Genomic DNA, 135,141 nt, shown 5'->3' with positions numbered 1-135,141 from the left:
TTATTTGGCTTGGGCCTTTGAAGTGTGCCAAATGGTGTAACTGCCGCTACTTATTTAGGCAAATGCCCCAAACTAGGTATTTAGTTGAAGGAAGAAGTTTTGAGTTTAAAACCGAGAATAAATAGGGATATTTATATCTTTCCACCCAAACCACTTAATTTTTGAGAAGATTATCGAAACACTGGTGCTTAATTAGGATCTCAAATCTAAAATGGGGGAATTTCTGGTATTTTATCAATGAAAATTCAAGGATGTACTTGATAATAATTTCTTTAAAGCTATCACTTTATTAATAAATTGACAGATCCGATCACTTTAGTGCGTGCCTTTTCTGGGGAATTTGACCATTTTAATTAAAAAAAAGTTTATATAAGATTGCAGTCTTAAATTGTAGAATTAAGGTGTGTCTCTATTGGAAAAGGTGGTTTTGAAGTTGGAAAACCGTCTATTTGATCATCTCGACATCGAGATGTATAGAAATGAAAAAAAATAAAGATTCTAAGTCTCAGAATTAATGCAACTTACAAAACATTATTTGGACCATCCATTTTTAAGATTTTCATGTATTTGTAGTTCTCCTTGATTTGAACTATTTTGGATCTTAAAATTTTATAATTAGAGATGAAAATAAATTTTTAAGCCATCCTAAGAATTTTTTACACTAAAATTACATCTTATTACAAAATTTGGATGTGTGCCTTGGATGGTTTAAAGTTGCCCCTTATGCAATTCACACCCATTTTTAATAAGGTTTCTATAAGGCTTGGGCTTTATGAAAACAAATAAACTTCATCTGAAATCGTCATCCAAAAAGCACTTTCGGCAAAGGAAATATCCATGATGGTTCTAAAATCAATTTTCAACACCAACAATAAATTTTAAAACTAAAAAAATAGTACAGATTTTGCAGATATGTAAACACTTTGCTTTTAGGTCAAAACGGATGGTTTAGACAATTTGTTACAATATACATTATTTTTAAAGTTTGAAATCCTAAAATATTTTTTATAACCACAATATTCAAGTTAAGATAATCGTTGTAAAGGATTTCCAATACTTGAATTATAAGTTTAGATGAGTTATGAGGCAAGGCTTTACTTACTTTGATAGGGCTACAGCCCTATCAAACCATTTTCCTTTTAGAAATTTACATTTATACAGAATGAGGTGTCATTCCTACCCGAAGTAAAGACCCTTTTCTCTGTGAAGTACCAAAATAACAGGACAAAGTTCTGAATCTCTTTGAAACATCACTACATATCTCAATAAAAAACCATTGACGTTGCTGGTTCATCTATTAAAGCGATCATCCATTTCTTTATATCAAATTGCAAGCTTTCTATTAAGTATGGAGGAAGTATATACTAGCTGTGGACCTTGTACTATTGAAGTAATCCTCAAGAGAGTGATCTGATATTAAAAAACCCTCCGATTGATCATCTCGACCTCGAGATACATGGATATGGAGAAAAAAAAGAAAAAAAATTTTAAATCTTAAAAAATAATACATCTTGGAGCGAGTTATCTAGAAAATCTATATTCAAGGTCTTAAAGTGTTTATAGATGTGCTTATTTTCGTACCACTTTTGGAATTTTAGATTTCATAAGTAAAGATGAGTATATAGTGGGAAAAGTTTATATAAAGCTGAGGCTCTAAACAATCAAATTAGAGCCTACCTCAAAAAGTTCACTAGAAGAGGTTGTTTTGATGCCCAAATATCCTCAAATTCATCATTTTGACATCAAGATGCATGGACATAAAGAAAAAATGGATTTCAAGTTCTGGAAATAATATATTTTGTAACACATTTTTGGACCGTCAATTTTTAAGATTTTCAAGCTTTCATAGATCTGTCAATCTATACTATTTTTTAAGCTTTAAACTTTATAAATAAATATGAAAATATACTTTAAGGCTATCCCAAAGATTTCCAGTATTGAAACCACATTTCTCGATACTATTTGGAGGTAGGCTCTAATTTGATTGTTTAGAGCCTAGGCTCTATATAAAGAGCAACCATAAATACAGATTTTCAAGGTATTATACGATTCCCAACACCGAAACTGCAAAAGTTAAATGTACATTAAAGGAGGGCACCTTGAGCGAAGCTCACCCATCAAATATTTACTGAACGTGTAATATGTGTTATGTGTTTGTGGGACCAAATTGTAAATTTGGTCCTACGGGTAAAATCTAGTTCGGGGATTTGTGCGGCCTAAAAATTTCTGATAAAGTAGTTTAGGACGGCAACAAGCAATTCCTCGAGAAATTAAAAAGAAAATGATTTTGGCCTCAAAATTTCCAAAGCTTACAAGGCATTTGATCATTAAGCAATTTTGAACTCAAATTTAAGCTTTAGAGCGAGAAAGTATCTTAAAATTTTAGAGAAAAAAACTATATCAAATTTTAAAGAAAAAAATTATTGATTATTTAGAGAGAGAAACTATCTCAATATTTTTTGAGAGAAAATCTATATCAAATTTCAAATTTAAGAGAAAGAAAGTACTTTAAAATTTTAGAGATAGAAACTATATCAAATATTAAAAAGAGAAATTACCTGGAATTTTTTAGATAGAGAAACTTTATCAAAACTTTTAGAGAAGGAACTTATATATAATTTTAAGGTTTAGATAGAGAAAGTATCTTAAAATTTTAGAGAGAAGATTATCAAATTTTAAAGAGATAAAGTACTTGAAATTTTTTAGAGAGATAAACTATCTAAAATTTTTTAGAGAGAAACTTTCTCAAATTTTAATTTTTTAGATAGAAAAAATATCTTAAAATTTTACGGAGAGAAATTACCCACATTTTTTTTTAGAGATGAACTATCTCAAATTTCAATTTTTAGAAAGAAAAAGTATCTTAAATTTGAGAAAGTATACTAAGGTTCATGTTTTAGAGAGAGAAAATATTTTAAAAATTTTAGAAAGTAAAACTATATCAAATTTTAGAGAGAGAAACTACTTAGAATTTTTTAGAGAGAGAAATTATCTTAAAATTTTTAGAGAGAGAAAATACCTCAAAATTTTAAGTTTTATAGAGAGAAAGTATTTTAAAATTTTAGAGAAATAAATTATATCAAATTTTCGAAAGTGAAATTACTCAAAAAAATTTGGAAATAGAAATTATCACAAAGTTTTTAGAAAGAGAAAGTATCTCAAATTTCAAGTTTTAGAGAGAGAAAATATCTTAAAACTTTAGAGAGAGAAACTATCTTAAAACTTTAGAGAGAGAAACTACCTAAAAATTTATAAATTATCTCAAATTTTAAGTTTTAGAAAAAGAGAGAGAGAGTATCTTGGAAATTTAGAGAAAAAAACTATATCAAATTTTAGAAAGATAAATTACCTACAAAATTTTAGAGACAAAATATCTCAAAATTTTTAGAAAGAAAAATTTTTAAGTTTTAAGAGAGAAACTCTATCAAAATTTAGAGAGAGAAACAACCTAAAATTTTTGAGAGAGAGAAACTATCTCAAAATTTATAAAAAAAAGATGTTATATCTAATTTCTAGTTTTAGAGAGAGAGTATTTTAAAATTTTAAAGGGTAAAATTCGGTCTAATTTAAAAGAATAAAAAAATTTAAATTTTTTTTAAAAGAACTATCTCAACATTTTTAGAGTGAAAAACTACTTCGAATTGCGAATGTCGATAAGTTTGCTTCGCTTCCGGTGAAGCACCCAAAGTCTTTGGGTTTTGCCTCACCCAACCACGCACCAAAGTCTTTGGGTTTTGTCTCACCAACTAAGCGAACCGAAGAGGAGTTTTCTTTGTACGTTCGTATTAAAACTTTCCACATGAGTGCCTTGCATGCAAAGAATTACAAAAGGGCAAAATCACCAAACCTACTTTGACACGTATAAAGTTTAAACTGTAAAAAAAAAAAAAAAAAAGGTACAAGTCATATCATTTTTACTTAATTTTACATGTTTAAAAAGTCAAAAAAAAAAAAAAATATTGATATTTTAAATTTGAAAAAATAATTTAAAGGGTGTCGTTTCTATAAAGTTGTAACTTTAAACAATCCAATAAAAGCGTATATTAAAATTTTATCATAACATATAATTTTGTTGTCAAAAAATCTGAATATGATCTTAAAATTTATTTTCATACCTAATTAGAAAATTTTAAATTTCAAAAATGGTTAAAATCAAGTAGATCTATAAATAGATGAAAATCTTGAAAATAGACAGTCTAGATAATGTGTTGTAAGATACACTATTTTCGGGATTCAAATTTTTTTTCTTTTTCATATTCATAGATCTCGATGTCGAGATGACTGATTAGAGGGCTTTTTCAACATTAAAACAACATTTCCGAAAGATTTTTGAGGTGCATATGTGATTCTACATTTAAGGTTGCAACCTTATATAAACTTTTCCCTAGTTTAAATACTTTCTAATTTTTATTATCATGCTCCTAACTCCAAAGGAATTAAAAATTGTGCGCGGTTTATATAGAGCGGCTATAAGCAATCGAAGTAAAGCGCACCTTCAAATAATGTCGAGAAATATGGTTTTAATATTGGAAATATTTGAGATAGCCTTAAAAAAAAAAAAATGTTTTCATCTTTAATTATAAAGTTTAAAGCTTTAAAAAAAATGTAGATTAAGCAGATCTATGAAAACTTCAAATCTTAAAAATTAATGGTCCAAAAATGCGTTAAAATATGCACTATTTCCAAAACTTGAAATCTATTTTTCTCCCAAGTCCATACATCTTGATGACGAGATGATGAATTTGAGGATATTTGGGCATCAGAACAACCTCTTGTAGCAAAATGTTTTTAGGTGAGCTCTAATTTGATTGTTTAGAGCCTAGGCTTTACATAAATTTTTTTCTTAAAAAATTAAATTTAAAATTAAAATTGAAAATATTAAAACAATCATTTTATTTATTATTGAGTGTAGTAATAAATTTATATAAATATATAAAAATAAATAACCGAAGCCTTCTCCCGAATATCAAATTGCTTCATTTTTCAGACCAAACCGTAGCAGGCTCCGAAACGAAAATGAAAACATTTCAAATTGAAAGTATTTTTCATGTAAATATCTTCCGGTCAAACTTTCACGTGTACCAAACGACCCCTATTAGCAAACCAGGTTATAGAGAAAGGTCATCCAAACATGAGATTTGCATAACCTAGATACCATTCAAAGAGGTCCAAACAAATCTTGTTTAAGTAATCAAGTTTTAACATAATCAAGATTTGACATAATAAGGTTTTGATTCAAACCTGGGCTGGTTAACTCAATGAGCCAAACAGCCCTTAGGGGCTATCAAATCTCCTAAGTCCTAATAAAATGTTTGAACCGCAGGACCACACTTTTCATTAACCAAACAAGACGTTATTACAATGACAACTAATGCAGGAATTTGGGTATCCTAAATTGTTTTAAAAACATTTTACAAATTGTTTCCTAAGTATGCTCTTAACAAAGTGGTTGAGCTGTAGGACCTCACTTTTCATTAACCAAAAGAAAAGTCATTATGACGATTACTAAATAGGGAATAATATAAGGAATTTGGGTGTCTTAAATTGTTTTTAATAACATTTTACAAATTGTTTTGAATGGATCAACCGACTTCCACGTTGTTTTGAAATTTGACTTTTTGTGAGTTATGACGTATTGAGTGTTCTTTCGTTTACGAAATTATTGAAGTTGACTGCGTGTTTCAGAATACAAAGGCAACAGATAACGGAGTCGTTGGCGGCTGCCATGTTTGCCTTTTACTAGGGTAACAACCGTTACAGCAGGAAAAATGGTGTTTAAGAAAAACGATAGAAATATATGGAACGTTATAATATTTATTGGAAAATTGTTCCCAGCGGTGGGAAGAGCATTTCTACATTTGCGATCCTAGAGAGACAAAGCAGCGTTGTTAAAGATGGATCCAAATTGGTGGTCCATCTAAAAACAATTGAAACTAATGGTCCATATGTTTTCTTAATAGAATATTATTTCTAATTGTTTAAACTTTTTTTATATTTGTTCTATATTCATGATCTTCATGTTAGAGATTACATGTCTTTAAAAATAATTCCAAAAATCCATCTCAAACGTAGATTTTTAAGGTCACTCATATCTACGAACTCATAGAAACCGTATCCATTTTTTTATTAAAAAATGGTTTCATAATACAAATGAGCAGTCATTCCTTTTTATATTTTGAAAATAATGCCTATTATTTCCATTATTTTTTATTTTCAAGAATTATTTTTTTGAAAATTTATTATATAAGGTTTACTCTTAAAATGTAGATTTAAGGTGCACATCTAAAATCCTTCGAAAAAAGTTGTTTTGATGTTGGAAAAATATTTAATTGATCATCGAAAAAAGTTGTTTTGATGTTGGAAAAATATTTAATTGATCATCTCAACATTGAGATGTATAGATCTAGGGGAAAAAAAGATTTCAATTCTTGAAAACAGTAAATCTTGCAACACATTTTCTAGATGGTCCATTTACAAAGATTTTGATAAATATATAAACATGCTTGATTTGAACTATTTTTAGAGTTTAAAATTTTATAATAAGAGACAAAACTAGATGCATGCACCATCCTAAGAATTTCGCCACCAAAAGCATCTTATGACAAAGTTTGGGGGTGCGCCTCAATTTGATTGTTTAAGGTTGCGACCTTATTATTTTAGTGCTATAAAATTGTAGAATTAAGGTGCACCTCAAAAATTCATCGGGAAATGCCTTTTTATTGAAAAACCCTTTAATTGATATGAAAACTCTCTAATTGATCATCTTGACATCGAGATGTATGAATATGAAAAAAATAAAAATAAAAAAGATTTCAAGTTCCAAAACTAGTGCATCTTCCAACACATTATCGGGACTGTCCATTTTCAAGATTTTCATATGTTTATAGATCTACTTGATTTGAAGCATATATTTTACAAAAACAATTATTTCATGCGGGCTAGATCGCATGAAACAATATGCGGTCTTGATGTATAAATGTGGTCCATCTAAAAACAATTGTAACTAACGGTCCAAATGTTTTCTTAATATAATTATTATTTCTAGTTTTAAAATCTTTTTGTTTTTTCATATTCATGATTCATGATCTCTATATTAAAGATTATATATTCTCTAAAAATTAGGATAAAATTATATTTAAAAAATATATTTATTGCCAAGCCCGTATTTCAACATGTATGGGTTTGGCCTGTGTCTATTTTATCATTAGAGATAAAAATAGATTTTCAAGCAATTCGAAGATTTTTTTTTGCCAAAATTATTTGTTATAATAATATTTAGAGATGCCCCTTAATTTGGTTGTTTGAGGTTGCAACCTTATACAAATCACACCCTAAACTGAAACCAATAACATATCCACGTGGACATTTTATGCTGCCACTTTTTGGTAAAAACAGACCCTTGCTTCCCCATATGGACACTTTCTAGCCCCCTTCAATTACTTTTTTTTAAAGAAATTTGTTGACCGCATTTCTACAATATGATATAAAGCATTTACCTTAAAGATAGATGCAAATAAGTGGTTCATCTAAAAACAATTATAACTAACGGTTTAAATGTTTTTTTAATATAATTATTGTTTCTAATTTTCAAAATCTATTTTTTTTTTGTTTGCATAATTATGATCTACATGTTAAAGATTTATATATCCTCTAAAAATTAAGGTCGAATTATATTACTTATTGTCAAGCCCGAATTTCTTCCAAACGTAGGTTGGTCGCATAGAAACCGTGCCCCTTGTAGTAATATTGTAACGGCCGTAAGCGATATAACGGGTGTTATCTTCCAATTATTTAAGAACAGTAAAGCCCCCCCCCCCCCCCCCCCCCCCCCCCCCCCTTGCTATATGCAATTATTTCTTACTGCAAAAATTACAATCCACCATTGACCCACTTGGCCAAGGTGGGCTGCCCCATTCAAACAAAATCCTCAAACGAAAACACGGCATTTGACCTCGCAAAACACTCGTACTTCTTCAAACGCTAAACCAAGTCACAATATATCAATTTTTTAAAATTTTTGAATGGGATATGTACACCTATATTTATGTTCAAAAACCATCCATCTTCAACTCCTTTCAACTACTCCATCTAAACTAAGATCAATGGCCCTCTGCAACTCATCTCCTCCTCTGTTTCTGTTCCTTCATCTTTTTCTTCTTCTTCATCTTTCTTCACTCACCCACTCTGTGAATTTCAACTTCTCTTCATTCAACCAAAGCACTCCTGACATTCGATATGTTGGTGATGCCTTCTCGAATGGAAACGGCCTCCAAGTTACACGAAATGAAAGAGGGGACAACTTAACCAACAGTGTTGGACGTGCCTTCTACGAATTCCCGATTCGATTGTGGGACTCTAACACGGGAGCTGTAGCCGATTTCACCTCTCACTTCCAGTTTGTCATTAATGCCTTCAATGAATCTCTCTATGGTGATGGGCTTGCTTTCATCCTCGCAGCCAATTTGGACATCCCAAGTGATTCTAGAGGTGGGAACCTCGGTCTCTATGATACAGCGGTAAGAACTAACAGCTCCTCTAACCCTGTTGTTGCTGTTGAATTCGACAGTTTAAAAAATGACTGGGACCCTAACGATAATCATGTTGGGATCAACGTCAATTCGATTGAGTCGGTGGCTAATGTGTCTTGGAATAGTAGCATCAGAGATGGGCGAAGGGCTAATGCGTGGGTAACTTACAATGGTACAACTAAGCGTCTGTCTGTCTTTCTTACTTATGTTAACAATCCTACCTTCAGAGGGAATTCTAGTCTTTCTCATGAAGTCGACTTGTCGAAGGTTCTACCGGAATGTGTTAACATAGGATTCTCGGCGGCCACTGGAAATCTCGTTGAAGTTCATACCGTCTTTTCCTGGGAGTTCAGCTCAAGTTTGGGTTCATGCGACGAAGGGAAGGTAGCAGGTGATAAAAGATGGGTGATATGGTTTGTTTTATGTCTTGTATTTTTCATGGTCGGGATGTTAGTCCTGATTATGGTAGTTTGGAGGAGGAGGGTGAAGAAGAAACTGAGAGAAAGGGGAGATATGGAGGAGGACGAGGAATCCATGGATGAAGATTTCGAAAGGGGCAATGGGCCTCGGAGGTTTAAATACAAAGAACTCGTCTCTGCAACCAATGGCTTTAACGAAGAGGGGAAGCTTGGAGAAGGGGGGTTTGGAGGGGTTTACATGGGACTATTGACTGATACCAATGAAGCAGTAGCTGTAAAGAGGGTCTCCAGTGGATCTAAACAAGGGAAAAAGGAGTTTGTCTCTGAGGTGACAATTATAAGCCGGTTGAGACATAGGAACCTGGTTCAACTCATTGGGTGGTGTCACTACAGAGCAGAATTGCTCCTTGTTTATGAGTTCATGCCTAATGGTAGCCTTGATCAATATCTCTTTGGGAAGAAAACTGAGCTCACATGGGACTTAAGGTACAAGGTCGCCATGGGGTTGGCCTCTTCCATGTTATATCTTCATGAGGAATGGGAGCAATGCGTAGTTCATCGAGATATTAAATCGAGCAATATAATGTTGGACACCAATTTCAATGCTAAACTTGGGGATTTTGGGCTAGCCAGACTAGTGGACCATGATCAACCCTCACAAACAACTGTGATTGCTGGGACCATGGGCTACTTAGCTCCTGAATGTGTCACCACTGGGAAGGCTAGCAGAGAGTCCGATGTCTATAGCTTTGGTGTCGTAGCACTCGAGATTTGTTGTGGAAGACGCGCCATTGAACCATTAGCAAAGGCTTCTAGGGTTAGGTTGGTAGAGTGGGTGTGGGAATGTTATGGTGAAGGAAGGCTACTAGACTGTGTGGATGAGAAATTGTTCAGTGATTTTGACAAAAGGCAAATTGAATGTCTCATGGTTGTTGGGCTATGGTGCGCACACCCTGATCCAACTCCAAGGCCATCTATAAGACAAGTCATACAAGTGCTCAATTTTGATGTAGCAATGCCATTACTTCCATCAAAGATGCCTGTGCCCATGTACTTTGCACCTCCGATGAACCTATTGACGTTCTCATATACGACTTCGAGTAATATCACAGACAGCCATATTGACTCTACCACCACCACCACAACTTCAAGATCTACCATGTCCTCTTCAACTTCACCCAAGTACCTCTTGGAATTGCGATAGGATGGCTGCCATCAAGTTGTTCCCTTGGTCTTTTTTCTTTTATCATTTTTTTTATTTGTAAGTTTTTCAATTCTATTTTTTGTTGCTCAAAGGAATCAATCAGAAAAGCTCGAACAAGAGGAAAATCTCTCCAAAATTTGCTATACTAGAGGGGAGGACGTGTTATTTGAATTGGTATTGTAGCTTCATATGGTTGTTAGGCTTGGAGCTTTTTGGAACTGTGTGATAACAGAGGGATTGATTCCTAGTGTATATTAATGTCTTATGTGAAACAAAATGGCATTTTTACTTGGGCTTGGTCCTTTGGATATTCCTATTGTGAATCCATTAAATCTCATCGCAGAATTTCCTATAATGAGCACCACAGAAGAATGTTCATTATATAATTTACCAGTGTGAATATTGATCTATCATTATAATTAAAGTCTTATCCCAACTATTCGTCTGTGAATCTTGATTTATAATTAGCAAAATAACTTGTTTGTTTCCACACCACCAACGACTGCCATCTGTTGAAAAACAATCCTTGAGGCCCGTTTCAAAATAGTATAGACTTCTATCAAGCATGATGCAATAATGAACATATTTCTCTGGTGCTCATAATAGGACACACCTCTATAAAATTTAATTGATTCACCATAGAATATATTATTGCTCAATACTCTCATAAAACACGACAGAAGTAGCAGCTCCTTAATCGATACATAACAAATAATAAATAGAAGACCTTGAAGAAGCATAAATGATTGAGAGAAGATGTTGAAGTTAGATAATCTTAACACAAATTGATGCGAATATAACAGAATGTTTTACACTCAAAATATGTTACGACATATTAGACAAATCATGAAGAAGTTCTAGAAACTCATGCCCTTTTATAGAAAAACAAACCGAAACAAGCTCGCATTAGCTCGTGAATTTGGGATTCTAGAACTCCATAAGCCCATGAAGCTGAACCCCAATTGTCTACCTCTTGATTACACCCACTACTGGGGCGTCCAATTATCCGATGTGTACTTAGATAGAAGCAACCTCCTTAAGTTTATTTCAAAATAATTGAAAATCCAAGTTCCATTAATTTCCAAATCTGCAAGAATGCCGGGATTATTACATCAAAATGGTCTTTGAGACCTTACGATGATCCGGACAGAAATAAAGAAGAGAAGAAGGTGAAAATCCTAAAGGCTACGACCTTATTTTGGATCGTTGCCAACATTCAGAGCAACAAAGTAAAAAAGCAAAACAAAAGTGAAAAACTCTGTTTAAGTGGATGAAGAGCTCGAAGCCCTCTTCTTATGGAAGCACAGTTTTTACAAGCCTCCTTAAGTTCCTCTCTGAGATGCGCGATCTCTCCATCCTCAGCAGGAAGCTCGGTATCCCTTGAAGCAATCATGTAGTCTTTAAGATCGAGTTAGCTTTCAAGAAGCTCTATGGACCTTATTTTGCCTAGAAAATGATCTTTAATAGTGGTAAGACTTTCAGTCTGCTTGTTTGCAAAGTTAAGGAGATAGTCTAAGATGTCGTCGTTCTTGCGATCCACATATCCCCATCCATTAGACGAAGAAAATGATGACGATGACGAAGCATAAGAAGATGAAGATGGTGATGAATGAGGCTTACAAGCGGTACAAGCGAAAATTTTATACTTTGAGAAGGACTAAGCCTCCAAATCAGAATCATTAATGATAATAGTACGCTTCCTGGAAGACATGAAGGCAAAGCTCAATAATGAAGGTTGGAGATAAAGGTGCTTAAAGTAAAAGATTAAGGGAGTTGAGAACACAAGGATAAAGATCAAGGTATGGCCTTAAGGCCATTTTATAGAGATGCAGAGAACTTTCCAAACCAAGAAACAAACTTATTCAAGAAATAGGAAAGTTTTCAATCAATTCGAGAGAGAAAGACTCCTGCACCACATACTGCGGCGCAATAGCCTTTCAAACACTTACACATCTTGCAGCTCAGAAACCCACACCACACCGGATCACGTGGAAAATTCTCCCCAACGCACTGGTGGTGCTTCAATGTGATTTGGAGTTCCCATTGGCAAGTTATGACCAGTAAAATGTGCTGAATTTTCCATCTTTCCCTCATTTTCAACAGAATTACTTTTCTATTCTGTCCTATATTGAGAACCACTCCAGTCACTTTCCAAGAATCTTTCATAATTTAGAAAAAAAAAAAATCTAAATCATGCCATTTTTCCATCCAATTTCAAATGGATTTCCCCATTTTAACAAAATAGGGATAATTTTCAAAATAAAAGATTTCCCTCCGTTTAGGAACTTCTAGAAACTCTCCCCACACCATTTCTTCTGAAAATGATCCCTTCTTTCCAGCATAAAAAAAAAAAAAAGGAAGAAAAGGAATTTACCTTTGCAAAATAAATTTTCATCTTTAAAATTTTCAAATTACCCCTCGTGTCATTCAAAAATCCAATAATTCTCCCAAAAATAAATTATTTTCAAAGATAAAATCTTCTTAATTTAGATATTCTATCTCCAAGTCAAAAGTCTTCAAAATAATTCTAAAAAATACCATTCAACTTCCATTCCTTTTTAAAATTGTTCAAAGTCTCTCAAAATTCATTCCAATGCTCAGCGGTCGCACGAGCCTAAACTGTAGGACCGACATAAAATTTTCCTTTCAAAATATTTCAAATGCTCTGCAGTCGCAGCAGCTTAAACTGTGTGACATTTTATGTTATTTCAATCCTATTTTCAAGATTCTCATTTTCCAAAAATTTCTCCAAGCTCCATGGTCTCAAAAACCTAAAATGCTTGACCATGTATTTGCAAAATTTCTCCATATTTTTTATTTCCAATAAATTTCAGATGCACCATGGTCACAAGAGCTTAAATTGCATGACCGTTACATCCCACTTCAATTCCATTCGCAAATTTCATTTTCAAAAGTTTTTAAATGCTCCATGGTCGCACGAGCTTAAACTGCGCGACCATTTCGCTTCAACTCATCTCTTTTCAATCTCATTTTCAAAAACTGCATTTTCAAAACTTCTCGTGCCCCGTAGTTTCAAGGGCCTAAATTGCTTACCACCCTAAAAAATCGTTTCAAGTCGGCTTCATGCATGAGCGTTAATTGTTTTTCAAAACAAGTTGAAAAACGTCTGGTCCCAAATGTACATGATATTTTTGACATATTTGTATTAAAGAAGGTGCCTCTCACAACTTGATCCCGTCGGTACTTCAAATGTATAAATGACTTTTGGGGGCAAAAATGACCCCCTGATATGAGAAAAAACAATTAAAAATAGCAAAAAAATAATAACATTAGACATTAAGGGAAAAAATATAAAACCTAATAAAAACTAATGAAATATACCAAGAGGCGGACTCGATTTCGGGCCAAACCATAGTGTTTGGGATCTCAAATCTCCTCTTTTACAACCTCTATAAACTTAAAAAAGATTGGGGTTGAATATCATTTAATATCGTGACCATTCGAGGATTTAAAAAAAAAAAAATTTGACCTCTCAAAATCTCTTAAAATCTAGTTTTTTTTAAAGTTATTTCGCTCTCTAAAGTTCACTAAATTTGTTTTGGGGGCAAGAATGACCGGCTGAACCCTTATCCCCCTTTTCAAGGGGGTAAAATGTCATTTTTTGCCCCCACTCAAAAACAAATTTCTGCCAAAGCCCAACCTGTCGCCTAGGCAGGCGCCTAGTTCCGCCTTGTTAACTGCCTAATCAGTCGCCTAACCTGCTAGATGGCCGCTTAGTTCTAGCGTCTAATTAGTCCCGCCTTAAGAACACCTAGGTATTTTTTAAAATAGCCGCCTAGGAAGTCAAGCAACTGACATTTTGAAACACTTAATATATGGTAAGTTTGCCCAAAACGCGAGAATTTTTATATAGAAGTTGAGTTTCGAAACACATGAATTTCAAATTTTTAAAGAGAAACATCTCATTGTTCAAGAGGCTATATCTCGAGATCTTGATATCGGATCGTCACAATTATGGGTCTGTTGTGACCATGCTTTTGAGGGCTTCGATTTGATATAGAAATTTCAGCGGCTCACTTGATCTAGATTAGACGGCCAGATAGGGGGAGTATATATCTTCTATGTTGTAGGGGAAGTATAAAAACCTTTCCTTAAATTCTCACTACCTTTGCTACTTTTTGCAAAAAAAGTTTTACTTTTCTCCAATAATTCTATGAAATTTAACGTAGTCGTTGACCTCACTCATTAGGGCGGGCAACAGGCTGGGCCTGGGCCAACCGGGCTCTCACCCTACCCCCAACCCTATTCCCCTGAGGATCAAGCTCGGCCCAAGGCAAGGCCAAGTCAGTTAAAATTTAAAAAAACAAAGCAATATATATATATATTATATATATATATATATATATATATATATATATATATATATATATATATATATATATATATATATATATATGGGATATTCTAAACTTCACAACCCTTCAAATTACAAAGGTTCAAGATAGAGCGAGTTGTGAATGGTGGATTTATTAATTTTATAATTTCTTTTTTAAAAAAAGTTACTTTTATAGGGAAATTTTGTAAATATTACTACAAGAAAAAATATGCTTTTGTCATTTCCATAAGAGGTAAAATTAAAATTTTAACTAAAGGACAATGACACTCTACAAATAAAGTTCTAGGGTACTAACTTTCAAAATAACATTGTACTTTTATGAAAATTTCAAATTTGTTTTTGTTTAATGATAAAGTTACCTATTTAAATAATTTTTTAATAAAAAAGTAATGATTGTTTTGATAAATACACTCATCACAACCCCTTCTAACTTGAACCTTTGTATTTTGAGGGGTTGTTAACTCTAGAAAAACCATATATATATATAAAAGGGAAAAGATGAGATTAACCCACTAGCTCATATAAACATATGAGCCCAACTTCCCAAATTGAATTTGGGCTGATTTGACGATCACAGATGTTTGGTAGTGTTTGAATTTTAGTTTTTTTCTACAAATCCAAATCACTTAAAAGTTTAGGCGTGTATTCATAAAAAATAGGTGTATCTTCGAAAACTATCAAAAAAATATTTTACGTGAAATAAATTGACCAAAATACCCCTGAAATGTTTCGGGGGGTATTTTAGTCTTTTTTTATGAATATTTTATATATATATATATTTATTAGCTGTGTCTTGATTAGAAGACCACACACTAAAATTTCAAGTGATTTGGATTTGTAAAAAACAACATAAAATTCAAACACTATCGGACATTCATGATCGCCAGATCGGTCCAAATTCAATCTGGGCCGTTGAGTTCATATGTTCATATGAGCTAGTGGGCTAATCCCATCTTTTCTCAATATATATATATATATATATATATATATATATATATATATATATCTGAGTAATGTTCCTATGAGACCCTCCTACAACCATGTGTGTAAGACCCTAAAGGATCACCATTAAATTTGGCATAATATCTAGAAAAGTCAAGTTCCATACCTATGTGATAACTTTGTTAGAGATCTGTGCCAAATTTAATGATGATCATTTGAATGTGATAATTTTTTTAGAGATCTGTGCCAAATTTAATGATGATCAATTAGGGTCCTAGGGTGTGGGAGGGTATCGTAGGATCATTACTATATATATATATATATATATAAAGGTTGAACGGGGCCGAACATGTCATGCCCTAGCCCTAGTTTTTTAAGGCCGGGCCATCCGACCCTTTGCCACTAATATCTTAATGATAGATGCTGGTTTTGGTTATGTAAGACAAAAAAATGCTTGGTAGTTTAATAGGCTGAGAAAACAATATTGTATTATTGTCTATAAAAGTGACATATTTAACATCATAATTTAAGAAAGCAAGCAAACACATTACAAACCTGCCGGCTGCAAAAGTCAGTTTCTAGATTAGTACATGGGTCGAACATTGCACCCGCCGGCTCATCTCCTTCCAAAAACTATCTCCCAAAAAGAAACACTCAAAGAAACCAATCATCCATATAGACTGGTGATTAAACCAAGATTCAACTGAAAAACAGACTCAACCATCTCTCTTCTCCCATTCCAAGTTATTAAGGAACTTCATAACCATATCAACCAACCTGTTGACAAAACATGTCCCCTCAAATCAAAACTGCCCTTTACTTACTACCTCTCATCTTTCTGCTCTTTCCCACAACAATCACTCTTGCAACTACTTTCAATTTCACCTCATTTCCCCCTAACACCCCTGGCATCATTTACCAGGGGGATGCGTTCCCCTCTGGCCAAGGCGTCATCCAACTCACACGCAACCAAGTCGATGGAACCTTGCAGCAGAGTGAGGGACGGGCAATCTATCGATATCCGATTCAACTGTGGGACTCTAAAACGCGAACTGTGACAGACTTTGTGACCCACTTTGAGTTCACCATCAATGGCCTCAATGCCACCTACTATGGTGATGGTCTTGCCTTCTTTCTTGCCCCAGTTGATGCCGTCATCCCCTTAAATTCGAGTGGAGGGTGGTTAGGCCTCTATAATGAAACCACCGACAAGAATTCTTCTGCACAGGTTGTTGCAGTGGAGATAGATACCTATCAAAATCCCTGGGATCCAAGCCCAAACCACATTGGTATCGATATAAATTCAATTACTTCCGTGACTACTGTAATTTGTGAAGACAACATTAGGAATGGATCTAAAGGACAGGCTTGGATTGCCTATAACGCTACGACTAAGGACTTGCAAGTCCGTTTGTCATATGGTGAGGATGGTTCAGCAGGTCAACCTAGTCTTTCCCACAATGTGGACTTGATGGAAATCCTACCAGAGATGGTTATTGTAGGCTTCTCCGCGGCAACTGGGTGGTCGACAGAGCTTCACACAATTCTTTCATGGGATTTTCAGTCTAATTTTGGCTTGGGTATGGGTATGGGTGCTAGCAAGGGGATACATAAAAAGAAGGTTAAATGGACTATTGGTGGTGTTGTTTCTTTGGTAGTCATATTGATGGCTATAGGGTTGTACTTGTGGAGAAAGTTGAAATTAAAGGGGAGCAGTGAGATAGATATTGATGCATCCATGGAGGATAAGTTCATTAAGGGGACAGGTCCTAGAAAGTTTGATTACAAGGAGCTTGTTAATGCAACAAAGAATTTTAGCGAAGAAGGAAAGTTAGGGGAAGGAGGTTTCGGAGGGGTCTATAAGGGGGTCTTTGATGGCAGCATTGGGACAGTGGCTGTGAAAAGGGTCTCCAAGGGGTCCAAACAGGGAAAGAAGGAGTACGTTTCGGAGGTGACTATCATAAGCCGCTTAAGGCATCGAAATCTTGTTCGATTGATCGGTTGGTGTCACGATCAACGTGAATTACTCCTTGTTTATGAGTTCATGCCCAATGGAAGCCTCGACTCTCACCTCTTTGGGAAGCAAGCAGAACTAACATGGGAAACAAGGTACAAAATTGCCCTGGGCTTGGCCAATGCTCTGCTTTATCTCCATGAAGAATGGGAACAATGTGTAGTTCATCGTGACATCAAATCGAGCAACGTTATGCTAGACTCAAACTTTAATGCCAAGCTCGGGGATTTTGGGCTAGCAAGACTAGTGGATCATGATTCAGCCTCACAAACCACTGTAATCGCGGGCACTATGGGATATCTTGCTCCCGAGTGTGTTACAACTGGGAAGGCAAGCAAGGAGTCCGATATCTTTAGCTTTGGAGCTGTTGCCCTCGAAATTGCTTGCGGTAGGAGGCCGGTCGAGCCATTTGCACAAAGCAACAAGGTGAGGCTAGTGGAGTGGGTATGGGAGCTTTATGGAAAAGACGGATTACAAGAAGCAGTGGATCAGAGACTAAATGATGTTTATGATGCTAAACAAATGGAATGTCTCATGGTTGTGGGATTATGGTGCTCTCACCCAGAGCATACTATGAGGCCATCCATAAGGCAAGTAATCCATGTCCTCAATTTTCAGTCATCAATGCCTGTGCTTCCATCAAAGTTGCCTGTGGCTATGTATTATGCACCTCCTCTGGACCAGTGCCAATTTGCATACACAAGTATGACCAGTCTCCATAAATCTGGACCCTCTTGTTCCAGCAGCAGTTGTACTAGCACCACACTAGGATCAACTGGTTCTTCTAGAGCTTCTTCTACAAAATCCCTTTTGAATACACATCCAATTAGGCCTATCTCAAATATGCAATAATGAATTTGTGCCCCAGAGGGCCATTATAATAAGATGTGCCTCAGTTGATCCATACATCCATGTGTATAATGTACCAAAGGCTTTGAATTAATTGTATTTTCTGTTCAAGTGAGCAAATGCCTCTTTATTTTTCATATGAATGCACATTTCGGATTTGTTGAAAAGACTCTCCCTAGTTATTGGATAATTCGGATACATCTTTTTTCTTTTGTTTTGGCAGGTGACTTCTAACCATATTGGGTTACGGGTTGGACCAATCCAGATTAGCTATCCAGGACGGGTCGGACCGATTCTTTGGTTCGAAACAAAATTAAATAGCAATATTAATTTTAAGGATAAAAAAAAAGGGCAAAACACAAAAATGGGTGGAAACTCGACCATTCAGCGGATCAATGTCGCCCAATTTCCTAACAAACTCTCTATTCTTTGAGAAAACCGAGAGAGTATCAAAATCTGACAGCTTCCGAATTCCGACTACAAACCAGATCAGTCCAAACTTATTCCTCATCCGAATTTGCATCTTTTTTAATCACTCATTTTGGCAGATGTTCATGGACAACATGATTAACAAAGGCCACATGTGTCGTATTGATGATACTAAGAATGGCTCCTTAGGTTTTGCTTACTATTTTACTTATATTATTGTATATTCCACTCTCTCTCTTTCCTAATTTATATTAGATTTTTACGTAATCTCAAATGATGAAGTTCTTAAATACGAAAAGGGGTTGGGGTCATGGTGATAGCACCGCTATGCTCTATTCAACACGATGTTGTTTGCCTTGATATCATCCCACTGACACCTTAAAAAAAAAACTAAATCCCCCACTATTTGAAAAAAAGGGTAGGGACCTGTCTTCCCACTGAATTACCGAAAAACAAATACGGTATTGCATTGATATAATATTTTGAGTTTGCATTAGTCCTCTTGCTATTTTGTGCTCTCTCTCTCTCTAACGCAACACAATTTCTTTATAGATTGCTAATATATCAAATAAAACTTTAGAGTACAATTGTCAACATGTAAAGCTCTGGCCGGCATATAGGAATCCTCGAACTGTACCGTAGTTCTATTTTCAAGGGAAGTAGTTCTTATGGGTTCTGCCATTCTGAGCCTTGGCAGACCTCTGATACTACCTCCTCCACCAAATGACCACCCTCTCTCTATCAAATGACCTTCCCTAACCACCCTGTCTAATGCAATTATTAAGTTCTTTCAAGTCAAAGTCTCTAATTTCTCCAGATCAGTCCCATAAATTCTCCAAATTCTATTGTCGAATTAACTATTATGTGCCGTTAGGAGAAATAAATTTGATCACCATCATCATCATCATAGAATTTTTCTAATTAATTGGTGAAAAAAATTTTGATCATCAAAATTTCTAGAACACTATAGTAATTCTTAGTACGGCAACTAGGAATGCTTAGAAAAAGAGCTCAACCTTAATTGGTTGGCACTTGACGATTTGCATCCCTATGTCCTATGCTCTATTCATATCAAGGGTATGGGCCTGTAATAATTCTAAAATTTCAAAAAAAAAAAAAAAAAAAAAAAAAAAAAAAACTTTTAATAAATAATGGTCTATATGAGCATGATGGTCTTTAGGGACCATCACTATTTTCAAAATCTTTTGGTTAAATTTCTTTTGTTTGCTCGTGCTTTGCCACGTCAAGTGGACGTGGGCTTTAAGCACATAAGGGGTATTGTAACGGTTATACCTCGTGTATGAGGTAGAACTTAATAAAATATTATAATAAGGTGTCGTAAGAGTTTAAATAAGAGAGGTGAGGACTCTTACCTTAAAAAATTTATGAGATTTTTTTTTGGTCGAAACACAATGAACTCCTCTCTCTAGCCGAATTTTTATCGGAAGCTCCCTCTCAAATATTTGTGCGTAAGTGACATCGTCTTCCTGAAAAATAGTATGTTTTTAATAAATAGTGATATTTCTGTCCAGGATCTTTATTTTATAAGTTTTGTGTGTAAGTAATTTCATTATCTTGAAAAATAATCCATTCTTTTTAAAAATGAAATAAAATAATTATTTCTGCTTATTATCAAGAACTTTAGGCAAGATAAATTTTATGCGCAAGTGACCTCTGTATTTTGAAAAATAATTTGTTTAATAAAATTGTGATATTGTATTTATGTTAGAAATTTTAAATGCTGTAAATTGTTAGAAATAAATTATTTATTTTTCTTGTCTATTGTTAGAAAATTTTAGATATTGTAAAATTATTATAAATAAATGTGATATTTCAACTGTTAGTAAAATTGTAAGATTTCTTTCTACTGGTTTTGAATATTTAGACATTGTAAAATTTCATGTGTAAATGACTGCCTTATTATTTAAAAATTGATATTTTTGCAATTGATTATAGCATTGTTGTGAAATGTTTATTTGTGAATTGATATCCCATAAATTGTGATAATTCCATATTCTTGAATTTCTATAAGAGTTTTTCTATACATATTAAATTAGCAATTATGCTATAATGTATTTACAAACTGCTACCTTTCTAAATTTGAGCTCAAAATATTTGATTGGTTATTTTTGAAATGTTATTGAAAGTGACTATTATTAATGGTTTCAGTGAAATTCATATTAATGATTTCAGTGATATGTTGAGTACATGATATTTGCTGCTTTCGAATGTTTAAAAAGATTTAGAAATAATTTAAGTATGCAAGTGGACTCATCCGGTTCGTCGGTGAGGTATAAGTGGACCTATCCGGGACGTCGGTAAGGATTAAGTGGACTCATCCAGTACGTCGGTGAGGTATAAGTGGACTTGCAGGGATTATTAAGTGGACCTATCTGGGACGTCGATAGGGATTAAGTGGACTCATCAGGACGCTGATGGGGTATATAGGTGACCTACTTGGGACGCCAGTAGGGTATTTTGTGAAATTCTTTGAATTATGCACTGCCGTTAAAATGTTATATGCATTTCAATCATTTGAATTGTGTTTAATTGTGCATTTCTGAAAGTGAAATTGTTATCTATAAATGCTTGTGCTCGCATTGTTTTTAATTGACCTCCATTTTGAAAGTTTGTTTATATCTTTCATCGATGATTATTTTTAGGATTATGATGATCACTTACTGAGTAGCTAAACTCATCAAACTACGGTAAACATTTTTTAAGATAATTGCGGTTTCATTTTGAGTACTCGTCAAGGGCAACATTGGAAGTATTGTAGTTGTGCTTAAACTTTCTTTTGTTACTTTGTAAGAATTCGCCACTGTATATTTTTCCTATCAAGCAATGTATATATGTTTTGTCAGTCACATCTCAACAATATCGGTATCATAAATTCTTGGGGTGTGAGAGGGCCTCTCCCCCAATGACACCCAAAAAAAACAAAAAAGACAAAAGAAAAATAATAATGATTCATTGAAAGGAAGTCCACATTTCTAAAACCTATGGTCCTTCTCTATTCTTATGGAAGAGTTAAATTATCAATAAGGGCATGAGTGGCAAGGGAATGAGTGGCGTTTTCCTTTTTTGGACCATTTGTCCATTTTGAAAATGTGGGACATACTTTCACAAATTTTTATTTTCTTTCCAAAATAAGATCAAGATGAAATTCACAAGTCTCTAAAAAAATAAAATAAAAATTAATAATTTTTTCAGGTATATATGATCATTTTAGTTTTGAGAAAAGTTTATATAAGGTTGCAACCTTAAAATAGAAAATTACATAGCACCTCAAAAATCCATCAAAAAATGTTGTTTTAATGTTGAAAGACCCTCTAATTGATCATCTCGACATCGAGATGTATGAATATATATATATAAAAATTTGAGTCCCAAAATAGTGTATTTTGCAACACATTATCTATATCGTCCATTTTAAGATTTTCATATGTTTATAGATCTACTTGATTGTTACCATTTTTGTAGTTTAAAATTTTATTATTAGATATAAAAATAGATTTTTAGATAATCTTAAGAATGTTTTACACCAAAATTACATCTTATGATAAAATTTGGAGGTGCGCCTAAATTGGATTGTTTAAAATTGCAACCTTATAGAAACCATAACCTTTAGTTTTTATATTTTTTTCGAGTATGACAAATGACATATTAAGTATAGATGCCTAAAATTCGTGTTCAATCCGATGTACCTGAAAAATATTAAAATAGAATACTTAGACATGTTCTCAACCCATCGGACGACTGTAAGCAATAGCGTTATAATGAATGGAAATGTGGAGCTTCACATGCGTTTCGGCAGTTCTAGTTTTTATATTTTTACAAGTTCGCTAGAGCGAGAAGCATAGAAACTCATAATATTAGCTCCCCAATGTAAAAAACAAAGATTGGGGAAAGGTTTTTATACTTTCCTAACGGCATAGAAAAAATATACTCCCCCTCCCTCCGGCGTTCAATTTAGATCAAGTTAGCCACTCACTGTTTTGATCTAGATTCGACACCTCAAAGTATATTTTCCTTTAATTTTTTTACAAATTGCATGAATATAAAATTGAGAAAGGTTTCTAAACTTTCCATGTAACATATAAGATCTATGCTTCCCCTACCATCCAACAATCCAATTTTGATTAAGAGAGCCACTCACCATTTGATCTTAGATCCGACGTCTCAAAGTATTTTATTTTTTATTTTTTTTATACAAATTGTATGAAAATGAAATTAGTACGTATCATCTTCTCATTGGGGTGCACCTATAAAAAAATATTAAAAATAATTTTTCGAATAAAATATAATGACCAAAATACCTTTTAAAATTTTTGGAGGTATTTTGGTCATTTTAATTTATTGAAAATATTTATTTTATTGAAAATATTTATTTTATATTTTTCGCTAGTGTGAGTTTAATAGAAGATTGGACGTACAAAATTTGGTGTCAAAATAATTTATAAAAAAAATTAAAAATAAAATAGTGTGAAGACTTGATATTGTGATTGGGGCAATCTTAGCACTCCATTTAGAATGGAGGGTTGGATAAGGGGAAGTATATAAGTTTTATACTGTAGGGAAAGCATAGAAAGCTTGCCCTATAAAATTTGGTACTACTTATCTTCTCAATAGGGCGCATCTAAAACAAATATTAAAAAGACTTTTTCGATAAAATATAATGCTCAAAATACCCCTTTAATCTTTTAGGGGTATTTTGGTATTTTATTTCATTGAAAATATTTTATTTATATTTTTTACAAGTGCAAGTTTAAGACCGGAGTAGACTCCGAAAATTTGGTATCAAAATAATTGGAAATAAATGAAAAATAAAATAATGTGGAGACATGACATTGTGATTGGAGCCATCTCAACAGTCCATTTAGAATGGACAGTTGGATAAAGAGAAATACATAAATTTTATGCTGTTGGGGAAACATAGAAAACTTGCCCGAAAGAATATAGTTCAAATACTTAGACATACTCTCAACTCATGCAATTATTAAATTATTATTTTATTATTTTTTCAAACTAGACTTTCTATACTGTCGAGTTATGATGTAATTTTTAAAATATTTTTATTTTATTACTTTTAGATTTTAGGTTTAGGGTTATTTTAGTCTTTCTTGGTTGTGGAGATTTGAACGGTTCAAAGGATACGTAGTTTAGATTTTTGATACGATATTAGTTTCCATTTTTTGGGGTTGATTTGGTTAACTCTCAAATGAGTTAATAACCCTCATGAAAAATGGAAAACGCAGTAATGAGGTCATGAAAAATGGAAAACGCAGTAATGAGAATTGGTGTGAGAAATAAGGCATTCTTAAGTTGCATTTGATAAATTTCACTATAACTTTCTTAGGAAATCTCTGCTAAATGAAAATTTTAGCCTAAAAGATGGGACCGGTTTGATGAATTGTGTTGTTAGTATTTTCACCTGTTTGATAGTGAAGAAGCTTTTTATATATATATATATATATATATATATATATATATATATATATATATATATTATAATGTTATAATATTTATCGTACTTTTTATAAAATTACAATTATTGTAATATTATATTATATAATGTATTAGTAATATATTAATATATTATAATATTATAATATATATTATTATAACTCACTGTCAAAATATTAACTTGCATTGGTGGCGTGAGTTTCGCTGAAAGTAATCGTGCTGCGATACCCCATAGCAGCAGCTTTTCTTAAAAGAATAGTGAATGGGCAGAACATGTGTTCCAACTTTCCCCCATTTTACGCGAAAACTACATTATCAGAAAAAGTCGGGCACTTTCACCATTTTACGTTGTTATCAAACACCCCTTAATTTATGGGAGTTTCCTATCAATTAGGGAGAGATTTATGTAAGATTGAGAGAGAGTTAGGTAACACTAAGAGATAAAGAGAGAAACATGAGGGGAGAGAGATATAGAGTTGGTTTTGTGGGGTTTTATTTATTTTTATTTTTTATTATTTCTTTTAGTTTGTTTGTAAAGTTAATGATGTTCCTTTTTGAAACCAGGGTATTTGATACTAAAGAGAGTGTATTTAATTGTATGAAAAGATTTTTAGGATGGACTCGTTTGTACATTTTGAGAATTGTTTTATTTTCTCAACCATTTATTTATTTATTGGTGATTGTTCTCCCTGCATCAAATTATGATTTCAAAATCTCATTACTTTAACTTCAATGAATAGTTAGCAATGGCTAATTTTCAGATCTCACCATCTATGAATTATTTTACAGTTGTCAAAATTCTAGACAGAAACGTTATAATTGTTCATAACAAGGTAACCAAAATTCTACTATCTAGATTTCAAAATAGGAATTTCCAATTCGAATTCCAGCTTCTAATTGCCCTATGGTCCCTTGATTCTATTGAAATTTTCCTAAAAGAAGAAAGTAGAGACTTAATATAATGTGCATGTGATTTTTATCATATTATCTCTCGGGGAAGGAGGAAGGGAAATTACATGATTCGTTGCGTGAGAACTACGGACTGAATGCAAGTCCACAAAATCGCCTATGTGGGTGGAAATTTGGAAATGTGTCGATTTTCAATTCGACGCGTGGACCAAATAGGTTGATCAGATTGGGTCTCGGTCTTGTACCAAATGATGGACCTGGCGGATCCGTCGGGGTCCACTTGATCTTAGCCCGACTTAGGTTGGGTTTAGATTGGGTACACTTTAGATCTTATTAGATTAAGTCTTAGTATAATATATACATAATATATATTATATATTATATATTATAAAAGAGTAATGGTTTTATGAGACCCTCCCACACCCATATGTGTAAGACTTCAAAAGATCACCATTAAATTTGATACAGATTTTTAAAAAAATTATCCAATGGGTGTGAGATTTGACTTTTTTAGAGATTTATACTAAATTTAATAGTGATCTTTTGAAATCTTACACACATGAGTGTAAGAGGGTCTCACAAAGTTATTTCCCATTATAAAATATATAAATCAATTCCTTTTAATTTTTTATTTATAATCTTCGATCCCATTGCCTTGGATCTGACCAAGGTGCAGGGGCTAATTCAGATGTATTAAGATTGGCTCCAAACCCGACCCGATTCATCTCCGAGGCCTAATTAGGTGGAAGTCTCCCTCCAACAACATCATGTCGTCGGACAGCTACAGCCGCTAAATTACGAACTTTTCATTTCACCACCTCGGTGGATCAAGTTATCTAGGGCTCAAAGAAGGGATAACACATGGACCCTTCAACCCATGAAAGTGAACCATCGATCCATCAATAATAGGTAAAGGGCGTGGTTTCTACAGTAATGTAATATTAAACAATCCATTAAGGCGCAACCTTATATAAATTTTTCTCATATATAAATAATAAAGGCCTTAAATTAAATAAATAATCCTAAAGCTGAGCCATATTGCGTTCAATGTACGCGCTCCACGCCTTATAGTGTGACACCGTCGCTCCAATTTTTCAAAAAGCGTGAATACTATTTATCTACTAGAGCATATTGTGTATCTACTCCTCCCTCAAAACATGTATTTAGGGGGTTTTTTTAGTCTAAAATTTGCCAACCACGTAAAAATTATTATTTTCAAAAGAAAAAATAGTTTTGTAGCACTTAGAATGAGCCTTTAAAAAGTTGTACAGTCTCGATTCAATCTTGAAGTGTTAGTACTTTTTCTAGTAAATGGAGGGTCTATTTCAAATTTTTTTTTTAATTAAGATTAGCGTAGAGATTAAATCTCAAAAAAATTGAGATCTAAAAAATATCTCTAGCATGTATTGTACCCAAAGGAATAAACAAATAGTGTATTCCCAAGGGAATAGGAAATGTTTTCCTAGAGAGAAAGAGAGAGCTGAACGTTATAGACTTCCAACTGTGAATTGGTCATGGGAATGGTGGTCAGGGCCGGCGGCTCTCTCGCTCATGTCCCGATAAGCTTTCTCATGCATCTTAATGCATATATGCGGTGATGAACATCACTAGAATAACTTATCAGAACCAAACCACATGACATCTACCTTTATTTTCACAAATTACTTCCCATTTGCTTTCTCATAACACTAGCCATGACCCTTTATGACTGCAATTCTCTGATGCTTGTAATCACTTTCTTCTTCCTTGTCTCCTTCACCTCTGCAAAGATCACTTTGGCCATTTTTCCTGCTACCAACCCCAACATTGCAGTCAGAGGCGATGCTAGGTTCGGCACGGACGTGATTCCACTCACACCCCAAGAGATTGGTGGAAAATGGGGAAACAGCACAGGTCGAGTCTTCTATAAGGATCCCATTGATATATGGGGTCCGCAAAACACGAATGTTGTTAGTTTCACAACCGAGTTCGTGTTTGCTATCCATGGATCAGTTACAAATGGCTCGGGAGGGGGCCTTGCCTTCTTCTTATCTCCGGTTGGTTCGGTGATCCCGGAGAATTCATATGGTGGGTGGCTTGGCCTCTTCAATGAGACCACAAATAACAGTTCTTCGAATCAAATGGTGGCTGTGGAGTTCGATACATTTCAAGATTCATGGGATCTTCCTGTAGACCATGTCGGAATCGATGTGAACTCCATTGTTTCGAACGCAAGCAAAACTTGGACAGATACAATGACAAGCAGTGATTTCGTCTATGTTCGTATTGATTATGATGGGGCATCAAAGAATTTGAGTGTCTTTCTAAAACATGAAGAGGTCCCTGTGGCTTTTGGATCCTTGAATCTTACTCATGAGATAGATTTGAGCCAGGTCCTCCCTCAACAGGTAATTATGGGGTTCTCAGCTTCCACTGGTTCTCAAATCATTCGACATGAAATCTTTAAGTGGAATTTCACTAGTAATTTCATTCAGGTTAGGGACGATGTTACTATAAGTAATATAGCATTGGGATTTATCATAGCCAGTGCAATTCTAGTTTTTTTTGTAGGTTTGGCTCTGGGTGTATGGTGTAGGAGAGTGAAAGGAAAGGAGAAGGAGGAGGATTGGGGTTTTGATGAAAAAATGGATGAAAACTTTATGAAAGGTACTGGCCCAAGGAGATTTTCTTATAAGGAGCTCATGAGTGCCACCCATAACTTCAGCGAGGATGGCAAACTTGGAGAGGGAGGTTTTGGGGGGGTTTATAAAGGTGTCCTTGGTGAGTACAATGACATGATAGCAGTGAAGAGGATCTCCAAAGGTTCTAAACAAGGAACTAAGGAGTATGTCTCAGAAGTGACTGTCATAAGCCGTTTACGACATCGAAATCTTGTTCAACTTCTAGGTTGGTGCCATAACAGAGGTGACCTGCTTCTTGTTTACGAGTTCATGCCCAATGGAAGTCTTGATTCTCATCTTTTCGGAGCTACAGTCGGGCTTACATGGGAGGTGAGGTATAAGATAGCTTGTGGACTGGCTTCAGCTCTTCTGTACCTTCATGAAGAGTGGGAACAATGTGTGGTCCATCGAGATATCAAATCGAGCAATGTCATGTTGGATTCCAACTTCAATGCGAAGTTGGGGGACTTTGGGCTAGCTAGGCTTGTCGACCATGGTCGCGCCTCAGAAACAACAGTGATTGCCGGGACCATGGGGTACTTGGCACCTGAGTGTATTATCACTGGAAAGGCTAGCAGAGAGTCTGATGTTTTCAGCTTTGGGGTTGTGACACTAGAGATTGCTTGTGGAAGGCGACCTGTCGACCGGAAGGCCGACAGTTTGCAGGCAAGGTTGGTCGAATGGGTATGGGATCTCTATGGAAGAGGGAGGTTGTTTGATGCAGTTGACGAAAGGTTGGGCTTGAACTATGACAAGGACCAAATGGAAAGGCTCATGGTGGTTGGGTTATGGTGTGCACACCCTGATGAATCTATGAGGCCTTCAATTAGGCAAGCCATACAAGTCATGAACTTTCAAGAGCCCATTCCTGATCTCCCATCCCAAATGCCTGTGCCCACCTACTATGCACCTCCAAGGAATCCATCCCATTACTCAGACACAACATCAAGTCATCTCACCATTAGCTCTTCTGCGTCAAACACCATATCTGAAGTTTCTTCCATTCTTCCACGGTAAAAAAAAGATTTTTGCCATTTCATTCCATTTGTAAAGCATTTAATTTTCATATTCGAGATGGTCCTTCGGATTTTGTATCATGTATGAAAGAAATATAACTGATTGGAACCTCAATACGTGCCAAAGCTTTTGAGGCTAAGGATTTTTGCTTTGAACGAGTCCATGACCTCCTTGACTGAGAAATATATGGAAGGAGAGACTTGTCTCGTAAGAGTACTACCTGGAATCATAATTTTTTATGTTTGGGAGAGTACTTCCTCAATTAAGGTTTTTCTTGTATTTATCCGTCAAAAAAACTCTAAAACTAAAATGTCATTTTCCTTTCTCTGCCGCTATGTTTCTGTAGACATTTGTTTTATGACAACACTTTCTCTCTCTACCTGTACTCCCTCTTTTTCTCTCTCCCCGCCATCTTCGTTTTTCCCTCCACAAGGCCCATCAGCCAAATGGGTCTCCCACTTCTATTGTCATCCTCTTTCAAGCTTGAAACATACTCACTAATAAAGTATTGCATTCGTTGTTGTTATTAGTAATATTAATATTTAATGTTAATATTTAATAATATTATTATTATTATTATTTATTTCTATTACATTAATCCCATTTTCTTTGCTTATTCCCCAATTGGTGTACAAGAATACATAGACCCTGATTTCCCTGAGATTTTTCATTTTTCTTCTTTAATTTTATTGTTCATTGCTCCATCAAAATTGATGACAACCAAGTAAAAAAGGTTATAGTTAACAGATTCATTAAAAAGGGCAAAAAAAAAACAAAAGAAAAAAAGAAGGTTGTGTTTTCAACATATCAAGATAATCCATGGTTAGTAGGGCCCAAGGGTGAAATCTACGGTTTTTATGGGAAAAAAAAATCAAAATGAAATCAGAGCCTAGGGATAGAGAAATAAAGACAGAGGGCAGATAGAGAGAGCGATAAAAAAAGAGAGAGAAGGAGAGGTGAGTAGAGAGAGAGAGGACGAGCATAAAGAGAGAGGGAGGGTGAGTATAGAAAGAGGGCACGTGGAGAGAGAGGGATGGCGGTTAAAAGAGAGGGAAAAAGAGAGAGGGCAACTAGAGAGAAAGAGCAAGAGGGTAGGTAGAGAGAGGTAGAGAGAAAAAGTGAGAGAGAAGGCTGGTAGAGAGAGAAAGTCTTATCATAAAATACATGACTATAAAAACATAGGGGAAGAATTTTAGTCTTAAACATTTTGACATTTTCATGGGGTATTAATGCAAGAAAAAACAGCGTTTGGGATCTTAGGTGTGATACTAAATATATTGGAATAGGATGTCTACAAAGTTGATTTTGGGTATCTATAATTTTCCCAAAAAAAAAAATAATTGACTTTGTTTTGCCTAAATGCAAGGACTTCTGATTCCTTCACAACCATTAGTAGATGTAGGATGGAAATTGTTTCATAATTTTTAAGATTTGAACTCAAACCCCAAATCTAGCTTGGGTTGTGATTTGGGTAGACTTGGCAGTAAGCAGTTGGACCGGCCCATCCAAACCAGGTTGGCCTAGCCCTTAAAAAGTAGTCCCTAGGACACAAAATGTGCTAGAGGTCCCAGCGAGAATCGACACCAGCCTGGGCTTGGGCGGCGATAACGCTGGCCAGGTTCAGCCCATCCCAACCCTTTTCTACCTTTTAACTTTTCCTTTGTTTGCATTTATCTTAATTGACACCCTTGGACTTGATAAGCCCATTGCCAGGCTTGGGCCGGGCCTCCTCCGCCAGTTCGAGCTGGGCATTTTCGACCCAGTTAGGGCGGGGCAGCCCCTTTTAGTACAAGAACCGAGCTAGTGCTAGGGCTGGCCCAACCTGTTGCCACCCCTAGATTTGGGGTGGTTGAAGACAATCATATGCAAGATGGTCCTTTAGATTTTGTATCATTTATATATACTACCTTATTAATATCATTTATCTCTACTACCATATTAAGCCACGGTGAAGTGGTGGGCTCATATCGCAAGAATCAAGGACCCTATTGTTAAAGATGATGTAGGGCATACAACTTCTAAAGAGAGAGTTGTACACATGGAGAGGGTTGTCTTTCTGGTTTTGGGTAATTCATTGGGAAGACTGACCATATCCTTTTTTCCAGATAGATTTAGGAGTTAGGTTCTTTTTTGAAAGTGTCGGTAGGTGGTGTTAACCGGGGATTGAAAACCACAACGTGATAAACTGATAACTAAGCATGAGGTTGCTACCACTACAACCCAGCCCCTTTCTTAATAGGGATAACTTTCAAATTATAGGATGTGATGAACTCTAAATGACAAGTTCCCAATAAATAGTTTATAATATTTATGTGAGTACTTAATTCTCCCTCTCATTTCTCTCCTAAAATACCTCCTCCCTATAAAATCTCAAAGCCCCTTGATTTTTCTCTACTGTGATTTGCTTTATTTTAAAGATAGAAAAATAATCCTAATATCGCAAAATTCTATATGTTCTAGCTTCTTTCTTTTCTATTTTCCATTCCTCTATCTGGAATGGACGGTTCTCCCTGTAATCCTTTTCTTTAGGATGGAAAACAGGGGTGAGTTTGGGGAGAGGTAGAATGATACAGATCTCTTGGAGAGATAAAGGTAGAATATTCACGAACGCAAATCTCTCTCCATATCTTTTCTAAAACCGCATTTGAAAAAAAACCCACATTATGCCTTAAAATTTGAAAAAGAGACACATATAGAATTTAACCAAGATTTTTTTTAATATTTTAATATTTTTTCCCTTGAGTTTGCTGTGGGAAGAGAGAGTACAGGGATCCAAGCAGCGGAAATCTCGTGCATGTCATAGATGTAACTTTCACTTAGAACACTCTTTTCTTCTTCAATATTAGTATTTATTTTTAATCATTGGATTTTGTTGGTTTTCTTCCTCTTCCATGGATTCAATAAAGGTTTCTTCTATAATTAAGAAAAGTTCAATAATGTATGTTGGTGATTGTGATCTTGTATCTTTGCTGTTCTTATTTATATTAATTGTTTACTTTGATTTTGTCTTATTTTATATGGTAAATGTTATTTGTCTTCTCATTTATTGTTTAGTGTTCTTGATTCTAGATTGTGAGTGGTACTAATATATTTATGTGACATATATGGTGATGCATTAAGAAGGTTTTAGCTTTTCTTTCTGTGATGGTATTGATGGAGTTTCTTTTTTAAGTGACCAGGGCTTGGAGTTGCATATTGAGCTTCTGGGATATTGCTTTGAAAATTATGCTCAATCTCTATTTTTTTTCCTTGGTTGATTCTCTCTTTTTATTATTACTTTAATAGATACATATGTACAACTAATATTTTCAATAAAATTTTTAAAATACTATTTTCATTTTTAAGTTTTAAAGCTTTAAAACAACATCCTTAGAGAAGTTTCACAAAAATAAAAGTAGAATATATCCCAAGCGAGAATGAAGAGTTGTTAGACTATAAATAGATAGAGGTGTTGATAGTAATCAAATATTGATGATATATATTAAGTAAAAATTATCAAATATTGAGAATATATATTGACTTTATTGACTTTCCAATTTTGTGAGATTACAAGTGTAATGAGAATTGTTTCTTAAAATGCAAGAGTTGTAACTCTATAAATGTCTGGTAAACCAGAGTAATCCCTATGAATGAAATACTCGTTTACGACATAAATACCATTGTCGAACCACGTGTATGTTGTATTGATCTTTCTTTATTTCTCGTTTTGCAATCTCTACATGGTATCAAAGCAGGTTGATCCATCACTATTGCTCAGCAACCTTGCAATTTGAAAACCCATGGAAGAACTCCCTCTCGCTGTGTGCTAACTCTGCTCTCCTGCTCTTCTATCTCCTTTCTAAAGGCGAGAAGCGACCTTTTTTTTTTGACATACTTGGTCCAATCGTTCCTCTCTCTCCTTGGTTATTTTTATCTCGTCGCTGGAGCATGGGAGTGGTTGAAGGAAAGTGCATGGAACCAGAACTTTGAAGGATAGTGCAAATAAAGGAAAGTTCAAACTTCCTTATTTTTCTGACGGCTTTTTGAAGGAATTTGCAAAACTCTCCTCTTTCTTGACGGCTTGACATGCTGTCATGGTGGTGGGTGTTTGTGAGCCGTCATGGTGGTGTGGTGTTTATGAGCGTGGAGGTCTTGGATTTAAGATGGCCGAGTTGGTCTAAGGCGCCAGTTTTAGGCATTGGTCCGAAAGGGCTTGGGTTCGAATCCTTCTTTGGATGCACAACCATTTCTTTACCATTATCAGCACAGTTTTCTTTAAAAAACGTTTGTGGTCAAAATTTCTAGTGTTCTTTCTTATAAAAGAGAAAAAAACAAAACAACCATTATTGTAATTATGGGAGAAAGCACAACTCATTCTTGAAAAGTATGAAATTAGAAAATATCAAGATAATGGAAGGTAGAGGCGCTAACAATTATCGCGGTGATGGAAGGAGTCGCGGTAATAAAAGGCATCCAAGATATGTTCATTGTCAGCAACCAAGTAACATCAGGGGTTCTTCCTTTGCACTTGATCTCCTTTCCTCCTCTCAGGATATAGGTAATCCTTATAATTCAATGTCTCCTTTTAGCATTTTTTTTTGGATTATAGACTCAAGGGCTACATATCATATGACTGGTAACTTATAATGTATATCAAATTTAAAAAATAATAGAAATATGAATTTTGTGTCTATTGATAATAGTTCTTTGATTCCTATTTATGACGTTGGTAATACCAATTTGTTTTTCTAAGTCTCATAACTCTAAAGTTCTATTTATGCCATATTTTCCTTCTAATTTAATGTCTATTAGTAGAATTACTTAGAGTATGAACTACAATATTGTTTTTTTTCCCAACTCTATGACTTTTCTATTAAACTTTTGAATCCTCTAGGAAAATCATTGTGTATTGATTAATCGTCAAGAATATATAGAGTCCCCTATACGTAAACGACTAATCAGTTATTGATAATAATGAACTAATCTAGTCTTATCAAGAGAGTGCTAATCAGTAATTGATAATAATGAATTAATCTAGTATTATCAAGAGATATATCTATATCAAATACAAGATAACTTAAAATTAAAAACTATCCTCAACTATCTATATCTCCTCGATTATCTCTATCTCTACACTCCCCCTCAAACTGAGGTTGGGTGAACATCATCAGTTTGTCAATGAGATAGTCTTGACAAGCAAGAGTTATTGCCTTGGTAAAGATATCTGCAAGTTATTATTGGAAGGTAATATATGGGAGTGTAACTTCTCCGGCCAGAAATTTGTCACGAACAAAATGACAATCAACTTCTTTATGCTTTATGCGGTCATGAAACACTGGATTTGACGCAATACGTATGACGCTCATATTATCAGCATACAATGGTGGAGGAGTTCAATGAAGAATATTGAGGTCCTGTAAAAGGCCTCTCAACCAAGTAATTTCACTGCAAGCTGATGACATTGCTTAGTATTCGGCTTCTGCAGAACATTCAGACACAGTTTGTTGTTTTTAACATTTCCATGATATGAGAGAATCTCCAAGAAAAATACACCACCCAGTGGTTGAGCGTCTAGTATCGGGGCATCTTGCCCAATCCTCATCAGCATAGGCTCATAACTGGAGAGAAAAGTTAAAAGAGAACAATAGACCTCTACGACATGTACCCTGTAGATAACGAATAATACGATGAACAACAGAGAGGTGGATGCGACGAGGATCAGCAACAAATTGGCTAACGACCTGAACTGCATGAGAATTATCTAGACGAGTCATAGTGAGATAAAATAGACTCCCAACTAGTCGTTTATAAAGAGTTGGATCCGGAAGTTTATCGCCATCATCCTTTCTATATTTTACATTCACCTCCATTGGTGTATCCACTCATTTCTCATCAGATAGGTTGGAAAGTCTTTGGTGTACTTTTTCTGGTTAACTATGTATCCATTAAGAGAATAATGAATCTCCAACGCAAAAAAATAAGTTAACGGACCCAAATCTTTCATTTTGAATGATTGACTGAGAAGCTTTTTCAAGTGTCCGATATTATCCAGGTTGTCTCCTGTGATGAGAATATCATCAACATATAGGAGAAGAATTGTTATTCTTGAAGAACAACAATGAATAAATAACGAACAGTCATGAACACTTTGTTTCAACCTAGCATGCATAATGACCTGTCAAAATCGTTCAAACCAAGCTCTTGGAGCTTATTTTAAAGCATACAAGGACTTTTTCAAATGACATACCATGGATTTATCATTGTAATATCCAGGAAGAGGTCGCATATATACTGTCTCTTTTAAATGTCCATGGAGAAATGCATTTTTCACACCCATTTGATATAGTCCATTGACGAATAGCGGAGAGCGCAATTACGGTTCGTACAATAGTCATTTTAGCAACAAGAGCAAACGTTTCATCATAGTCTATTCCATACGCTTGTTTGTAACCTTGAGCAACTAATCATGCTTTATATCGCTCGATCCTTCCATCAGATTTAAGCTTCACAAAAAAGACTCATTTACTGCCAATAATAGATGTGTAAGGAGGACATAGAACAAGATCCTAAATATCGTTTTCCAACAAGGCACTGATTTTTGCATCCATTGCCTCTTCCAACAAGGCATAGTCAAGGCTTGCTGGTAGGAGGAAGGAATATCCATCGAATCTAGAGGGGCAAATAATGATCTAGGAAGTTAACAGAGATCTAGGTCTTTAAAAGAAACCTCAAGCGTATCAAGAGAAGTAAACAAAGCTCTAGGCTGTAGTGAAAAGTCAAAATCATCAAGGGAGAAACTATATCGATCAGGTACGTGAGGTACATGTGAAGAACGTCGTAACTGAGTATAGTTATCAATAGGAGTAAGAAAAAAATCACTTACAGTTAGGGTGGAGGTTTGACCTTATTCTGGTTGGTGAGACGGAGTATGCGTGGAGTGGTGTTGTTGGCCTTGTTGTTGAGGCACTAAAAGGTGTGATGGTTTATCAATGGAGAAATCTGGAAAGAAATGAACAAAAGACCTTGATGATTTTACAATTGAAGAGTAATAAAAGATGCTTTCTAAAAAGATAACATCGCAAGAAATACGTATACGACGAGCTGTTAGATCTTAACATAGAAACCCCATTTGGTCGGGACAATAACCCACAAAAACACAAGTAACTACTTGAATCGAAAAGTTTGTTCATTCATGCTGAGGAAGATGAACGAAACATACACACCCAAAAACATGTAAGAGAGAATAATTAGGATGAACATGAAATAGTAAATAATATGGAGATTGTTTATGCAAAGCCAAGGATGGGAGGCGATTTATGACATAAACAGCGGTTGATGCAGGTTTAACCCAAAAACTATGAGGAATACGAGAGTCATACATAAGGGTCCTCATAACTTCTAAGATATGGTGGTTTTTCTTTTCAGCTATGCCATTCTGTTGTGGAGTATATGGATATGTTTTCTGTGATTGAATACCCTGTGTTTTCAAAAAGTCTTGAAAATCATTTGATAAATATTCCCCCCCCGGAGTTTGACCGTAAGATTTTCACTTTGATATTAAACTGAGTTGCAATCATGGATAAAAACGTTTTAAAATGAGAGAACACTTATGATTTTGGCGCATAAAATATATCCAGGTATAGCGTGCATAATCATCAATGAACAAAACAAAATACTTATATCCCATTCTGAATAAAGTTGGGGCAAGACCCCATACATCACTGTAAATGAGATGGAAAGGTGCAGTTGTTTTATCTACTCGAATCGAAAAAGGAAAACTTGTGCTTTTATTTAAAGAACAACTAATACAAGATTTATTGATAGAATTCAAATCAAGTGCTTTATTTGGCACTGAACCAAAACGAAACAAAATATCTAATTTATTTGCATTCGGATGACCAAGTCTCCAATGCCACATATGCCATTGTTTATTGGAAAAAGAAAAATCAGATTTCGATGGAGAAAAGAAAGAAGTATCATGGTTTGGTTTCTCAAAGTTCAAGGCAAACAAACGACCAATTCTACGCCCCTTCCCTGTCACTCTCTCAGTGCATTGGTCCTTTATTAGACAACCATCACGAGAAAATTGAACATTGCAACCATCATCAACTAGTTGGCCCACATATATTAGATTAACAGTTAATTTAAGAACGAAGAGGATATTACGTAAATAAAAAGGTGTGTCATGGGAGATAGAAAGTGAAAGGTTATCAATACCAATAATATTCAGTTTCTCCCCATTAGCGGTGAGAATTTGATTATTACCTTGATATGATTTAGTAGATGCTGGACTTGTGTGCACTCTAGTTATATGATTAGAGGCACTTGAGTCAATAAACTAAAGGGGATTTACACTAAGGGATAGGTGAGAGCTCATACCAGACAAGCCCCATAACAAAGAAAGTAGAAGAGATAGCCTAAGATACAGAGTTTTGTACCAACTGTCGAATATCATATGATGTCTAGGACATTATCATATTTGGGTCATGAATAGTGCTGGATGGAGGGGTCTCTACTTTTAGTCCCTTGGAAGCATTATTAACAGCTTGGTATGTCATGTACAAAGATTTTCGTGTATCGAATGCTCGGTTGCCTCGTCGAGAAGGATTTCAACATTCTGTGATAATATACCCAATACGTTTACAATAAGTGCAAAAATTTTTCTTCTTACACTGGGATACTATATGACCATAGTATTTACACTCATAACATTGCAACAAATATTGATCCTTTTGTGATGGTGTTCCTCTAGCCCGTTTGAGCTACAAATACAGACTCTATATCCTTCTTTCCCTCAATGGTGGCTTGGGTCGTGATTCTTGTTTCCTCACGAAGTAATTCACCGAGAATAGCATCCATAGTTGCTATTTTTTTGCGATTCAAAATATTGGCTCAAACAATCTCATAGTCTGGGCGCAACTTCATCAAAAACTTCGTCACTTTCCTGTCACCATTTATCTCTATTAAGCTCTGATACTATGTTAAACTTCTAAATCCTCTAGGAAAATCATTGTGTATTGATTGATCGTTAAGAATATACATAGTCCCCTATACATATACGGCTGATCAGTTATTGATAATAATGAACTAATCTAGTCTTATCAAGAGAGTGCTAATAAGTTATTGATAATAATGAAGTAATCTAGTCTTATCAAGAGAGATATCTACATCAAATACAAGATAACTTAAAATTAAAAACTATCCTCAACTATCTATATCTCCTCGACTATCTCTATCTCTACATTTTCAAGACTAGCCCACGGGGAGGAAGATTGTCTAATGGGCTTTACATATTTAATCAGGATAATAACGCTTTGGTTGTCATTCAAGGTAATTCTGATGTTAATAAATTGTGGCATTGGAGATTTAGACACCCTTCAGAAAAAGTTTTGAAAATTTTAATGCCCACTCTATCTTTAAACTCTCGCTCTTGTGAAGTCTATAAATCATCAAAACAGACAAGACATCAATCTTATATTTATATGTCAAATCTTGATATTTAATTTAGGATTATGTGTGCTCACACTATAGAGCATTTTATAACAGGTGCGGTTTGTATAGAGCCTACCTTCAAATAGTGTCGAGAAATGTGGTTTTAATACGGAAAATCTTTGTGATAGCTTAAAAATATATTTTTATATTTATTTATAAAGTTTAAAGCTTAAAAAATAGTGTAGATTGACAAATCTATGAAAACTTGAAAATCTTGAAAATTGACGGTCCAAAATATGTTATAAAAATGCATTATTTCCAAAACTTGAAATCCATTTTTTTCTCATGTCCACGGATCTTGATGTCGAGATGATCAATTTGAAGATATTTTGGGCATCAAAACAACTTCTTCTAGTGAAATTTTCGAGGTAGGCTTAAATTTGATCGTTTAGAGCATCCACTCTATACAAACCTTTCCTTTTTATAATTATACTCAATAGATTTTGGATACTTATACCATTGTTTTTGTACATGGAGCGGTTTTTAGTAAATATTTTTGGTCGTTAGGAGGGGCATGAAATCATCCACATGAGTATGACATCACCCACATGGAACACACTAATCATATTTAATTGTCCATATGGGTGATGCCACACAGTTCTTAATGACAAAAAATGCCCTTACTAAAAAATGTTGTCTTACCAAACAAAATTTATTAATAAAAATTTGAAATGCTACCACTTGTGTCCTCATCTAACTCATCAAACTACCTCCCACCATAATCACGTGGAGAAGAAACTACCCCCTGCTACGGATCCCTCCCTTTGCTTGACTTCAAAGAGAACCATAAAGCCACAGGAGTGGACAGAAGAGGATATAACAATAACTCGAAATTTTAAAAAATGAAGAGTCAGAAACCAATGCTTTGTTTGCAAGCCAATTGAGGACCAACGTCTATAAATTTGATATTCCCAAACTAAGGCGATTCATCTCTCTCTCCATTAATTTATCCATTTGCCGACTACATATGACTTGAATTTTCCATCTCGAAAAACTAGTAGAACTCAGTCTTCTGGCTCAGGTTGCATCATCATCATCTTTATCATTCAAGCCTTATTCGAATTATTTGGGTCAGCTAACTTTTGTTGTTCTATTCTTCTCTATCAAGGGCCATATAAAGTAGAAGAACCACAAAAATGTCAGGAGTAAAACTACTTATGCAAGACTGCCATGTATGTTGAAATTTACTAATAACTTTTATAATTTTGGTGTTTGTTAGGTTGAAAGCAAAATCAATTGTGGGTTTGTTTTCAAATTTGTTTTAACTTATTGAAATTGCTTATTTCTTAGCATGTGACCTTGCTTCATAGACTTGCAGGCCAAATCTGTACCGGCATGTTTGTTCGAAGCTTTGCTCCGAATTGAAATTGACGCTTCATTTATAATAATTTGTATTTGAAAATATGAGTACCTTTAGTATGCCAATTTTTTGAATGTAAACCCCTGAACCTAGCCAACATCTTCAATCAAAAAATAAAAATCAAATGGCGCACTCTCTGTGCCTTGAAAATAATAACATCTCAATATTAAATAATGACAGTCTAATATCTGGTGGAGAAAAAGAGTGTTGAGGAACTCAAAATTTATTTATTTTTGGAAATAATTGTGAGAAATAACTTTTCTTTGTATTAATCAATTAATCAGATTATAATACAATTGTGGATTTATAGAGAGGGTACAACCAATACATACTAAAACTATAGGATACATTATAATACAACTGTGGATTTATAGAGAGGGTACAACCAATACATACTAAAACTATATGATACAGTTGCTACGTAGGTATAGCATACCAATAGACCTTGGCAGATATGGTGGTTTTGGGCATACGATTTCAGATCTGGATGACGAGGGTAGTTTGAACAAGTGATTTTGAGAGTAAGTGGTTTTGGCAGATGGTGGTTTTGGGCATACATATCTCGACGATAGGGGAGTTCCAACAGGTGGTTTTGAGAGTAGGTGGTTTGGGCAGATGGGCGTTTTGAGTTTAGATCTGAATGGCGGTATAAGAGGGTTTGAAAGAGATTGAGAGAATAGAGAGAAAGAGATTAGGGAGATTAGGAAGTCAAAGAGGTTGTGAGAGAGAGATTAGAGATGTCTTAGAGAAATACCCTGACAGAAAAGTTACCCAGAGCCAAGCTTGCATAGAACGCAGCTGAGCATGTATAGATCGCAGAGAAGACCCAAACAAAGAAGGTCAAGACAAAATTGCAGAGATCCTGGCTTTGATACCAGGTTAGAAATAACCTTTCTCTATATTAATCAATTAATTAGATTACAATACAATTATGGATTTTTAGAGAAGGTACAATCAATAAATACTAAAACTATAGGATACAGTTGCTATATGGGTATAGCATACAAATAGACACTCAATTAGACACTGATAGATCTCAGCATTGAGTTTCAATATATATGTTAGTTGCCATGTCTGTTTACAATAAGTGAGGCTTGGGTGGATCCCAACCTTTTTGTCCTTGTTAAAAATAATCATTCAGTAATTATTTGGTGGATCTTTATATTTCATTTCATAAAGTTCCTCCCAAGTAGCTATTTTGTCTAACGGAGTTAATGTACAGTAGATATATTATATTGTCAAAAGAATCTACACTCCCACAATGGCATTTATGAGATTCACTCTCTCCTATGATATCTTTTACAGGGTAATTTTTGGGTGGTTTCCAAAATTTCTTAAAAAAAAAAAGGCCTCCTAAATAGGTCCTTTGTCCGAGAGAACAAATACATAATGTACTCGAATTGTGCATACAACACCGAGTATATAGAGAAATTCCAAGAAAATTCAACTAAAAGAAAAATAAATATAGTTATGGTGGAAAATATTTTTGTGTAGGATATGGATGTTTTTGGCGAATAGATTGGTGAGTAATTTTTTTTTACCATACTTTCTTGCAGTGTTTTATTTTTCATATTTTTTTAAAAATGTTCCCAACTATAAATCAAATTTTTAAAGGAAAAAATTTATCTAAGGTTACTCCTTTTTACTGTAGAAGTAAGATGCATCTCATGTAAGAAAGAGGGTAGTATTGAAGAACCTTCAAATTGATGATCTCGACCTTGAGATGTAAGGATATAAAGGAAAAGTTATTTCAAGTCCTAAAAATTGTGCATCTTGTAACAAGTTACCTGGACTATGTATTTTCAAATTTTCAAGCGTTTATAGATTTGCACGATCTATGCCATTTTTTGAATTAAATTTTGTAAGTAAGGTTAAACATAGATTTTTCAACCGACAAAATTAAAAGTTATACCTTACTTGCATAAGGTGGGAATCTTATAAAAACCTCATCCACTTTAAAATCTTATTTTTTGTATACTTTTTTTAGGCATGTTTGGCCTTCGAAAGGTTGCTTTTGCTTTTATTTTACTTTTAAAACCTTTATTTTGTTTTTCATACTTTTATGTGTTTTTTAATTTTTTTAGGGCTTTTGGCCCGTATAGGACACAACCGAATAACTTGCTTCAACCAAAAGGTGAATCCCTTTGCCAAGTCATTTTTCAAGCATTAGTGTATTGTGTATAGTAAAGTCAGGACGCACAGTTCCTCTGCACCTTCAGTGCAATGAACATAAACATATGGTCCATAGTACACTATACTTTCCTATGATAGGAAAATATTCTAATGTGCAGCATTTAGATGTTTCCGAGATTCCTTATAAGTTTCTGCATCTTGTTTTCTTTTTTAAAATCATTACTGGGGTTAGAATCAAGCAATGGTTTGTTCATTTGTTTGATTCAGCTGAGATTAACTAAGCAATAGTTTGTTTATTTTTTGATTAAGCTGAGATTAACTTTTCCTTGGTTAGGTGGTGTTGGACAATGGAATCTTGCAAGTAACATTGTCTAATCCTGAAGGTATTGTCACAGGCATTCAATATGGTGGCATTGATAATCTACTAGAAATTCTCAATGAGGAAGACAATCGTGGGTAAATTCCACATTTCGATTTAAATTGTAGGGAAATTCAGTTTCATATGGCCCTCAAACCAAATAAACAAATACAAAATTTAAGGTTTGGAGAATTGACTGTTGGGTTTTGAATAGCTAATACTACATCAAATGTGAATGACTCACTAGATAGACTAGAAGGTCCATTCCCATTATCAACGTATTAAATAAGAGTAGTGATTTCATGTAACGGTTATATCATAGTATAATGCAACAACATTTCTAGAAAACTATGTTAGTGGTACTTGTATGACCCAAAATTTTGCATACACACTCTCTTCAACTCAATAATCAATCCAAAAAAAAAAAAAGTTTGATTTAAACTCTAGATGTTATTGAAATGAGACCCCTCCAACAACGAATCTAGACCATTTATTTGATGAATTTCAAGATCTTAGGCTTTACAAACTCAAAATCATTTCTTTCCTTTTTAAGATTGTTCATCTAATGATAATAAAGCCATCCAAAAGAATTGAAAATAAAAAATCATTCTAAGGCCTAGATCTAAGCATCTCACCAAAATGAACGGCCTATATTAATTGGGATAAAAAAATACTTTCTAAGTTGTGTTTTTAAATATTTATTTTTGTGATTGTTCATTAGAATGAAAAGAGTGTATATTTCAAATTTTGGATCAAACAAATAGCTATACCATGGTTTTGAAGATTGTTGCATTATATTATTATACAACCATTGCATGAAATCATTGCCTATTAAATAATAGAAAATATTTTGATAGAGTTTCAGCCCTATCAAAATAGCTCGTGATATTACTATTATAATAAAATTTATTTAAGTAAATATTAAATTGTTACTATTTAAATAATAAATATTTCGAATAATTGTAACAATAAAATTATAGATAAAGATTATAAAGATATAATAACACCATTATTATAATAACATATATAGTATAATACCACAATAAACGTTTTAACATAAATTTTAACATTAATAAAATGCTATGGTAAAATTATGAAATATTATAATATGGATATAATATATTATATATAAGGGTGCAGTTGGCATACAGATGCATCTATAGCTGTAGAGGTAAGGTGTGCCTTCAAATTTTATCACGATATATAATTTTGATGTAAAATGTTCTTAGGATTATCTCAAAATCTATTTTTACATTTAATTATAAATTTTAAATTTAAAAAATGGTTAAAATCAAGTAGATCTATAAACATGTAACAATCTTGAAATGGACGGTGTAGATAATATGTTGTAAAATGCACTATTTATGAAACTTAATATATTTTTATTTTCATGGTCATATATCTCGATGTCGAGATGATCAATCAAAGGGTTTTTCAACGTTAAAACTACATTTTTCAATGGATTTTTGAGGTGCATCCGTAGCTCTACATTATAAGGTTGCAACCTTATATAAACTTTTTCCTATATATAATAGTATAATGATATTCTTATAGTGCAAATATGTGTTAATGCATTTTAATATTATTGCATTATAATATATTTTTATAATGTAATAGTACTCATTATATTTATCTTGTTATAATATAATAATACAAATATCAATAATGTGGATGATATTTCATGATAAATTTTAATTTACGTAAGTACTTCAAAGATCACTATTTCATTGATGATGATGACGATGATGATGAAAAAATTAAATATGAAAATTAAAACAGTCCAATAATATTAATATGGTAATAGTTATAGAATATTAAAATATCATACGATCAATTTTATACAATCTTATAATAAAAGTATCTTAGACACCAGTTTTTTCTTTTTTTATTTTTGTTTCCTAAAATATGATAAAAAATATGTTCCATCCGTTATCAATAAATGACAAAATCACAAGGAAGAGCAAAACAAAAGATAATTAATAAATATTTATCGTATATTGTAAACATAGAGTGGAACATACATGTGTGCGCACACACCCTTATGCATCAACTAATTATTAAATATTATTAATAATTATTATTTGAGTTATATAATTATATTTATAGTATGTATTACATTATTATATTGAGATTAAATTGTAATGATGTTTTTATAACAAATTTATATTGCTGTTATAAAATATATTTATAACAATAATGATAATATATGTAAGGACATATGAATTCTAACAATATAATATATAGAAATTAAAATATTATAATAAACTACAATTATGAATTATTTAATTATGATGTATTGGTTTATTATTAATTATATAGTGATATAATTATTGCACAACAGTCAAAACTGTCATAATACAAATTGGAATAATCATGTATTACAAATTACATGCTATTATAACATTTGCATATAAAAACATTAATACCTAAATGAGCTGGGGTCCAACATTTTGTAACACTTTTGAAGATTCCACTCTAAGAGTTCCATTTTTTTAAGTCTCTCCAAATAAATTCTGTCTTTATTCATAGTTTAGAAGTGAGTATGCTTTCTCCTGTACGGATTTAAGTTGCTTTACTAAGTCTAACGCATATAAATGCCCATAACGGTCGGGTACATGCCCCACAGCTAGAAAGAGACCCTAATGTTAGAGAGAACATAGGCCAACTGATTTCCTTTTAAGTTCGGATAACTGTAGGGCATGTCCATATTTCTACGATCTCCAAAATTTTTTGAATGAAAAAACACTCTCTCTTTATTTATATATGGAAAAAGTTTATACAAGGATGCCATCTTCAAATGTAGCACATAAAAATCTATCGAAAGATATTATTTTAATGTTGAAAAACCTTCGAATTGATCATCTCGATATCGAGATATATGAATTTGAAAAAAACAAGATTTTACGTTTTAGAAATAGTGCATCTTGCAATACATTATCTAGACCTTCCATTTTCAAGATTTTCATATGTTTATAGATCTACTTGATTTTAACCATTTTTAGATTTTAAAATTTTATAGTAAGATATGAAAATAGATTTTGAGATAATCCTAATAATTTTGTACACCAAAATTACATGTTATGATAAATTTGGAGGTGCGCCGTAATTGGATTGTTTAAGGTCAATCTTATAGAAACCACACCCTATATATATATATATATATATATATATATATATATATATATATAGCAAGATACTACAAAACACCTATAGGGGAAAAAGAACAGTGATTTCGCCTACCCTCATCACCATCCAAACTTAATCGCACGGTCACAGTTGTCTAGTAGATTTTTATTTTTCATTTTTTTTTTACTAATCGGAATGATCTGAAATTTGGAGTGTGTGTAAATCTTAGTGAGGCACACCTAATAAAAATATGAAAAAAATAATTCGTAAAATATAAATTGACTAAAATACCCTCATAAATTTTCAGGGGTATTTTAATCAATTTATATTTTACGAATTAATTTTTTCATATTTTTATTAGGTGCGCCTCACTAAGATGTACATACACTCCAAATTTCAAAAAATTTAGATTTGTAGAAGATTATATATATCTAGATTATATATATATATATATATATATATGTTTGTCTATAGTTAACAACCCCTCAAAATACAAAGGTTCAAGTTAGAAGGGGTTATGATTAGTGTACATATCAAAACAATCATTATTTTTTATTAGAAAATTATTTAACTAGGTAACTTTACCATTAAGTAATGGAAAATTTGAAATTTTCACAAAAGTACAATAGTATTTTGGAAGTTAGTGTCCTTGAATTTTATTTGTAGAGTGCCCTTGTCCTTTAGTTAAAATTTCAATTTTACCCCTTATAGAGATGACAAAAATACCATATGTCTTGCAGTAATATTTACAGATTTGCTCCAAAAAAGTAATTTTTTTAAAGTATAGATAATAAAATTAATAAATTTACATTTCACAACTTTATCTATATTGAACTTTTGTAATTTGAAGTATTGTGAAGTTTAGAATATCCCTATCTATATATATATATATATGAGAAAGCAATAGAGGGTCTTTCTCTTGAAAGGAGGAATGATCCCTTTATTTGTTTTTGAAGATAGGTCTCTCTTGCAGTTCTTGTAAAAATAAAGTTCTATCTTTCCTACGTCTCTTTAGCTTTCTCTCTTTGTTTTTTCTAGAGGGTGCATCTTTTGCCTGAATTGATATATTTCTATGAAAATGACTATAATCTCTGGGCTCATCGTCACCTCTATTGCCATTAGTGCTAAGATATCATATCGTCGAAGTCAATTGTTATTTTATGTGTGGAATTCGGTCATTTGAGTAGATGAAATGAGAGAGGGAAGATGGTGCAAAAGAGGAGTGAGATGAATTATTGATTGGGCTGGAGACCTAAAAACAATATAAATGATATGCTTGGGAATTTGTTGTTTGTACCCAATCAATAATTCATCCACAACTACCCTATGTAATATCCAATAGAATATAATACTTATGATCTCCTTGTATCAAAAAATAAGTGGTCTCATTTATAGACACGATTTTTATGCGGCCAGCCCTCATATTGTGGAAATGCGGGCTTGGAGATCATATTCATTGGTTTTTGAGATACCATATTCATTGTTTTCTTTCCAAGTATGTTATTTTATTTTAAATTAAAATTTTACTCTATTTAAAATAATTTTTTATTTAAAATAATACATTCAAAAACATAAAAATAAAATGAAAATTTAATACTTGATTGATTATGCTTGTATATCTCATATAATATGTTCTAGTATTGCTAAATTTTGGGCTATATTGCTGCAGGTATTGGGATCTCGTTTGGGGTGATCCTGGATCATCTGGACGTGGAACATTCGATGTGTGAGTATTCATCATGTATCTTCTATTCAATATGCAATTTTTAAATGACTTATCTTTTTTGCGATACAGGATAAAGAGTATGCTGTATGTTTTTTGCAATACAGGATAAAGAGTACAGAGTTCAATGTAGTAGTAGAGAATGATGACCAAGTAGAAGTCTCCTTTACAAGGACATGGGATCCTTTTCTAAAGGGCACTCTTGTACCATTGAACATAGACAAGAGGTACATATCTTATCATAATATTAAATATTTTAAGTATTCCAACTCAAATTCAACATTTAATATTACCAGTCATTTTTGTCTAGACATTCCTAACCACGTATATGAATTCCTTCACTATTGTTGATTTACATTAACTTTAACATTCAGAAATTACGAAGGTGGGTAATGAGATGAGCAATCATCATTTCTTAAAGAGAAAAGTTGTAAAAGGGGGAAGATCCAAGGAAGTGTTTTATAAAACATAATAATCTATCTACAAGCATCCTTTCTCACACCATAAATAAATCAACCAAAGTACTCATTAGAAATCTACCAAACAAGAAATTTTATTTATTTATTTATTTATGTGTTTAATTGCGCTTTCAAATATACCACACAGGCACCTTGTGGAAATTAATGGTCCATAGAAGTTGAAGATCAAACCGTTGCACCATTCACGAACTATATGTGCTGGTTAGGATATAAGAAAACAAATAGTTTAAGGATATATATATATATATATATATATATATATATATATATATATATATATATATATATATATATATATATATATATATATATATATATATATGAGTAGTGATTTCATGCAACGGTTGTATCATAGTATATTGTAACAATCTTCAAAAATCATGTTAGGGCCATTTGTTTGATCCAAATTTTAGAATATACACTCTTTTCATTCTAATGAACAACCAAAAAAAAGAAAAATTTTGAAAACAAAACCTAGAAAGTATTTTTTTGGCCCAATTAACATAGGCTGTCTATTTTTATAAGATGCTTAGATCTAGGCCTTAGAAGGATTTTTTCTTTTCCAGCTTTTTTAGATGACTTTATTATCATTAGATGACCAAATGTTAAAATAGACAAATGATTTTGAGTTTGTAAAGGCTAAGATTAAGAAATTTACCAAATGAATGGTCTAGATTAGTTGTTGGAGGGGACTTAGTTTGACCATATCTAGGGTTCAAATAGAATATATATATATATATATATATATATATATATATATATATATATATATTGGGATTCATTATTGAGAGGAAGAGAGTGTTTGTGCAAAATTTTGAGTCATATAAATTCTACAAACATAGTTTTCTAGAAGTGTGGTAGCATTATACTATGATACAACCGTTGCATTAGATCACATACAACAAGTTAATTATTTCATACAAAGTGGCGTGCAAAATTTTGGAATCTCTGATTTAGTTTAAGATATGACAAAGTTTCATTGAAAAGTTCATGTAGAAGTATGATCCTTAACTCATCTTTATGGACAGTTTAGGAGCACTATATATATATATATATATATATATATATATACATATGTATACTAAAGATAACAAAACTAGTAACCCACATAGGAATGATAATCTCAGTAAAGAAATAGTTAGGTGACATTCTTGAGATATGAACTACAATTTTGTAAGTCTACATTCTTGTTAAGCTCCTAATATCTATAGGGTTTGGGACCATAAAGGTCGAATCTGAAAAGAGGTTCCATATAAAATAGTAATATTTCGTGATATATTTAACAATTATTATTACTTTAATCGTATAATTTTCTTCTTTTTGTGATTGATTGTAGAAGACACCAATCTTACAATCATACTCACATTACGTAATTTTTCTTCTATGATGTCCTTAAGAACTATCAATGAATGAGCCCAACTTCTATAGGGTACTGTAGGTAAGGTATAATGTCATATTATTAGATGGATTGTTTACACTTATATACGTCCATTTGTAAGCATATAACTATTTTCAATTTTGACATATTTTTTTTAAATTATTTGATATTTTCGCTCATTCCACCAGATCATACCTGTATCTATAAGATATGTTTAGTGCTAAGATCTTTTCAAATTTTATATTCGTTTATTCTTTCTATGAATATGTCATACAGTAAGATGCAATGTAGTAAATATATTATCAAAGGGTGCATTATATGTGCAGGTTTATTTTGCTTCCGGGTCGCTCTGGATTTTACGCCTAAGCAATTTATGAGCATTTAGAGGGGTGGCCAGATTTCTACCTCAGTAGGACTCGAGTTGCATTCAAGCTTAGAAAAGACAAGTATATTTTTGATATCTTCTATGGAAAAAATGCAAAGAATTGCACTGCTTCACATATATTTTTGAGGAACTACTTCTACCCACTTTTATTGATCTTTTTAGATTTGCGATACCAAGTGGAAATTCCATAATGCCAACCCATTGGGCAACAAAAAGGAAGTCTTTTGTACAAACCCTGCACACACACTCACACTATGATATTAAGTTGATCTGGTTCCATGCATTTCAAACCTGCTTCTTGTTGTTATTACAGGTTCCAGTACATGGCTATTGCAGATAACAGACAAAGAATCATGCCAATGCCTGATGACCGTTTGCCTCCTAGGGGCCAACCACTAGCATATCTAGAGGCGGTCCTCCTTGTAAATCCAATTAACCCAGATCTCAAGGGAGAGGTATTGTAAAGTAATATGAAGACAAATCCATAAAATCTCATGTTATATTGGAAAATATTTTTATAAAACACCCTAACTAACTGGACTTAGGGTGTTTTGTAGACATGGGCATCATGTAGACCCATATGGTCATGGTTGAAAATAGTGAGAAATGATATGGGGACCTATAGCCTCACTGATGGTATGACATTTGATAGAGTAAAATTGTGGATAAGGATTCATGTAGCTTATCCCAAATAGATTGGGCAAAACTATGATGGTGTTGATGATGATGACCCTAACTAACTAGTGTAAGAGACTCTTTTCTCTAGGAACAATTTAACATTTGTTTCTCAAAGACGTATACTTGGAATAGAATAATTTACTTATAGTGTTTGATTCCAAAAAAAAATCAATGAAGATCCTCAAATATGTATAGAAGCATTTTTTTGGACCACAATAGAAAAACTTACACATGCAGATGTAGTTGTATTTACCTTTCTTACCAAGGCTGTCCATTACAATTCATGAATATTTAAATTAGTTTGAGGAGCATTTAAGTGGTTCACTTCACAAGTTAAGAGACTAAATTTTATATGTAACAATTTAACATGTATTTCTCAATGGCGTGCATCTAGAATAGCATAATCCATTTCCAAAGTTTGATGCCCTGAAACTCATTAAAGGCCTTCAAACACATGCAGAGGACAATGGCAAACTGTGCAAGAAACACTTGCACACGCATGCATGGTTTAGTCTATCTCCTCTATTTTAACTTTACTAAGCCATGCAAATGTGTACCAATTCATCAGCCCAAAAACTCCCAAAAAGAATAGATCTACAGGGATTTGTTTGAACCCAAAGTTTGTAAACCATATATGTTCATCCCAATGAAAACTAATAAAAATATGAAAAAGACCCAGAAAATGCATTGAATATAGGACATCCATTTTAGGGCAAAATGTTTTTAAAACAAGGCCTTCAGGGGAATTCTTTGACCCTGAATTTAGGTCTCCTCATCATAACAAGTAGAATCTTTTAAGATTAAAAAAAATATGTTTTCTTAAATGCTTTTATTTAAAATGGATGGCAGAACTTTCGCTAATTTTCTCTTCTAATGCAATTAACTTTGTAGGTTCTTTTTTTCTTTTCAAGATTATTCATTAGATTCAAGAGTATTTATGTGCAAGATTTGAGAGTCGACAAATCCCCATATATTAGAGGTTTTAGCCATAAGCTAATATGTAGAGATTAGCTCAAGTAGCCATGAACTAATATGTAGAGATTAGCTCAAGGATGTATACAAGTATTCATCTCTCTCTCTATCTCTCTCTCTCTCTCTCTCTCTCTCTCTCTCTTTTTCTCTCTCTCATGCACATTGTTTAATCTATTGTACTCAACTCATGTACACCCAAAATTTGGATATTGGAGTATGTGACTTAAAATGATAAATTTCTCCAAGTATGTGAGAAGGTTAGCAGGGCTTTCTATGGCTAAATTGAACCTTGGATCTATAAAATAAAAACATTGAATTTTTTTTTTTTAAAAATATAAAATTAGTCCCTATGAAAACTTATTGGAAATTTATAAACAATGTCTTTCACATTCATAAATGGACTAATTCAAGAACTAGACCTAGTCATGAATAACTACTACATCTAAATCGGTCCTCAGATTGCAATTGTTCTTCTTTTTAATACTTTGCTCAATTCAAATAGCTTTATTAGGCTAGTAGTTGCATATGGTCTCCACCTTGAAAGTTCGCAACAAAGTTTGGGGCATTTCATCTGGTGTGCTATACACAAACAAAACTTTGCTGTAGATTGGATAGTTTAGTAAAAATTACATTTGCTTGAAAATATGCTAAAAGATTCATGAAATTGTGTAGGGCCTTACATCATTTTATCAACTTTTTACTTCTGATGTGTGATAAGAAATGCAGTCGTATAGTTTTGCATTGATGTTCCATATGTGAGATGTGTTACATGTGTTTGTGCTTGTGTATGTGTCCGTACACGCGTATACTGTTCTATGGTAATTGAATCAATAATTTTGAAGAAAAATACATTACATGATCAAGGATCCCACTAAGAAATCAAATACTTATATGAAGATAGGTGGCATATGAACTACCTTTTATGACTTCCAAGTTTTCCATCTTCAATGGAAATAATGGCTCAAATCAATAGGAAATATGTCCATGTATACAAAATTGTGTACATCCATAGATTTGGACATGGGTCAGTAGTTACTTTTAGAAAATGAGTATTTGTATTACAAAGTGTGTAGTGACAATTTTTGAGAAGATGGGTGATGTTTAGGAGATTTTAAGTTATGACAAATTTTGAGAAGATGGGTGATGTTTAGGAGATTTTAAGTTATGAAGAATTTTGAGAAGATGGCTTGATTTTTAGGACATTTTAAGATATATTTTTCCCTTAAACTTGCATGTGTATTGTAGGTTGATGACAAGTACCAATATTCATGTGACAACAAGGACATTGGGCCACATGGTTGGATATGCACTGATCCTTTGGTGGGCTTTTGGGAGATAACTCCAACAAACGAATTCAGAATCGGAGGACCACTCAAACAAAGCCTCACTTCCCATGTGGGTCCCACCACGCTAGCTGTATGTCTAATCCATTACTTCTCATTACATTGATTACTCTCTTTTTCATGCCACATTTGTGGTGTTATTTATAAGTAAATGAAATTTTTATGTTCTTTTTCTTTGGCCTCTATTGTGATTAGATATGTCATCCATGCTAGCCTATTTTGTTTTACATCTTCAGCTTTTATTTGTGAAATAATTATAGTATATATACATAATTTGGGTTATGCTTTCCATTTCTTTTTCTTTTATCATTGATGAGAGAGAAGGGTCATGCTAAGGAATTGTGTTAATTATTTAGATCAGTGTTACATGGATACTGACAATTGCTTCTATATTTAGTATGCATCAAAGCGCCTAGTAAGCTAAAAGGCCATTTCTTTCGACACACTCATACAACCAATATTTTGAATAATATAAGTGGTATATAATATAAGTTCATGTAATTATGCATCAAATTCAAAATATCATGGTGGTAGAGTTGTAGTTAGCAAAAGTGATAGGCTTATTGTATGAAAGTAAAGCCTCAAACCAAAACCTTACGGATAAATATCGTTGCAGTGCTAGAAACCTTTATGTTGTTACTAAAATCTATTTTCTCTCCCAATTATGAAATTCAAAGCTCTAAAAATGGTACGGATTAGATGGATCTATAAAAATAGACAGATCAAATAATATTTAAAAGGTACACTACTTTAGGGCATGAAATCCATGTTTTTCAGAATTGTAAATATCACGATCAAGATGATCAATTTTGGTACTTCTGGTGACAAAACTACATTTTTTGATGGTGTCTTGAGGTGTAGTTTACCTTTTATTTGTAAAGCCTAGGCCTTATATAAACACACACTTTTTCTATGTTGAAAGTGGAATTGGATTGTTGCCTTCATGGGCATCACATAAGAATCCGTCGCTCCCTTCTAATTTTTAATTTCTCTCGTAATATTAGGAAATATGATGCATAAGTAAATGTGTCACATAGACTTGAACCTCTACATAGTATCATATAGTTTAGGAGAAGTGAAATACATATCGAATTATGCTTTATAAGTGAGTCTCCCATGTAGCACACATAAGTAAGTCTCCGACACAACACATTTCTTTTCCAAGAATTATACAATTTCCAAAGCTTGTGCCCTATGCTAAAGTCCTAGATTTTGCTCTATAGAAACTAAATTCTCATATAGGTGAATCTATGAATGACGCCTTGCAATTTAACTTCCTAGCATAGGCATTATGTCATGCAGCCAAATGGATTCATCAAGAGCTTAGCTCAACCCTACAATTCATTATAGTCTATACTATCTACAACTAGGGATGGGGTAGAAATATATAAATTTTTAGGTGCTACATTGCATCAAAAATGCTTGTTTTAGCGTTTAAACTTAGTACTTCTGATCTCTTTATCCATTAAGTAAGGTTCCATCAATTTGTAGCATATCATGAGTGGGTTTTAAGGTCAACCTTTTAGTAGCCTTCCATGCTTAGCCACTTGCAAGGTCTTTAGTTAATTTATCCACCAAGTTCTGATTAGAGCTTATATGGAACACTAAACTTAGTCCAACTTCAAGTAAGAGGCTCAATTAACAGTACCTCAAGTGATTACATGTTAATTTTCCACTGCACATATTACTGTCAGTTTAGTATATTCTGGCTTTACAATCAAATTGTATTGAGACTCATTACGTGAGACCTTCAACAGGCAATACATTTACTAAAATAGTTCAATGGCCTTTATTAATGACTTGCAAGGCTATTAACTCTTATTCATATTGGATTTGGACATACAAGTTTCCTTCTTGGAACCCCAAGTAGTGAAACCCCATCATAAATGAAGATTCTTCCAGTGGTAGGCATGAATTCTTGAAAATCCTATATCCAATTTGCCTTATTATATTGTTCCAATACAGTGGGTTCACCCACGTTGTGTAGGGTATTGTCCATATTTCCTTTAATTTATCTTATAACCCTATAGACTGCAATTCAATGCTCTTGACCTAGAATGAAATAACATCTATTACTCTTGTATGGTTTAACCAGGAAACATTAGTTCACTACTTTTTTCTAAGTTTATTATGAGGACCACATGGGTTGTAGCTAACTTACATTAAAATCGGTTAAATCTTTTGAGCACTTTCGTTATAGAGTGGAGACTAGGTTAATACATAACAAATTGGCACCTTACTACCAACATCCGAAGACTTGCATAAGCTTTTCCATAGGCAATAATATTTTAATGTCCACAATGCATACCATATTACTACGCAATATGAGCATATCATTTCCATATAGAAAACATATCCCCACAACATTATAAATTCTAGTGTATATACATGTAGCACTAATCTAACAACAATGTGATATAATTACATTATCAAGTTTTTCATGTCAATATTTAAGTGTCTTATTTTTTTTGCAAACCTTATAGGGTTCCACAAGTTTATATACCTTCATTCTTCTCCTTTTATGACAAATTCCTTAGGTGTTGTTCTTTATGAACTTATTCATCTAGTTCAACATGGAAAAAACAAATTCCTAACTTCCATGCAGTAAATTCCAAGTAGGTAAATTGAAGTTAGTACAATGAGTACTAGAATGGCAGCTATTTCAGCAAATGATGCCTATGTGTAGAAAAAATACGCCTTTTTTTAAGAGCATCCACTTTTATTTTCCCTTTAAAAGTTCATTTACGTTCGAAGGGTTTAGTAACTCGAAAGTCTCCAAGTATTATCTACCAATAAAAAATAAATCACATCATTGACCATCTCCTTCCCATGTAAATATATGGCTACTTACAAACTCATAGGATCTTCTTGTAAGAGATAAATCCACAAGTCAATTCCATAATCGATGGTTGCTTGACTCTCCTATTTCTCTAAGGTTTCAAGTCTTATGGTCTCATGCTTATCAAGTTTATATTAATCATGTTGCTTTTCATATTCTTTATCATGGTCACCAGAAACTTGCGTACTCTTTATGATTACATTTGGAGTGTATGCCTAGAAAATGTTGGCTTTGTTTTCTTCAGTATATCCTAAGGGTCTCATGATTATCAAGTTTATATTTATCATGTTGCTCTTCATATTCTTTATAATGGTCACCCGAAGGATGCATACTTTCTATGATTACATTTGAGTGTATGCCTAGATAATGTTGGCTTTGTTTTGTTCAGTATATCCCACAAATATACATTTAATAAGTTTGGAACTATATTTAGCTTCATCAGATTAGAGAGCCTTTCTATGCCTACAAAAAGTATACCGTTAAGATTTAAAGTCCTCTTATACAGTTTTTAGAATAATTGAACTTCAGTTTGCTAGGACTGGCTGTGGTGTCAGTAATTTGAGTAGCTTCAATGGAGTTAATGATTGACTAGAGCTGAGAGTTTCATTGCTGGTAGGAAAACAAGATTTGGTCAACGCATACTTAACCATTAGGTTTCTCAACATAAAGGAAAGCTTATGCCGCCATCTTCTAACATTAAGACCATCAAAACAACCATCTGTTACAAATCTTGGCCCATCATTTTATACAAATTATTGGGATCCATCTCGTATTTCAATTAAGTACTTTGAAATTGTTAGTTTTGAGCTCTCCTAAAGTTAGTAGGGCGCCAAATCTGTTGTGTGCGGAAGCTCTAAACCCGACAGGTTGATTTTTGACAAATAAAGTACGATAAAAAAAATTGACAAAAAAACAAGCAACAAAAATAAACCAGAAAATAAATAACGGAAAAAAGAAAACCAGAATTTATATAGTTCGTTACAATTGTGACTACATCCACAGGCGAAGACTATTGATGTTTTTCACAAAATCAAAGAAAGAAAATTACAAGGCAACTTATTTGAGAACCGCAGACTCAATCTCTCATAAAGTCTTATTCTCTACAAGTTTTTCTCTTTGCAAAACCCCCAAAAGTTTCCTTCTATTTTTCTCTATGCACTTTCTCTATCTACAAGAGAGGACAAACCTAAAAGTGCATCTATGTATGGCTTACTTTTCCACACATGCTTTCTCTGTCTAGAAAAACATATTTATATAGAGAGAATAAAGCCTAAAAAACAAGTACATTGAACTAATCTCAACTTTCTTCACTTTATAAACAAGGAACTTTATCCCTATCCATGTGGACCAAAGGCTCTATCCTAATCCAACTAAGACTTATCCATAAACTTAGATCCTAAATAATAGGATCTACCCAAATAAATAGAAATCCTAAATTAGAGAAAACCGATCCCTTAAATTTAGGGATTTAAGAATTCAAGATAATATCAACATATCTCCTCCTTAGCTTGAATTCTAAAAAAAATTCTCATCGACCGTCTTCTCTACAAGCGCCTCCATAGGCGTTCACTTGAGCAACACATTAGTCAAGTCCAAGCATAGCTTGAACTTCTGTAATGGAACCGGCTTTGTCAAAATATTTACAACATTCTTCTTGGTGTCGATCTTCAATAACAAGATATCATCTTTAGCTATGATCTCACAAATAAAATGGTATCTGACATCTATATGCTTCGTCCTTGCTTAATATACCTGGTTCTTCACTAAATGTATTGCACTCTGATTGTCACAATAAATAACAGTCCCATCATGTCATAAGCCCAAATCACGTACAAGCCCTTTTAGCCAAATGACTTCTTTCACTGCCTCGGTAACAACCATGTATTCTGCTTCAGTCGTAAATAATGCAACAACGATTTGTAGTATCGACCTCCAACTGATTGGAGCTCCTGCAAGTTTAAGCACATAACCTGTAGTAGATCTCTCACAGTCCAAATCACATGCAAAGACAATATCAACATAACCAATAACCTTGTCACCAAAATTGCTATCTTTATCAAACATCAGATCCACATCCAATACCCTTTAGGTAACACAAAATCCATTTTACCACATGCCAATGCTACTTTCCTAGATTAGCTATTTATTTGCTAACAACACTAACGACATGAGAAATATCTAGACGAGTGCAAATCATTGCATACATAAGACTTCCAACTGCACTCGCATAGGGAACACGTGACATGTATTCCTCTTCAACGTCTGAACTTGGAGATAATGCTATCGACAATCTAAAATGTGCAACAAGAGGAGTACCCACAAGCTTTGAATTTTTCATCCTAAATCTAGTGAGGACCTTCTCAATGTACTCCTTCTGAGATAGCCACATTTTACGTAACTTTTGATCTCTATGGATCTCCATACCCAAAATTTTCTTTGCTGAACTTAAATCTTTCATTTCAGATTCTCTAGCAAGCTGAGTCTTCAATTTACTGATTTCTAAATAATTATTTGCAGCAATAAGCTTATCGTCCACATAAAGCAATAAATAGATGAACGAACCATCAGTAAATTTCTTAAAATAGATACAATTGTCATACTTACTTCTGACATACCTGTGTCCAATCATGAATGTATCAAAACGTTTGTACCACTGCCTAGGAGACTGCTTTAGGCCGTATAACGACTTCTTTAACCTGCAAATATGGTCCTCCTTTCCTTTAACAACAAATCCTTCTAGCTGAGTCATATAAATATGTTCTTCTAACTGTCCATGAAGGATTGCAGTCTTAGCATCAAGCTGCTCTAACTCCAAATCAAACAATGCAACCATAGTTACTAAACCTGAATAGAAGTGTGCTTCACAACAGGAGAGAAAATCTCATTATAGTCAACATCTTCTTTTTACGCATAGCCTTTTGCAATCAAATGTACCTTATATCGATCACCGCCAGTCTCAGGTGACCCATATTTCTTCTTATTAACACATTTACAACCAATGGCTCTCTTGCCTTTAAGTAACTTCACGAGATCTCAAGTACGATTCTTTTGAAGATATTTCATTTTTTCATCCATGGCTTCACTCCACCTGCTACTATCATTATCCTGTGTAGCTTCCTTAAAAGTGGATGGCTCTTGGCTTTGGCAGTCAATGCATAAGCCACCATGTCCTCAAAATCGTACCACACAACTGGTTCTTTTATTCTCTTTCCCTTTCCAAACCGAGGCTCTTCCTCAAGTGGAGTAGATTCAACGACCTCCTCATGGTCAACATCTTCCTCTACTCTCTCACAGGGAATTTTGACATAATTTGGAGTATTTTCTGGAGTTGTCAACTCCACCTCAACTACATAACTACTGCTGCAATTTTCCTTTTGTGCACCATTTTGAATGTGCTTTAACATGGCAGATTTATCAAACTTAACATCACAACTGACAATAAACTTAGGCCACTTAGGATCTGGGCACCACATTCTATAGCCCTTAACCCCATATGTATAGCTAAGAAAAATACACTTCTTTGACCTTGAACTTAACTTATCATCCTTCACATGAATATAAGTAAGACAACAAAAATTCTTAAATGAAAATAAACGACAAGTTTACCGGACTATACCTCTTCTGGTGTTTTGTAATCAATTGATGTAGATGGTGGCCTATTGACGAGGTAACATGCCATATTGACCGCCTCAGCCTAAAAGTCCTTTGACAAACCAGCATTACTCAACATGTTGCGAGCTTTCTATAGAAGTGTCATATTCATGCGCTCAGCAATTCCATTCTGTTGCGGCGTCTTCGGCTTAGTGAAGTGACAAACAATTCATTCGCTCTTGCAAAAATTCACAAACTCTGCTGAAGTATACTCTCCATCATTATGAGTCCTCAAGCACTTGATCTTCTTTCCAGTCTGTCTTTCGACCATAGCTTTCCACTGCTTGAATATGTTAAATACATCTGCCTTTTCTTTCAATGTGTAAATCCACACCTTCTTTGAGAAATCATCTATGAAGGAAACGAAGTATAGCGATCTACCTTTTGAGACAACCGATGCAAGACCCCAAACATATGAATGAATATAGTCAAGAATACCTTTTGTAGTATGTTCTGACATGCGAAACTACACCCTACCATAAATACAGTGCTCACAAAAGTCCAACTTGCACTTCGTCACGCCATTGATCAATTGACATTTGCTAAGTTTCACTAAACCTTTCTCACCCATGTGGCCCAATCGCATATGCCACAACTGAGTCAAGTCAGAATCACCATCATCAGATATGAAAATTGCTGCTCTATCTGTGACAATATTCCCAAGCAGCACATATAAATTCGGTCTAATCGTCTTGCCTTTATCATAACCAGAGCACCCTTAAGAATCTTTAGAACTCCACCTTCTCCAACAAATTTGCAACCATTAAAGTCTAAGGTACCCCGATAAATAAGATTTTTCGTCAAATTTGGAACGTGTCTAACATCAGTGAAGGTTCTAACAACTTCATCATACATCTTGATAGCAATTGTCCCAACACTAATGGTCTTGCAAGCTGCATCATTCCCCATCAAAACTGATCCACCATCAATGCTCTTATATGTGTTGAACCAATCTCGATGATGACACATATGATAGGAACATCCTGACTCAAGAACCCACAAATATTTATAGTTGTCATAATTTGTCGAGACCGACAACATATTATCTATTCCACTTACCGAGCTTCCATCAACTATATTAGTTGCTTCCGAAGTTCGACTTTCTTTCTCTTTGAGTTTCCAACAATCATTCGTAACATGCCCTTTTTCCTTTCAGTAATAGCAATAAATATTACTTTTTCTTTATCTGGATTTGGATCTAGACCAACTATTTTTCATGTCTCTTTTTACTTCTCTCAACAGATCTCCCTCTAGCCACTAAACCATCTGCAAGTGGCTCAGCATTATTCTGTCTCTTTCTCTAATCGTTAGAGAGAAGAGTCGAAGTCACATCCTCTATCTCTATGGTATCTTTTCCATAGAGCAATGTTGTGATTAGATGCTCATATGAATGAGGTAGTGAGGATAACAAAATTATAGCCTTATCCTTGTCATCCATTTTAATACCAATATTCAATAATTCACAAATAATTTTATTAAAATAATTCAGGTGTTCATGGATATCTGTACCTTCATTCATACGCAGGGTGTACAGTTCTTAAAAAACAATCGGTTTGTGAGGGATTTCGTCATATACAAACTCTCAAGCTTCGACCAAAGATTTGATGCCAAATCCTCATTGATGATATTAAATAACACTTCACTCGATATGCACAATCGAATAATGCTCATAGGCCTAATATCTACTTCTTCCCAGTCCTCATTAGACATGGATTTTGGTTTCTTCGACTTTCCTTTCAAAGCTTTATGTAAACCTTGTTGCACTAGCAAATCCTGAACATTGAGTTGCCAAATTCCGACATTATTTTTGCCATCAAGTTTCTTTACCTCGAATTTTGCATTCGAAACTTTTACCGCCATATCGACAATCCCAACCTTGCTCTAATACCAATTGTTGTGTGTGAAAGCTCTAAACCCGATGGTTTGATTTTTGGCAAATAAAGTACGAGAAAAGAATCGACAAAAAACAACCAACATGCAACAAAAATAAAGCAGGAATTAAACAACAGAAAAAAAAAACACCAAGATTTACTTGATTCGTTACAATTGTAACTACATCCACGGGCGAAAGCGATCAATACTTTTCACTAAATCAAAGAAAGAAAATTACAAGGCAACTTACTTGAGAACTGGAGACTCAGTCTCCCACATAGCCTTCTTCTCTACAATTTTCTCTCTCTACAAAACCCCCTAAATTTTCCTTCTTTTTTTCTCTATGCACTTTCTTTCTCTACAAGTGAGGACAAACCCAAAAGTGCACCTATGTGTGGCCAACTTTTCTACACATGCTTTCTCTCTCTAGAAAAACATCTTTATATAGAGAGAATAAAGCCCCCAAAAATAAGTACTCAAACAAATCTCAACTTTCCTAACTTTATCAACAATAAACTTTATCCCTATCCATGTGGACCTAAAGCTCTATCCTAATCCAAGTAGAACTTATCCATAATCTTGGATAGTAAATAATAGGCTCTACCCAAATAAATAGGAAATCTAAAGTAGAGAAAACCAATCCCTTAAAATTAGGGATTCAAGAATTCATGATAAATATCAACAAAATCTACTTTGCCTGGTTCCAATTTTTGCTCAAGAATTCAAACTTTGAGATCTATACTTAGTTTTGTATTTTTGTAATACTAAAATAAAAAACCTCGAAATAAATTCAAATACAAGTACTGGGTCCAAACACCAAAGTGAGATATTGATCTAAAATTCTAACCAAAGTTTAACATAAAACAAACTTGAGCTCACCTCAGGATCTGACTGAAGCTCTATTTAAATTTAAACATCGATGCACAAGATAGTCTCATTTTACTTGAAGTATTGAATACCTCTGACTTGATAATAGAAACATACTACACTCAAATTTAGTTGAACATACTGCCATGTCGCATCCAGCTGAGTTGCACCATTAGAAAACCCTCAAAATTCACATCTTATATTTTGAAATTGTTTTCAAAATACTCAGTGATTTTCATAAAGAATCAATTTGAAACAAAATTCATTGAAACTTAATGAAGTTTATAACGAGAAAATGTGGATTAATAATTTTGACACTACAAATTTCATAGTGATCTTTGTGAATTTCCAAGGAGAGAGAAAATAGGGAACATTTCATTGAAAAAAAATGCAGAAAACAAATAGATATGCAAAAGTTTTCTATAAGTCATGTATTCCTGAAAATTAAGGAAGGGAAACATAAAATAGATGGTGCGAAAAAAATAAAATAAAACATATTTTTAAGTCAAGAAATTATCATCTTTTTAAAACTTTTAAGGTCATCATGGCCTTTTTATTATGGATCTCTAAAACTTTGGAACATGAATTTATCTTTAACGTGGAATTTAGATGGGTGAGGCATATGAACATATGAGTCTAACTGACAATTATAAATCGGTTGGCCTCCTTGTTGGGTTTATGTGGCTTTTAAAAGCCTTGGAGTGCCACATGATTGTTGATTCAATTCCTAAACCATATGGATCCATTTTCTATTACATTAATTTCATTGTGTTTGTTTTATGATAATAATTATTTTAGAATTATTATTTGAATTTTTATGAGCCTTTGGATATTTTATTTATAGTTTTTGGATTTATATATTAAAGATATTGAATTTATAATGTTTTAATATTCATTAAAAATTATTTTATTAATTTTAAATGCATTAAAAAATAATCATAGGGATCCATTGAGCACATGGGCTCACCATGTTTCTAGAAGGTGGGGCCCATATGTGCCTCCCATGGGTGGCACGCCCCACCTCTTACTACTTTCTATTTTATGGAAAGTTTTGTTTTGTGGTCCATGTAACCTTATGTTTTGGTAACTTTAAATTGTGATATGTAGTCAAATTATGGATTAATTATGTATTGACCATATATTGACTTACTATGGAAGTAGTTATTGACTTGATATATCTTTGATAGATTTTATAGAAAATATGTGTAGAGATGTGCTATTTTATGGAATGCACAATATTTAAATAAAATTAATTTAACTTATTTCCTATTGATGGGAAAATTGTTTGGGAAAAGGTGATAGGGGTTCATGCACATTCCGTAATATTGATGCCTCATCTATGAAATGGATGGCTCAAATCTCTCACCCCACAAGTCACCATTGATCGATGGTCCATGTTCAATATCACAAGAAGAGGTAAGCCAAGAAAGACTTTAAGAAACATTAATCTTGATCCAAGCCTATAAAAAGGGATTGTCTCTACCAAAAAATCTCTACACCATATCTCTTGTAGCTAATTCCATATTTCTCTCACATATCCCACTTAGAATTTTTCTGTCTCTTAAGAAAAGTTTATCTCTCTCCCACTTTGTGAAAAACCCTATGGGTTTAGGTTATGGAGTTCTTCTATATCCTATCTCTCAACTATGGATTTATGGCTAAGGATTTTAGGATTTAGCAAAAAGAGAATCAATCTTTCTCAAACTGCGCTGCTAAAGGAATTCACCTGGGGTTTGAGTTTGTGATAAAAGGAGTTCATGTTCCATTGGTTTGACTTGGCCTAAACATGCTTTCTCGATTTAAGATTGAAGCAAGATCATCGATCTCGCACCATCGGATGGTAGTGATTTAGTGTGGGGTATAATAAATCCGTTTGAGGTAATTTCTGGCACTCTTCTCTTTTATTTCTTGCAATCGTTTTTTTTATTCTCAAGCATAGTGTAAAGTTATCTCAATGGCATCAAGTTTTAAGATCTTGATTTTATTGCCATGTTGATTTTATTTTGAAGTATATACTATTGTAATAAGATTACCTGTAAGTGATCTTTTGCCAAAAGGAAAGGGTTGATATATATATATATATACATATATATATATATATATATATAAAAGAAAAGATGAGATTAGTCCACTAGTTCATATGAATATTTGAGCCCATTGACCTAGATTGAATCTGGGCGGATCTGACGAACACGGATGTCCGGTAGTACTTAATTTCTTTTTTCTGCAAATCCAAATCACTTAAAATTTTAGGTGTGTGTTCTTCTCATCAAGACGCACCTAATAAAAAATAAAAAAAATTATTTGCAAAAAATAAAAGACCAAAATACCCAAAAAGTTTTAGGGGTATTTTGGTCAATTTATTTCATGTAAAATATTTTTTTGATAGTTTTCAAAGATTCACATATTTTTTATGAACACGCACCTGAACTTTCAAGTGAGTTGGATTTGTAAAAAAAAAAATTCGTATATTATAGGACATCTATGATCATTAGATCGGCCCAGATTCAATCTGGGACATTGAGCTCATATGAGCTAGTTGGCTAATCCCATCTTTTCCCTATATATATATATATATATATATATATATATATATATATATATATATATATATATATATATATATATATATATATATATATATATATATATATATTATTCCCCGGTAAAAGATCACATTGGTTTTTCTTTCATTAGTATCAGAGTTATTGATACTTGTTGCCATTAGTTGTCTTTTCTCTTTATTTCGTTTAGATTGAGAATGAGATATAAGAAAGTTAATGACCTTTGTGGTCAAGAAATACACCCATGGTTAACAAGTATTCTAAGCTATTTTGGAGTGGTGATATCAATAATATAATGAGGTATTTTTTTATTACATACTTCAGTGATATTCTGTATATTTAAGATGATCTACCTGCAAAATTTCAATGGGAGATTATATGGGAATTGAGAGTTATGAACTCAACAATGAAGGGTGTCAATTCTGACCCTGCAAAATCCAGGAACTGTCCTTTGAGTTCCGTGATTTTATTTGTATACTTAACATAATGTTTTATGATCCACACTAAATTTTTAAACTTCCATTCTGAGTCTATTTTTTAATAAATTTTATTTGAAAGAGAAATATCAATGGGAAAAGAGGAATACAAATTTTTGATTGAAGAGAGGTCATCCTGAATTTTCTGCAATTTGGTATGTTTTTCATTGAGATATAAATAACTATATTTGTCAAGCTTACTTAACAGAGTCATATGAGGCTTGTGGAAATATATGTGTTATCATTTTGTGTCTAATTTCAAACAAAATTGATTTGAAATGGAAACTCCATGAGAGCAGAGAGAAAAAACAATTTTACTAGATAGTGTTTTTCTTGGAATTCTACAATTTATTTTGTGACGTAAATGTCACTTATTATTTTTCCCTGAAGAAAATTATTATTTGGGATTCAAAATATGGTGTTGCAATTTTATTTTGAGTCTAGTTTTCAATACTAAGGATTTCAGGAAGAAATTCTTTGAGAATTGAGAGAAACAAATTTTTTATTGAGAGGTACTCAATTTGATTTTCTGCTGAGAAAATTGCATTGTGACCTAAATGTCACTAAAATGAAGACTCATTAAATGGTACGATTTACGGATGGAACTAAGCTCTATTTTATATACTTAAGTCTATTGCAATACTCAAATGGATTCGGAGATAAACGTTTTTATGAGTTGATAGATATCATATTTTTATCTTGGGATACTCATGTTCTATTATGCAGTAAATTGAAAGATGTGGCATGTTAAGGCACATCTTTGGATTCGTAATTATGAAGACCTTGTTTTTAAGGCTCATTCAAAAAGGTTTTTATAGTGTGCTATGAGTGTGATTTATTATAGTAAAACTTCACAGAGATGTAATATAGAGTTGGTGAGATATGACACTCTATATGAAGAATATTCTATCTGAGAATATTAGAAATAAATAAAAAAAACGACACCTATAAAAGTATCTTGGTTTTTTCGAGATGAAGGGATATATAAAGAGACTTGGTGGTAGCAAAAAAATGCTAAAGATCAGTGTGGAAATCAAATTTGTGATGAGGAAGATTATTTCTTTGCGGTGTGAGAAATGAGGAATCCAAGTGATGAAGTGACGGACACTTCGTGACATGTGAAACTGATTATCAATATGATCTCCATCAGTTGCATGCTCTTCCAAGATCGTAAAAGCAAGTAAGAGCAAAGAATTAATAATGCTCAGGTACCATACTACACAGTTTTGAGGTATAAAATTTATCCTATGATAAGATCATATAAAAAAAGATGACTTAGTAACCCTTTTATTTTAAGTTTTATATACTTCTTTGATTTTTGGCTATTTGTTTTATGAATATTTTTGGAGTGTATGGACATTAGGTGATAGCTGCTAACAAATTTGAAAGAGACGGTTTTGAAGACCTTGTGTTTTTTGTGCCTCATTGTGCTTGAGTATGAACTACTTAAAGTAGTGATACACATGGAGATGTGGTTTGATCGAGGGCTTTAAGCCTAAGTATGACACACGAGAGATGAGTATGGCTCATTCCAATATATAAGCATAAAGGGAGTGTTCTGATATAACTCGGTCTTAGTGACCATCCTCTCAATAATGTCTATAATATGATACGTTGTATCTGATGATAATCTCTTGATAAAATCTCCATATTTGCCAAAAAGGAAGTATTTTGTCAAGGCTTTAATAACCGTTCTTTAGTCGTGCTTTATTTTGAATAATATTTTAAGATGGTATTTATGATTTGTATTTGTGGCCATAAATTTGACTTGGTAGGAAATTAAAGGTGAATGCGGTAAAGTGATTTATGAATGCTAAGCATATATTTTTAAATTAAAAATGGATGATTTGAGAGAAACCTAACTCTATGAATATGGCTTTAAAAAAAAAAATATACATAGTCTTACAAGGTCCACTATGTCTTTATGAAAAATCATTTTAAACCATCCTACTATTATCTAACTATTGCTTGTGAATGTATACACACACACACACACACACACACACACCAAGTCAATATTTTTTATTAAAGAGAAAACATTATGTCTTGACGGTATTTATAAAAAAATTGGAGAAAAATTGTGATGCACTAATTTTTAAATACCTATGTGCCTTGACTGATGTTTTTAGTTATTTAAAATCCTCAATTACCTAGGACCTTGAACCATAAGGAATGTTGAAGGAAGGCCATCATGCTAGGCTTCCTTGACACATGTTGTGTTGATTAGATAACTTGGTTTGTATGGATTTACTACCAAGATGACTAGTGTTGTAGAACCTTTGTGGTTCATGAAGGTTTTGCATATTGTGAAACAAACAGATATTGAATTACATATTGCATAAGACTTGTTATGCTACATCATGTTATATGCATCAAAAAGTTGAGAATGTATATATTATATGTACAATAATTGAGTGGGAGCTGCAACAGTCCCTGCTTGGGTATTCATATATACAGGTGCAAGCTATCTCACAGATCCAGATGATGCAAAGTCTACATCTGGATATGTGTTCATGCTTGGAAGGGGTACAGATTCTTGGAAATCAAAGAAACAGAATATGGTGGAATAATCCACTATGGAGGCATATTACGTAGTGTGCTGTTTGGTGGCCAAGGATGCCGTATGGATTGATAAATTTCTTAATTGACTTGACTTTGACCCCGTGCATTGTGAGGCAGTTAAGATTTTCTATAACAATACGGCAGCAACACGCATGTCAAAGGAGCCACGATTCCATAAGAACTCAAAGCATATGAAACCACGTTTCTATCAACTGAGGAATGAGGTGAGATTGAGAAAGATTGAGATCTAGATAAACTAAATATTTAGTTGAAACACCTGCTAGTATTTGACATGCCAGATGGAACAACATACTATAATGTTGTTCACCCATAGAACCAAGATGTGTGGTGTTGGTTGTATGGCTACAAAAAGGAGCAACTTATTTGAAGAACTCTTTTGAGCCTATGAACATTTGACACATTGCAATGAGGGTACGTAATGGTCTTCTATAAAAGTGGGCCCATGATTCACGATGCGATGTGAAAGATGGGCTACGACCACTTTTGGGATATGATTCGATCAGCAAATAGGAAAAGACGTTGCCTCTATAAATCCTTTTGTGAAGAATTGATGGAGAATGCAATGTTAAATGTATTGAGATAGAATAAGTGAAAAATTCTTGAGAGAGAGATTGTAATTGGGAGAGAGAGATGGGGATGAGAGAAAGTGAGGAAAATAGAAGGCCTTTAAAGGCCAAGTGGGAGATGTTGGATTTATATGGCCTTATGAGTGCTTGTAAAATGAAATGATATAATAGAACATGAACTCAGTGGGAGTGTAGTCCCTCGTAGACCATACCATGCAAACGATGTTAGCAGATATCATACCGTGCATGATGATCTAGGCCAGTCGATTGAGAAAAACCCATTGTTGCCTGAACATGAAAAAAAAATCGAGGAGGGTTCATGGGTTTGCCCTTGATGAAGTCGGAGAATATGCCTAGATGAGTGAGTCGAAAGACTGTGTGACTCTTATGTGTGATGGCGGCCTACAGAGACGGGGGCCAAAACCTCATCCATGTGCCATCACACGGCATGCATATCGATAAATCTTTCGGGAAAGCCAGAAATTCACCTTTTAGGGTGAAGCGTATGCATGTACGCGAGATCCCCCTATTCACCATAGAGCTGTGGTCGCATCGGGTCTTTGTGATTTGTACTCGTCTATAGGGGAAGACCTATAATCCACAGACTAGGATTGTGACCCCTTGGCTCATCGGTCAGATTTTGGTGACACACCAATGAGCCCCTGTTAGGATTATGGGTCATGGAAAACACTGGGTCGGTCTGATAAAACAAGTGTCGTCCGGAGTTCATAGTTGAAGATGGAGTGCTCTATGATTATTGATTCAATTCCTAAACCATATGAATCATTTTTCCATCAAATTAATTTAATTGTGTTTGTTCTATGATAATGATTATTTTAGAATTATTATTTGAATTTTTATTAACTTTTGGATATTTTATTTGTAAGTTTTAGATTCATAAAATTAAAGATATCGATTTTATAATGTTTTAATATTCACTAGAAATTATTTTATTAATTTTAAATGTATTAAAAAATAATCATGGGGATCCATTGTGCACATGGGCCCACCATGTTTCTAAAAGGTGGCACATGGGCCCACCATGTTTCTAGAAAGTGGGGCCCACTTGTACCTCCCATGGGTGGCACACCACATCTCTTATTATTTTCTATTTTATGGAAAGTTTTGTGTTGTGGTCCATGTGAGCTTATGTTTTGGTAACTTTAAATTGTGACATGTAGTCAAATTATGGATTAAGTACGTATTGACCATATATTGACTTAATATGGGAGTAGATATTTTACTTGATATTTTTTTGATGGATTTTATGGAAAATATGTGTAGAGATGTGCTAATTTATGGAATGCACAATATTTAATTAAAATTAGTTTGGAAAAGGGGCATAAGGGTTCATGCACTTTCCATAATGTTGATGACCCATCTATGAAATGCATGGCTCAGATCTCTCACCTCACAAGTCACCATTGATCGATGGTTCATGTTCAATCTCACAAGAAGAGGCACACCAAGGAAAACCCTAAGAAACCCTAACCTTGTTTAAAGCTTATAAAAAGGGATTGTCTCTACCTAAAAATCTCTACATTTTATCTCTTGTACCAAATTCCATATTTCTCTCTCATGTCCCACTTAGAATTTCTCTCTCTCTCTTAAGAAAAGTTTATCTCTCTCCCATATTGTAAAAGAACCTAAGGGTCTAGGTTATGAAGTTCTTCTCTTTCCTCTTTCTGAACAATGGATTTATGGCTAAGGGTTTTAGGGTTTAGCAAAACGACAATCTATCTCTCTCAAACTAGGTTGCTAAGGGAATTCACCTAGGGTTTGAGTTTGTGATCAAAGGGGTTTATGTTCCATTGGTGTGGCTTAGCCTAAACTCGCTTTTTCGGTTTGAGATTGAAGCAATATCGTCGATCTTGCGCCATCGGATGGTAGTGACTCGGCATGGGGTATAATAAGTGCGGTTGAGGTAATCTTCGGGACTCTTCTCTTTTATTTTTTGCAATCTTATTTTTTATTTTGAAGCATAGTGCATAGTTATTTCAATAGCATCAAGTTTTAAGATCTTGGTTTTATTTCCATGTTGATTTTAGTTTGAAGTATATGTTGCTGTAATTGTTGGATATATGACCTATCAAGGCTTAAATTCCAATAGTCTCTCATTCAGTGGGAGCGATTGAGAGATTGAAATCTTTACATCTTGTGAAATGGAGCCCAGATTCTTTTACCCCGAGTACGCATGAAGCATTGAAAGTTCACGTGTTGAGAAAAAAATTTCTCAAGGAGGTGTGAGGGTCATCTAATAGTCAGGATTTTATAAGTTAGCATCATGTTTAGCTATGATCGGCCAGGGCTTGGAAAATCCAAAGGAAAAAAATAGAACCCGAGTACTTATTGAGTATTCACTCTGTATGAAATGGTCAGGGCTTATGGGATATAAGTCTGTATCCTAACACGATACCATTATATGACATGTGCATTTTCATTTCGTACGGGAAGCCACCCTTCCAAATGCATTATCCGAGTTTGGAAGAGTTAATGCATATGTGCTTTGAGAGGACCCCTGTAAAATAATTAGATCATATCCCACAAGGATACACCTGTAATTCATTGAGAGCTGAATGATCAGAATTTCTGGCTCATTGGCTTTAATATAGCCAATTATGTGTCCCTTCTTTAGATTGTGGAACATAAGTCTATTGGGTCAATCTGAGACTCGACAGAACATCATTCGGGACTAGCCCAATGGAGTACTCCGATACCTATAGTTATTAGCTTGAGATCTCACTATAACTTTTGTCTGATTTTATAATGATAATAAAAACCTAACAATTGCACAAAAATACTTTAAATATGTATTGTAAATTTTAGAGAATTTTATTGGCCAAAACAATGAGGTTTTTCAAATTGTTTGACTCAATTCTAGTTTAGTCTTGACCCGGTAGTGACATGTGGCGTCCGAGTGGCCATAGGGCTGCCACGGGGCACCGCACGCCTCAATCTAGGATCACTGGCCAGCTAAGCGTTGATCCCTAAGCGGGGAACCAAATTGGCAATTGGTTGCTTGTTTTATAAGGGGTTGTATTATGATGTCTTGTTATATATTGTATTATGATCCCTTGGCGGGGGACTAAATTGGCAATGGGTTGCTTCTTCTAAGGTTTCTTGAGAGAAAATTGAAGAGATAGAGCTTTTAGAGTTCCATTCATAGTGATCTTAGATGGTGGTCATCTTTTCTTATGCATAAGTCCATAGTGTGCATTTATCAAGATAAACTCTATTGAATTTTCTTTTCTCATAAGATCATATTCTTGACATCTATAGTTGCTGGAGTTTTGTTGATCTTGGAATGGCAATTTAATCATCTTTTTCATCATGTTTATTCATAGTGTGGTCATTCATTAGTTATACCATATATGCATGAGAATCCATGATCATGCATAGTATCCATTGATTACTTTCCTTCAAACCCATCAAATAATTTAGTCTCAGAGTGTCACTCTATTTTCAGAACATTTTCATCACGTTTTTACCTATAGGGGTTCACAATCTTTCCATACAAGAGTGTTTTAGTGGTCCGAGGGAACACCATATGTAGTTTGGTCATAACTCTGTTGTTCTTTATCCGATTCGATTTAAACCTTTTGCATTATGTTTTGGATGATAATGCCAGTGCGTTGAGATCTTAAGAAGTTATTTTAAATTGTATAATTACTTCCCATTTGGATTAGATACTCTTGTGAGATTGAACCACTTTTGTATAATTTGAAGTGACATAATTAAGTCCTTATAGAGCCGCTTGCGTGGCCACGACACAAGGGGTTCGAAACATGACTTCCCTATCTTAATTTGGCATTCTAATTTACTGTTTACTTGATTTTATTCATTAGAATTTTATTTAGATTAGTTTCATGATGTATTTAAGCTTTGGGACAGAGTTTATGTAATTTATGCTATAAAAGTGTAATTCATAAGCTCGTCTTGCTTTATATGTAATTGCCCCATACAGGGTTGGTATTTGAGTTTATTTACAGTGGTTATACAAGGCTAGAAATAATTGTAATTATTTTTTAAAGGATTATAACTTATTCACTTAGATTGGTTTTTAGCAAGTGGCTTGTTGAAGGTGTCAATTTTTCCTTTTTTTTCGGCTTGAAAATTTGCTCTAGTCTTTGTATCCACTATCAATTGGTATCAGAGTTAGGCTCATTTACAACCTCTTTTAGGGTCTTTAGAGGGATTATAGAGTGCCAAATAGGAACCCATAACAGCCCGTTCGATACTTTCTGAATTGCTTAAGGACGAGAGGTTCAATGGAACCAACTCCTCCGAATGGAGAAGGAAAATTGGTTATGTGTTTCATGAAGATGGCCTGTTGCCATTATTGACTTCTAGACCACCAAATTGGCCCGCAATAAATTCTCCTTAAGTTGTTAAGGATGCATATGAGATATGACATAATAAAAATGAAAGTGCCATGAATATTATTTTTACAACCATGAGTAATTCCTTTGTTAAGAAGTATGAAAATTCCGTATGTGTTATGGAGAGCATGAAAAAGAAATACGACATAACGAATGAAGCTCAAATGATCATTAGAATGAGGAATCTCATATGTTGCAAAATGGATGATCACAACAAAGTGGGTGATCATCTAAGAGAGTTCAAGAGTTGTATAAGAGAGACTGAGAGAGTCGGTCACTCATATGATGAGGTGACACAAAAGACGAAAGGAAAGGAGAAGGAAAAAAGAAAATCTTACTTCCCTTATCCATTTAGCCCTTACCTTCCGAAAACCCATGCCTACCCACCAAACCTTGCTAGCCTCATGCCTTTTAGGCCTAAACCACCACCTACACCAGTGATGGTAGGTAGGATGTCGGTTTAGCCCTCAAGCCAAGATTTTTTGAAGGTGCAATGCTTTAGATGCAAAAATTACGGGCATACCCAAACATTTTGTAGGTATCCTCATCCTCCAAAAAACCCTCATTTTACTCCTAAGCCCAATACTGGTAAGCCTCAAGCTAGTACCGGTGGAGGATCAAGGAAAGAGAGGATTTGCATAGTCTATGAGACTTTGATTGCCAATGAGGAGTCGGATGTGTGGGTTCTTGACTCTGGGGCTACTACCCATGTAACAAATTCTATGAAGGGCTTTAGAAGGTTTTATGATGTCAAACTCGGTACTCACATTCTTTATATGGGTGAAAATCAAATGCAAAGGGTCTTAGGAAAATGGGACTTTATGTTGGAGCTCACTAATTGTGAGACTCTCACGCTTAATGACACCCTCTATGCACCCGGGATGATGAAGATTCTCATCTCAGTTTTCAAGATGAGTAAAGCCGGGTTTGTGCTCTTGTTCAAGTAGGAAAATGCCTATGTGTATGATGGCTCTATTAATAGAGACCTTGTTTTTGTAGCCCACTTGGTTCAAGGGCTTTATGAAATTAAAATGAAAAAGGAGTTTGCTTACTTGGGTGAAGATTTACAAAATTTAACTTTATGACATTTAAGGTTAGGTCACATTAATCCATCTAGAATGCGTATTATGATGAAAGAAGGTTTGCTTGATAAAATGAATATCGATTCTCATAATAGATGCAAGGCTTGCCTTAAAGGAAAGATGGTAAAGGAGTCCCACCAAAAAGTCGAAATGGTCTCTAGTCTTTTAGAAGTAATCCACTCAGATGTGTTTGGACCTATGAGTGTGCCTATCATGGGGCACATGAGATATTTCATAACATTTATTGATGACCATTCCCATTTTGGTCACACCTATCTCATGAGAAACAAAAGTGTCATAACCAAATTCCAACAATATAAAGCGGAACTAGGTCGAACTATCAAAAACCTTATATCAGATAGGGGTGGGGAATACACCTCCCAAGCCTTCCAAGATATTTGTGTCTAATATGAGATTGTCCACCAAACCACCATGCCTTACTCACTTGAACAAAATGGGGTTACCAATAGAAGGAATAGGATCCTAGTTGAGATGATACAAAGTATGATAAGTACCGCTAATCTTGGATTAGAGTTTTGAAGGGAGACGATTCTAACCGCCACATATGTCCTTAATCGGACTCCCACCAAAGCAATTCAATCAACTCCTTACCAACTCTTCATGGGCCGACTTCCCTCAATAAAGCACCTCAAGGTTTGAGGATGTTCAGCCCAAATTCTCATACCATCCCAAAATAGGTCCAAACTTGATCCTAAAACCATAAAATGTGTTTTCATAGGATACCCAAGTCATAGGAAGGGATTTATGTTTTATAACTTCTTGAATCATAATGTGATTGAAAGCCTTGATGTTCATTTCATTGAAGATGAATTCCTTGAGAGAGAATCAACCCAAAAGATAGTAGACTTCCATGAGCTTCAGCCTAACAAAGAAATTGAAACCATCCCACGAAGGCGAAGTGAGAGAATAAGGAGACCACCTACCTTTTTCACTTACCTTGGGAAGGACTGAGAGAATTAGTGAAGAGCCCAATGATGAACCTTATTCTTACCTACATGTTATGTCTTGTCTGGATCATAAGTTATGAAAGGAAGCCATGCAAGATAAGATAAATTGAACCATGTATGGGAGTTAATCAGATTACCACCCAACCTTAGATCCATTAGATGTAAGTAGATATTAAAAAAGAAACTTAACTCCAAAGGGCGTATTGAAAAATACAAGGCAAAACTTGTAGCAAAAGGTTTTACTCAAAAGGAAGGGATATATTATTTTGACACTTATTCACCTGTTGCCAAAATGCCTTCAATTAGGATGATCATATCCATAGCAGCCTACCTTGACCTAAAATTGCATCAAATGGATGTGAAAACCGTCTTCTTAAAAGGTGACCTAGAAGAGGATATATACTTGAACCAACCCAAGGGTATTATTGTGAATGGAAAGGAAAAGTCCTTGTACAAACTCAACAAATCACTTTATGGTCCCAAAGAAGTTCAAGAAGATGGTTCCTCAAGTTCCATCAAACCCTAATTAGATATGGATTCAAACCAAATGAGGATGACCATTGTGTATACCATAAGGCCAGTGGAACTAGCATTACTTTCATGACTTTATATGTGGATGACATTCTAATAGCTAGTAGCACCCTAGATCATATAAGGTACACAAAGGCAATGGTATCAAGTAATTTTGATATGAAAGATATGGGAGAGGCTTCGTATGTGTTAGGGATTCATATAATACGAGATAGAGCAGCCCACACTATTCAATTATCTCAATCTACATATTGCAAGAAAGTTCTTAAGAGATTTGGTATGAGTGAATCCAAGCCTATAGATACACCTGTGGAAAGGAGATGATAATTAAATATCAATATGAAACCAAACAATCATCTTGAGAGAAATGAGATGGCAAAGATGCTGTATCAGAGTGCCATAGGATCACTAATGTATTTAACCATAGGAACTAGACCCGATCTAGCTTTTGCTTAAGGCTTGATTGGTCTATTCCAAAGTGATCGTAGATTAGAACATTGGAAAGCCATGAAAAGATTCATGAGGTATTTGCAAGAAACATTTGATTATCGATTAACCTATGGCAATGTGAGTGAGCTTAAAGTTTAAGATACACAGATTCCCACTATCAAGGAGACCTAGATGATTTGAGATCAACTTGGGACTATCTATTTCTTTATTAAATTCCGCAACTTTAGAAGCCATTTCGATTAAGAAGTTCTTGAATCATCTTAACTTCAACCCTCTTAAACATGGAACTATTAGAATCATGTGTGACAATCAAACTGTAATAGCAGTGGTAGTTGAACCAAGGTTCCATAGCAAGTCAAGCCACATTAAAGCTCAATATCATAGAGTAAGAGAAGAGATAGTAGCTGATGAAGTAAAAGTTGGTTACATTTCATTTGAGGCTATGCATATAGATCCATTAAACAAAGGCTTGGGGGCAAATGATTTTGTGAGGCATGTGCATGGGATGGGTTTAAGGAAGTTGATATAGTTGTTATTACTTTGTCTATTGCTTTGTGAATGATAAATCCATGGATGCATGCTTTGATTTATGGTGAATGATAATGAGAGAGAGATATACGAATTCATGCCTAAAAAGGCCAAGTGGGAGAATATTGGAAATACGGCCTATCAAGGCCTAAATTCCAGTAGTCTCTCATTCAGTTGGAGTAATTGAGATATTGAAATCTTGGCGTCTAGCGAAATAGAGCCCAGATTCTTTTACCCCAAGTATGCATGAAACAACGAGAGTTCACGTATTGAGAAAACAATTTCTCAATGAGGTGTAAAGGTCACCTCCTAGTCAAGATTTTATAGGTTAGCCTCATGTTTAGCTGCGATCGACCAGGGCTTGGAGAATCCAAACGAGAAAAATAGAACTCGAATACTTATTGAGTATTCGTCCTGTACGAAATGGTCACGACTTATGGGACATAAGTCTGTATTCTGACACGAAACCATAACATGGTATGTGCATTTTTATTTCGTACGGGGAAGCCACTCTTCCAAATGCATTATCCGAGTTTGGAAGAGCCAATGCACATGTACTTTGAGAGGACCCCTATAATTGAGTTAGATCATTTCCCATAAGGGGTACATCTATAATCCATTGAGAGCTGAATGATCAGAAGTTCTGGTTCAGCGGCTTTGATATGGCCAATTATGTATCTCTGCTTTAGATTGTGGAACATAGGTCTATTGGGTCTATCTGAGACTCGGCGGAACATCATTCGGGACTAGCCCAATAGCGTACTCCGATACTTGTAGTTATTAGCCTGAGATCTCACTATATTTTTTGTCCGATTTTATAATGATGAGGAAAACCTAATAATTGCTCAAAAATACTTTAAATATTTATTACAAATTTTAGAGAAATTTTCAGAATTTTATTTGCCAAAAAAATGATGTTTTTCAAATTATTTGACTAAAATTCCACTTTAATCCTGACTTGGAAGTGCCATGTGGCATTCGAGTGGCCATAGGGCTGCCATGTGGCACTCCACACCTTGTTCTAAGATCACCACCTAGCTGGATGCGGAACACTAGGCGGGGGACCAAATTAGCAATTGGTTTCTTGTTTTATAAAGGGTTCTGTGATAGTGTCTTGTCATATATTATTATATTTTGTTGTATAATGTTATAACTTAAGGCCCTATTTTTATCACTTGTCTTAATTAACTCACACATGGGTCATCCACAACATGTGTGGAGCTTAATTAATTTTATTTATTTGATATTAAAGAGAAAATTCATTTTCAAATTTGAGTTGAAAAATATCTTCATACACATGTGTTAAGGGGACATTATCTTTAAATTGACTGGATTGAAATTTTAGATCTACATAGTGATTGGCTTTGATAAAGTAGAATATCTCCATGTGTGAGCTTTACCAATTTCTTCTTTGCCCCTTAACCTTTGTGATTTTCTACTCTAATACATTATTAAAAAAACTAAAGGTACTTTTGTAAGGCCATGTTGGATACAATTGGAAAAAAAAAGTGGGCCAAGAACAAAATGGAGATGGGTGGCTAGGTACATTAGCCTCTCATGTGCCTTTGAATTTGTGCATCAAGGGTGATGATTGAGTTTAAGGTTACACCCATGTTATAAAAGCACATCATGAGGTCTCAAACCCTAAGTATCTCAACTCTTGAACCATTTTGGAAAAAAAAATTTCCCCTCCTTCTTCTAAGGTTTTATAAGAGAAAATTGAAGAGAGAGCTTTTAGAGTTTCATTAATGGTAATCTTGATGGTGGTCATCCTATCTTATGCTTAAGTCCATGGTGTGCATTTATCAAGGTAACTCCATTGAATTTTCTTTTATCATAAGATCACATTCTTGGCATCTATAGTTGCTGGAGTTTTGAATTTAAAAAAGTTTCATTGATCTTAGAATCCCCATTTGATCATGTTTTTCATCATGCTTATTCATAGTGTGGTCCTTCATAAGTTATAGCCTATATGCATGAGAATCCATGATCAAGCATAGTATCTATTGATTGCTTTGCTTCAAACCCATTAAATAATTTCTATTTCCAAAACTTTTCATCACGTTTGTACTTATGGGGGTTCATAATCTTTCTATACAAGATTGCTTTAGTGCTCCGAGGGACCACTGTGTGTAGTTTGATCATAACTCTCTTGTTCTTTATCCGATTCGATTAAAAAATTTTGCATTCTGTTTTGGATGATAATACCATTGTATTGAGATCTTAAGAAGTGATTTTAAGGTGTATAATTACTTCCCATTTGGATTAGATACTCTTGTGAGATTGAACCACTTTTGTACACTTCGAAAGGATAAAATTAAGTCTTTATAGGGGCCCAGCAAAAGGGGTTCGAAACATGATTTCTCTATTTTAATTTGGCATTTTTATTCCCTATTTGGTTGATTTTATTCATTAGAACTTTTTTTAGATTAGTTGTATGATGTATTTAAGCTTTGAGACATAGTTTATGTAATTTGTGTTATGAAAGTGTAATTCATAAGCTAATCTTGCTTTATATGTAATTTCCCCATAAGGGGTTGGTATTTGAGTTTATTTATAATGGTTATACAAGGCTAGAAATGATTGTAATTGTTATTTAAAGGATTGTAATTTATTCACTTAACTTGGTTTTTTTCAAGTGGCTTGTTGAAGATGTCTATTTTGCCTTGTTTTTCAGCTTGAAAATTTGCTCTAATCTTTATTTCCACTATCAGTAATAAGACTACCTATAAGTGATCTTTTTCCATAAGGAAATAGGTGATATAATATATATATATATATATATATATATATATATATATATATATGTATAAAAGATCACAGATGTCTTTCTTTCATGCTTTACTTGTATGAATAGGGTTGCGATGATCTATACCTTCCATTTTAGTTGGACAGTATAGAGATATTTTCGAATTATGTAAAAACAAAATATCTTGAAAAATAATGCTAAATCTACAACATCTAAATAAAACAGATGGTGTAAATTGCTCCAACCTTTCTGTTGCAATCTATGGCACTTTTGTTGGGTGGGCACGAAACATTTAAACCTCTTTTGTAGTTTGAAGTGAATAAGCAGATTTGGGATGCCTTTGCATCTTGAGGAGAGACCTTCTCTCTTTGTTACCTTATAATGGCAACTCGTCCTCCAATTCACGTAAACCATCTCTATAGTTCACATTCATTAAGTGATTGCATCTTCTCCCTCCCTCTTAATTGCTATTTTACTTACTATTTCAAATCTCTGATTTGTTGGTTTTACCAAATTTAACAGATATTTCAAAATGCTCACTACGCTGGAGACGATCTCGTGCCCAAGTTTCGAAATGGGGAGCCATGGAAGAAGGTTCTTGGACCTGTATTCATATATCTCAATTCAGCTTTAACAGGATTAGATTGTAGTGTGCTATGGAAAGAAGCAAAAGAACAGGTTTTTTTCTATATAAAGCTTTTTAATGGATAATTATATTAATAAAATCTATGAAATGAAGCATCTTCTCCTTTTGTAGATGATGGCTGAAGTTCAGAGTTGGCCTTATAGTTTTCCAGCTTCAGTGGACTACCCCACTAAAGAAGAGAGAGGTTCACTTAGTGGCCGATTACTCGTTCGAGACAGGAAAGTTGACATAACTTATTCCCTTGATTGAGAATTTATTGCTTATGGATTCCATACTAAAATTTCTCAGAAGCTCTATAGTTGGGTAATGCTAATTATTAATTTAGTAGTGTCGGAATCTTTATGATTGATTCTCCACAATTCCTGAGTTGGACTATTATTATTCTTTAAGTGCTAGGATTGGATAGGCATGTGGGTTTACTTTTGTTAGTTTTGAGACTTCAGTACTTGTAGCTTTTCTGCAATTAACTAATGAGAATTATGGAGCTTGGGTTATACTTGGATCGCTGATTTTTGATAAGCAAGTGACTTTACTAGGTGGGTTTGTCGGAGAATTCAATAGTTTTAGCTTTTCTATAGTTACTATGAAATCTAGACTATAATTATATTCTTTTAAACTATTTTTCCTAAGCAAGTGAGTTTATCGGGTGGTTTGGTGGGAGAATTCAGTACTTTTAGCTTTTATATAGTTACTAAGAAATCTAGACTATAATTTTATCCTTTGAAACTGTTTTTTCAAATAAAACACCCTTTAGCTTCTTTAATCCTCAGATTTGTCAGCAGCAACGACATGATTGCGGAGCTGCTTATGTTGGGCTGGCTTTGCCTGGAGATGCTGGCTCGTGGCAAAGAGAATGCAAGGTCTCCCTCTCTCTCTCCATATGTGTAGATATAACTATAGGCAACACACACCCAAGAATGGGGTCTCTTGTAAACACGGGGGTTGGGAGCTTGGGATGTGAAACATGGCTGCATGGGGAGTACTTAATACTGTGTCTTACACTTCTTTCAGGGATATCAATTCTGGACCAAAACTGATTCTGAAGGTTATTTCACCGTTAATAGTGTTGGGATTGGAGATTACAATCTCTATGCATGGGTATATGGTTTCATTGGAGACTACAAATATGATGACATGATCACTATATCTGCTGGTGAGTGCTCTTGTCGCATTCACAACTAACGGTTAATATATATATATATGAGAAAAGATGGGATAAGCCAACTAACTCATATGAACATATGAGCCCAACGGTCGTGATTGAATCTGGGCCGATCTGACGATCACGGATGTCTGGTAGTATTTGAATTTTATTTTAATTTTACAGATCCAAATTACTTGAAATTTTAGATGTATATTCTTCTCATCAAGGCACACCTAATAAAAATATAAAAAATTTATTCGTAAAACAAAATGACCAAAATACCCCCAAAACTTTTTTAAGGTATTTTCGTTAATTTGTATCATGTAAATATTTTTTTTATATTTTTCGAAGATTCACCTATTTTTTATGAACACACGCCTAAAATTTCATATGATTTGAATTTGTAAAAAAAAAAAAGTAAAATTTAAATACTAGTGAACATTCGTGATCGTCAGATTGGCCCAGAATCAATTAGAGACGTTGGGCTCATATGTTCATATGAGCTAGTGGGCTAATCCCATCTGGGCAATGATTTCATGCAACGGTTTTATAGTAATATGATGCAACAATCTTCAAAAACCATGTTTGGGCCATTTATTTGATCCAAAATTTAAAATATATATTCTTTTCATTTTAATGAACAATCACAAAAAAGAAAAATTTGAAAACACAACATCAAAGGTATTTTTTTAGCCCAATTAACATAGGCTGTCCATTTTAATAAAGTGCTTAGATCTAGGCCCTAGAAGGATTTTTTCTTTTCCAAATTTTCTAGATGGCTTTATTATCATTAGATGAACATTGTTAAAAAAGAAAGCAAAATGATTTTACATTTGTAAAAGCTAAAATCTTGAAATTCACTAAATAAATGGTCTAAATTTGTTATTGGAGGGAACTCATTTTGCCCAAATCTAGGTTTAAAATTGAACTTTACTTTTTTGGAATTGATTATTGAGATGAAGATATTGTGCACAAAATTTTGGGTCAAACATGGTTTTCTAGATGTGTGGTTGCATTATATTATGATAGCCCACTAGCTCAGATGAACATATTTGTTCATATGTTCCCAACGACCCAGATTGAATATGGGCCGACTTGACGATTAAGATTTTATTTTGTATTTGAATTTTTATTTATTTTCTACAAATCCAAATAATTTGAAATTTTAGACATGTATTCTTAAAATATAAGAGAATCTAATAAAATATCAAAAAAATAATTTGTAAAAAATAAATTGACCAAAATATCCTTGAAATGTTTTGGGGGTATTTTGGTTAATTTATTTTTTGCGAGTTATTTTTACTAGGAGTGCCTTGATGAGAATAATGGACGTCTAAAATTTAAAGTTATTTTAATTCGTGGAAAAATTATAAAAATTCAAACACGAAATGAGGTCGTAACCATCTGATCAGCCTAGATTCAATTTGAACCGTTGGGCTCATATGTTCATATGAGCTAGTGGGTCAATCTCTGCATTTTCCATATATATATATATATATATCAGGTTCGAAGGGGCATTAAGAATTATTAAAGGAATTTCCCTGTTGGAAAATTATAGGTCCTACAAAAATATCAAAGTTATACAGACCAAGAAATTTCTCAAGTAGAAAATGCTTTTAAAGTAGACAAATGCCGTTTGAGAATTATAGACAAAGGCTGACTATGAGTTTTTAGATAAAGTTGGAAACTATCTTGGGTTTCTATGACAGAAATTGTTTTTTCCATAATTTTGACTGAAAAGTTGCTTTTGAACTCAAAAGTCCCTCTTCTATAAACACCTGTTACAGGAACCTTTAGAATATTCCAATTTTGGGTTTGTTTGTGGATATTATCAATGGTAACCTCTCTTTTATTGTTCACACGAAGAGTGTTAGAAGAAGCTGTCCTATTTGATAGTGTCTTGATAAAATTTGCCATTTTTATCTTATAACTGTTATCTGAATCAACCGGAAACAATCCTTACACCTCCTCTTGAATCTTTCTTGGCCGTTAATGGTGATATTTGGGTCACAACTATTTTGGATTTAGTGTAAAAACATAAAACGTATCTAATTAAGTCAAATGAACTTGCATGGTAAGATGTACAGCAAAGTGGTACACCACTGGATATACAAACACATACATTCTTCATCGTTAATTTCTTCAATTAGTATCTCATCTTCTGAATTACTAGAACTATCAGAAGTATCTTCTCTTATTAGGAGAATATCAAAAATTTGTTTTTTAATATCATCTATTTCAAGTGCATTTATCTTTTTCTTCACTCTATATTTATTTTTGTAATGTCCTACCTTCCCAAACTTATAACAGGCAGGTAGTTTCTTTTGCTCTTTGTGTTTGAAGGGGCGATTCATGAAGGGACGATCTTGGATGTTTAGGAAATTTATTTTCCTTTTCGTAGATGGATTAAATCTAGATTTATGAGAATGTTTAATTTTATCTTTTAAAGAGGGTTTTGAAGATGATAAAGTATTATAACCAAATTGTTCACAATATTCTCCTAACTCATTCTTCCCAGTCATTCGTTGCCTTTCTAATTATCTTTTAAATTTAAGGTTTGCACGTAAGGCTAGACCTTCAGCGCAAATTTCAACAGATAATTCTCCTAAGGAATTTGGGAAAAGGGAACGAGTCCATTATGCTTATTTTTAACTCTTGTTTTAACTTAAGCAAAGAGGTTAGGAAGTCCATAAATGAATTTTTCTTTTCAATGATCAGATTTACTGTCTTCCTTAAAAAGCAACCTAGAGAATCAACTTTCTGATGGTAGCAAAATGCTACCATCAAACTTCTAATGCTGAGTGATGGAAGCAAAATGTTGAGTGATGGTAGCAAACTTTCAACGGGCCTTTGTCTGTTTCAAATACCGTCGATGGTAGTAAAATACTAATTAATTACAAACTTTTTGATGTCGCTGTTTGTAATAATGGGACGTACTTTACCTTTCTTTTAATTATGGTTAAAGGATTAAGTCAACCAGTTATTCTTAGAACACCTTTTTTAAATATGCTATACCCAATAAAAATTGATGATACCGGGATTGCTGCAAATATTGAAGGACATGAAGTAGAATTCGATTTCATTGATAAACCTAGAATACATGAGATAAATAATATAAAAAATAAAATTTGTACTAAAGAAAAATTTATGTTCTCTTTAAAAGAAGAAATCAAATATAAAATAATTGAAGAAAAACTACTACCTTAAAAAATCCAGCATGAAATTAGTAAGTTTAAAACATCCCTTGAAATGAAATTTGCGTTGACATTCCTAATGCCTTTTGGGATAGGAAACAACACATCGTAGAACTCCCTTATGAACTAGATTTTAATGAGCAAAAAATTCCAACCAAAGCAAGGCTTATGCAAAGGCTTTTAGAAATCTGTAAAAAGGAGATTCAAGATTTACTTGTTAAAAAACTAATTCGAAAAAGCTTTTCACTATGGAGTTGCTCAACCTTTTATGTTGAAAAGGTTTCTGAAATTGAAAGAGGAGCTCCTCGATTAGTTATAAATTATAAACTTTTGAATAAAGCATGAAGATGGATAAGATATCCAATCCCAAACAAACGGGATTTTCTTGATAGGTGTGTCAATGCCAGTATCTTGTTAAAATTTGATCTAAAATCTGGATATTGGCAAATCCAGATAGCTGAAAAAGATAGATATAAAACAGCTTTTAATGTCCCTTTTGGGCACTATGAATAGAATGTTATGCCATTTGGTTTAAAAAACGCACCATCCGAATTTTAAAACATTATGAATGAAATATTTAATCATTTAACTAAGTTTATGATAGTCTATATTGATGATATGCTCGTCTTCTCCGAGTCTATTGAACAACCTTGGAAGCATTTAAAGGTTTCCCATAAAGCTATTAATTATAACCAAATTGTTCACAAAAATCCCCTAACTCATTCTTCCCAGTCATTCGTTGTTTTTCTAATTGTCTTTTACGTTTAAGGTCTGTACATAAGGCTAGACCTTCAGCACAAATTTCAGCAGATAATTCTCCTAAGGTATATTAGGAAAAAGGAATGAATCCTTTATACTTATTTTTAAAACTTGTTTTAACTTTTTCAGCAAAGAGGTTAGGGAGTCCAGAAATGAATTTTTCTTTCTAATGATCAGATTTACTATCTTCCCTAAAAAGCAACCTAGATAAGAACACATCTTTGTGCCATTTAAAATGTGACAGAGTAGGGCAATGAAGATTAGATAATAAATCTTCTGATCATGCTGCTAAAATGGCAGTACTACCAACAAAATGGAGAGTAATAGTATAAATAAGGGTATTAACTGCATCATCTTCATTTTCTTTAGTTTCAAGGACTTGCCCAGGCCCAACTTCCCTCTTAAAAAGCTATTGTTTAGTAGGATTAAGGATTTGATCATTAACCTTATCAGTTTCTTTGGGTCTTAATTTAAAGGGTGAGGCCTTAACTGCGAGTTTTTCTCCTTTTAACTGCAAACTAGTTTCAGGTGGATGAATTGATTCTATTGTTTCATCTTTAATGGTAGGGAAGGTCTGAAAAGATTCTTCAGCCATATTGATCTCAAATTCTAGGACTTGAATTCCTTTTATTTTAAGAATATATTTTAACCACTTAAAAAAAATTACTTTCTTTTTTATGTTTTATTATGAATTCATTAATTCTTCTTTAAGCTCTTGAAAAAACCAATCGTTATTTGATCATTTTCTTCTGACATAAAATCCTTTTAATCCATTCTTTATCTATAATGAACTTGTCTTGACATTGGATACTGAAGAGATTAAAATCAAGGTCAGAAGGGATAGGTTCTTCTGGTTCAGTATAGGAAGAACTAGGAGTATTAACCCTATACATTGGATGATGGATCTGGTTAGAAGCCTAAGCCCTTCTATAATAATTCTTTCATTATGGGCTCTTTCATAATCTGATTGGGAAACAGAGGACGTTGAAGTCCTAGGCAGAACTCTATTAAGAAGATTGGATGTATTTAATCTAGTTCTTTTGGATGATGGAAATTGTATTTCAATCTGTCCATCTGGGTATTCAATTATTTGTTCAGGTTCTCTATTTTCAGGAATCTTGAGTTGTCCTTCAGACTGAATAGATCTGTCCTCAAGTAATTTTACCTGTGTCCAGGATATCGCCTTAGATATAAAAAGGTTAGATTTATCCATGTTTGTTTAAAAAAAAATGGTTTGACTTTTTGTATCCATTTGCCTAGCATTCGAGCAAAGAGTGTTCATAACTTTATAACAGATCCTATAGACAAAGGTTAAGTTTTGTGATCCCAAATCCATATCAAAACCTTGAGTTTTTAGATTTGGAGTTAAAACTTTTAACAAATTAGGATCAGATAATGCCACAAAAAAGTTGGAAACAATTAAAATAGATAGGGCCATTGCAAAGACTCGACTCAACGATTCCTAGTAAAGAATCAGTGAATCTTCTGTGCCTATTATTCCTTAAGCAAAGTAAAACATAATTATTTAACCATGTTCTGGTTAAGAGCTTGACAGCTATCTGGACAAGACCTATATGAAGATAGTTAAAATATTTCTTTTTATGTTCCTCAATCAACCTTAAGGATAAAAGTTGGAAACTATCTTGGGTTTCCATAACATAAATAGCTTTTTCCATAGTTTTGATTAAAAAACTGCTTTTGAACTCAAAAGTCACTCTTTTATAAACATTTGTTACAGGAACCTTTGGAATATTCCAATTTTGGATTTGTTTTTAGATATTGTCAATGATAACCTCTTCTTTATTGTTTACATGAAGAGTGTTAGAAGAAGCTGTCCTATTTGATAACATCCTAATAAAATTTGTCATTTTGACTTTATAACTGTTATTCGAGTCAACTAGAAACAGACCCTACACCTCTCTTGACCTTTTTTGGCCGTTAATAGTGATCTTTCAGTCACAACGACTTTGGATTTAGTTATACTATCAAAATTGTAAATTTATACAGAACTTGGCTCTAATACCAAATACAATGGAGCAGGATATACACAAATAAAACCGATAATAAACTAACATAAATATGTAATGTAAAGCAAGAGCATATAACAAAGTAAACATAAAATGTATCTAATTAAGTCAAACAAACTTACATGGTAAGATGTACAACAATGTGATACACCACCGGATATACAAGCACACCTTTACACTCAAAGCACACAGCACACTTAAAGCACTCTCAAAGCACAAAGCACACTCAAAGCACTCTCAAAGCACACTCTAACAGATAATGCCACTTATGAATAAGGCTTTCCCTATATATAGACAGAAGGCCAAACTTCGAAATAAGACTTTGAAATTCGTAGAATTATTGCACGGACGCACCGACACTACATTGGAGAGGTGAATTATTGTACAGACGTACCATAGTAAAAAGGTGAGAGGTGAATAGTAATATTCTTGCTATCAGCCACCTGTTTATAGTACAGATGAGTATCGGTCATCTATTATGGGACTTGTGTCCTGAGTAATTGGGAGTCGTGCCATCCCCTTTTTTTATGCTTCTATTTTTGGAGAAAAGGTAATTCTTTCATAGTCGTCTCCATTCAGAGGACTATAATCCTCTTCTTCATCTTTAGCTTTGGTTGTGGTAGACATTTTGTCATCTTTTTCGTCTTTATCTTCTTTTAGAGCTAGTAACAGCTTACTTTTAAGCTCTGCCTTATATAATCTAGGATTTTGTTGCTGCATAATTACGACGTATTCAGTTATCCCCATTTTAGGACTATCTTGTGACTGAGAAGTAGGGATTAATTGTCCCACCATTTTACAGCTATTTGCTTGTGAAGTACTGAAAGATAATCCCATCTATCCATGTCATATTCAGTAATTTGGTATGTCCATTTAAGGCTCCAAGGGACTTGGTATAAAGTCGTAAAATAAAGATGGTAGTTTCTTTTTAAGCATCGTTTGTTAAATTCAGAGAATTTTCTCTAGGATATTTTTATTTTTTCAGAAAGAATTTATTCGTATGATCCCCATAAGAGTAACCGGTTTTTAAACCAGTTAGGGAATTCTGTAAAGTCAGTTAATTTGTACTGAACATACCAACTATGAGAGGCCTTTGTGTTTTGATAGGAGAACACTTCATCCCGTGCTTTAATATATTCAAAGTAATGATAGGTTTTAATTTTAAACCCTTTGGTATTTAATACCCATGGTTTTAACGGATCGAGACGCCAGTCTCTATAGGAAATAATTTTATGTATCTGGAATTTCGAATATGCAATTTGGATGTCATTGTTTCTGTAGTGGTGAACTATTGTGGCTGATCCTGTTTCCATTAGGATAGAATCATAAAATTCTCAGCACTTTTCTCCTTTATTTGGGTGCATATCGTTTTTTAGGTACATATATATATATATATATATATATATATATATATATATATATATATAGAAGAGAACATTACGCAAAGCCTAAAATTTTAAGCTATTTGGATTCGTAAAAATATGCAATCTTCAAAAATATGTTAGAGCAATTTGTTTGACCCCAAATTTTAAATATACATTATTTTCATTATAATGAACAATTACAAAACAAACAAAATCTGAAAAGACACCCTAGAAAGTATTTTTCAAGCTTAATTAAAATAAGCCGTCAATTTTGTGAAGATTCTTAGATCTAGGCCTTAGAATGATTTCTTCCCTTTTCAAAATTTTTAGATAGTTTTAACAATGTAGGAAAAAAAACATCGTTTTGAGTTTTAGAGTTATATATATATATATATATATGTATATATATATATATATATATGTATATATATATATATATATATGTATATATATGTATATATATATATATATATGTATATATATATATATATATATATGTATATATATATATATATATGTATATATATATATATATATATATATGTATATATATATATATATATATGTATATATATATATATATATATGTATATATATATATATATATATATAGGGGGAAAAGATGTTGTGCGCCCAGGTGCGTACTGCTACAGTAAATGCCTACAGCTCAGATTGAATCTAGGCCGATCTGACGCTCACGGATGTCTGATAGTATTTAAATTTTAATTTTTTTTCTATAAATCCAAATCACTTAAAATTTTAGACGTGTGTTCTTTTTATCAAGGCTCACTTAATAAAAAATAAAACAAATAATTAACAAAAATTTATTGACCAAATTACCCCCTGAAAATTTTTAGGGGTATTTCAGTCAATTTATTTCATGTAAATTTTTGTTTTGATATTTTTCATAGATTCGCCAATTTGTGATTTGTGAAGGGTTATCTCAGCATTTGGCATTCCCCAGCCCAATACATGAGAGGGCATATGCTAGCCTTTCCTTATATATATATATATATATATATATATATATATATATAAATGAAATGGTTTGATTTCATGCAATGGTTGTATAGTAATATAATGCAACAACATTCAAAAACTATGATTGATCAATTTGTTTGATCCAAATTTTAAAATATATAATCTTTCCATTATAATAAACAATCACACAAAATAAAAATTTGAAAACACAAATTCAAAAGTATTTTTTTAAACCAATTAACATAGGTCGTCAATTTTGATAAGATGCTTAGATCGAGGCCTTAGAAATATTTTTTCGTTTTCAATTTTTTCGATGGCTTTATTATCATTAGATGAACAATGTTAAAAAAATAAAAGAAATGATTTTGATTTTGTAAAGACTAAGATATTGAAATTCACCAAATGAATGGTCTAGATTTGTTGTTGGAGGGGTCTCATTTTGACCACATCTAAAGTTCAAATCAATTTTTTTTTTTTGAAATTGATTATTACAATGAAGAGATTGTGTGTGTAAAATTTTAGGACATACAAATACCACAAACATGATTTTCTAGAAGTGCGGTTGCATTATACTATGATACAACCGTTGCATTAGCATAATTGTGATTACAGTGAACATAACTCTTCTTATACACAAAAATATGAGGATGCAACGCAATGAGGGTCCCCTGTCCATCAAACATGTTGGGTTTGGTGATAGCTAAATCACCATACCCATATTTTCTTCTAAAGATTAGGGTATTATGGGAATAGAAAATTGACTTTATTGGGAAGTAAGAAAATGATATCTTTATAAGAGAGCGAAGGAGAACATAATACCCATCCTTTGAGGATCATCCCTTTGTGGTTTATGGGAATGTATCTCCAATATAGAGATGGGTCTCCAAAAGAGAGAGACATGGTCTTTGAAAGAGAGGTGGCATTCCCATAAGTTTTGGGTTGGTTAACTTTCACTTCTAGAGAGAAAATCTTTATGTTGCTCTTAGGGTTATCTCTCTGGTAGCGGTATTGTGGTAGGAAAGAGGATGTTGATCGACGATGTTGTTCGGTCGGCAGAGCGAGTTTAGAAGGGATGATCGGTGATGGTCTTTTACCGATGTTTAGAGATATGTATTATCTCTTGTAACACAAAACTGTAATCTTCATTGTGATAGTGGATATCTAGTTGTGGATGTAGCTCTATGGGGTGAACCACGTAAATCGTGCGTTATTGTGGTGTACTTTTTTTGTTTGGTTTATTTCTCGCACTTGATTTATAATTGTATTTATTTACTTCGCATTTGGCCAATTGAGTACACGATCTTGGATGGGATCCCAGTATTTGGGATTTACAGTTTCACAAGCTATGGGGCTCTCGAGATCCCTACACAACAACACAAACTACGGATTGAAATCATCAAACTAGACATGCATTAGGTGCTTTTAAAAATTCTGCACCATTAAAAATTGCAATGCAAATTTATACATCAGTTGATTTTACTAAACACAGGAAACCATGATCTCCAACATTACAACATATTTATGCTCAGGTGAATGATGCAACATGCCCATGTGAAGCCAAATAGAGCACTTGGGTGCCCGGTTTAAGGCCCTGGGTCTTAACTATGTGTTATTGGGTGACATGTGATGGTGTTACTCAAAATTTGGCCAATTTATCATATAAAAAGTGGGAAGCCAAGCATCTATTGATATACATTTGAAACATAGAAATGTTTACAGAGATCAAATAATAAAAAACCAAGTGGAACTTGTGGGGGAAAATGTGGCTCACAAATCACAAAACCGGTTCAATGAGTTTACAAAATGCACCACAAAATTTCGATATAATCTCCTCTTATAAAAACAATAATTTGATCCATCAAATTCATGATTCAAATGACTACTTTGGATGTGAAAAACTTAAAGATAAACGTATCAATAAAACTCCAAAAATCTCGAAGAAGATCTCATGGTAACTAGATCAATTCGCGCATAGATGATGCCCGATACCGTCAACTACATGAAACAATACAGATCAAAGTAGCTTCTCTCACATCAATTCATTACTCACTTTGAATACACATGCCACTCAAGAGATTCTAGAGAGAGAAAGAGAGTGGGGTGTCACTTAGTGAGGGAGATAAATTGAACTTAGTGTGGGAATGAATACTTAAGGGGATATATATAGGCTTCTAACAACCAAGTTTATAGATATTTCTAGATAGATGAATCTAGATCATTCATGTCATCATCCTATAACTACAAAAAGAGGCTTGATCCAAACCCATTATCCACTATCATGCCATCAAGATGTGTAGTATGGATTTAAACACCATTATCCTCTATTTTTTAATAACTGTAATTCGCTCTAATTTCTGTTGTTTGAAAATATCCATGATTTTTTTATTTAATTGGGTTTTAAACTAAGTTGGAGGGAATACCATTACTGTGGTCACTCTTGGTTGTAAATTCTGAACTAGAACCTTGGTACACTTTACAACTGACTCAATTAATTGATTTTACACAATTTCTTGTTGCTTTGTTATATTTGTAAATGTGATCTTAATTTTATTGATACTATGCTCTTGATTCGGTCAAGATGAACCACTGTTTTTTCCAGTGGTCCCTTAGATGTACCTTACCAAAACTATAATTTCAAAGTGGAATCTGGTTTATATATATATGTAGAATACCATTTCATCTTCTGTATGGAAACTAGCTTCTTTCTCTTGTCATTCTCCCATTTTATAAGCCATCGAGATCAAAATGCAACTCCAAGGAGTACCGCACACCACAGAATTTCCTTCAAATTGGAAATGTAACAATATGTTGTCAATATTTGGTTTTCCATTTTTCTTTTGAACAACATTTTATCTGCTATTTCGCTGACGTAGTAAGACTTGGGCATTATTTTATCATATCTTTATTTTCTCTTCCCTATTTCAAAACATGTGGTGATTATGACATGCCTTGTTGTTTTAGACTGATATGGCACCAATGTAGCATGCCTTGTTTGCACTTTAGCTCTTCCATTTTGGCTTAAAGGCAAATCTAATAAAAAACATTTACATAAATCTTTCTAATTGATTCTGGTCTAAATAAACTAATTTACCTATCTGAGCATTGACTATGTTAATTCTTATCAGTTATTGGAATGGAACCTCTTCAAGGGGTAATGTAGCAGTACTCAGTAAATTTACTGTAGCAACTAGCAAGTTTCTGACATACTTGGCAAGTCCACATAAACTCTTAAGAATTTCGTAACAATGAGTCGTATATTTGTCAAAAATTAAAGATGGGATAATCTTGCTTCCATAAGCACTTAAGAAGCTTCTAATCCCTGTTCTAAGAAACAAAGATGGGATAATCTTGCTTCCATAAGCACTTAAGCAGCTTCTAATCCCTATTCTAAGGAACTCTTCAGAATTTCCTAATAATGAATCAAAAGACTTGGGTATTACTGGATGTTATCTATGCAACTGCAATTGTCATACTTATTATGTTGGTTCATTGTAAGCTTTATGGTTAATTCTTCCATCTAATTCTCACAGGTTCAGGCAGTATGGGTTGTGGGAAAGATATGCTGACTTGTATCCTAATGAGGATCTTGTCTACATTGTTGGCACAAGCGACTATCGGAAAGATTGGTTTTTCGCACAGGTTACAAGGTGTGACCTCTTTAACCATGACTTTGTGTACATCTATTTAACAATGATGCATCAATTGACTGCACCTTTCAATCATCAGATTCAAAAGGTACGTCTGTAGTTGCTTTGTTGATGAGTTGTGGGTCTTTTCTTGGTAAGTAAGTGATGTGAAACAAAGAAAATGCTCATGATGAGGAGATATAAAGTCCTTGAACAAAATAATTGTGTGTTCTGAAACTGCCATTCAAGCGGGTCACTGCAACTGTATGGTTGCTATTCTGCTCAATACTTTTTTCAAATGGCAGTATGTTTTTGATGTGCACTGAAAACTAATGCAATGCAGATTGTGCTGAGTTTCTCAAAATAAAACAAGCATGTATAACAAAGCGGAAATTGAGTCCCATTGATATAAGAAATCAAATTAAATTGTTTTCATTGGTCAACCTGAAAAGTCACTTTAACTTCTTTTGCAATATTGAGGTCCTTCTCTCAGAGCATGCCATTTCTCAGAACATATGGATCGGCAATGGGAAGAACCATTACCCAATTGTTAAACATTAAAAATTACTTCCAACTCCTGGGACTTTTTAAACACTTAGAGTCCCTTTAAAATGACCAATATATTGGTCATGCGAAACAATACATATTCCTAAATGGGTTCAAACGGGCAGCATCAAGCAAATTGATTAGTCCTTTGAAGCTAGATTCATGGGTCAGAGAGAACAGTGTAAAGGGCACAAACGTTAAACTTTGAGAAGGAAATAACTCTAAATTTTGGAGTGCCACCTGAGTAGAATGAGGTTTCTTAGTTGATCACATCCTCTTAAATTTAGCTTCTACAGAATACTGACACTTAGTTCCTGGTATCAAAGCATCAAGGGTACCTTTTATTTGTACTCCTGAATTACTTAATATAATTCCTTCAATCAGTCAAGAAAGTGAATGCTATGAACATGCCAGGCAGATATGTGCATACATGAACATGCCGGGCAGATGTGGATATACACTGATCCAGTTACGCACTATGTTGCATATTGAATGCCATGTAACATGTGTTGCATTATTTTCTATTGTAATTACTAAATACAATTTTTAGAGCATGATTTTAATTAAATCCATTTGAATCTTATGCAATTTTGTGCCGCAATATAAGAAGGGGGAAAATGGCACATATCAAGCTACGACATGGCAGATAGAGTTCAACCTTGACAATGTAAACCAAGATGGTACCTATAAGCTCCCAGTCGCCCTTGCATCAGCTGCAATGGCCGAACTACAGGTATTGAACTTGGTCGATGCATACACTTCTTCTTTCCAAAAAAGTTATGAATCCCTTAAACTCACTACACAATATTACTTTATCTAAGGTTCGATTCAATGATCCCAAAGCCAATCCACCACATTTTACAACTGGAAGAATAGGGATGGATAATGCGATCGCTATCGCTAGGCATGGGATTCATGGTCTCCACTGGTTGTATAGTGTTGACATAGAAAACACCTGCTTGTGGTGGGGGTAAATACAATCTTTCTCACTCAACCTAGATGCACAAGTCCTTTCCAAGGTATTCTTTATGACTATATCAGGCTAGAAGGGCCTCCCTCCAAAGAGCTTCCTCACCATTCTCATTGAAGGGCAACATCCCCCCTTTTTCAATATGTAATCCTTGCATTTCCATTTTGATGGGCGGTTTCATCATAGAAGACCCATTGTTTTTGAGAAACTTGATTTTGTTGTTGGACATGATTGCCATAATTTCTTAAGAGATAGTCAAAGATATGTAACCTGAATAAGTAGTAACAAGAAAATTTCATAAAGTTTTAGCTAATGTAGAGTATTGCGATAAATTATGTGTGTTTTAGAGTTCTATTCAAGTTTATAAAACTTCAACGCATTCAAAGTGGTGATTTTTTATTTTTTTCTTTTCGAATTTTGATTCTAAGTTGCTGATCAAAGCAACTACACTGAGAGTAAGGATTTCCTGTGCTGGTGTGTATTGGAAGTGCCTCAGTGACACCTAAGAGATTTGGATTATTTAGCCTGTCCCAGTACTTTATTTTTTCTTTTATTTAAATATGTTCAAAAGATTTATTAAGGCTCGTAAATTCATTCTCCCTTTTGTGTCTATGTTTCCAATATTTAGTTTGTCCTTTTCTCTAGCGGACTTATCGGTGCCGGTTAATTCATTTTCAGTAAAATTCAAGTCCTTGCTTCTTTTCTTGAAAAAATTTCAATAAAATTATCAAAGTTACAAAATTATTAAGGTGGTTAAATCATCACATCTCAATGTTGTTTATTAAATTTTATTCAACTCGGTTACCACCATAAATAATATAATAAAAATACCACCATAAATAATATAATAAAAATGACTGGATGTATGTGTGGGTGCCTTCCAATGAACATTAATTTTTGACAAGACTAAGACATTTTATTAATAAAAAAATCAGTACAATAGTATCAAAAAAACAAATCATTACAAACAAGCAGAGCATCCATGTCAACCCCTCTTTTGGCCAAGTTATCCGCGTCACTTTTGGCATCTCTATAGACATGCTCAAAAAGAAATGTCCATACCATTAGAAATGTCCAAGACTTCTACCCATAACTGTTGAAGTGGCCATGGTGGTCAACTAATTGTGTTGCACCAATTTATCACATTGAGAAAATCTCCTTCTATGGCCATACAACAGCGATGAAGGTTCCTATCTTTAATCAGTTTCAAATCCTACAAGATAACACATATGTCAGCCTTATTTTCTGTAGAAACTCCACATGAGCCTTCAAATGAAAGTATAACTTCTCCATCTGAGTTTCTCACCAAACCGCCAACCCCAACAGAACCCAGATTTCCTAAACAACTGCCATCAAAATTAAATGTAATGGATCCTAGCTATGGCCTCCTCCATCTAAACTTAGGGTTCAAAACTTATTACGAGCGATTAACCAGATTTTTAGTGTTAACCATAATATCCACCTTAGAAACACCTACTCCCTCTTTGGCACACGAAAACCAACTCCAAACACAGGATAAAATTCTACTTTAATAGCATCTTGAGACGTTTCAACATTGTCACAAGTTCTTCGGTTTCTCTTTTTTCAAATTTTCCAAAGCACAACTACTCTGATGATCCTCCAAATCGTTTATCCATACATAGGTAGCTCGGGTAATTCCATATGCATCAAGATACCTCCATGGCCTTTTTAAAGAATTAATGCAAACCCCACAAAATTAAGAGCCCATCCCCAAATGGCTGAAGTAAAAGAACAATGTAGAAATAAATGATCCTCACAGTCACCGTCTTTCAAACAGTACCTGCAAATGTTAACAATCTTTTACATCTTTTGATCAAATTATCCACATCTAAAGATTTTCCTTGTGTAATCACCTAGAGGAAGTCTTATGTGGAATTGGAAACTTCCAAATGTTCTTTAAAGAGGATTCAACCATCTTCTTTGATCTTGATACAGCAGTCTACAAGTAGATTTAACCAATAAAAGTTCATCATTTTCCTCTGCCCACACCACTTCATCCTCAAAATTTGATGATAGATATATATACTTCTATTCCAGCAACAACGCGAGCTCATTAATAACCATAATTGGTATTCTATTATAGATACAACCAATCCTCCAAAACTTAGTCGACCCTTGACAAACAAAGAGTCTACTAACGTTAGCTGCAAGGTTGGCTACTTCAGAGAATAGATTTGGGTACAAAAACTTGAGAGAAGCATCCCCCAACCATTTATAATTCCAGAATAGGATTATCACCCTTTCTAGCCACCCCATCTGACATTTCTAGCAACTATATCCTTGCATCCCCCCATGCTCTTCGAAATATGCCCTTTACCTTTCCCAAGAATTTGAAAACTTAATTTAATATCATATTTTTTTGAAATTAACCTCTTCCAAAGATCACCCCCATGTTGTAAAAAGCTCCACTATTTTGCAGAAAGACCCGAATTTAGATTCTTCATTATTCCAATACTCAAACCTCCTTCAATATTTGGTGCACAGACTTTATTTAATAAGACCAAATGATACTTTTTTCTATGGCCAATACTGCTGCAAAGAAAATTCCCCATCAACTTCTCAATCTCCTTACAAACAATACTAGGCATGTTTAACATTGACATCTAATCAATGAGAAAGTTGGCTAAGGAAGATTTGATGAACGCAATACGACCTCCAAATGAAAGGAACTAAATCTTCCACAGATCCAATTTAACATGAAATCTCATAAGAACAAGATTCCAAGATGATCTCGATAAATTATAGTCTGATCATGGTGGAGCAAGATACTTGGAGGGGAAGAATTTGACCTATCATCTAGCTATAATAGATAGCGACTTGATTACATCATTCTAACACTTCACCCTAATCATAGAAATCTTTTTGAAATTCACCTTAAGCCCTAGAGAAAATTCACAAAATCTACAAAAATTGGTAGTATAGAAAATTGGTAATATAGCAAATTCACAAAATCTGAGAAGATTATGGTAGATCATCAGTGTATTGTATGTGTGCGAAACAGATGGTATATTTCTTCATATCTTAAAACCAACAAAACTCCTCATCCTCTCTACCTTAGAATGTATTAAGCTGAAACCTTTAGCAATCAGAGTGAATACGAATGGAGAGAGAGGATTACCTTTCCTGATTACTCTCTCAATGCTTTGAATAAATCTTTAGGAGATCCATTAACCAGCTCCGAAAAGTGTTCATTAGATAGACAATCCTCAACCCATCTCTTCCATTGCTCACAAAGCCTATTATGAACATGATCTCCTGCAATACCTACCATTCCATCTTGTCATAGGCTTTTCCCTTATCTAACATGACGGCTATTCCATGTTCACCACTACTTACTTGAGCTGTGAGAACATTATCCATGATAATCCTATAATGGATGAAAGCTGACTGGGGCCCTGATATTAGCCTTGGTAGTACCAATTTCAATCACTCAGCCAAAACATTTGCTATGATCTTATATAAGCTGGTGGGCAAGCTAATTGGTCACACATCATTAATTCCTGCAATGTCCTCCTGTTTAGGAATGAAAGACACGTAAGTAGAGCTCATCCCTTGCCGATAACTCCCTTGTCAATGAACACCCAAACCATATCCCAAAATTTATGAAAGAAACCAAAAAAGAAGCCATCAGACCCTAGTGATTTTTCCCCTGGTAAGGAGAAAACTGCCTTCCTCAAGTCTTCCATTGTCAATCTAACCTTCAGCGCATCTTGCTTTGATGAAGGGCACTCCCCTATAGCAACCTTAAAAATCTCATCCTGATCTGATAAAAAACCTTTTTTGAATTGTTTCACAAATTCATTTTCCCAACCTTCCATATCATCTTCTTGAATGCCTTGAAACCAAACCCCAAATAAAATATTATGCCTCCACTTTACACAAAATCTTTAGTCCGAATATATCTCCTCCAATCTTAAAATTTCATGCACTTCATTTTTTAAATTCCCCTTTTCCCCTTCCAAAGCTTGCATGATAATTCCAGTTTCTTGAGCATCCTGATCGATCAAGCGCAACCTCTGTAAAGTGGAGTTCATCGTCTTTAATATGGAAAACACCCATTTTCCACCCTAGCAATTTATGCTTGACATTAATAAGTTTTTTTATGCAACTGGAACCGCAACTACCATGAAGACTAGTGTTCATCCAAGTCTATTTTACCATGCCAATAATCTCCCCCTCTTCTATACAGCCGAGGTTCAAAATAATCATAGTAAAAACCTTCAAATAGTATTGCGAAATATGGTTTAAACCAATGGTTTAAAAACCGGATCGGTGACCCGGATCGGGCTTTTAAAAAACCGATCCGGATCGGCGAATCGGCGATCCGGATCGGCGAATCGGCGATCCGGATCGGAATCGGGTGAATCGGTCAGAATAAAGCTTCAAAAAAATCCGAAAAAATTATTAAAATTCATTATAAATATTGGTTTTTAGGAATTCAATAAAAAATGAGGGTACTCCATTAAGAATTTTCATGTTTTTGAATGAATATGCGAATATTGATATGTTCTTTCCCTGCATGAACCGCCATTCAGCATTTAATTTACAGTATTTCGTGCTCATCCCTACACTGTTGCTGTTGGGACTCGATATGTGAATAATATGGCTGGGATAGGGTGGCCTCAGAATCATCATCTCTCTCGTTTTCTCTTTGAATAATATGGATTAAAAAAAAAAAAAAACAAATTTTCAAAAAAATCGATCATGGATTAAAAAAAAATCACAAATTTTCAAAAAATTCTATCATGGATTACAAAAAAAAATTCGATCATGGATTAAACAAAAAAAATCACAAATTTTCAAAAAATTCAATCATGGATTACATAAAATTCGATCATGGATTACAAAAAAAAACAAACAAAAAAAACAAAAAATTCAATCGTGGATTACAAAAAAAGAAAAAAATAGTTCGATCATGGATTACAAAAAATTCAATCATGGATTACAAAAAACTCTATCATGGGTTACAAAAAAAGCAAAAAACAAAAAATTCAATCATGGATTAAAAAAAAACAAACAAACATTTCGATCATGGATTACAAAAAAAAAACAAACATTTCGATCATATATTACAAAATATTCGATCATGGATTACAAAAAATTCTATCATGGGTTACAAAAAAAAAAAAAAAAACAAAAAAATCGATCATGGATTACAAGAAAAGAAAACAAACAAACATTTCGATCATGGATTACAAAAAATTCTATTATGGGTTACAAAAAACCAAAAAATTCGATCATGGATTACAAAAAAATCTATCATGGATTACCAAAAAAAAAAAAAAAAAAAAAAAAAAAAAAAAAAAAAAAAAAAAAAAAAATTCCCTACAGAATCGCGGATTCACTGTTCGGACTCGCCGATTCCGTACAGTGAATCGGCGATTCACTGTACAGAATCGTCCGGTTCTCTCTAGAACCGGACGATTTCCGATTTTTGGGCGATCCGGTTCCTTTTTCACTATTTCCGAGTCGAACCGGGCGAGTCCGGTTCGACTCGGCGTTTTTTAAAACGCTGGTTTAAACCAATGGTTTAAAAAACGGATTGCTGACCTTGATCGGGCACCCAAAAAATTGATTCGGATAGGCGAATTGGCCATTCGGATCGGGAATCGGGTGAATCGGTCAGAATAAAGCTTAAAAAAAATCCGAAAAAATTATTAAAATTCATTATAAATATTTTTTTTTAGGAATTCAATAAAAAATGAGGGTACTCCATTAAGAATTTTCATGTTTTTTAATGAATATGCGAATATTGATATCTTCTTTCCTTGTGTGAATCGCCATTCAGCATTTAATTTACATCACACAAAAGGATAAACATAGAATTATCATGGAATAAGTATATCAACATACATGGACTACAATAAAACATAAAATTAGTAACATATGATCTAAAAATAAAATGATAGACGACGTTATTGTTCTTCTTGGTCACGCTGGTGCCATTGATTGAATTTGTTTAATAATTCATTGATTCGATCAAAAACCGAATCATCGATATTAGCAGGCATCTGACTATTCCCAAATCCATGAGTGTTAGTGTTTTGTTGTGTTCCCAATCTAAAATCTCCGAAGCTTGTCCATCCTTCATGCTCATCTGCACTGTCGTGCTCATCCCTACACTATTGCTGTTAAGACTCGATATGTGAATAATATGGCTGCGATAGGGTGGCCTCATAATCATCATCTCTCTCATTTTCTCTTTGAATAATATGGATTAAAAAAAAAATTAACAAATTTTCAAAAAAATCGATCATGGATTAAAAAAAAAAAATCACAAATTTTTAAAAAATTCTATCATGGATTACAAAAAAAAATTCGATCATGGATTAAAAAAAAAAAATCACAAATTTTCAAAAAATTCAATCATGGATTACAAAAACTTCGATCATGGATTACAAAAAATTTGATCATGGATTACATAAAATTCGATCATGGATTACATAAAATTCGATCATGGATTACATGAAAAAAAAAAACATAAAAAAACAAAAAATTCCATCGTGGATTACAAAAAAAGAAAAAAACAATTCGATCATGGATTACAAAAAATTCAATCATGGATTACAAAAAATTCTATCATGGGTTACAAAAACAAAAAAAAAACAAAAAATGCGATCATGGATTACAAGAAAAAAAAACAAACATTTCGATCATGGATTACAAAAAATTCGATCATGGATTATAAAAAATTCTATCATGGATTACAAAAAATTCAATCATGGATTACATAAAGTTCAATCATGGATTACATAAAATTCGATCATGGATTACAAAAAAAAACAAACATTTCGATCATGGATTACAAAACATTCGATCATGGATTACAAAAAATTTTATCATGGGTTACAAAAAAAAAAAAAAAACAAAAAATTTGATCATGGATTACAAAAAATTCGATCATGGATTACAAAAAAATCGATCAAGTATTACAAAAAAATCTATCATGGATTAAAAAAATAATAATAATAAAATAAAAATAAAAAAAATAAAAAAAATAAAATATATATATATATATATATATTCCATACGGGACTCGCCGATTCCGTACAGTGAATCGACTAGTCACTATGCAGAATCGTTCGGTTCTCTCTAGAACCGGACGATTCCCGTTTTTTTCGCCTATTCGATTCGTCCATGGCGATTCCCGAGTCGAACAGGGCGAGTCCGGTTTGACTCGACGTTTTTTTAAACACTGGTTTAAACCTTGGAAATTTTTGTGATAGCCTTAAAATATTTTTTCATCTTTACTTAAAAGTTTTAAATCTTCAAAACTAGTGTAGATAGAACATATCTATGAAAACTTGAAAATCTTAAAAATTGATGGTAAAAAAATGTGTTCACAGATGAACTATTTTCAAAACTCGAAATTCACTTTTTACTCATGTCTATGTATCTTGATGTTGAGATGATCAATTTGAGGATATTTGGGGATCAAAACGACCTCTTCTAATAAAAATTTTGAGATAGGCTCTTATTTGATTGTTTAGAACCTCGGCTATGTATAAACTTTTTCTAAAGATAAATGTTCTCTTTGTAGATAATTAGTTTTTTCTTAACTCAATAATGCAAGATTGGTACAAGTCAGCTCATTGGCGAGAGACTCAAGCCAACGGGCGACGACGGACCTTTTCCATTCTACGATAAAGAAACCATGCTCAAAGATAAAAACTTGGCTTTGGTCATTAATGATCGACGTTCGTGTGGTCTCATCTCGATCCTTTTCTCCATAGTCACGTGACTCGGACGAGTCAATAAGCACCAACAATGTAGGGGTAGGGGTGAGAATGGGTTGGATTGGATTCAGATCTGGGTGGATCTGGATTTAGATTTGAATAGTATCTAACGAATACAAATGTAGATCCAGATTCGGATCCAATTGGATCTTGGATATTTGGATACGGGTCGGAAATTAGATCAAAATAGTATATATCAGATCCGGATTGGATGCCTCTGCACCCATCAGATCTAGATTTCAATTCGGACCTGAGTTTTGGATCCAAATCCGGATTTCAGATCTAAATTTAGGATCCATTGAGATCCAAATAGGATCCGAATTCTTGGTTTCGAATCCGGATTAACACAATTCTCATCCCTTAAATCAAGTGCTTCCAACGAGTTACCCCGATGAACTTCGAGAAAACTTTCATCTTTTTTTGGGTAAATATAAATTTTGATTTATTTATAATTTATTTATTTAATTCTTGATTTTTTAATCATTATGACAAGTTCAAATGAACTAATGGCATGAAAAAGTAGGCAATCCGCCGATCACAATTAGACGGGAAAGGAAGAAGACCATGGCCGAATCCAATGGTGGAGAGCTTCATGGCCCACTTTTAAAGAGAGAAATAGTAACCCTTGGGCCAACAAGTTCAGCCCCCTCTATATCTCCTTCTTGTACGCATTAAACCAGGCTACGGAAAAATGAAAATCGGACTCCACGTCATATCTGATTCTACCGAGCTGACTAGGATGATTCCACTAGGTCATAATTTATTGAAAATTATTAAAAAAATGAGAAGATCGCGAGTATCGAGGTATCCCCATTGTTCGATTTGACTCGGTCCATTTCAAATGGCATTTGCAATTTTTTAAGTCATTGTATTAGGAAAAAATTTTATATAAAAGAAAATTGTTTGGCATTTCTACAATATGCAGCCAAGAGTTATAAAGCCTCCATTTTAAAGATAGATGTAAATAAGTGGTCTATTTGTAAACAAGTGTAACTAACGATCCAAATATTTTTTTAATATAATTTTCTGGTTTTCAATTTTTTTTCTTTTTTTCATATTTATGAACTCCATGTTAATGATTATACATTATCAAAAAATTAGGATAAAATTATATTTAAATAATATATTTATTGCCAAACCCACATTTTTACAATATGCGGGGTGGCCGCATAAAAATCGTGTCCTTATATAATTTTCTTTATAGCCATAAAGTTACAATAATTTACACCATTCATTTTATTTGAATGTAGATTTCACATTATATTAACAAATGTATTGTTTTATGGTCTTAAAAAATATCAATTCTATAATATTCAATGGTGTAGAACATTACTTTTAAAAATAAGGCTACCACCTTGAGGACTCACGTATGGCTTGGTTTTGTTGCCAGATTGCACAGTTGAATACTGTTCTTGAAAAATATTTGGGCTAATCGGGGATTTGCCCCAGCCTTTGCTTCCTTGGGATAAGAGCTACTTGTATGAATATATCCCATCGAGGTAGGGGAAGAGTTGTGGTTCCATTGCCTGTCAGAGAGATTTGTAGGGTAGAGAGAGAGAAAGAGATAGTGGGCATCGTTTTCTTCCTCTACTTTTTGAATATGCCACAGATTTTTCGACCACATCAGTAACGGGTTAGTCAAGGAGTTTTCTACCCCTATTGTCTCCTTTGACGTACACGCTCTATCTACTGCTCACCAAGCGTCTTCTCTTCTGGTTTTCTTTTCACCCCCTTCGAAAGATGTTTCAGGGTTGTCCGAGTGAGCCAGAAGAACCTGGAACCTACCCTATTCTCCTGTTGTTCGTTCGCTTCGGATCAACAAGATTGCTTTTTATCTACCTTCGGTCACTGATGTCCATACTGTGACTACTCGGAAACACTGGAGCTTGTGGAGCAAGTCTATGACCATTGATCAATGGAAGCCCAATGATCACTCATCCCTGGTTCCTATGATTCATTGTTAGGTGTGTTTGTTTCTAGGGTCTCCCCCTTCACACCTGGAACCTAGACGTCTTTCAGAATCATGCTAACCGTTGTGGGGAATATTGTGAAGTGGATTGGGATTCTGTGGTGGGCCAGGATCTGTCATTTCTTAGAATCAAAGTCTTATGACTACCTGAGTCTCTGATCTCTAAGTAGATATATCTTAATGTTGGTTATGACTATTTTCTTTTAGATATTAGTGTTGAAGGCAATTCTGCCCCTCCTTCTGATTCAACTTCAGATCATGATACAAAGACAATGATTGAAAATATATCACTTGAATCTTGGGTGGAGGTTGTCAAGAAACCTTCTTCTAAATCTCATAAACCATCTTCATCAAAGTCTTCTATAGCGAGTCACGCACCCACTATCTTTAGGCCCCTTTCGACAAGTGGCTAGGCAAAGATGCTCCCTTATGTTTGACCCTCCAGATCAACCTCCTCTTGCAATTCAAATTCAACAGTTATGGTGTGAAAAAAGTGGATCCCAACTGGCTATTTGTTTCAAGCTGATTTCATGAGATTTTCGTTTAATGGTGCAAGACCCTCTAAGGAACGTTCGATTGGATTGTCTTTGAACGCGTTGGACCTCCCTGATGTTATCTCTTTAGATAGCGACCCGAGACCCCACTCTTTTATTTCCTCGCCTAGGAAAGCTACGGTTGGCAATTTCCTTAGATGGGTTGTTGATCGTCTAACTATCATGGAAGGTAATTATGCATCGGATGCAATCCCTCCTTTGGATAGTGCACGTGATTGTCCTGCTATTTTGGAAGGCGAATATCCCTCTTTGGACGGTGCACCCTCTTTGGATGGTGAAGAAGCTAATTCGGATGTGGAGGTTGCAGTTAATGGTCCAATCATCACTCTGGTTCCGCCACCTCCTGCTATGGTTGTTCTTTTGGCAGTCGTTGCCCCTGAGTTTCTTGATAACCTAGCACAAGTGTATGATGTCAATCTCCCTGTGGTCACTGCTGAACCACTGATTGAACCCCGCAACTTTCAATCCGAGAACCATGTTATGTACTTGGGTATGTTAGGAGACATGGGTGCCTCCTTCCAAGCTCCAATTCAGCAGGTTCTCAGTGTTATGGATGTCATTGCCCAAGCGGCAATAGCCAACAATGTTGTCTCTCCTTCAATGGCTGATACATCTATGGAAGACTGGAATGCTTCTTCTTTTCCGCCTGTTCTTGCTCTTACTCTTGCAAGTATGTCTCCCATCATCGGCCTTGATGTGTCCGATGTTATTCCCTCTTTGGAAACCCAAGCCACTGCAAAAGCTAAAGACGAGCATAATTCCACATAAACCTACTCGTTCCTCAACTAGACTTGCAGCTCGATGCACCAAATTGTGCTCGGTGGCTGATGGTATTTCATTTAGAGTCTTTTGTATTGAAGATCAGCCCCTGGTTAACTCTAGCTCTTATTCCTCAACTGCCTCAGTCAAACATGGTGGCTTCGACAGATCGAATACGATCTCATCTTTTTATGAAGATCATTAGTTGGAACGTGTGGGGACTTGGAGAAGAACGTAGGTGGAAAGAGGTTCGTTTTTAGTTACTAAATTCTATCATTTTTCTTTACTCTTATAGGAAACTAAATGTTCTAGTCCCTCTTTTTGGATGTTAAGAAAATATGGGGTAATATTTCTGTTTGTTTTGAGGGAATTGATGCTCAAGGTAGTTTTGGTGGTTTATGATTTTTATGGGACCCTACAATTCTTCTGTGTTGCAACGTGTTTAAAACTAATAGATGTACTGCTATCGCTTTTAAATAGCCTCTTAGAAATTTTCGTTGGGTGCTAGTTAATTTTTATGGGCCAAATAATTCTTCTGTTAAGCCTGCTTTTTTTATTGACATTTTCAATATCTCTGTTTCTTCTGAGCTGCCTATTTGTATTGTGGGGGACTTCAACTTGATTAGGCATCCGGATGAAATTTCTTCCTGTATTCGCTTTAATTCATATTATGAGGATCAACCTCCTTGATCTTCCTGTTTTTGGGGCACAATTAACATGGTCAAACAACAATTGTGTCAATCACTCAATTCTTTCCAAGCTGGACAGATTCCGCGTTTCTACCGAACGGGAGAAAGTCTTTTCTCTTGTTAAGGTCAACTCTTTAATTAAGCTCTCTTTAGATCACCTTCCATTATGTTTAGGAGATATTAAGTCTATTAGTCTTCTGTCGAGCCTATATAAAATTGTTGCAAAAATCCTGGCTAGAAGACTCAAAATGGTCCTCCCTTCTCTGGTTTCAGGCGAACAGTTTGCCTGTATTCATGACAAAATAATCTTAGACAGTATTTTGATTGTGCAAGAATACTTCACTCTAGATCTCTTGAAGGGAATGTTGAGGTAGTTATCAAGTTGGATATGGAAAAAGCCTTCGACAAGGTTGAATGATAGGTTCTTCAAAAAATTATGAGGTGTATGGGTTTTGGCACTAAGTGGATTTATTAGATTTTTGGTTGTATTTCTTCGGCTCACTTCTCCATCCTAATTAACGATTGTCCCAAAAGTTTTTTCAAAGCTTCTAGGGGTCTTAAACAGGGTGACCCTCTTTGCCCTTTCCTTTTTCCCTGATGGTAGAAGGGTTCAACGTGATGTTTTAACACATAGTGACGAAAGAAAGATTGGAGGGGTTCTAAGATGGGACCAATGGGCCTTTTATTTCACATTTACAATATGCTGACAACATTTTGATCTTTTGTGATGCAGATCCTGTCATTATTAAAAATCTCAGTGTTTTCCTTTTTTGATGCCAACTTGCCCTGGGCCTCAAAATAAATTTCTATAAAAGCTCTATGGTTGGAGTTTCATGTGCCAGTGATTTTCTTCACTCTTTGGCTCTTAGTTTCGATGGCATCATTGACTATTTCCCTCTCAAATATTTGGGGGTTTATGTCTTAGATTCGAGGATTCCTAGGTCTGTATGGGACCCTTTAATCCAGCGGTAGTAAGTAAAGCTGGACCTCTAGAAGTCAATGTCTCTTTCCTTAGGAGGGTGTATTACCCTTGTCAAATCCACCTTTGCAAATCTACCAATTTATCTCATGCCCATACTACAAATGACGAGTGATGTTATTAAAATAATCGAAAGGTTTATGTGCAACTTCATATGGGGTTCTTTCGATGATGACCATAGAAAATTCCACTTGGTAGCATGGAATAAAATTTGCAGTCCAATGAAAATGGATGGCCTCAGAATGCGAAACCTAAATATATGAATGGGGATCTTCTGTCTAAGTAGTGGCGGAGAATCATTCAAGGCCCCAATCAGCTTTAGAAAGATGTCTTAGCAACAAAGTACAGTTTTGAACCTTTCACTCATTTGATTAAAAAAGGGAGAGAAGGTAAATTTTCTTTACAAATCTGGAAAGGAATTTATCGTTGCAAAAAAGTGGTACTTGGTAATTCTTGCATGCTTATTGGTAATGGTAATGAGATTTTTTTCTTGTTTACTAAGTGGCATGGGGATCAGCCTCTATACCTACTCTTTCAAGATCTCTTTGCAAGAGTAAGGTCTCTGAAGGGAAAAATTTCAGATTTATTCTCTTGCTCACTTTCGGGTGCCTCAGCATGGAATGTTGAATGTAATTATAGCATACTGTCAGATCAAGTCATTTCACAATTTCATAATTTATTTTCTATTCTTTAAGATTTTTATATATTTTCTACAGGTGAAGACAAAGTTATTTGGGAAAGTGAAAGTGACGGGGTCCTTTCGTTAAATCTGCCTATCGACTACTTTTCTATGATCGTCTAAGGTGGTCGAATGACTATTTTTTTGCAATCTGGAAATGGCCTATCCCTATAAAGATTAAGGCTTTCCTTTGGATTGCCTTACAAGAAAATTATATTTTATCGATAATCTTCAAAAGAGGGGGCAAATCATTCCTAATATGTGTCTCATGTGTAAGACTGATGAAAAAAATTGTTGCCACATTTTTTTGCATTGTTCCTTTACAGATAATATTTGGAAGTGGGCTTTCAGCATTTTGGGTATCACTCTTACCATGCCAGCATATCTTATTCCAGTTATTAATCATCTTAGCTTCCCATCTTCAAAAGGAACTATTATTTGGAATATCTTCAGAAGTGCTATTTAATGGCAGATCTGGCAAGAGCGGAATAGACATATTTTTGAAGGGAGGCCTTTGGATCTTTTTTGCAGACCTTATGGGACTAATTCTCTATTACTATTGATGGAAGAGGAATTTCAAGTTGTTGATAGGAGAGGAATTTCAAGGGCAGATATGTTTGTTAATTTGGAGTAGGTGGTCTTCTTAGAGATTATGAGGGTGCCACTTTCTTCTCTTATGCTGAGCGATGTGGTTCTACCACGGCTAACCAGGCTGAGATGGTTTCTCTTCTTCAGGGCCAACAAATCATTGTTAGCAGAGATATTCAGGGCATTATTTTGATCGAAGGAGACTCTCTAAATGTTCTCAAATGGTGTAATCAAGAGTAAAGAATCCTTTGGTCCCTTCATGTCTTCTGATAGAAGATCCTTGATATTTGTGCTTCACTTGGCCATAGGATTTCCTTTTTCCTTGTTTATCAAGAGGCAAATGATGTTGCTGATCGCTTAGCTAAGCTCGACATTTCTCTTTCCTTTTTTTCTATTTCTAAGCTAAGCATTTCTCTTTCCTCCCTTTCTATTTTTGTTCTCCTAATTCCAGCATTGTAATTTTATGCTTTTGCAGCAATTTATCAATAAACGTTTTTGAACATCGTCAAATAAAAAGAAAAAAAAAAGTGAAGTAAGGTTGGCACTTTATTGTAAACCACAACTTATTTTAAACTATGAGATAATACACATAAATATAAGGGTTCGTGTCAAAGCCCTAACATGTGTTCTGCAGCCTCGACCACCTGTACCATAATTTGGATGTTTCAATAATGACACATCTTTATTGTCCAAATTAAATAGAAGGTGTAAATGTGAATGCCCCAATCGAAGCATTCACATTTACATCAAGGCCCGCATCACAATCGGATCATACATAATTCCTATTCATATTCTTCAACCATCTAGTTTCAACAAGAGATTATTTTGGGAAAGGGGCTGGGGTCTTTGTGGTAGTACCCCACACCTTAGTCACCACGTTGTAGTTTTTATTCTCACTAATACCTTAGGAAAGCTACTCTTAATCTACTTGAAAAAATGGGTAGGAGCATGTCTTCCCCATTGAAATACCCCCAAAAAAAGGAAAAAAAAAAAAAAAAAAAACGAGAGATGTACTTTGAGATACTCAATATGAATTAAGCTCCCTCAGCCGCCTATTGGTGATGCACCTTCACATGTAATAAAGTATTTTACTTTTTAAATTTTAGAAAAATATTTAAAAATACTTATGGTTGAACTTTTATAGTATTTCACTTTTAGTTCATCACCTTTTTAGGTGTCCATCAAATGGTCACGAGTATCTAATAGCAATTGAATGACAATTTTTTACAAATCCGATTAACCTCAAATTTTATGGGTGTGTATGTCGCAATGAAGCAGAATTAATAAAATCTAAAAAATATGATTCAAATAATATAAATGTCCAAGTTAACCTTATGAATATTTCTTGGGTGCTTTTATCATTTTATTTGTTGTTAATTATTTTTCAATATTTAATATATGTGGGAGATGAATAGAGTACATATTCCACAAATTTCAAGTAAATCCGATTTGTAAAAAAAAATTAAAATTTAAATATTATTATATAATCATGACCATTGATAGGTTTTAGATGATGATGGACCAAAAATGAGGTACGGTAAAAAAATAATAAAAATCCACTCATGAGTATCTATGAGTGTTTCAATTTTATTGCAATGCATGATAGCCTATTAATGAAGCTCCCTCACATGCAATAAAATTATTTACCTAGACAAGAAAATTATTTGCTTTTTTATTGTGGTATTTGACCGCCCACTGTGAAGTTCCTTCTCATGCAATTATTAAGTATTAACTATTTTTAATGCACCCTTTGATGAAGCTCCCTCTTATGCAATAAAACTATTATTTTTGTGTTTTTTCAAAATGTTGGACTGCCCATTGATGAAGCTCTCTCAGATGCCTTTAATATATTGCTCTAGTGTCCATTGATTATGCTCCCAGACATGAAATAAAACTATTTATTTTTTAAAATCATATTGGACTGCCCACTGATTAAGCTCCCTCACACGCAATAAAACTATTTACTTTTTTTACTTTAGGAAAAGTGCTTAGTGCGCCAAGGGATGCAACTCTAATTATTAGGGTTATCTCAAAATCTATTTTCACATCTAATTATAAAATTTTAAACTCTAAAAATGGTTAAAATCAATTAGATATATAAACATATGAAAATCTTGGAAATGGACGGTCTAGATAATGTATTGCAAGATGCACTATTTTTAGGACTCAAAATATTTTCTTCTTTTTTTTCATTTTTATCAATTTAGGTTTTTTCGTCATTAAAACAATTTTTTTCGATGGTTTTTTTATGTGCATCTGTAATTCTACATTATAAAGTTGCAACCTTATATAAACTTTCTCCTTAAAAAAAACAATTCTAAGTTTTAAAATTGATTTATTTTTTTAACATATAATGCTTGATATGTTAAAGATTATACGTTTCCAAAAGAATGAAATTCAAAATCCATCTCATAAATGGATTATAAAGAGAAGGCGCTTATCTACATAAAAAGGTGTCCTAATAATGTTCAACTGCCCAGTGATGAAACTCCCTCACATGCAATAAAAAAATTTACTTTTTAACGATGTGAAAAATATAATAGTCACCCAACCCTTAGGATGTGGTATCAGGTCTCGGATGTTGTGAGTTGAAATGGTGCGTCTTGCAAATCATGAAAATTGAGAAAATCTTGAAAATTAACGTTCCAAAAAATACATTACAAGATGCACTATCTCATATACTTGAAATCTATTTTTTCTGATGTCCATATATATCTTGAGGTCAAGATAATCGACCTGAACATTTTCTAACATCAAAACTAACTAAATTTTGGAGGTGCGCCTTAATTTTAATCTAAAGACTGCCGTCCGTTCTACCGCCCACCACAATGTCGTGGAGAAGGTTCCCGTAACAAGGAACCCTAAACTTAGCTTCAAAGAGACTGGTGAATCCACAGGAGAGAGAGAGAGAGGATAAAATTAAAAATTATTAAAACAACTAAAAGTATTAAAAGTGAAGAGTCGGAAACCATGCTTTGTTTGCAATCCAAGTGAGGATGAAGAACCTCTATAAATTTGCTTCCCCCCCCCCTACTAAGGCAAGAACCTCTCTCCATGTATGATTAGGCAAACTATATAAAGCTTGAATTTTGCACCTCAAAAGAAGAGAAGAGCTCAGTCAAACAGGTAGAACCAGGAAAATGTCAGCTTTTGGAGTAAAGCTACTTAGGCAAGGCCGCCATGTATGTTGAAATTTACCATTTTAACTTATTTAATTCTGGTGTTTATTGGGTTGGAAGCAAAACCAATTGTGGGTTTCTTTTATATTTGTTTTACTAAGTGTGGCAATGGGCCTTGTGGGCCGGCATGGCAATTGTGGCCCGAGCGCCCAGCAATTAGGGCCCAAGGATAGGGCCGCCCCAGCTCTATGTGGACTAGGGCCAAGGGGAGGCTGCCACCCCTAGATTTAACTTATTTGGATTGCCTATTTCTTAGCATGTGACCTTGCTTCATAGACTTGTGTGCCAAATCTGTACTCGAATATTTGTTCAAAGCATTTGCTTTACACTTGCACGTTTGGTTTGCAATAAATTATTTTTTAAAAAACATTTTCACATGCAAAATTTCTCTTATGTGGTTAAGTCTGTGAATATTTTCATGTCAATTGGTCTTAATGCATCTTTTAACACCAATTGACAATTAAATGATGTAAAAATATTCTCACACTTAACCAACAAGAGTGAATTTTTTCACAAAAAAACAATATTCCAGAAAACAATTTCACCCGAACCAAACGTGTACAATGAGCATAAACTTATGTTACATAGTACACTATGCTTTCCTATGATTCAAAAATATTCTAATGTGTAGAATCTAGATGTCTGAATCTCAGATTCCTTATGCATTTCCGAACCCTGTTTTCTCATTGAAAATCATTAGTGGGGTTAGGATGAAGCAATTTGATTGATTAAGCTGAGATTAACTTTTGATTGGTTAGGTGGTGTTGGACAATGGAATCGTGCAAGTAACATTGTCTAAGCCTGAAGGCATTGTGACAGGCATTCAATATGGAGGCATCGATAATGTACTTGAAACTCTTAATGAGGAAGTCAATCGCGGGTATATTCTACATTTCCTCATTTCCATTCTTCCATTTAAATCGTAATGAAATCACTTTCATATGAGCTTCAAACCAAATAAACAAATAAAAAATTCAAGGTTTGTTTGAACAATTGACTATTGTCTATTGAATAGTTAATGCCACATCAAAGCAAAGTACAAGGTCCATCAATGGGTTGTAGTTTCTTAATTTTGATGAAGAAATCCTATCTACTTATTACTTATTAGGGGGGACGGATGCCTTGAGATAATATGCCACCCCCCATTACCATTGTCAACATATTAAAAAATGGAAAATGTTTTGATAGATCTGCAGCGCTATCAAAATTGCTCATAATATTACTATTATAACAAAAATTATTTAAGTAAATACTCATTTAATAAATGGTGTGGTTTTTATAAAGTTGCAACCTTAAACAATCCAATAAAGGCGACTCCAAATTTTACCATAATATGTAATTTTGGCGTAAAAAATCTCATGATTATCTTAAAATCTATTTTCATCTCTAATTATAAAATTTTAACCACCAAAATGTTTAAAATCAATAAGATCTATAAATATATCAAAATCTTGAAAATGGATGGTGTAGATAATATGTTGCAAAAAGCCTTATTTCTGGGACTCAATTTTTTTTTTCGTATTCATATATCTTAATCTCGAGATGATCAATTAGAGGGTTTTTCAACATTAAAACAAACTTTTCTGATGGATTTTTTTGGTGCATTTTTAATTCTACATTTTAAGACTGCAACCATATATAAACGTTTTCCTTTAACAAATGCTAATTTATAACTCTTTAAATAATAAATATTTGAAATAAGAACAAGATTATAGATAAATATTATAATTATACAATAATATCATTAGTATAATAATATAAAATAAAATAACATCATGACATTAATTTTAACATAATATTCAAATACTAATAAAATGCTATAGAAAAATCAGAAAATATTATAATATTGATGTAGTATAATATCAATATAGTACAATAATGTAATATTATAACAATAATACAATGATCTTATTATAGTATAATTATATGTTATTATTATGCTATAATATTATTACAATATAATATCTTGTTATGATATAATAATACTAATCATCAATATTTCATAATAAATATTTGGTAAGGTAAATGTTTCAAATATCACTATTTCATTATTGATGATTATGATAATAATTAATATGAAAATTATAGCTATCTTTTAATATCATAATTGCAATAGTTATAAATTATTATAGTTTCATAAGATGAGTTTTGTAAAATATTGTAGTAATAGTATCTTATAAACCATTTTTTATTGTTTCTTATTTTCCTAAAATATGATAAAAAAATGTGTCTAAACAAATCATAGGGAAGAGCAAAAATTATTAAGGGAAAAGTTTATGTAAGGTTCCAACCTTAAAATGTAGAATTACAGATACACCTCAAAAATCTATTGGAAAGATTTTTTTAATGTTGAAAAATCCTCTATTTGATTATTTCGACATCGAAATATATGAATATAAAAAATAAAAAATAAAAAAGTTTTTGAGTCTCAAAAATAGTGCATCTTGCAACACATTATCTAGACTGTCTATTTTCAATATTTTTATATGTTTATAGATCTCCTTGATTTTAACTATTTTTGGAGTTTAAAAATTTTCTAATTAGAAACCGCACCCTATTATTAATATGTTTTAATTATATAGTGAGACATAGATAAGTGTGTGCACACACTCATTTATCAATTAAGTCTTAAATTTTATTAATAAAATAATTATTGTCTTGTCATTATTTGGATTATATATTTGTATTTATCATATGCATTACATTATTATAGTTCGAATAAATTATAATGATGTTTTTATAACAAATTGTTATTATTATTATAAAATAGTTTTACAGTGATACAATAATGGTAATATTTGTAATGGCATATGAATTCTAACAACATAATATATAGAAATTCTATTGCTTTAATATAAGGATCCGGTTTCTATGCAGCCAAGCCCGCATATGTAAAAATGCAGGCCTCTTAATAAATCTTTTTTTGAGATGGATTTTAAGACTTCATTTTTAAGGACACGTAATCTCTAACAATGGAGATCATGAATATGATAAAATAAATAAATTTTAAAAAATAAAAATAATAAATCTAGTAAGAAAACATTTGGACCGTTACTTCCTATAGTTAAGATGGATGCTTTACACTTTCTGGACCACATATGTAAAAATGCAGTCGAGTTCATACGGAATAATTTTTCTTAATATAATTATTCCATGACTGTCACAATTGTCATAATACAATAATGATGATTTTGTATAATCATCTCTTATAAATTTCATACAATTATGAAATTTGTATATAAGAACATTAATACCTAAATGGACCTGGCCTTATCTTTTTTAATACTATTTAATATTTCACCCTAATAGTTTCATTCTCTAATTCGCTTGTTATCTTTATTAATAATTTAGAAGTGAGTATGCTTTCCCCCATACATATTTAAATTGCTCTATTATGTCTAATGCATGTAAATCTACCAATATATATTCATCTAATGGTGGGTTACATGTCGCACAGCTAGAAAGAAACCCTAATGCTAGAGAACTTAGGCTAGGTGATTTTGAATGAGACAGTAACCACTAGTAAGCACATTAGCTCGTATAGACATTTGATCTGCCTTAACCTATTTAAGTTCAAGAGAGAGAAAGATAGTACTAAATAAGGAAACGTATATAATGAAACTATTTACCTTTGGTACAAACTGGTCACAATTAATCTTTACAATTGGATGTGAGATTGGATGGAAGTATTTATTCTTTTGACCAAGATCAAACTTCAAAAGAAATTTTCTCAAAGTTTGTATAGCACACCCAAGCCTTCGGATTTCACATCGGATAGTTACAAGTTCTTGTGACCTCCTTGTATCAAAGATAAATGGTCTCATTGTATATAATCCCATTAAATATTTCTAGGAAATAAGAGGAAAAAAAAAAGTGGTTAGAAAAAGATGACATTGCTCAATGTCCTTAATCTGATTATGGGAGCAAGTAGATTTTCCTTTTATGCTCGTGTAAATGTTGGGCGTGTTCATATTTCTAAAATCTCCCTAAAAATTTGTGTGCAAAAACTCTCTCTTCTGCACAAATTTATAGCAGTATATATTTAAGAAAGTTTAGATTTTTTTTTTTTTTTTAAACTCATATCTCTCTCTCACTTTTATAAAACTCTCTCCCTTCCTCTCACCTATTCAAAATATATCCTTTCCTAATAAATTGAAAGTACATGATTTGAGAGCTCTGTGAACCTTCGGTTCTTTATCTCTACCACATCCTTGGCACTCACCCCTAACTCTGTCTTCAACATTTAGGCTTTCTGGAATCCCCACCCTTAAATCTCATGAATCTTGCAAAAAACCTTAGGATTCCACATCTCTTGTCATGAAAACCTATGATTGCTGGCGTAATTTGAAGCTGTGTTGGTTGTCTTTCCATGGTTATATGGGTAGTGAATGCAAGAAAATATAAAGAGGGCCATTGCATAGACACACAATAGAAGCTCGGGGTATTGACAGCCAAGGAATGAAGTGGGGTGTTTTAAAAATAAAGATATTTAACTAAGGAAAATTGCTTCATATAGGTTCGACTGCATTTTTACAACTGCTGTCCAGAACGTGTTAAAGATGGATGCAAGTAGGTGTTCCATCTAAAAACAATGAAAACTAATGGTCTAAATATTTTCTTATTAGAATTATTATTTTTAGTTTTTAAAATTTATTTATTTTTTTAGATTCATGATCTCCATGTGAGAGATTAGAAGTCCTTAAAAATTAAATCCTAAAATCTATCTCAAAAATAGATTTATCCAGAGCCCGCATTTCTACATATGCGGTCTTGGCCGCATAGAAACCTGGTCCTTTAACTAATGATATAGTTTACCATTACAAAGATGGTTGTGATCTTTTGACCAACCAGTGTCTTAAAATCACCCCAAACTTGTCTATTGAAAATATACATGATCATTCCCCATTAATTGAAAGAATGTATATATGGGACTACTTACTTTTAGTATAAGAAGGTCATAAGTATTATTGGTTGTTAGATGTGAAATAGGGTAGTTGAGGGTGAGTCATTGACGGTGTACAAAAACCAAAATAGAATATCTCGAATGCTGTGATACATTTCAATTTGTCGAATTTCATATCCAATGGTTAAAAGTGATTGTGACCAACTTGTACGAAAAGTATTGACATTTATAGTACATAATTACCTAATTTAAAGTACAAGATTAAAACACAAGTAATATTAGCCAATGACGCATGCTTGTCATATCTGGCAAGATATAATTGGCTCTTATAGAATGCCTCTATTGAGTAAAAGATTGAATTTGACTTCGAATATCTCTCATCAAGTAGAATTTTTCTTTGTTTAAGAGTCTCCCAAATCAACTTTCTCATGAAGCAATGGCTTTAATATGTGCATATCCTAAAATTTAGAAATCCTAAAACAATTTATTTACCCTTACGCCCTTTTAGGTCCCTAACCGTGATCTCTTACCCTTGTTCTCTCTTACAATAGGGTCGTCTTCTCATTTAATGCATTCTATTCTACCTACAAAAACAAAGGGTAAAGGTATACATTTTAAAAGATGAAGTTTTGGAGAGGGAATGCAATGTATCATACATTTAACTACAATTTGATTATATGTAGAACTAATAAAATATATTAAATAGCACTTTCTAAGTTTTTAGAATTTGTTTTCGTAAACCCATAAAAAAAATAGTTTATGTATTTTTAAAAAAAAGGAAATGAAAATCGGTAATATAATTTTAAGTTTCTAAAAAACTACAAATTTAAAATAGGGATTTAAAATAATTTTCTATCACACCAATTTAAAATAAGGGACTTAAAACTTATCTCTATGTTTAACTTTCTTTATTGTAAATAGAACCTATTTATTAATATTGTAGATTACTCCTGTTTTTAGGTGGTTCAGTGGAGAAACATTGTATCTATGGAAGACCTTACTAGGGCAGGAAATGGGGCGGGTGTCCTGGCCAGGCCCTAAAAAGTAGCGCTTGGGCCGCAAACTATGGCTCGAGGGCTAGGCTAGGGCCAGTGTTGACCTGATTTGGCTCAACCCAGCTTTCTTTTTTTCTTTTTGTTAGTTTTTTCTTGATTTATTTTCAGCTCGGCCTTGCCTTGTCTAGTAGGGCCTTGGCGGCCTTATGGGGACAAGGGTTGCGCTAGGGCTAGGGTTGGTCAGCTCAGACCCTCCCTTCTGCCCTCCTTGGATCTCATTTGTTAGCACGTTATATAAAAAAAATACTTAGGTTTATTTCAAATAATATAAAATAGGTAGACCTCAAGATAAAGGATTCAAGAAAAAAAAATGGCAAAAAAAGAGAGAACAAGCTAGCTATGCATAGTAGACATCTAATGAATAAGGTTTCTTGGCAGTATAATTTAGATTCATGATTCATTGTTTTCTTTTCAAGTATATCTAAAATTTTGTATTATTTAAAAATATTTTCAATTTAAAATAAGATATTAAAAAACATAAATCAATTTACAACTTGATTGATAATGCCGGTGTTACTATGGTCTAGTATTATTAAATTTTGTGCTATGATGCTGCAGGTATTGGGATCTTGTTTGGGGTGATCCTGGATTATCTGGACCTGGAACATTTGACGTGTGCGTATGCATCATGTATCTTCCATCAAATATGCAATTTTTAAATTACTTAGCCTATTATTTCCTAAAATCAAGGAAAATTTGTTTATGTGGTATGTTGTATATTTTTTGCAATGCAGGATAAAGGGCACAAAGTTCTGTGTGGTAGTAGAGAATGATGACCAAGTAGAAGTCTCCTTTACAAGGGCATGGGATCCTTCTCTAAAGGGAAATTTTGTACCATTGAACATAGATAAGAGGTACCTATCTAATCAAAATACCAAATATTTTAAGTATGAAAAGTTTATTTAAGGTTGAGGCCTTAAACAATCAAATTAAGGTGCACCTCAAAAATTCAATAGAAGAAATTGTTTCGATCTCAAAACACTCTCAAATCCGATCATCTCGACCTTGAGATACATGGTAGTAAACAAAAAAATGGATTTCAAGTCTTGCAAATAGTGCATCATATAATGCATTATCTAAATTGTCAATATTCAAGATTTTCAAGTGTTCATAGATCTACATGACCTACAATATTGTTGAAAGTTCAAATTATATAACTGGAGATTAAAATAAAATTTCAGTCCATCATAAGGATTTTCAATACTAAAACAACATATTTCAACATTATTTAAAGGTGTTCCTTACTTTGATGGTTTACAGCCTCAGCCTTATCTAAACCATACCCTTTAGTTATTCCAACTCGAATCGAACATTTAAGACTACGAGTCAGTTTGTTCAAGATATTTCTAAACAAATATATGAATTCCTTCATTGTCGCCGATTTGCATTAATTTTAACATTAAAAAATTAATAACGGGGTAATGAGATGAGCACTCTAAGTTTTTTAAAGATAAAAGTTGTAGAAGGGGGAAGATCCAAGGAAGTATTTTATAAAACTTCATAATTTGTGTAGAAGCATCATTTCTCACAATAAATAAAGCAAACATAATACACATCACAAATCTACCAAATAAAGAGGGTCTTTCCACAATAATAAATGAATAAGTTATATATAACGAAGAGCTAAAATTTATTATCGATTCAATTTTTAAGCTTTTGGCTCTGATTTTAGTCCAAAATGGTGTAATAAATAAAAGCTAATGGAAGTAATTAGTGAAGATCTAGATTTTATTTTTTTATTTTTTTATTTTTTATTTTGTTGAGTGAGCTATAAAACATACCTTATAGACACCTCGTGGAAATTAGCCATCCATAGAACTTGAAGGTGTCTCATTTTTTGATGTTAATATTATACACAATAATAAATATTACAGCTACCACACAACTTTTATTTTTTCTTTTTTTTTTAATTATAGTTTTACATTCCGAATTGTGTCTCAATTTATGCCTCAACTAATCTCGATGATGTTCTCATCTCACAAACTTAATAATAGCTTTATGGAAGATTTTATAGTGTTGTATTGTAGTTTACTAAAACCATGAAAACATTACGATGGATAGTCAAGGTGACATGCACGTTACATGGATCACCATAAATCTTCCATATTTATCTCTAATTATTTCTTATTTCTTAGTTGTTAGAAATCCACATTGATGTTTAACCTATATACATCTTATGGCGCCAATTCTTAGCTTCTAATGACCAAGGTTTACATACGTAGGTAACCTAGTGAGTTACCCCCGAGTTCTTAGGTCAAACCATTGCACTATTCTTGAACTATATTTGTTGAAAGGATATAACCAAACCAAGAAACAAAGATTTGAGGGGGGGGGGGAAAAAAAATCACGTTATTAAGTAATACATTAATTCTATTTGGAGTCTATGATTTAGTTTAAAATATGACAAAGTTCCATTGAAAAGTTGATGAGTAAGTATGATCCCTAACTCATCTTTATGGACAGTTTAGCTAAACTAATACTACATTAAGTTTGAATAGATACAAGGAAATGAATCAAAAGTAGCCTAAAGATAACAAAATTACTAATCTTTCATAGAATATAAACTATCTTTGTGCAACTAAATTCGTGTTAAACTCGTAATGTCTATAGTGTGTTGGGACCTTTAGGTCGAATCAAAAAAGGGGTTCCACATAGAATAATATTTTGTGATATATTTAAGAATTATTATTACTTTCATCTTATTATTTCCTTCTTTTTGTGATTGATTGTTGAAGACACCAGACCTAAAATCATACTCACAATTATGTAATTTTGCTTCTATGTTGTCCTTAAGAACTATCAATCAGCCCAACATCAATGGGATACTGAAGGTAAGGCATCATATCATATTATTTGATGGATGGTTTACACTTACATACGTCCATCTGTATGCATTACGACTATTTTTGACTTCGACATATTTCCTTAATATTATTGTATATTTTTCACTCATTCTACCAGATCAATCCTCTATCTGTACGATGTTTTTAGTTCTATGATATTTTCAAAATTTATATTCTTTCATTCTTTCTACGAATATATTATATAATAAGATCTAATATCAATGGGTACATTATATGCGTAGGTTTATTTTGCTTCGGGGTTGCTCTGGATTCTACACCTACGCAATTTATGAGCATTTGGAGGGGTGGCCAGATTTCTATCTCAGTGAGACTCGGGTTGCATTCAAGCTTAGAAAAGACAAGTATGTTTTCTAATTTTATGGAAAATAATGCAAAGAATTGCATTGATTAACATATATTTTTAAGGAACTACTTCTACCTATGTCTATTGATATGTTGAGATTTGCAGTGAAAATTCCATTATGCCAACCCATACGGCAACAAAATAAAATTCTTTTATACAAACCCCCTAGACACATACTCACACTATGATATTATGTTGACCTAGTTCCATGCATTTCAAACATGCTTATTGTTGTGACTACAGGTTCCAGTACATGGCTATTGCAGATAACAGACAAAGAATCATGCCTATGCCTGATGACCGTTTGCCTCCAAGGGGCCAAAAACTAGCATACCCAGAAGCGGTCCTCCTTGTAAATCCAATTAACCCAGATCTCAAGGGAGAGGTAGGATAAAGTAATATGAATACAAAAATATATATAATCTCGTTTTATATTGGAAATTATTTTCATAAAACACCCTAATTAACTAGTGTAAGAGACTATGTTTTCTCTAGGAACAATTTAACATATCTTTCTCAATGACATATACTTGGAATAAAGTTATTGACTTCTAGTGTTTGAAACCTAGAAACTCATTGCAAATCCTCAGATATGTATAGAGGCATAATTTTGGACTATACAAGACATCGTTTCTACCAAGGATGTCCATTCATGGAGTCCACTATTATCCATGAATAAGTTAACTAGTTTGAAGACCATTTAAATGGTTCACTTCACAAGTTAAGGGACTACATTTTTTCGGCAGATATAGTTCTTAGTGACGTGCATTTGGAATAGTATAATCCATTTCCATGGTTTGATTTTCTGAAACTCATTCAAGATCCTCACACACTTGCAGAGGGATAATGTTAAACTGTGCAAGAAACACTTGCAAATGCACGTGTGGTTTAGTTCATCTCCTTTACCTAGTATGTCCATTCCCTTTCACGAGTACTTTTATTAAGCCATTTGTGTGTGCAGCTCATCGGGCCAAAAACTCTCAGAAACCTAGATCTACAAGGATTTGTTTGAACCCAAGTTTGTAGACCATATATATTCATCATCGTCATCATTGGAATTTTTTTCCATCTATTTGAGGTTGGCTCCACAAATCTTGATCCACCATTCTACTCTATCAAGAGCCAGACTCTTAGTGAGACCATAAACCAATATAGCGTGTCATACAATGTGTCACTTGTAGGGATCACTCTAGCATAAGAAGATAAAGTAGATTCAGGAATCATGAAAAGTTTTGACAAAGATTTACATTCGCTGCCTACCTAATACAATGTACCTCCTTTACTTGGGCTTGGGATGAGTTAAGGGAGCGTTTAAACTTAGACCTGGACCATATATGATCATCCTAATGAAAACTCATAAAAATCTAAAGAAGACTCAGAAAATATAGTGAATATAGAATATTCATTTTAAGGCAAAAAGCTTTTTAAATCGAGGCCTTCAGGGGAATTATTTGACCTTGAATTTTATAGGTGCTTTCGTCATCACAAGTAAAATAGTTTATGATAAGAAAAACTATGTTTTCTTAAATGTTTTTATCTAAAATGAATGTTAGAACTTTGCTAATTTTATCTTCTAATGCAATCAATTTTCTAGGTTCTTTTATTTTATTTTTTTCAAGATTGTGCACAAGATTCAAGAAAGTTTATATAAAAGACTTGGGAGCAGACAATCCCCACAAATAGGAGGTTTTTCCCTATAGCTAATGTGTGGATATTAACTTTAGGGATACACATTGTTTATTCTATTATACTCAACTCATACACACCCAAAATTTGTATGTTTGAGTATGTGACTTAAATCATAAATTTGTCTTAGGATTTGAGGAGTTCAGCCAGACTTTCTATGACTAAATTGAACCTTGGATAGATATAACTGAAACATTGAAAAAGAAAAAACAAAAGTCCAAAAATATCAAACAATACCTATGCAAACTTATTGAAAATCTCTAAACAAAACTTTTCACACTCATTAATGGACCGAATTGAGAACTAGAATTACACATGAATAATTTGTGCGTCTATTTTACTTATTTCTTTGCGTAAGTCAAATAGCTTTATTGGGCTAGTATAGGATCAATGGCTTGCTATTGAGTTACAGTTGGATCCATCCCTAGGTTATGTTACCTATATAGGCCCTAAAAATTTTCTCTAAAACCCCTAATTATTATGTAGGTAGTAGTTGTATATGGCCTCTACCTTGAAAGTTATCAACCAATTTTAGGGCATTTCATCAAATAATGGAGTGCAGTAGTTAGTACACAGAATCTACTCTAAATCTGTGGATTTTGTAATGCTTAATGTAGTCATAAACTTTCAATGAAACCATGTTTGGCCTTAGGAAGCAAGATCCAAAGTTATAAAATTATACATAAACAGAACTTTGCACTAGACTGGATGGTTCAGATAAAATAACATTTGTTAGAAAACAATGCTAAAAGATTCATGAAATTTTGTAGGGCCTTACCTCATTTTAAGAACTTTTCACCTTTCATGTGTGATACGAAATGTAGTTGTAAAGATCTGCATACATATTCCATATGTGATATGTGTTACATGTGTGTGTATGTATGTGTGTGTGCGCGTATATTGTTCTATGGTAATTGAACCAGTCATTTTAAAGAAAGTTACATTACATTACAAGATCAAGGATCTCACTAAAAAAGTGGAAAAAAAATAGTGAAATACTTGTATGAACACAGGTGGCCTATGAACTACTTTTAGTGACATCCAAGATCCACCTGCGATGAAAAGCATGCCTCAACTCAATAAGAAATATGTCCATATATATAAATTCATGTCCATCCGTAGATATGGACATGGGTTAGTAGTTACTTTTAGTAACTGAGTATTCGTATTGCAAAGTGTGAAGTAACAAATTTTGAGAAGATGGGCTGATGTCTAGGACGTTTGAAGTGATGGCAAATTATGAGAAGCTGGGTTCATTTTTTCGACATTTAAGAAGATATGCCCACTAAAGTTTATTTATTTATTTATTTATTTATCCAATAAACATGCATATGCATATGAGTTTCCTAATTATTTGGGTTTTAGGTCGCAAACGACATTCTCATTTTCTTCAACACAAGCATTCATTTTGGCAATATCACTTGTTTTGAGACTAACTAATACAAATTAGCAAAAATAAAGTTCAATTAATATAGACAACTAGTCTTGTCTTCTACAAGGTAAAGCTTATTTAATTTTCATTATTGTTATGTATTGCAGGTTGATGACAAGTACCAATATTCATGTGATAACAAGGACATTGGGGCGCATGGTTGGATATGCACTGATCCTTTAGTGGGTTTTTGGGAGATAACTCCGACTAATGAATTCAGAACTGGAGGACCACTTAAACAAAATCTCACCTCTCATGTGGGTCCCACCACTCTAGCTGTAAGTCTAATCCCTTTACTTGTCATTACAGTGATTACTCTCTTTTTTATGCCATGTTTACGGTGTTATTTACAAGTAAATGAAATTTTTATTTTCTATTTCCTTGGCCACTATTGAGATTACATATATCATCAATGCTGGGATATTTTGTTTTACATCTTCATCTTTTATTTGTGAAATAATTATAGTATGTATACATAATTTGGGTTATGCTTTTCATTTCTTTGTCTTATATCATCGATGAGAGTGAATAGTCATGCCAAGGAATTGTGTCAATTATGGAGATCAGGGTTGCATAAATACTGACTAGTGCATCGATACTTAGTATGTAACATAGTACATGAGCTTTAAAAATTTTATCAATGAAAGGATGAAGGATTCTAAATTTCACAATGAACAAATTCAACATTTTGTCATAAGGAAATTTTAATTTTAGCATTATTTCTATTGAAGACCAATGTTGAATTTGCAATTGAATTACTCCCAGTAAACACTGAAGAGAAACCCACGATGACAATCAAGGGGGATTTGGGATTGGATGAGAGAACAGAGGTAATGGTTTTTTATCAAAGAAAAGTGTTGATGGTCAAACATGAACCTGGGCAATATCTTTGTTATCAATGAGAGGAGATTTCACCCAAATCTTTCAAAAAGGAAGGTGTGGCCCTTCTCTCAATCTGAGAACTTATAGAGGAAAGTGATATTGATGATAGTACTAGTAAGGGTATTGCCCTCTTAATGTCTTTCTTGAACCTGGGAGGCCATGGGAGATGCACAAGAAGAAGTTAAACTTGTTTTCAACTGGTTCTTGATAATAACATAAATAAAATAAATATCCACCCAGAAATTGATAAGATTGTCCTTTATGGTGGAAGAACAATTGAGTCATAGCTTTGTTTTAGGTGGAAGATTCATATCTTAACTCACAAAATTGGGCTGAAAGATACTTTGAGTTGAACATGGGACTTATCTTAATCCACATCGGAATTCATGACCGAATTTTCTTATGTTTTTTTGACAATGTTTGACGGAGATGGAAACCGATGGTATTCAATTTTCCTATCCTACTCTTGCGGGTGTTTATGCATAAAAATGTTGCAGTGGAGGTATGAAGAATATAAGATCCATTAAGCAAATTCATATTGAAGCTCTGAGTTATGGATTCATTGGTGATCATTACCTCATCACCCCATTGCAAGGTTGGTAAGCCCCGTGCTACAAATTTGATGGTTAATTCTATGAGCTACAATAGTGAAAATTTTTGTGAGGTTGTTTTGAGTGGACTTCACAAAGGAGGTATGTTTGGAAGTGATGTAAAAATCTTTCTTCTTGTAATTTGCCATGGTTGTAGATCAAGTAGTTTTTTTTCTTTCTATTGTTATTAGCATGTGTGAATGCTTGAACTCAAGAAATTTAGTCTTGGGTGCTCAAGTCTATGGGCTAAATATGAAGTTGGGTTTAGATGCATATATTTGATTTGCAACGCTTGGTCTTCTTTTGAAATTTTAGTGGACCAAAGTGTCATCAATTGGAATTATCTAAAGGAAAGGTCCCACACAATTGGTTTCACCTTTGACCACATTGGTTTGATTGACCATTGTTGGCTTATGCCTATGGTGGCAGTAAAGCATTTGCTCTTATTTTTATCCAGAAGCTTGTGCCATCGATCGTGAGAGTGTACGAGCTTGTTGTTGATCCATGTCTAAATCTTGTTGGGCCTTGTGTTAAGCTCAATGGGGCTTATAGTTATGTTAGAGCCAAAGATGTTGGTGCTTGTGATATGGCTCATACAGATGGAGCCTGTCACAATTGGAATTTGCCAATGATTTGTGTGATGTATGAACGATAATGATATCACAGCATCTACTAAGTTCTTGAGCCTAGCCATAAAATCAGTGATGGCAATTGGCCTAAACTCAAGGTTTTATTGCCATTCACAACATTCAACAAGCTCATCGAGACAACTGTGCATTCGCAATCATGCCATCCATTGCGAGTGTTATTCCCTAAAACTTCCATCACATAGTACAAACCTTCTGTGAGCAAGAAGCACTAAATTATATGTTGAATTATAGGGCCAACTAGTGCTTACACATATACTGGGCAAATCTTTAGTGAATTTAGCTTAGTTGGTTATTCATCATCATGATCATCACCATCATTATTATCAACATCATTAGAGATTTTTACCAACTATTTTGGGTTGGCTAGATGAATCTTGGTCTGGCATTCTGCTCTCTCAAGGGCCATATCCTCAATGAGGCCCATCTTTTCTCACTTCTTCCAACAGTGTCCTTTTACCTCTTGCCCTTATTGAAATTTCCACTTAAACCAACTCATACCTCCTAATAGGTGATTTATTAGGTCGGTGTTGTACATGGCCAGGCCACCGAAGATTGTTTTTTTCATCTTGTCGCTTATTAGAACTATACTTAAGTTTTCTGAAATGCATTCATTTTGAATTGAATCCATTCTTATCATGCCACTCATCCATCACAACTTCCTCATCTCGAATACATTTGTCCTATGGGCATGTTGTTTCTAGACGACTCAACATTTTGCTTCATAAGGATAAGTTGGCCTCACTATTGTCCTACATTTTGCTTCATAAGGATAAGTTGGCCTCACTATTGTCCTACATTTTGCTTCATAAGGATAAGTTGGCCTCACTATTGTCCTATACAACTTTTCCTTCGGCGTTATTGATATGTGGCAATCATATTGAATTTTGATTGTATATCTCCACTTTACCCACACAGCTCTATTTTTGTAGATTATAGACCCAAGATATCGAAAGTATGTTTTTTAGGTATTTTTTGGCCGTAAATCTTAACTACTTACTCATCTCTACCCCTATTATTATTAAACTTGTATACTCTATATTAGCTGGTTATTCATTCTATTAATAATAATAATAAAAAGGCACAGTGAGAGATTGAACATTGGAAGATTCTTCGATCAAGAGTCGAGCTTTTTTTGTTGGAAGCGATGCTTCTTCCTCTTTAGCCAAGGACTATGACTTAAAACTCTTAGTAGTCAGCAACATATAGCCCATGATATATGCCTAATAGAAAACCATCCCCGATGTTCAACATTGTGCCTCACAAAGAACAATTGTGGAGGTGTAAGTTTTCACCATCAGGTAAGGTATGTTGATGATATGATAACGAAAACTCGAAGGTGAGTTTTTTTGCAACTTGGGGAGTATGATGTAAATCACATCCGAGATGTTGAAGAGCTTTATAGATTAAAATTTACTTTTTATCTTTATTGGGGTTAATTTTTTAGATCTTATTGTATGGGGGTTACAATAGTATATTTATTTAATATTGGGGGAATGGTGTTCCATTTTTATTTATTAGGATCAACTTTATATTTTAGATTATGTTAGTTTTCTATTTTTGTTTTTGTGGGGAACCTATTTAGTAGGAGTAGATCATGTTTGGGTCTTGTGGGTCCTATTTTAATGGGAATCAATATGGGTGTAATATTGTGGGTTGTATTTTCAAATCATTGAGTTTTTTTTTTTTCACAAAACATCAATTTGATACAAATTTCATTGAAACCTAATAACGAGAAATTGTGATTTTAAAATATGGTCACACAAAATTTCATAGTGATCTCTGAGATTTTTCAAGAAGAGAGTAAATAAGGAATATTCCATCGAAAAAATTTCCAAAAACAAATAGATATGCAAACCTTTTTTTTGTAAGTCATGCATCCCGAAACATTAATAAACGTACATGTCAAATAGATGGTGCAAAAAACTTAAAATAAAATCTATTGTTTAAGTTAAAAATTTATTGTATTTTTTAAAATTTCAAGATCATAATAGCTCTATATCATGGATCCTTAAAAATTTAGGTCCTAAATCCATCTTGAAGCTGGAATTTAGATGGGCAAGGCACAAGAGCATAAGTATCAAAGACTTAATGATATAAGCCGCCTGACTTGTACGAATAGGGTTGTGATGTTCTATACCATCAATATTTAGTTGGATAGTATGGATGTTATCTACCTTTTAAAATAGTGTAAAAATTAGCATATCGTTTTTAATGTAAAATCTACGATATCTAAATAAAATAGATAGTGTAGATTGCTGCAACCATATTGTTGCATTCTACAGTACTTCTTTTGGGTCCGGCTCAAAGCGCTAGAACCTCCATAGAATTTTGAAGCGAATAAGCCGAACTGAGGGTGCCTTTGCATCTTAAGGAGAGGCCTCTCTTTCTTATCTTATAATGGCAACTCTTCGTCCAATTCACCTAAAACATCTTTATAATTCACATTCATTCACTGATTTTATCTTCAATCTTCCTCTCACTATTATTTTACTTACAATTTTGTTTCTTGGATTTGTTGGTTTTGCCAAATTTATCAGATGTTTCAGAGTGGTCACTATGCTGGGGACGATCTCGTACCCAAGTTTCGAAATGGGGAGCCATGGAAGAAGGTTTTTGGACCTGTATTCATATATCTCAATTCGGCGTTAACAGGGCTAGATTGTAGTGTACTATGGGAAGATGCAAAGGAACAGGTTTTTTCTCTATAAAGCTTTTTAGTGAATAATTTGATTAATGAAATCAATGAAATGAAGCATCTTGTCTTTTTTGCAGATGATGACCGAAGTTCAGAGCTGGCCTTATAGTTTTCCAGCTTCAATGGACTACCCGACCGAAGAAGAGAGAGGTTCAGTTAGTGGCCGCTTACTCGTTAGAGACAGGCAAGTCGTTTTGACTTATTCATCTTGATTGAAAAATTTAATTTTGATGGATTCCATAATAAAATTTCTTAGGAGTTTTAGAGTCGAGTATTGTTAATTCAGTATTGTCGATTTCTCTGCAATTGATTCTCTATAACTCCAGGGTCGAGGTATTATTATTGGTCGACCAATATGTGAGTTTACCTAGTGATTGTTTGAGACTTGAGTACTTGTAGCTTCTTCGGAATTTACTCGTGAGAATTATAGAGCTTGGTCTCTTATATATTTCGATCATTGGTTTTAGATAAGCGAGTGGCTCTTGGTGGTACTTTTTGTCTGAGAATTCAGTAGATTTAGCTTACGTCAAACGAAATTTGAAGTTGGAGCAATGGAGTATAACTATATTTTTTATTTCTATTTTTTGAAATAAAAATAATGTTTGGCTCTTTTATCCTCAGATTTGTCAGCGGTGATGACCTGATTGCGAATTGTGCTTATGTTGGGCTGGCTTTGCCTGGAGATGCTGGCTCATGGCAAAGAGAATGCAAGGTCCCTCTCTCCCTCCATTGGGAGCTGTGGATGTGAAACATGGGTGCTTGCCAAGTATTAACATTGTGTCTTATACTTTCTTTTCAGGGATATCAATTCTGGACCAAAACTGATTTTGAAGGTTGTTTCACCATTACTAGTGTTCGGATTGGAGATTACAATCTGTATGCATGGGTGTATGGTTTCATTGGAGACTACAAATATGATGCCAAGATTACCATATCTTCAGGTGAGTGCTCTTGTAGGTGTCACAACTCAAGTGTCAAAATGGCAAAAGCAAAATTCTACTACAAAATGTACTATACCACTGTCCTAAAACTCCCCAACTACAACCCAACTCAGGTGAGTCAATCAAGACATATGCCTCTTTGGTTCCAGAGGGCAGCAAACCTGCTAAGGGCCCTACCAGTCATCAAACTACTTGGGTCATGGTTTAGAGTAGGCAGTTTACATCCGACTAGGAGTCCCTGAACCTATATTGAATCCGACAATTTCGACATAGTGGAAATATGAGCGAGACGGAAATTCGACACCTTTCCTTCCATATCCTTCCGAGCCATACCTTAATAGGCTTTGAAAAAAATGTATTTGGCGCTATTTTATTGTCCCCTATCCAATTCATGCCATGGATTTTACAAACATAATACTTGAAATCTACCAAGTCCAAGATTCGCAACTTCAATTTTCAGATCTTTGGATCATGTAAAATACAGATCAAATGCTAAATATAGGTTAGAGGTTTTGATTTGGAGCATTTGCGACTCTATTCACAAACATTGGAGGCCTCAACCTCACCAAACTCAAGGTTATGTATAAGTGATTTCTAAATAACTGTAATGTATTTATAATTTGATTTAATCTTTGACTACAGCATATAATGGACATTTATTAGTTTTCTATATATTTTTATGATTTTTAATGGATTTTTTATTTTCTTATATTTGTCTCTTTTTTATGAAAAAATGATCAGAAACCATTTTTTATTGGTTTATTTTTTTCGGAAACTTTTTCGCAACTTTTGGTTTCTTTATCTATTGTTTAAACACTTTTGGTTTTTCTAATAAAGTTTTTTGTTTTAGGGTTTTTTTGTCCTTTTCGTGGTTGTTTGGCCCTTTAAATGTTTGACGCAGACTCCAAATAGTTGACTCTGATTCAGCCTAGTGACTTGGGTCTTTGAGTTCCATGCCCAATACAAGTTTAAAAACATTCTTTTAAATTGATCTGTATGTGCAAGGAATGAGAATTGTATGTCAATTTCAATTAGTGAGGACATGTGGGAGTATGTTTATGATGGTTTATGATGTAATGCTTTGGGCTAGTTGTTATTTTTCCTCCAAGTTTTTTATCTCTTTGCTCTCTTTATAGGTATTTGAGAGGTGAAGTTTTCCTAAAACTTGGTTTGTATTAACTACTGATATATTTTATATTCTAATTTTTGCTTCAAACTTTATTCAGGATGTGACATAGATTTGGGTGAAATTGTTTTTGAGCCTCCAAGAGATGGCCCAACTTTGTGGGAGATTGGTATTCCTGACCGATCTGCAGCTGAGTTCTATGTTCCTGATCCTAATCCTAAATATGTCAACAAACTTTATGTTGATCATCCAGACAGGTTTCTTAATTATGCCTAATTAGTTTATTGCACCCTGTTTTTGTTATCTAATAGCGTTTCTTATGTATAACATTGAAGCTACTAGTAAGTTGTCTTTTTGCACTTTGTTTCTTCTGTAATCAACCCAAGATAGATTTCCCTTGTTGGAAATCATAAACCTGTTTTGATGTTATATCAGAACCTCAGGTACTGCTAATGTCTACCATATTGAGTAACATACATTTTGAGCAAGATAAAAAATTCAATGAACTTCAAAAACATAAGACAACGTGGTAAGAAACCATTCCCCATTTTACAAAGAGGATGTAAAAAACCATTATATGTATGTACTGTCTTGGTTTTACCATGCCACAAAATGTGATGTTTCCTTAGCCATTACTGCCATCAGTTTTTGTTGTAACTGTTGGAAAGCACCTTCAAACAATTTATAACTGACTGAAATAATTGATTTTACACAATTCCACATCGTATTATATTTGTAAGCGTGATGTCAATTCTATTAATACTGTGCTTTTGATTTGTTTAAGCTATTCCACTACTTTTTCTAGTGGTCCCTTAGATATGCAGCACAAAAACTATATTTCTATAATGGAATCTGATCTACATCCATGTAAAATGCCATTACATCTTTTTTATGGAAGACTGGATCTATTCTTCTTCCTATGTCATTCTTCCATTTTATAAAGCATCCCGCACTGCAACACCGAGTAGTAACCCACACTGCAGAATTTCCTTCTGAAATGGAAATGTAACAAAATGATGTCCTTGTGAATAATGTAACAATATAATATCAATACTTCGTCCGCTATTTTTCGTTTGATCAACATTTTATTTGCTATTAAACTAACATAGTAACTTTCTATTGTTTGACTTGGACATTGTTTTATCATATTTTTGTTCTCTTTCTTATTTCTAAAAGCTATGGTGATTATAACATGTATTGTTATTCTAGAAGCTTATGACATGAATTGCACTCCAGCTCTTTCATTTGTTGGCCTAAAGGCGGAATGAAACAATTATACATAAACATCTCTAGTTATTATAGTCCAAAAAAAGTAATTACCTAGCTAAGCATATACTATGTTAAGTCTTATCATTGTTTGAAATAGAACCTCACCAAACACATAAACGGATACTTAGCAATACTCCCCCAAGTTATTGTAGCAACTAGAGAGTTCGTGACAGACTTGTCAAGTCCACATAAAATCTTAAGAGTCATATATTTGCCAAAATCTGTAAGTAGGATAATCTTGTAGTTATAAGCAACATCTAACGTTTATTCTAAGAAACTCTTTAAGAATTTCTTAGGAATGAGTAAAAAAATTTGGAATACTAGATATTGCTAATGTAACTGTAATTGTTGGATTAAAGTTGGCTCATTGTAAGCTTTATGGTTAATCCTTCTACCTAATTCTCACAGGTTCAGGCAGTATGGGTTGTGGGAAAGATATGGTGACTTGTATCCGAATGAGGATCTTGTCTACACTGTTGGCGCAAGCGACTATCGGAAAGATTGGTTTTTCGCACAAGTTACCAGGTAAACCCTTTTTAACCATAGAATTGTGTACATTTATTGAACAATGATGCACGAATTTACTGCGCCCTTAAATCACCAGATTTATAAGAATTTGTGTTTGGCTGTTTTGTTACTTGAAATAGCTTGATGTCCTTGGAAGCTGGTAACGTTTTGAGGTGGATAGTTTGTGAGAACCAAAAGCAATTCATCACCAATGAAATCTCCAAAATGTTTATTTTTATTTATGCATGTCGTGTGTGTTTATGTATAAATGCTATGGAAATATAACACTACATAATGTTGTCAAAACCATTATCGTGATCGTCTACTAAACCTTAACCCAACTATTTGGATTCGGCTACATGAATCTTGTTCCACTATTCTGTCCATAGATTCAAGAGAGAAGATTTGGTGCAGTTTTATGCTTGGGACCAGCATGACTGGCTTGTGGCTGACCTAGACGGAGTGGTGTGAAAAACATGAAAATGCTAATTGTCGGGAGCTATACATCCCTTGGACAAAATAATCACATATTATGAAACTGTTGTTCAAGCAGGCCACTGTCCGTGTATTGTTGCTGCGATGCTGCTCTAAGCTTTACATCTTTTAAAGTGGCCATGTGTTTTTGTTGTGCAATGCAGATTGTGCTTAGAGTTTTAGATTATAATAAGCATGTACAACAAAAAGTGGAAATCCATCTAATTTTGATTGATATTAAGAATCAAATTAAATTGCTTGCATTGATCTTTAACCTGAAAAATAACATACGTCATTTGCCACTATTGGGGTCCTTCAAGTAGAGTGCTGAGGAGACCCTTGCTTGTGGAACTAGGACCCGCAAATACCAATATCCCCATCTAAGATCTTATACATAATTGGCTAAATGTAAAATAGACCAACACAACTATCAATCGAGTCCAAGAAATAAAGCAAATACTGAAGTCACACTACAGCAAAATACAATTTTCGCGGTTCATTCCATATAGCTACATCCTCAGCCTCACCAAGTAGAAATCTACTATCACAATGAAGATTATAATTTTTTGCTATAAGAGATATACCTTTCTCTGAATATGGATAAAACCCTCATCGATCTTCCCTACCGCTACATCACTATGGGAAAGATAGCCTTGAGAGCAACTGAGAAACATTCTCTCCCTAGAAGAAACTTTACCAATCGAAAACCCCATGGGAATACCACCTCTCTCTTGAACGCCATGCCTCTCTCACTTATAGACCCATCTTCCTTTTAGAAATCTATTCCCATAATCCATTAGTGGATGACCCCAAAATTATGAGTATTATATTTTCCTTGACCCTCATTTATAGAGATTACTAGGGCTTTTTTTTTCTCCCCAAAAAATCCATTTTCCTTTTAACATAATACCCTTAATCTTTTAAATAAAATATGGTTGTGTGATTTTGAATATCACCAAACCTAACACTTCTCTCAGGGCATGCTATGTCTCAGAGCTTCAACATGGATAAGCAATAATAAGAACCACTATCCAATTGTTAAACATTTAAAAATAATTCTAACTACTAAGACTTTATGAATACTTGAATCTCTTTAAAATGACCAACATATTGGTCATGTAAAACAGTGGATATTCCAAAATGGTTCAAACATACATCATCATAGCGAATTAGTTGTTGCTTGCAAGCTAGATTCATGGGGTTAAAGGGAGTAGAGTGAAGAGCACAAAAAATGATAAACCTTGAGACGGAAATGCCTCCAAATTGCCATCCATAGGAGGAGTGCCACCTGAGGAGAATGAGGTTCCATGGTTAATCCCTTCTTCTTAAATTTTGCTTCTAGAAAGTATTGACTTGTTGTTCCTAGTTTCAAAGCATCAAGGGTGTATTTTACTGCTTCTTCTACATTACTTTATGTGGATGCCTTTGGTCCTCTTGGAATATCATGTGGGAGATATCCGTCAAAAATTGTGTGTATGTGCATGCACATCCCAGACAGATGTAGATATGCACTGATTTAGGTGTTGCATTATGCACTATATTGCTACCAAACATCATGCACCATGTTGCATTATTTGCTATGTTAATTACAAACTATGTTTTTTGAGAGCATGATTTGGGCATGTTTTTTCATTTAATCTATTTGAATCTTATCAAATTTTGTATTGCAATATAGGAAGGGAGAAAATGGCACATATCAAGCTACGACATGGCAGATAAAGTTCAACCTTGACAGTGTAAACAAAGATGGTACCTATAAGCTTCGAGTGGCCCTTGCATCAGCTGCAATAGCCGAACTACAGGTATTGAACTTGGTCATTGTGCACTTCTTTGTATTTCCAATCGAGATACAAATCTCTTAAACTCATTTCACAATGTTTCTTTCTCTAAGGTTCGATTCAATGATCCCAAAGCCAATCGACCACATTTTACAACTGGAAGAATTGGAATGGATAATGCGATTGCTAGGCATGGGATTCATGGGCTCTACTGGTTGTACAGTATTGATATACCAAACACTCAGCTTGTGGTCGGGGTAAATACAATCTTTCTCACTCAACCAAGATGCACAAGTCCTTTTCAAGCTATTCTTTATGATTATATTCGGCTAGAAGGGCCTCCCTCAGAAGTGCTCCCTCACCATTCTCAATGAAAGGCAATATTCCCCAAATTTCAAAGTCTATTCCCTGCGCTGCCATTTTGATGGGTAGATTCATCATAGAAGACCTGTTGTTTTGAGCAGTTTAATTTATTGTTGGACATGACCACCGTAATTTCTCGAGAGATTGAGGAAGATATGCAACCTGAATTAGTATTAACAAGAGGAGTTATCAGAACACAAAATTCAAGTTCTTTATTCTTTTCTTAAAAAGAACAATTAACGCTCGTAAATTCGTTCCCCATTTTGCATCAACCTGTCCAATATTTAGTTTCTTCTTTTCTATAGAGGACTTCTCAGTGCTCAAATTTTCTCTAAAGGACTTATCAGTGCTCAAAATTTAACTCCTTACTTCTTTTCTTATAATATCAATTAAATTATCAAACTTAACAAGATTATTAAGGTGACCAGATCATTACATCCGAGTGTTGTCGTATAAATTTCATTTAATTGGGATACCTCCGTAAGAACATAATGAAAATGACTAAATTGCCTTTGTTCAGTATTGAGAATCTTGAACAAAGAGGCTATTTTGGTAATTATGTCCACGAAGTCAAATGTTAAAAATACCTTTGGTTGTCCAACATTACCAAAAGCAGACTTGTAAAATAAAAACATTATTAAATGGCCCTACTTTGCTCATGGTTCTCAACATAGGAGTAATTTAGTCCTTTTGGAATAGGAGTAATTTAGACATTTTCGCTGCATTTTAACAAGGAACCTAAGCAAAACAATCTTGATATTCAATGGGATGATTGATTAGATTTTTTTGCTTCACATATCTTCCCTTTTTCGAAACATCGAGGGCAAATCGGAGCTAATGCCAAATTTGGGAACACGAGAGTTAGATA

General features: G+C 33.7%; 4 protein-coding genes, 1 long non-coding RNA gene and 1 pseudogene across 14 annotated transcripts; 5 read left to right on the top strand and 1 right to left on the bottom strand.

Moving 5' to 3' along the window:
* The first annotated feature begins 8,034 nt into the window (after positions 1 to 8,034).
* On the top strand, positions 8,035 to 10,441 carry LOC18446402 (L-type lectin-domain containing receptor kinase IX.1). The gene has a single exon (XM_006856519.3). It carries the CDS (start codon positions 8,103 to 8,105, stop codon positions 10,149 to 10,151), a length of 2,049 nt encoding a protein of 682 aa, XP_006856581.1. The 5' UTR covers positions 8,035 to 8,102; the 3' UTR covers positions 10,152 to 10,441.
* A 763-nt stretch (positions 10,442 to 11,204) lies between these two features.
* LOC148779204 (uncharacterized) lies at positions 11,205 to 12,179 on the bottom strand. Its single transcript, XR_016047638.1, has 2 exons — positions 12,101 to 12,179; positions 11,205 to 11,851 (listed from the first exon to the last, which is right to left on the bottom strand). It is a non-coding gene; the product is annotated as an uncharacterized LOC148779204 (long non-coding RNA).
* A 4,027-nt stretch (positions 12,180 to 16,206) lies between these two features.
* On the top strand, positions 16,207 to 18,391 carry LOC18446401 (L-type lectin-domain containing receptor kinase IX.1). Its single transcript, XM_006856518.2, has one exon. It carries the CDS (start codon positions 16,241 to 16,243, stop codon positions 18,314 to 18,316), a length of 2,076 nt encoding a protein of 691 aa, XP_006856580.1. The 5' UTR covers positions 16,207 to 16,240; the 3' UTR covers positions 18,317 to 18,391.
* An 8,247-nt stretch (positions 18,392 to 26,638) lies between these two features.
* LOC18446400 (L-type lectin-domain containing receptor kinase IX.1) lies at positions 26,639 to 28,908 on the top strand. 2 transcript variants are annotated; one of them, XM_088857076.1, is made up of 2 exons: positions 27,382 to 27,504; positions 27,656 to 28,908. In XM_088857076.1, exon 2 carries the CDS (start codon positions 27,742 to 27,744, stop codon positions 28,792 to 28,794), a length of 1,053 nt encoding a protein of 350 aa, XP_088713202.1. In that variant the 5' UTR covers positions 27,382 to 27,504; positions 27,656 to 27,741; the 3' UTR covers positions 28,795 to 28,908. The 2 variants fall into 2 exon arrangements, with proteins under 2 accessions (XP_006856579.1, XP_088713202.1); XM_006856517.3 differs by having other exon boundaries at positions 26,639 to 28,908.
* A 10,285-nt stretch (positions 28,909 to 39,193) lies between these two features.
* Positions 39,194 to 93,954, top strand: LOC18446397 (uncharacterized; annotated as a pseudogene). Its single transcript, XR_016048180.1, has 15 exons — positions 39,194 to 39,437; positions 42,093 to 42,214; positions 46,912 to 46,968; positions 47,073 to 47,192; positions 49,149 to 49,268; positions 49,521 to 49,662; positions 52,103 to 52,273; positions 78,828 to 78,983; positions 79,063 to 79,194; positions 79,656 to 79,811; positions 79,963 to 80,104; positions 84,059 to 84,113; positions 91,951 to 92,155; positions 93,203 to 93,325; positions 93,414 to 93,954. The product of XR_016048180.1 is annotated as an uncharacterized LOC18446397 (transcript).
* A 16,618-nt stretch (positions 93,955 to 110,572) lies between these two features.
* LOC18446395 (uncharacterized) lies at positions 110,573 to 134,475 on the top strand. Of its 8 annotated transcripts, none has more exons than XM_011629570.3 (15): positions 110,573 to 110,718; positions 111,474 to 111,595; positions 117,232 to 117,288; positions 117,408 to 117,527; positions 119,759 to 119,878; positions 120,124 to 120,265; positions 123,106 to 123,276; positions 127,658 to 127,813; positions 127,893 to 127,999; positions 128,437 to 128,527; positions 128,615 to 128,756; positions 129,983 to 130,139; positions 131,560 to 131,676; positions 133,808 to 133,934; positions 134,024 to 134,475. In XM_011629570.3, exons 1-15 carry the CDS (start codon positions 110,677 to 110,679, stop codon positions 134,282 to 134,284), a joined length of 1,932 nt encoding a protein of 643 aa, XP_011627872.1. In that variant the 5' UTR covers positions 110,573 to 110,676; the 3' UTR covers positions 134,285 to 134,475. The 8 variants fall into 8 exon arrangements, 6 of the variants coding, with proteins under 6 accessions (XP_011627872.1, XP_088711373.1, XP_020530600.1 ...); XM_020674941.2 differs by having other exon boundaries at positions 110,577 to 110,718; positions 117,232 to 117,303; XR_016047120.1 differs by lacking the exon at positions 129,983 to 130,139 and having other exon boundaries at positions 110,576 to 110,718.
* Positions 134,476 to 135,141: the final 666 nt, after the last annotated feature.

This window comes from Amborella trichopoda, chromosome 13 (genome assembly GCF_054954075.1).
Source record: "Amborella trichopoda isolate Santa Cruz 75 chromosome 13, AtrichopodaSantaCruz75HAP2 v2.0, whole genome shotgun sequence".
In the NCBI taxonomy this organism is placed as follows: Eukaryota; Viridiplantae; Streptophyta; class Magnoliopsida; order Amborellales; family Amborellaceae; genus Amborella; species Amborella trichopoda.
This window is presented reverse-complemented; position numbering and strand designations above follow the sequence as displayed.

Coding starts and splice junctions, on each gene's coding strand:
- LOC18446400 (XM_006856517.3), top strand. CDS start 26,812: ATGACCCTTTATGACTGCAATTCTCTGATGCTTGTAATCACTTTCTTC.
- LOC18446402 (XM_006856519.3), top strand. CDS start 8,103: ATGGCCCTCTGCAACTCATCTCCTCCTCTGTTTCTGTTCCTTCATCTT.
- LOC18446395 (XM_020674941.2), top strand. CDS start 110,677: ATGTCAGCTTTTGGAGTAAAGCTACTTAGGCAAGGCCGCCAT. Junction 123,277..127,657: donor TGGGTCCCACCACTCTAGCT/GTAAGTCTAATC, acceptor CAAATTTATCAG/ATGTTTCAGAGTGGTCACTA. Junction 128,000..128,436: donor CGCTTACTCGTTAGAGACAG/GCAAGTCGTTTT, acceptor TTTTATCCTCAG/ATTTGTCAGCGGTGATGACC.
- LOC18446401 (XM_006856518.2), top strand. CDS start 16,241: ATGTCCCCTCAAATCAAAACTGCCCTTTACTTACTACCTCTCATCTTT.